This window comes from Schistocerca cancellata, chromosome 11 (assembly GCF_023864275.1).
Source record: "Schistocerca cancellata isolate TAMUIC-IGC-003103 chromosome 11, iqSchCanc2.1, whole genome shotgun sequence".
NCBI lineage: Eukaryota > Metazoa > Arthropoda > Insecta > Orthoptera > Acrididae > Schistocerca > Schistocerca cancellata.
Genome location: NC_064636.1, coordinates 60,183,997 through 60,307,372, shown reverse-complemented (window position 1 = coordinate 60,307,372; position 123,376 = coordinate 60,183,997). Strand labels below are relative to the sequence as shown.

Here is a 123,376-nt window from a genome sequence, read left to right as displayed (position 1 = left end):
GCGAAATGCGGTTGGCATCCCTGCACATGCCTTTGTTTAGTGTGTAACTGCTGGCAGTTTCATTGTTTCATGCCATTTAGTTATTGTTCAGTGCTTTATTGGGTAGGGTGTTGTCACACAGTTTGCAAATTTTGAGACATCATATGTAGAGGAGCAACGTCTCTGTATTCAATTTTGCATGGAACTCAAGAAACCTTTACAAAGACACACTGAATGATACAGGAAGCCTATGGCGACGAGTGCTGAATCAGTACTCACTGTTACGAATGGTTCACATCATTTAAAAATGGACGGGCGGAAATTAATGATGACCCTCGTTCAGGATGCCCTTCGATGCCTACCGACGATGCTCATCTCAGGAATGTCAACGAAACTGTGTGTGGCAAACGAAGACTGATTGTGTGAGGGATTGCAGAAGAATGTAACATTTCAGATGGATCACATCATGAAATCCTGATACATCATCTTGAAATGCATTGTGTTGTCGCCAAGTTCGTCCCGTGGCTCGTGAGTTGAGACCAGAAAGGTCTTCGTTTTGCAATCAGTGTAGAGCTTTTGGATCATGCAAATGAAAATGAGATGTTCCTTAAGAGAATCATATGGCCTCTGGGAAATATTTTTATTTCCAAAGTTGAAAACTCTGTTTAAAGAACGAAGATTTGCAATGATAGACGAGATAAAGAAAATTTGCAGACGATGCTTCACTTGATCCAGCAAAGGGCGTACCAAGACTGCAACCGGGAAATGAAAATGGTATTGGAAGCAGTGTATCAGTTGTGGAGGAGAGTATTTCAAAGGAGACCATGTACAATAAGTAAAAGGTAAGCGCAGAAAAAGTGGACAGAGTTCTGGGATTTTTTCGGCAGACTTCGTACGCTATAAGCCTGTATGTAGGAATTGTGAGGATAAGATTATATTAATTACAGTGCACACAAGCGTTTAAGCAATCATTTGTCCCATACATCATACGTGAATAGTGTGGGAAAAAGCCTAATAACTGATACAGTGGGAAGTGACCTTTTCCGTGCTCTTCAATCGTTTGCAGCGTGTGTGTGTAGATGTATATGGTTTTTGCCTTGTGTGTATTTATGTTAACAGAACTGATATTTCAATAAACCGTTGGAATCTGCGACAGTCTGGAACTTGTCGTATAGTCTTCCAGTTGCTTTAATTACTTTGTGATACTGATCATAAAAAGAAACATCACGTAATTACCCAAAATACAGCAATTGTGATTTAACAGTTTGGGAATATAGGGAGCTTAAATTTAATTTGTCAAATACAATTTTTGAATATACACAGTCCAGTCATTAATCTGACCATTGACATTTTTCGATGTCAGTTTGCAGTAACCACTCACAGATAGCACGTGGCGGCACTAACAGTGGAAGGTATATAAAACATGTCAGGAGGATGCAGGAAATGCTGCAGTCGTCGTCGTAACGCAGAAACAGAGCGATTTATCTACCGTCAAAAAAGGCATTATCATTGGCTCTTGGGTCAAGATTGGAAGCATTTCCTAAATGGCCAAGTTTGTACACTGTTCACGTGCTGCCACGGTTAAAGAACTCCACGCGTGGCAGAATGGCACTATCCAAAACTGGTGCCGAGGCAGCTGGGTGCACCACGGGGCAAAAATAACGGCAGTGGACAACAGCTACGGAGATGTATACTTGCAAATAGACATGCAACTGTTAAGTGACTGACCACCCAGACGGACCGAGAGGCTTCCAACAGTGTCCCCTCAATGACCGTTCGGTGGAGATTGCCGTGTATCGGCCTCCGTAGCTGGTGCCCGGTTCGTGCATCCGTGCTGACTGCTGTTAGTTGGCAACGAGGACTGGCATTTTCACCCCATACTGCAACTGGACATCCACCGAGTAGCGACTTTGGCCTTTTTTGACTAATCGCATTTTATGCTCCGTCAGACAGGTGGCCATTGGCATTGGCATTTGTGGCCCTGCAACAACCGTGAGGTCCCAGGTTGAGGGGTGGGACTGGGGGAAGTGTTACGGCCTGTGGAATGTTTATATTGCATTCCGTGGGTGATATTGTCATTATGGAGGGTGCAGTGGATCAACACTGGCTTGTATCTGACTGTAGGGCCACGTCCCACCCCTACGAGAAGTTTGTTTTCCTCGCCACGACGGCATTTCCCAGCAGAACAGTGGAACCTGTCACGCAACTCACAATGTGCGTGCGTGGTTCGAAGAGCACAGAGACGAGTTTCTCTGATCACCAAATCCCATGGATTAAACCCAACTGAAAATCTGTGGGACCACCTCGATCAGTCGGTTCGTGCCACAGATTCTCAGCAGAGAACCTAAGTGCAGCTGGTATAATGGCTCTTCTTCTTGATGATTTTGTTTGATTTGTACTTGGCCTCGGCTAAAACTCGGCGACAGTCGGTAGAGTGTTGAGGTCATTATCAAGTTACAAAGACGATGTTACACAAAACAAGTGCTGAACCGGAATGTCGCCGAGCGTGAGATATTTATTTCACCATACCAGAGTGTTCACCACATTGTCAGTGAATGCAGGATTCGAGCCTATCGTGGCGCCAAAGAGGACTTCCTGCTAGCAACTCCAGATGCAGTTCAAATGGCTCTGAGCACTATGGGGCTCAACATCTATGGTCATACGTCCCCTAGAACTTAGAACTACTTAAACCTAACTAACCTAAGGACATCACACAACACCCAGTCATCACGAGGCAGAGAAAATCCCTGACCCCACCGGGAATCCCAGATGCAGCGCTGGATTGAAGGACTGGATATTCAGTTGTAAAGACAAACTTAAGTTTCTTGTGCGTCAATATGTACATGTAATTTAATTTCATGATATGTCTGTATTAGCCATACGCTAAATAATAAATAAATAAAAATTCACCAAGAATCATAATTAATCATTCGTAATCGATGTTTAACTGATTAATGATGAAATATTAATGATAAAACCAATACAGTAACATCCACAACAAATTCCGTACAAGCTGGTCGTAATTTCAAGTATCTAAGAAATCATAACTGTGGGCTTGTTATTTGAGTCAAAGATTCTACACAAGCACCGAGTACTACACTCAAATATTATCGCTGCTTGTAATTATTACTTGGGAGTTTTGTGTCAATTTGATAGAATTTTAAATCACAAATGCACGACTTGGCACGAGAGGGTGTTTTATTGCACAATATCAGTCCCTTACTAACCGAGCCTTGAGAAGAAAAATTTACCATGTGTTGGGGGGATTTAAATTATATGCTTCGGACCTATCACTGAAGTTCCATAAACCACTGGCTATTACGAATGAAAATTGTCTATCAGTGTTCGTTGCCTAAATCACTGTCTAGGTAATGTTTAGATCAATTATCTAGTTAAAAGTTAACTTTATTCTAGTAGGTAAAAGTCCTACATTCGAATTCTAATGCCGTGATATTTGAAGTCAGAAGATCGTATTACTGCGTCATAATAGATCGCAATTATTCAATCTCAAAAACGATCCAAGCGCGCCTACACGTACGAGCATTCAAATATATGACCTGCTTCGGCTAACTCTCATAACGTAGTGACGATGCATTGAATTTTACTTAGTCGTTACTCACGATTCCCAAAGAGTACTCACACAGAGTCTTCTTCGGGATCGTCGGTTCTACTTTGCGAGTGTTAATTTATGCTGATTTTCGATTTATTATGATTTCGATTTTAATTTTACTGAAATTTAATCTTTCTTTCGTAGATTGCTAAATTGTCACGTCCTAGATTCCTGATTTAATTACTTGTTATTGTCCTAATAATAGTGATAAATGGAACTCCGTTCGCTTATTCACTTATTTGGGGTTTGGGGGGAAATCTTTGGGGTATTGGGAGCTAATTTTTGATTTTTATTTCTCGTCCGAGGAAGTGGCATTACACTGGAGTTGGCACGGCTCGTGATCCCTGTCGGTACCTTGCAGAACCTCACTGACACACTGCAGAAGGTAGCTTTTGTCAGGTGGTCACATTAATGTAATTGGGCAGTGTAACACTTAATGTGAATGTGATACATTGTATTCAGCTTCACAATAATTTATGGGTTGCAGAGTACCTGTCGTGTACATAGTTCCTGCATTAGTCTGTACCAGTCTATAGTCAAGTTTCAGTCTGCGCCTAATAAGATTCCCATATTCCTGTACATAGCCACAAAGACAAATGTGTAGACACTTATGTCAAGTATCAGAGATATATGTGGGAATAAGATTAACGAACCAATACCAAAGGAACTTCAGATTGTCAATTGAAAATAGCGTCCAGAACCAAGTTAAGTAATTTTTATGCTATTATTATTTTAATAATGTGTGTGAAAATTAATCGAGTTCTGTTTAAAGTTCATCACCGTCAATCTGCTACTCTAAGCGTGCAAGTGGCATTAATATCGTCTGACCTAACAGCAGAAGATAAACGCACCACAACAAGACCACGAGACATATTGCTGACACTCGCCTACTTTGTTAGAGCAACAAGTCAAATAATCTGACGGTGTGTGTACTGAAGGTCTTACAGTACGCACACCACAGTACCCAACAAATGACAGTAAATACAGAGTTTGGTAAGACAAACAAATGTTAGAGGAGGAAGTCATTTTTACCATGAAAGGAAAAAAGCACTAACATGTGTCTGATGTTAATATTAGTGGGAGACTGACTTTCTCTTAAAGTTTCATTACGGTAAACCACTACGTGGGATAACGAATTTTTGCTGTGTGCAATGGTGTATGCTCTGATTTGAAGCTTCCAGGCAGATAAAAATTTGTGCCAGACCACGATTTGAACCTGGGATCCTCGCCTTTCCCAGGCAAGTGCTCTACTGACTGAGCTATCTGAGTGAGATTTGCAACCCATCTCCACAGCTTTGCTTTTGGCAGTACTTTGTCTCTTTACCTTCCAGATTTCACAGTAGTTGTTGTGCATACCTTGTGGGACTAGCACTCTTGGAAGAAAGAATGTAAGTTTGGAAAGTAGGAGATAAAAGTACTGATGGCAGTAAAACTGTGAGTTCAGTTTGTGAATCGCACTTAGGTAGCTAGCTCGGTCGATAAAACACTTGCCCACAAAAGGCAGAGGATCCAGCTTTGAGTCATGTCTTGGCACACAGTTTAAATCTGCCAGAAAGTTTCAAATCAGCACACACCCCATTGCTGAGGGGAAAATACATTCTGAAAACAGCCCCCCCAGGCTGTGATCGAGCCATGCCTCTGCAGTAACCTTTCTTCCAGGAGCACTAGTTCCGTATTGTATATGAAATAACTTCTGTGAAGTTTGCAATATAGGCAATGTGGCTCTGGCAAAAGTAAAGCTATGAAGTTGGGTCATCATTTGCGCTCTGATAGATCAGTTGGTACAGCTGTTGCCCACCAAAGACAAAGGTTCCAGCTTCAAGTCCCTGTGCAACACACAATTTTAATTTGCCACGAAATTTTGTTACACAGGACACTCCAACCTCAGATTCTGAAGTTTCAAAATAAATGAAGTTACCAAATGTGAATGTGTCAGGTACATCAAATGATTTCATTGTAATTCCATCAAACACTATACAAATACATTCATAGGGAGTGCAGGAATGTTCTGTTTCCGGATCATAATGGGAGACAATGGCTGGCTCGAACATGGAGTTGAGTATTGAAAGTGTACAACATGATCCACAAGTGACAATATTAAATTTGTGTATAATTCATTGTCTGATCCATATTTAGTCAGGCACCTCAAATTAAATGATGTAAACACACACTTATTGCAGACACTCCATTTAAGAGTTTGACTTATTTAAAAATATTTGTGTAAGTGTTTTTATTCCTTAATCAAAGTACCTCAAATTTTTGTCAGCTGTCAGTGATATTTACGTGCATCATATAGTTTTCTTCTTCTCTGTGAAGCAAATAATTATGATTTAAGTAGAGCTTATGCAAGATTACGTGGCTTGTGTACAGAAATGCATTCAAGTTGTCAATGCAGGGCGAGTCCTCTGCTCTGAATGGATGGCTGCCTCGCTTGTGTGTCGCCTAGTGAGCTGTGAGCTTTGTCCAGAAAAAAGCCCGTTCTCACATATCTTGTGACCTCATTTGTCAGCTTCTTGATGAACTGCTTTTCATTTTGTGAACATTCATTGCTGTATTTAGTAAGGTACTGCACAAAATTAGGGGTTGCTATGAATTTGCATTTGGTGCATGTTAGATTACATATTGCTGCATACAAAATGCCACTAATGTATTGAATTACAAACTTGAGATTAGATCCATACCTACCACCAGTCTCGAAAAATTTGCATATAGTGCACTCACTTGTGATCTTGTGTGCAAACAATACAAGTGGAAGTGAAAGATTCATAATATCCCACATATCTCATACACAAGTCGAGATAACGAAACAAATTTTTGGCAAATGATAGCATACAAAGCAGCTGACATGCAAAACTTTGGTATGTACTGCGATATAAGAGTGACTACAGATTTTGCTAGTGAAATAATGTAATTCTTTGAAGAGCCATCCATGTTGTTGTTGTTGTTGTGGTCTTCAGTCTTGAGATTAGTTTGATGCAGCTCTCCATGCTACTCTATCCTGTGCAAGCTTCTTCATCTCCCAGCCATCCATAGCTGGTTAAATGAAAATTAATATGAGTATGTAACAGCATAAATGAAGGAATCAAACTTTCATTTTTATACTGATCACGAGTTTTTCATAACCTATTGACTTTACTTATTATGGTGTCTAGGAAGCCTGAGTACTCGGGTCGCAAGACAATCAATCGAACAAATCGTATTAATGAGTTTTATTACAAAAAGAAAATTACAACACTTAACTTTTGCAATTGCACAGATGTGTCACAAGCAGAGGGCGACATAAGAAATAATCTATCTTCTTCAGTATAGACAGTCCCAAGTCTGTGGTACATAGAGAGTACAAGCGATGCGACTAGAGTTGACGTTGCTATAGATCTCGCCAATCTCGAAGCTACTATCGAACTGCGCCACCACCAGCCGGTCGCGGCACTTACGTCCTCTTAACATGCCACTGCTGTCGCGATGTCGTCCTGGATGGAGGTCTGGTCAGCGTGCAATTGGCCGATCTCTTCTCACCTCCATCTCTCCTCTATCGTTTCCGACTGACGTGCTGGCGCTCGACTTTACACCGTAACACTTATCCTCAATTTTTTCATTAATAGTTGGCTGTTTTAGGATTCCATCACAGTTGCAACTGCACTAGCGACTTATTGAGGTGAAATTGTGTAAACCTCTCTGTGTTTTTGGAAAATAAGCTAATTTTAACTTTGCAGCAAGTAATAAAAAGATGCTCAAGACAGGCGAAAATCAATCATTCCCATTGTTGCAATTTCAGCACGGTCCTGCACCTGTTGTACTTTAATAATAAATTGTTGACTTAAATTATTCGTCATACTGGCATAACCTGTTAATATAATCATTTGCAGGTGCACTAGCTGTATCTTACATGTCGTGTGAGATGATGTTTGTGTGAAGACGTACACTGTAGAACTACACATCCCCTAATATGCTGTTCCCTCCACAAGGCAGCCCCCACCACTACTGTTGTTCCTTCACCCACCACGCAGTCTACGAATATTGCCTGCACTCTACTGCTGAATAAATTCTCCTTCTCTTTAACATAACCTGTGCCTGTTATCTTATTGAAGTGGCCGCTGTGTGTTGAGTGTATGTACTTCTAGCATTTAGTAACATCAAAATGGAAGCTCCACATAGGAATATCAACAATGTAGGAAAGATAGATTGCTACTTGTAAAGAAGACACATTAAGTTGCAGACAGGCATAATTAAGACACTTACACAAAACTTTCGTCGACAGCCTTCAACAGAAAAAGAGAAACAGAAGCACACACCATTCACACACACAAGCAAGCGACATCTCATACACGCGTGGCTGCCAACACTGGCAGCTCTGGCCAGGCACCCGGCCAAAGCTGATGGTCGTCTGTGTGTGAATTGTGCTTGCATGTGTGTATGAACAGTGAGAACTTCTCTTTTGCTGATGAAGGCTGTGGCTGAAAGTTTTGTGTAAGTGTCTTTTAATTGTGCCTGTCTGCAACCTAATGTGTCATGGTAAGTAGCGATTTCTCTTTCCTACTTTGTTCGTATTTAGTAAATTGAGACGAGAAAGAAATGAAACTGCAACTTAACGCTATGTAAATGATGTAGAATATGTGCAATACATACCGGGCAATTTCGTTGATGATATCTTCTTACTTATTTGTAAGGATAAAAAATCTGCTGACAACAGAAGGTGGTTGGAATGATTATAGAACCAAGTACACAACAACTAAAGGAATAAATGTGCACTGACAACAACCAGAAGTGACAATTATTGTGCTGAAAAGGGTACACTCTTAAATTGTGTGTTACAATATACGGAAACAATTCGGCAAATGAAACTAGGATATTGCCAGGAAGTTTCATATCAGCGCACTCCACTGCAGAGTGAAAATCTCATTCTGGAAACACCCCCCAGGCTGTGGCTAAGCCATGTCTCCACAGTATCAGTATCCTTTCTTTCAGGAGTGCTAGTTCTGCAAGGTTCGCAGGAGAGCTTCTGTAAAGTTTGGAAGGTAGGAGACGAGGTACTGGCAGAAGTAAAGCTGAGGACGCGGCGAGAGTTGTGCTCGGGTAGCTCAGATGGTAGAGCACTTGCCCACAAAAGGCAAAGGTTCCAAGTTTGAGTCTCGGTTCAGCACACAGTTTTAGTCTGCCAGGAAGTTTCATCACTGCTGATACTTATTGTCAACAACTGAGACATCTTGCAGACGTGATCCGGGGACAATGATCAAGAAGACTGCATCAAGTGATGCCCACTCCATGTTAACACCCATCCACATTCTGCTAGGTTGACAAAAACACTGTGCTGGAGTTCTATTGGAGAGTTATTCCGCAACAGCCTTATTCACCTGATCTTGTGCCCTCAGATTTTCACCTTCTTCACTCTCTATCAGACAACTCTGAAGGAACTCTTTCAGGATGAAAACGCACTCCAAACATTGTTAGGTGAGTTCCTTACCTCAAAGCTGTGAAAAATTGCCCCAGTGTTGGGAGGCTGTGGTAAATGATGGAGGAGAACATGTTCGTAATGGTCTCTGTTATGTGGGTCTGTTGTGTCCATTAAACTTGTGGAAAAATGCTACAGACTTGTGCACGAACCCATAACGTCCTCAAAAAAAATACATGATTCAGCACAAAATAAAATTTTCTTGTCGCCTTACTATGCAAATAACATTTCAATCGTCACACTGTCTCATAAACTGTGGTAAGGGACGCAACATAATATTTATTGTAGCAACAAGTTTTGAAGTGGACTGCCATTCAGGAATGTATTCAGTATCTATATCTGAGTTGTGGGTATCCGCATCATGCTTGCCTTTTTACCGGTTGTCCTGAAAAACATTTTCCTGCCATAAACGTGGCACATGTTACTACTACCTTTTGGTGTTTACCGTTGTTTACACGCACACATTTTGACAAAGTTGATGTTATTGAGAATCTGAAATTCAGAGATAGAGCTGCCATTTCTTGGTTTGTAGTAAAACTGTCCACCAATATGAATGAATACAATGTTTTACATTAAAGGATTCTCATTGACTGTCCCTCACTGTTTATGGATGAGGTCTTCGATTGTTCTGATAAAATGTAATGCGACTTCACGAACATACATTTTTTTAAATATTAGATTGCACAAGCAGTTTCACAAGTGTGAGTCATTGAGACATTCAGCTATAACCACAACTTTAAATGCATAATTCATGGTTATTAATGACAGAGTTACAGCCAGATGCCCATTTGGTATCCCCTGAAGCCTTCACCACTAATGTAATTGTGAAATAGCTTAAACTGCTGGCAGGGCCAGGCAAAGCTGAGGCCTTCCTGCCACAGCACGACCGGGAACTGGCGGCGTAACAGGTTCTTCAAAAATGCGGTTTTTATTATATTTCTGTAACAGTAGTTTGACCGTGTACTTCCCACATTGATATTTCAGATGTCATCACCAGAGATATACCAACTCCTTCAAACCCAGAAAAATGTTATCTCACGTACACCACATTTTAGGAATGAACTTTCCTCAGTATTCCTATATGACTCAACTTGCAGTATAAATGGTGGCTATAATTAAACTTCCGCTTCTTGAGCCAGTGTAGATGGATAACTATTTGTAGATGGATAACTATTTACCGTATGTATACAAATTTTATAGGAATGATGTTCAGAATGTGCACTGCAGTCTTTGCGTTGTTACTGGTGCCGTGAATTGCTGTTAGGTGTTGGTGCTGGTATGGCAATGTAGGGTTTTAAACATAAACATCAGTGAGCAGTACAGTTACAGTCTACACGGGTCTGGATGAGACGAGTAGGGCCTTACTTGTAAAGCTGTTTTATCGAAACAACAGCAATAGTGCTGCTGTTCTTTGCAAGTATCGAAATATTGAAGGAGTACGTAGAGGTCCTCTTTCTGCATTGGGTTTGAAGAACACGACTCAGGAGTTGGAATTAACTGATGATTTGGGAATTGCTCCTGGGAGAGACTGACGGCCAACTGCGGCACAAATCATCACAGCTGAACATTCTGTAGTGCACCGTTTGAAAAGTGCTGTGAATAATTGTGAAATGGTATCCAGGCTGTCGTGGATGCAGGTGATCGTCACGTTGAGTAGTGTTTGTAACCTGGAACGTAAACATGGTACACAGTAAACAACAGTTACACTTTTAAGAAATTAAAATATGTTTCTTCCAATGGTTTATTCTTTATTTCCCTACTGCATATCCTTACAACTGTTTCCACAAAGTTCGATTGTCCTACAATCACTTGTTTTTCGTGGCGGCCCTCTCGAGTAGTGAAAGTTTAATTATAACCACACTGTATATTCTTTTACTTTAAATACATCACCCAGTCATACTAATCTAACATCTTAATGCTTCCTTATACAAGGTCAGCATATCCATCTCAGAAATTAATCTGGCATCTCATTTTAACATTTTGATATGGATATGAAAGTTCTCGGGAAGTACGTGCATCTCCAGGGCAGGATAGCGATCGACGGAATACTTATTGCTGTGTCTGAGCCGGTATTTCCTCTTGCTGAGGGGGAAGATGTACGTCAGCCCACGGTATGGGTCACCGTGCGCACAGTAAAAATAAAACCAAAATACAGTATCTACACAATTATATTAGACATATTATTTTACGTTTTTATTTTCGTACTGTATAAACTGCTTCTGTTGCGAGTGTCATTCGTCAGTAAGATGCTGTAGGGATGCGCCTCTCTCTCCAGGAGTGGTACATTTCACTACGTATTCCCCCACTTAGGTGAATGGTCATGCTGTGAATAAATCTGTGTGCCATGTGTAATATAAAATGTTTATACCCTTAAAAGACATTAGCTGAGTTAAAGCTCTTTCTGCTATCTCTCTCTATATATATTTTACACGTATCGTAGACTGTATGACAATGATACTCTGGCAACACCCACATTACATATTATTACTGATGCTGCTCCTGGTAAAGAAATTTGGCGCTACACACAAAATAATATTTTTTTAAAATTATAAATTCCTACTTTTAATTAGAGATGGTAGGCAGTTTATGACAAATTCGTTGGGATAGAAGTATTGAATGACACATGGATATGGCATTGCTTGACCATAACAAATATTTATGATAATATCTTCATTTTGGTGATTAGGATTTGAGATTAACAGAGTTGAAAATTGATTATATGACAACTTTATCACTATAGCGGCAATATTTTGCAGGAACCTGCTTCCTAACTTGAACGTCAATACCAAAATGAAATGTGCTTACATGCTATAGTTAGAGGAAAGAACCTTAAAAAAACCATTGACTTTCCATAAGTAGCATAGCATACTCTTGTTACCCCATTATTGCAGTAGGATTTATTTGAAACATTAATTCGGCAAAAGTATGAGGGAGATTCAAATGAAAATTTAAAAGTGCTATAATATTTTAACTGTAACGATGAATTGTCCGCAGCTCGCGGTCGCATTCTCGCTTCCCGAGCACAGGGTCCCGGGTTCGATTCCCGGCGGGGTCAGGGATTTTCACCTGCCTCGAGAGGACTGGGTGTTTGTGTTGTCCTCATCATTTCATTATCATTCCTGAATGTGGCAAGTTTGGACTGAGCAGAGGTTGGGAATTTGTTCAGGCGCTGATAACCGTGCAGTTGAGTGCCCCACAAACCAATCATCACCACCATCACGTAACAATAAACAAAAAAACTTAGATGTCATTTTTTGACATGTTCTCCCTGACATGGAATGCACATATTGCACTACTTCAGAAGTGCATAGATACCTTGATGAAAGGATTCTTTTGGTCGTGTGCTGTAGTCAGTCGTGTATGGTGGTTCTCCCCTCTTTGTTACTTTTGAAATTCCTGTCTCCCATTGCTTGTCTGAGTGCACCGAACAGATGAAAATCACTAGGAGTGAGGTCTGGTGAATGAGGATGATGTACCAGACAACCAGATTTAATTTCCTGAATAGTCTCAACTGTCTTAGTGGCTGTACGCAGTCAGACATTGTCATTCTGTTGCAGAACTTCTGAAGTCAGATTGCAGGGTATTTTTCAGCATATCTGAATAAGTATTACTGGTTACTGCCACTTCTCTACCCATGTAATGCTCCAAAATTACTCCATTTGCATCACAGAAGAGAATGAGCATGACTTTTCCAGCAGATGATTCTGTGCAAACTTTTTTTGGTTTCAGCAATGAGCTGTGGTGCCATTCCTTGTTTGACCCCTTCATTTCTCTTTGGTGATAATGGACCTATCTCATCACCTGCAACAATGTTTCACGGAAATACATTGCCTTCAATGCGGAGATGATGCAAAAGTTCTTCACAGGCATCGACACGGCGGTCTTTCAATTTGGCAGTCAACTGACTTCGCACCCATCTTGCAGACAACTCATTAAAGTGCAGTACATTGTGAACAATATTCTGCAATGAACCAATACTAATCTTCAGACTTGGTGACTATTTCGTTCAGAATCTCCTCCACAAATGCAATGTTCTTGTCCATTACTACGCAGTGAGCCTGCCGCCATCTTGACACGTCCTCCACAGAAGTTACACCATTTTTAAATTCTGTACACGTGCTGTAATGATAAACAAAAATCACCGTACTGCACTGTCATTCTGTGATGAATTACAATTGGTTGAACCTTCACTACCCGAGAAAGACATCACAGTTCACTGCTCGTTCGTGGTGCATGTTGGCAGTGGGGCAGCCGTCTTGTTGTGGGTGCCGCTGCCTTCTCCTGCATTGTGCCACACGTTGATCACTTTCTGAACATCAAAGAATACTCCTGCCTCCTAGCAACACCATCACACGATTTTTCAGAATTTTATGGAACTTTTAAGGTTCTCATTTTAATTGCCCTTGTACACTTGGAGAACTTAGAAATATTATGCTTTCACGTAACTTCTCTATTCCAAGAGAGAGAGAGAGAGCTCAGCACAATTGCAGATAATTTTTATATCATTACTACTTTATTTACGCAAATTCCATAACCTTTTCGTATTCAGTTTAGCATTATGTTAGTTTCACCTCATTCCTCAGATGTACTCATTTCATTTTTGATATCCACTTCCTTTCTTTTCCCTTCAGATTTGGTGCCCCTGTACACAGCATCCTAATACCTACCTTCTGGGTGCACTACCCAATCTCCTTTCATTCTACATGTATTCAGGTATATCAGTGTGTTCATAATCAATGCCTCCCGCTCATAACTACCGTTAACTTTTTTACACTGTTTGATATTTCTACATTGCAAATGAAAAAAAAATTAATGACCTGTTTGTGTTTCTTTATCTTACTTTAAACCTCCAAGCACACACACTTTGTTCATTCCCTCCTTAATTATTTGTATGCCATTGTAGCCAGCAAATTATGCCATTTTATCATGTCATCATGTTGTTAGTTATTAAACTGTGTTAGTACATTAGAAGTGTTATTTTAGGGGTCTTCTATTTGCAGTTTCTTCCTCATCACAATATGAGGTTGCTAACATGTGAAGGAAGAAACTTAAAACTAATGCACCATAAAATTTAAAAAGTATTGTATACTGGAATTTAGTCAACTGGCTTGTCAACAAAGAACTTAAGATGTTTTACATGCCTTTTCAGTAGGCATTTCTTATGGTGAAAGCGTAATCACAACTATTCCTTATAATGGATTTCACAGTGTTATTATTGTAATCATTTTTAAGAAATAGATGAATTGTGAATACATATATATTATTATTGATTTAAGCCCACTAAGGAGCACTTATGTCTAGTTCTTCTTCGATGCCCTCTTCCGTTCCCAATATCTCTTGAGCCCTGCTGATAATTTCTCCTTCTTCTCCTGTGAAAGGGGCTTCCAACGTTTAGGGACTCTAGGTGGTGGGGTCCAAGAGCCTACTGTAGCACAAAATTTGGAACAATCTTCTACCTCAAGATCAGAGATCCCAGCCAAATCCAAGTTATTTAGTACTTCATGAAGCCACAGGCTTCCAGTCTTGTAGCTTTTAACCAATGAGAAGATCTCTGTAAGCCTATTGTTGTTCATTCTTTTTATGTGCCCATAGAATTTGAGCCTCCTTTGTCGCATACTGGTGTTTGCTGATTCTAACTGTTGATGCAGTTCAGAATTGGACTTCATTCGGTAGGTTCCATCTGGGAGCAATCTCAGGCTATGAATTTTTCTGAGAATACGTCTTTTGGCTTTCTCCAGGTCATCCATCGTGCCTTTTCTGTTCATCAGGAGGGTCTTTGTGGCATACAGAAACTGTGGTCTGACAGCAGTTCTGTAATGACAGACGTTAGCATTTTTCCAAATGCACTTCTTGTTGTACAGATTGTGGGACAGATGGTATGCTGTGTTGATTCTGTTACGACTTTCTAAGATGGAGTTGCCATCTCTACCATTTGGCTGGACCCATTCACCAAGACAATGAAAGCAATCGACCCTCGAAATCATTCCACGTGTCGTCGTCAAAGGAGTATTACTGGAGTGCCAGTTCTCAAAGTATTTGGCCTTGTCATATGATATTTGTAACCCTGGACAGCAATGACAGCATCCTTAGAGTTGTTGGTTAAGATTGCAGTGTCATCTGCGAAATCAAGGCACCTTATCTCAATTCTTCAGGTCCCGGTTCCAATGGTAACTGGTTTGATTCCTAGATTCCTTAGCGTACATTCCCAGGTTTTGATGACTTTATGAAGCAACAGACTAAACAAAATTGGTGATAGACCATCAGCCTGTCGTACTCCTGTTTTGATGTTGAAGCTCCGAGATAGTTCTCCTCTGAACTTCACCTTAGAAGTCATATCTGTGAGAGACTGTTTAATGAGGGTGTGTGTTGTAATCCATACCTCGTTATTGGAGTACTAAGAAGAGTGTTTGGCGGTTGGTGGAATCATAAGTGTTTGTAAAGTTGACAAAAATCATGCTGATGTTCATACTCCTTTTTTGTTTTAGTTGGAGAATGGTTTTCAGATTGAAGATCTGTTCGGTACAGGACCTTCCATGAGAATATGTATATATTGCAGAAGAAATTAAAATTATAGAAGACAGCAGTAAATTTGGTGAATTGTTCTGTGTGTACCCAGATTTTTATTTGGTTTTAAAATCATTTCTCATTATCTGAAGAAAGAATATAATAAAAGTGATTACAGGTAGTATCAGGTACTAGCTGCTACTGTTCATGTGCTTCAGCTTGCCTGCTGATTTTCCACAAACAAATCCGTCAGCTATTTCATTGTCATGAAAAATGTTGTGAAAGATTGTGTTTTGAAAATTGTGCAGGAAGTTAGGTAAGATATGAGAACAATCAAAGTCATTGCAGTATTCTTGCTCTGGGCTCAGTTTCTGTAACAAGAATTCCTGAAAACCCCAGAGTATGAAGAAAATGAGGTCCACAAATATATCTGAATCTGCCAAAAATTGGCCCAAGCTTAGCCTTGAGACTTCTATTTTTAGGGTACTGAACAGTATGTTACACTCGATAGCGCAGTAACTCGGGTGTGATCTGTTGAGATTCAGCCCTAGCTTGAAGTACTGACTTTGGTCATGGATGAGACTTCGTACCTTACATGGAAAAAATTATTTTGACAGGGCAAAATTTGTAGATGCATTTGATCAGCAGAGTCCTCACATAACTTCTCAGCTTCACCAGAGGTCTGGTCGGGCTGCGTAATGACCGTATGTTGTTGTCGTGGCTGTCGAAAGTCCAAAGAGTTGTTTGATGCAGCCATCCATGCTATTCTATGCTTTTCATCTCCAAGTAGCAACCAACATCCATTTGAACATGCTTATTGTATTCATCTCTGGTCTTCCTCTACAATTTTTATCCCACCCGCAACTCATCCACACAAATTTATGTCTCCTGTCAACGGATCCCTACTTTTAGTCCTATTGTGCAACAAATGCCATTTCCCCCAATTGTATTAGTTACATGATCTACTCATCTAATCTTTAGCATTCTTCGATAACATCACATTTCGAAGGCCTCTGTTTTCTTCTAGTTCAACTATTTACCATCCATGTTTTGCTTCCATACAGTGGAACACCCCAGACAAATACCTTCAGAAAAGACCTCCTTACACTTCAATCCGTATTTGATACTAACATATTTCCCTCCTTCAGAAAGGTTTTTATTGCCTGCCTAGTCTACATTTTACATCTTCTCTGCTTTAGCCATCATCAGTTATTTTCCTGCCGTAGCAAACTCACCTACTACTTTTAGTGTCTCACTTCCTAATCCTTTCAGAGTCATCTAATTTCATTCGATGACATTCCAATACCTTTCTTTTGCTTTTGTTGATGTTCATATTACATCCTCCTTTCAAGACACTGTCCATTCTGTTCAGCTGCTCTCCGAAGTTGTAGCTGTCTGCCAGAATTACAATGTAATTGGCAAACCTCATAAGTTTTTATTTCTTTTCCCTGAACTTCAATTTCTTCTCCAAATTTTTCGTTAGTTTCCTTTACTGTTTGGTCAGTTAACAGATTGAATAACATCGGGGATGGGCTACAATGCTGTCTCACTCTCTTCTCAACCACTGCTTCCCTTTCTTGCCCTTCAACTCTGATAACTGCCGTCCAGTTTCTATACAAATTGTGAAGAACATATTGCTCCCTGTATTTTACCCCTGCTACATGCAGAATTTCAGTGAGTGTATTGCAATCAACATTGTCTAAAGCTTTCTCCAAGTCTACGAATGCCATAAATGTAGGTTGGCCATTCTTTAACCTATCTTCCAAGAAAAATCACAATGCCAATATTGTTTTATGTGTACCTACATTTCTCTGGCACCCAAACTGATCTTTCCTAAGGTTGCCCTCTGCCAACTTTTTCATTGTTCTGTAAGGAATTCGTGTTAGTATTTTGCAACCATGACATATTGGCACCTGTCAGCTTCTGTTCTCTTTGTAATTGGAATTATTCATTCTTCTTGAAGTCTGAAGGTATTTTGCCTGTCTCATAAATATTGCACACTAAGTGGAATAGTTTTGTCATGGCTTGCTCATCCGAGGATGTCAGTAGTTCTGAGGGAACATCATCTACTCCATGGGCCTTGTTTTGAGAGGTTTTCCAATACTTCGCCAAATTCTTCTCGCAGTAACACATCTACCATCTCATCATCTACTTCTTCTCCCCTTTCTATAATAATGCCTTCAAATTTATTTCCCTTCTACAGCCCCTCTATATACTCCCACCATGTACAAATACAGAAAAGACCAAGGAAATACAATGTTGGATGTGTAAAGAGTAGAAGATAAGATCATTATGAAATGATAAATCAGTCGTGTAGCCAGGAGTTCTTACAAATTCAGAGTCCAATAGTCTATAGATAAATACGTCATGCTTGTAACTATGAATTGCTTGTAGGTTGAGACAGGAATACACAATATATTCATTCATTTACAATGAAGCTAAGATGAAGTACGACATACCAAACCTCACTTGCGTGTATGCAATTGTTGACGCCTTACTATAGAAATGTAGACCTGTTAGATTTTTAAGATGAGAAATATTCCGTAAAATTCACCACACTGAAGGCCATTGTGCAAACTGTGGTTAACAGCCAGTTAAGCTCTATTCTTGAAATAGTAGGAAAATGCGTTATACTGGTGCGGAATAGTGCCTAATCAGTGTATGAATCTGGGATAACTTAAATGGTGATTTCAGGCTGTGTTAGCAAGATTATCTGGAGATGATAATGAGATTGATGATGGCAGGTATAGGTATGGAATCAGATATTGGTGATGATATTTAGGAAGAATTTGTTTCTTAGAATGAGAAAAGGAGAAGGAAGTGAGATACTGCCTCCAATTATTTTGAAGAATATGGCAATTTCGAATTTATGTCTTGATATTGACTGTCGAAGGAAGCCATACTTCATCTTTCTGGTAATGTAAGTGAGAAACTACAGCATGAAACTGACAAGTGAGACTATTTCTCTGCCTCCTGACATATACCGTTTATTGGAAGTAACATGTATTGGTTATCAGTATTTCATGAACGATATTCTGTCATGTTATTTCATGAACAATATTCTGTCGTGTTATTTCGTAAACAATATTCTGTCGTGTTATTTCATTTATGACGTTAGATACATAACCTGAATAAAAATGGCCATTCATGCCAAAATAGTCTCCCTCTTTAACTATTGCCACAGACATCACCAAAATAGATGTAGTCAAATCAAAAAACCACAACCATCTTGGACGCTATTTGTGTTAACACGTTTTTCATTGTTAGACAACACTGACTTTTCGTGCAGCAAAAAGTTTTATAAAATGCCAGTTTCCTGATTTTACTCGACCACATTATATCTATAGCAGAAAATATTGTTGCATCCTATCTCCTTTTGGGAATGACCCTTTTTCTAAACATTGCAACAGTGTTGGGACATCTCTCCATCTTTTAGTAAAACAATTAGAGCCACAGGCTGTTTAATGTTTCAGAGCAACAAACTTCTCTCTCACAAAGCATTATCCCATAAACCTGTAAACTATTTGTGCTTACTAATGCTAAGTTCAAAACTATAAAATTAGCACAAAAGTCACTACATTAAAAATGATGATACAGCTGTTGTGTTTCTTAATTATTAGTTTATTATCCTCATAAGCATGTCCGTGTTTCTCATAAAATAATTATTATCTTTTGGTTATAAGAGTGCCAATACTTGCCATTCAGCTAACAGGAAGCCTTAGTTTTTCAACATACGTAATTACATAGCATGTGGAAGCAATGGCTAACAAGCATTGTTTGTAACCTTCTCTTGAATTTCTAGGGATTTTCAATTTCACATTGGAGAAAATAGAAGGTAATGTATGTGGAAATACGAGGGCTATTCAATAATGAATGCAACATACCTTTACTTATCATAATTTTGAAAGTACTGCTCAAAATAGTCTCCCATGACTGTGATGCGCTTATCCAGCATTTCTACGTCTTCAAATACATACTGGACACCATTTTTTGAGAGGTCCTTCAAAATTGCCTCCGCAGCCCTCACCACTGCTTCTGATTGATAATGCCTCCCACGAAGGCGTTTCTTCATGTTAGGGAATAGAAAAACATCACATGGGGTAAATGTGAACTATAGGGAGGGTGAGCGATGTACTTCACATTGATTTTTGCAAGATATTTAGCAACAACATTGGCAACATGTTGCTGTGCATTATTGTGGTGCAGCATCCAGCCTGCTTCACGGAAATGTGATCTTTTCCGCCTGATATGGACTTGCAGTGTTTTCAGGACATTTGTGTAATATTGTCCAGTTACTGATGTGTGTACAGATACAACATGCTGATAAACCATTCCATGAATATCAAGGAATGAGATGACCATAACTTTCCCAGCAGAAGCAACCAGTTTTGCTTTTATGGGGTTGGTGATGAAGGAGATTTCCACGCTGAGCTTTGCTGTTTGTTCCGAGGATCAAAATGATGTAGTCAAGTTTCATCAGCAGTGGTTACATTTTAAAGAAACTCCGGATCTTCCTCTAACATCAACTTTAACTGCACACAGACCTGCAAGTGAATGTCCTTTTGTTCGGGAATCGACAGTCTTGGAAACCATCGTGCACAAACTCATGTTATGTGTAATTTTTCTGTCACCAGTGTATGGTTGGCACCCAATGAAATGTTCAGTACTTCAGAAAGTGAACTTAAGATAATTTGTCGATCCTCTCTCTCAGTGACAGCAGCCGTGTCGATGTTTTCTTCCGTAAGAGCAGTAACTGGAGCACCAGGGCCACCTTCCTTTGAAATTGATTGTCTACCCTCTTCAAACATTTTAAACTGCCTTCAAGCCGTGCTTTAGGGAAGAACAGACTCTCCGTAGGCCTCCTGTAACATTGTATAGGTCTCAGCTGAAGATTTGTTAAGACGAAAGCAGAATTTCAAAGCCACATATTGTTCCTCGCGAGTTACCTCCATTGCAGCAGTAGGCGATACTGGACTTGTCTGACCTCGCCTGCCTCTCACAGGCGGCAACCGGGAGTCCCAACAGTGAAACTACTATGGCGTGTTTGTTGCACATTAAGCTAACAGAATATCATAGATTAAATTTTAGCACAAGTAATTATGACCGTGAAAAAATTACGATCATTCTTTATTGAACAGCTCTCGTATATCGCACTTGTGTGAAGTACCATTTTTCTGAAGGTGGTGCTTGCAATATTTTCCCATTTACTTTTAAGGCTTATTCAGTGCTCAATTTTTCTGAATATATTGTTCCACAACGGCCATTCAAATCGGCACCTGTAACCTGCGGCAAAGCTGCCGCTGCAGTTTGACGCGAGAGGCTCTAGGGAGGCCATGCCGACATGAGGGAAGTCTCGGTCCCGGCTCTAGAGTGAGGCTGGTTACCGCAAGTCTGACCCCCTTTCCTATTTCTGCCAGTGTAACACTGCTGACACGGCACAGTACGAAGGCCAGCCTTTCGCAGTGGTGACCCAGACTGCACCGTGACGGAGCCCAGCGCGCACCACTTCTCGGGTCTGCGAAATCAGAAACAGTGTCCCGTCACGTCGGGGCCGAGTCCAGCAACCGTAAATACTGCTCGCCCCACTCGTGTGGCGTCTGTAATCGTCTGCAGCCAGCTCAGAGACACACCACGGTAATTGTCATCCTGAAAGGAGTTGTCTGGCCCACTGCTACTAGAGGTCACTTCCGCTAACTGTGGGCGTGTGCTCAGTCTCAGTGCTGCCCTAGTCCCGATGCTGCTGGGAATCGAATAAGTGCCTTTCAGGTGGAGACCGTCTGCCAGTCGACTTCAGGCATCTACCCGGGGTCCACAGGCGCAACTGCACCCGACCTGCTGCCGAGCCACGACCTGCACGCACACACTGCAAATTTGTACCTGTGGGGACATCGGTGCCGTATCCTACGCCGGAGTCCACGGTTCGTCTGTGCACTCGGCTGCTCCCTGCAGTAGGCCCATTTGAGGCTGTTAACTGGTCACACGCCTGTGATGACCGGAGTGACCACTTAAGAAGAGAGGCCACCATCACTGTGTGCCTGCCACCTGCCCGGACCGGTGTCGCTCTACACTCGCCGAGGTGCCGTCATCGTTTCTTCGGTCACTGCCCGTGCGGCTGGTGACTCGATCCTGCCGGCGCTTCCTACTGTCACTTGCCGAGTTAAGCACGCACCTCTGTCCGGAGCCGGTCTGCACCGCCGGGTACCGACCTCTGTGAGGTGATGTTTTCACTGCTGTACGACGTGTAATGAATAAATTAGCTGTCACTGTCTCACAGCTTCTACGACTTTTCGATAGCTGTCCATCTGTGTCCACGCGCCTGCAGCCTGACCAGAAATCCTGCATTGTCACCGACACGTGAGCTGTCACGACACCGCAGTACTCACTGTAGCTGCAGTGCTCACTAGTTAATCCTATAAGAAAATGAGGGTGATACAAAACTAGACAAAACCCCTAATCTTCAGGTCAACACAGTGAGAGATACTTAAAAATCAAAGCATGCTGTACTGACCATCCAGACTAGTTGGTTTACACAATCATTACTTTTTGACTTATTATCAAACTACACCCTTAGAAATTTTGCACTCATTATTTGTTTGTGTGAGACTGTTAATATTTCTCAACTGAAAAGTCATTAGTGGTTAGTAACAAGAGTGAAGTTGAAGTGAACTGTGCAATTTACAGCCACAACATTTGGAGTAAAAAAATTTTCCCTGTCTTGGTTTCTGAATGGTGTTTTATATTTTGATGCAAAAGTATACATCATCTGATAATGGCAGACAGGAAATCAAAATTTCCAGATTTTTAAAACCAAAGTTAAAAAGTGTCTCATCAACCATTCCTGCAATTTATCTCCATATATGCACTTGAAGATATAAATTTTGAATATCTGTTTGCACTGGACATTTCTAGACTTTTCCAGTAGGGCTATATAGTGAGCCAATAGTAGTCCGTCTAAAGTTACAACGGTGTTTGAATGCAGCTGGGTGGTAGTGGAAGAGCAGTGCCTTTTTTTACCCAAATTAATTCCTTTATTCTCCTGATGCAAGCAGACATTTGTAAAGTAATTTCTGTGATTGTGGGTAGGTTATCACCAGTCATAATTTGTTGTTAGTTTCCTTTACAGAAGTAGCTTACTGCAGCTGTTACTGCCCACTAATAATTTGACTTACTGCACAACCTGTAATGCTTCTCACAGTGGATTTACAAAGCACAACATGTGAATGAATATTAGTCTATGTGACATTAGAACTTAAAGAATTTCTTTCAATTTCAGAGAAGCCTATAAGCAACATTATTTATTACGAAACGAGTTTAACATGTCGACTGCAGTGCATCCCCTGGCGGCACAGCAGAGGTGCCTGCTGTGGCCACTGGCGGCCACACGGCAGTTAACGTGTTAATTCTCACACAGCTTGTCCGATATAATTGTTTTCTTTCTTTCAGAAATGAATGTTCCATCAATCAACCAGCTATTACTGAGAATTTCATATTTCAGTTCTGGTGATTGCCTTCCGTATGTTGGGGACTGCTGATAGGACTATTGTATACCTTGGGATAAATTAAATTTCCAAACACATATGAGGACTTTGCTGGAACACAGGAGTCTGTGGTGCCATAGATTGCATACAAGTAAGAATAAAGTGACAATGCAAAAGAGTGTGGCAGAAGAAAACACTATTTTTCTTTTAGTCTGTAAATGGTGACCACCTATAATTTGAAAATATTGAATTTTTTTGGTTCAGCAAAAACTTTTTATTAATTCTAGCCAGAAAGCTTACCTCATATATGATGAAATGGGCAATTGTGTGTCACAGTATAGTTTGGGCTATGTAGTGTCGAATCATGTTCTGCCGATTATTAACTCGAGGACAGTCACAGATAAAAGCAAGAAATGTTGTTGACAGGTCACATGGCATGTGGAAGAGATGATTCCCAGTGCTATCCAATGATAAAAGACTGCAGGCTGACAGGACGGAGATGATCATCTTTGTACGTTCTGTATTGCACAGTGTGACAGTTGAAATGAACGAGGTACTGTCTCCACTCAAACCAGTTTTTCAGGCATCCACCACAATGTCTATCGTAGATGAAAGACAGCATGTTGGATATGACAATCTACAACACGCCATAAGAGTGTCTTTTGTTACTTACTTCCATCTCCATTGTAGTTAAATGAAAATAAAATAAATAAATATATACGGGTTAATATATGAGGGCTATTTGGAAAATAAGGAACGGTTGTGAAATAGAAACCACAGTGAAAACCAAAGTTGGTTTATTTGCAGCAGTTAGCTGCACCTTCCAGCTACTTCCCTGCATAGTTGCCACTCTGACTTGGACATATGGCACAGTATTGTACTGACTTTCCAATACCCTCCTCACATAAGGCAGCCTCCTGTGCTTTCTGACAGTTTTCTACGCTGCACTGCAGCTTGTCGCCTGTCATTTGAGCAGAGATGAAAATCAGAGGAAGCAGAGTCCAGGATGTGTAGTGGGCGACAAACACTTCTCATCGAGAACGCTGCAGGAGCGTCCTCATTTCCCTGCAGTGTGCGGCCGAGAACTGTCGTGAAGAAGAAACTGTGTGACAGTTACATTATGTGGGGTTACATGAAATCAGGTGAAATCTGTATGCAAGCACTCATATTTGGTGGGAGACACTATTTTCTATGCATTTTTACATGCTCACTGTGTGCTCATAACTGGGAAGAGCAACGTGACACTAGATACTGTCACATTAGAGACACTGCCCAAAACATCTGTGCAAAGCTTCATCATATTCTCATTGTCATTTCCATTTCCTTACTTTCCGAATAGCCCTCATGCTTTTATTCTGATATTCATTTTAATTTTTCTTTTCTAATCCTGACTGTGGGGTTTTCAATTTTTCTTTAACCAATTCAGTTCTCCCTTACTCCTCTAGTCTCCTTGTGCAGCTTTGTGAAGCAGCACCATCTGCAACTCTCCTAAGTCTTTCTTAGCATGTAGTATGTGAACCCATCTGCTCGGCAGTCGCAAACGGTGGTACCCTTTGTCTTCTGGTTGCTGATTTACATCTATTGTTGCTAATTGGTCTCCTGAAACAAACAGAAATAAGCATATGTGCCTGACATTGGAAATGAGACAGACTTTATTGTTGTAAAAGAATTGAGATTGACATATCTTTAGAAGGGAAGTATAATTTTAATGCAAGCACAGTAGTACTCTACAATGAGGATTCTGAGCTTTAGTGTCAAACATTGTCACATTTATGCATCAGAACTGTGAAAACTTGTGAGTACAGTATGTCAGAACATTAATGTGATATACTTAATAGTTGTTAAGGGAATATGCCTCCTCCAGAAGCAATCACTGCATCCGTGTCAACACATTGAAGAAAATAAATTAAAGGTATGTTCATTTATTACGATTAGTGTTTCATTTCACACTAGCTGCAAATTCTGCCACACGCGTGACAACTGTCAGCTATATTTAATCAGCTTCCACTTATATCTGTAGTAGGCTGTTTAGAACTCTTTAAGATCATTTAATTGGATAGATAAAAAATCTACTCATCAAGCGGTGGCAGAACACACATATATAAGGCGGTTGTAATTGACAAGCTTTTGGAGCCAGTGGCACCTTCTTCAGGCAGAAGGATTGAAAGGGAAGGAAGAGGGGTGAATGAAAAGGACTGGAGAGGTCTAGCAAAAAGGGTAGATTTCGGGAAAGTCACCCAGAACCATGGGGCGGAGGAGAGGGAAAGGGGGGGGGGGGTACTTAACGTACGGGATAAGAAGGAGACACAGAAGAAGGATTGAAGGCGAAGGAAGAGGGGTGAAGGAAAAGGACTGGAGAGGTCTAGAAAAAGGGGTAGATTTTGGGAAAGCTACCCAGGGTCAGGGAGGACTAACTGTACGGCATCAGAAGGAAAGACTCTGGATGATATTCCCAGAATCTACCCCTTTTCCTTCACCCCTCTTCCTTCCCCTTCAACCCTTCTGCCGGAAGAAGGAGCCACTGGCTCCAAAAGCTTGCCAATTACAACCGTCTTTTATGTGTGTGTGTTCTGCCTCTGCTTGGTGAATAGATTTTTTTATCTATCCAATTAAATACTCTGGTTATAATAGAAGGAAACATTCCATGAAGGAAAAATATACCTAAAAACAAAGATGATGTGACTTACCAAATGAAAGTGCTGGCAGGTCGACAGACACACAAACGAACACAAACATACACACAAAATTCAAGCTTTCGCAACAAACTGTTGCCTCATCAGGAAAGAGGGAAGGAGAGGGAAAGACGAAAGGATGTGGGTTTTAAGGGAGAGGGTAAGGAGTCATTCCAGTCCCGGGAGCGGAAAGACTTACCTTAGGGGGAAAAAAGGACGGGTACACACTCGCACACGCGCACACACACACACACACACACACACACACACACATACACACACACACACACACACACACACACACATATCCATCCACACATATACAGACACAAGCAGACATATTTCAAATGTCTGCTTGTGTCTGTATATGTGTGGATGGATATGTGTGTGTGTGCGAGTGTATACCCGTCCTTTTTTCCCCCTAAGGTAAGTCTTTCCGCTCCCGGGACTGGAATGACTCCTTACCCTCTCCCTTAAAACCCACATCCTTTCGTCTTTCCCTCTCCTTCCCTCTTTCCTGATGAGGCAACAGTTTGTTGCGAAAGCTTGAATTTTGTGTGTATGTTTGTGTTCGTTTGTGTGTCTGTCGACCTGCCAGCACTTTCATTTGGTAAGTCACATCATCTTTGTTTTTAGGTACAATTAAATACTCTTTAAGATCAGTAACACACTTCTGTGATGAAACCTATCTGAAGTCAAAACACACTATTGAAAAAAACTTTGAAGGGCTTATCAGATTAGCACTTCTTTGGGCATACAATTCACATAAATTTTGGTGATGAAACAGTTGGTTAATTTGCAGTACACAAACTTACTACATTATGTGTAATTTATGACACTCTGTCCTTGCTGCTGCTCAACAAATCACGCACAGTTGAGGTTTAACTAACGTAATTGCTAGAATATGATATGTATACAGATTGAGAATAAGGAACACTCAAAGATTTTATTTGTAATTGTAATACATCATTCGAAGCTACTATATTGTTTTATAATGAAGAGACACTGGGTGCTAGGATTTTACTGTATTAACGTTTGTGACAATGGCACGAAGTGCTACTGTATATTTAAAGTAGCTTTTGTGAATGTCAGGGTAGTGATTCTTCTGAAAAACCTGGGATTCTCAAGGGATTACATTTTACCTAGAAACATGGCTAAAGTTCAGGGAATTTCATGAATTTTGTAAAATCTTAAGGAATTCTGCATTTTTAATCTGACATTGAAGTTGAATTTTATTTAATTTTATAAATTGCAAATTTTAAAGTACTTACTATTTCAAGGTATGTTAATTACATTCGTATTATTCCGTATAAATTATCAGTGTTTAAAAACTATGGTTAAACTACTGCTTATGGCTGGTATATAGCTCAACTGAAAGGAAAGAAAAGTGATTGTTGCGGTATGCTGCTCCCCGCTCCCCCACCATTAATTTATCAGGAGGTTCTGGACGCCATCTTCCTCCCCCCAGCTGGAATTCTTAGAGAATTTTTTCACCAAGTTTGAGTAGCCACCCTGCATATGTCTCCACACGCAATGGAACATTGACATCACACATTTGAGAACAGTACATTTATCTTGAGAATAAAATTGACAAATTTAAGCTGAGATGATTGGACACAACTAAACGAGGAGGATCATGCTGTAGGTGTGACATCTCCAGTTACTTCCCCTGCCCTTGTACATTACATTTAGATGCTTGGGATGGTTGCAAAGGTCAAAATTATGTATGCCATTGTTACTGTTCCTTCAACATTTAGGTGAGACACAACAGCAGCCCCTAGTTCAGATGTGTGCTGCGAGTACACTTCTACGCCAGCAATATAGGAATAGCCATTTTATGTATTTTGTATTTATACAAATACACACATCAGGCTTTCACCCATCTTCATTTGGCATAATATGTATTTAAATTTTCAGTTAACATATTGTTAAAAACAACAACTGCATCTCGTATGCAGCTGCTGCCTTTCTGTTCTGCTTGCTGTTGCTCCCATTGTCCACATTTACAAGTGTGGCACCACAAATACTGTCCTGCTTTGTGCAACACAACAAAAAAAGAGTGTTTATACCACACTCATAAATGCAGAAAATGGGAGTGGTGGGATAGGAAGGCAGCTGCAGCATCCAAATTGCAGTTGATACTTCGAGTGATTTAAATATACAGGGCTATTACAAATGATTGAAGCGATTTCATAAATTCACTGTAGCTCCATTCATTGACATATGGTCACGACACACTACAGATACGTAGAAAAACTCATAAAGTTTTGTTCGGCTGAAGCCGCACTTCAGGTTTCTGCCGCCAGAGTGCTCGAGAGCGCAGTGAGACAAAATGGTGACAGGAGCCGAGAAAGCGTATGTCGTGCTTGAAATGCACTCACATCAGCCAGTCATAACAGTCCAACGACACTTCAGGACGAAGTTCAACAAAGATCCACCAACTGCTAACTCCATTCGGCGATGGTATGCGCAGTTTAAAGCTTCTGGATGCCTCTGTAAGGGGAAATCAACGGGTCGGCCTGCAGTGAGCGCTGAGTGTGCGAGGAACTTGATTATCGGCTTGATGCCTGCCGAATCACTAAAGGGGCACGTATCGAACACTTGTGAATGCCTAAAAAAACTTTTTGAGTTTTTGTATGTGTGTGCAAAGCATTGTGAAAATATCTCAAATAATAAAGTTATTGTAGAGCTGTGAAATCGCTTCAATCATTTGTAATAACCCTGTACATTACATAAATTGAAGATGAATGAAAGGTCTAAATAAAATAGTGTCTGGTTGCTGTATTTCTGAAAGCAATGCAATCACCAGCCAAGGATATTAAGAACCGGTGAAATAGATAAATAAATAATAATTATGATTTTAATTGTAAATGCGGCTCACTTATTTTCCGTATACGACCCCAGTATAATTAGTAATAACCTTCACATCATAGAAACTCGATTTGTATACACTTGAGGAAAGCAAAATTTGATGTACAATTAGTTTTCAGTGAATTCAGAAAATGTGCTTTTTGTAGAACACCCACTACTATTACTATGTAAAATGTAAATACAAAATCCACTAGTCGATACTAAGTAGTTTGTGAATTGAATCTGTGTCATATTTTCCGCCGTGCTTTATTCTGAAATTTATCAAGATTTGTTCGTGGTCAAACAACAAATACCTGACCGTTCGACTAACTTAAAGATAGATTTTTGTGTTACATATACTAGTACCTTACAAGCTTAATTACATATTTTGCACTTACCTTTTCTTGCAGGAGACTGCATCAGTTTTCTACTATGTTCACGAACTTGTTTACAGCTTTGACCAGCCGCAAAGTATCTCGGGCAAATAGTTTTGGGACCTGGACCGCTTAGAGCTCATTTCAGACGAGCTGTTTCTGTAGACGGTGACTAGATAAAATTAATGACATGCACAAAAATACACAGCATGATGGGAACCAGGGAATAAAATGCTGTCGTATGGTGCACCTCCTATTACTACCATAGTTGGTGTGTTCCTCAGTTAGCTATCTGTGGATTTATCCGCTGATTGTGCAGCTGACCCTAAGTGCAGGTACGTTTGAGTGAAACAGTCTGCCTTGTTGGTCTTATGCTTTTGTACTGCTTTATTTGAAACATGAGCTCTTTTTAAGTACATGGTTTTCAGTGTATTGTTTTATGCAGATTACAGGTTAATTTACAACTCAGCTCTTAGCCTCTATTGTTAGTTTTTTTTATTGACATGAAGTGATAGTGCTGGGGACTTGCTAGTGTGTCTGGTAAGGCTTAATTAATTATTGATGGACCTAGCATTATTCAAACTGGGTGTTCTTCACAAACTTTACACATGTATTAAATAGTCGAGAAGTGAAACAACAGGAAAAGAGTTCTAGAATGAAATTTTCACTCTACAGCGGAGTGGGTGCTGATATGAAACTTCCTGGCAGATTAAAACTGTGTGCCGGATCGAGACTCAAACTCGGGACCTTTGCCTTTCGCGGGCAAGTGCTCGCAGGAGAGCTTCTGTAAAGTTTGGAAGATAGGGGGAGACGAGGTACTGGCAGAAGTAAAGCCGTGAGGAGGGGCTGTGAGTCGTGCTTGGGTAGCTCAGTTGGTAGAGCACTTGCTTGTGAAAGGCAAAGGTCCCGAGTTCGAGTCTCGGTACGTCACACAGTTTTAATCTGCCAGGAAGTTTCACGAAAAGAGTTATCCAAAAGTTTCAAAATGTTGATGTTTATTTGCTAATTTAGTATCTACATTGGCATGACAACACCGCTATACTATACTTTCAGTGTAGATGCTTCACTGGCCATAGGTGGCTTCATAACAGCCAGGGAACGGAACCCTGCGAGGGAAAAGAAAACTCGACATGGGAATCGGTCTACAGGAAGCAGAAATACATGAAATGTTTTCACAGTTGCAAATATGAAAAACAGTCAGCTATATAAGGGAATGACAACAATGAAAATTTGTTCCAGACTGGGACTCAAACCCAGTTTCTCCACTTTACGCAAGCTGTTGCCTTAAGCAGTTTGGCTATCCACGCACGACTCACAGGCAGACCCAAACTTCCATATGTCATCATTCCTTCGTCACAACCCTTAAGCTGTGGTTTCCTAGCTGCGGGAGTTTCCCACGGCGTGCTGCGTAAAATGCATGCGAGACCCCACCGCCCACTCACACAGTGCAAACGTACGGGACCGTTTTCCTAGGGTGGGGACAACTTCACTATTACTGACTCTATTGGCCCAGTGGGCTCCACCTGCAAGAAACACTATGCTTCGGGAGGAGCCCATCCCACACGTTGCAATGATTTACTTGGCCGGAGGAGTGGGTGTTGTCAAACTGGGCAGCAGCGAGACGACAGCTGCACTGTTTGTTTCGCGTGCACAGGTAACAACAGACAATTTTTAAGAGAACTGTTATAGAAACAATCACCAAAAATGTCGGCTGACCGATTCTCTGCCTCAGAGGATAAGCAACTTATTGAACTGGATTCTAGAAAGCAAATTTTTGGAATATGGCCAACACCGAGTGGAAAAATCAAATGAAAAAGGATTTAATTTGGGCAAAAATTGGAAGAAAAATGAGTAAGTCGAGTAAGTAGAAATGTCTTTTGTTACATCCATGTATAACATTTATAAATATGTTTGTACTAATTTTTTAACCATAGTTGTCATGCGTTGGATGTTGTTATTGTGATCAGTACTGCGAACATCAATTAAAATTTGGTCCATTGAAGTAATCAGTGGTTCCGCTTCTCACAGTGAATCCCTCAGCTTTAACGTAACCACCCATTCCTGCCAAGGGTATCATGTTTTCCTTGGGCAGTTCATTAATTTCTGATAGATCTGTGTTATAAGGCTGTGCGGACTGGTATTCCTCTTGTGCAAGCAGCAGCAAACTGAAATGACTTTGTCTACAGATTCAGCTTTAATATTTATAGAAGTAAAGAAAACTCTGAATGTGGAACATGATACCAAAAGCTTTCTCGAAAACTTCATGCTTTGCTTAACTGGTAATTAAAGTTTCTTTTACGTGCATCTTCTAGCATTTGTTGTTTGCAGTAAGGTTTCATCTTATTTTCGTCTAATCTGAAAAGGCCTCATCGCAAAGTATGACGTGAGGCAACAGCAGGTTTGATTGTGGCAATACCTGTGGCAGTGGAAAAATTGATTCATTTTTACTAGTTTCCCAATTTTGGATTTATCGAATATTCCAGTGTCTCCCTCTTTTCTGTAAGAACCTACATCAGCTACGTTCGCATCCACTATGGCAAGGAGAACTATTGAAAAGTAGTCCTTGTGGTTATAATATTGACTTCCTGTTTTGTTAAGTGCCACAGTCCTGATGTGTTTACCATCAAGTGCAGCAACAGCATTAGGTAATTTTCAACAAGTCAGAATTCTTCTGCCTTCCTCCCCCAGTCTATCTAGTCTGGAGATGGTAAAAATTTAGGTAACAGTGCTTGTTCAAGAGCCTTGAGAACATGAAGCAGAAATGGTCTTATTTCAGACACTGAAATGCGATGAGAGAATTGTTGAGAATGGAAAGATTCCCCAGTTACAAGGTATCTGAAAAAATTATGGGAGTAAATTACTTCGGATGAAAAGTAAGCACATAAATTTGAAACTGACACAAAATTCAATATGTAAAACATTTCTGAAATTGAATAACAATGATAATGTTATAAATAGAATGTGTTTAGACATAGTTTAACTGTTTGCTCTTTTCAAGATTTTTAACGGTTGTTATTTCAGGTGTGCAGTGCAAAAGGTGATGGAGAAACATCTGAAATCATTTTAGGAGATACGGAAACTAGAAAGATCTGCGACAAGTGGCTCAGTAGCCACGAAGAAAAGAGCTGTGTACCAGGACAGGCTTCAATTCCTTAATAGCGTGGAGGTTGAAAGGAAAATGTTTTCCTAACAGTGTGCTACAGGAACTCGTTAAGGAAAGACTTGAAGATCGACAGACTTCTTCCAAATTTATCGACTGAGGGCGAAACTGGTTTGTTCCTCAAATCCATGGCAGCAACAGTAAAAAATTTAGACCCAACCTTATTTGCAAAGCCAAAAAACAGATTTGAAATACTGTGATGGACATATAAACCATAAATCAGAGAGATCAAGGATATGGCAACAACTCCACATTTTGGAACCCAAACAGCAGCCATCCTGCTTCTATCCAAAGTGCTGACAGTGAGCAAGGACCTAGGAACTATGATAATACTGTCACTGCTGCAAACTTTGATACCTATAGTAAGTGAAACATGCTTTCGACATTATGCCATCTAGTATTATTTTCTTCAAACTACAGAGCCAATATTTTTGTCCAATTCTCAGTCCCATTTGCTGCCGTCAGAAACAGTATAAACCACACGTATCTATGTCATAGAAGTTCTGCAAATTAGCATTTATTCTACTGGAACAATTGCAAGGCAGTGCAAAGCGTATTGTAACAATCGAATTGTACTGAAATAATGGCACAACCGGAGATATGACAGTCATTACTACATCCCGTAGCCTAATAACTTTCGTTAAAATTACTTATTATTGAGAAACTTATCTTAATGTAACTGTGAGTTTTTCTGCTGATGTAATCAGTTTTGCCACTCCATTACAGGAATTACTTCTCAGTTTGTCTTCAGTTAGCGAAAGAAGGTAATGAAACTTGTTGGGTGTGAATCTGAAAAATGCCATAAACTTCTCCACATCGTCGAGCAAATATTTTGTAACTAAAATTTTATACGCTCCTTCTTCATGATGCAAGAACTTTTGTCTTACTGCTTTCCGCTTCCTGTGTACTTTTTCCGATAACATACTGTCCTCCTCTTCCCTAACTTCCATGCACATTCAGAGTGCCTAAATTAACAGTGTTTTAGCTCGAGCACTGCGCTGCATGTTTGGACTTCACTGTCTCCGCTGCTGCTGTCGTGCTGCACTGCCCCGGGCCTAGCAGAAAGCTCCTTGCAGTGTGCAGGAAATAGCGTCATGCCAGTGAACTGCACAAAACTGCTCTCGTCTAGAGGAAACTATAGCAGCCACTGACTTCCAACAAACTGTAAAAATTATTTCAAATCTTTACGAAACTACTTCTCGTTTTCAGCCTCCCCCCCCCCGCCCCCCCCCCCCCCCCCCCCCCCCCCCGCCCCCACACACACACACACACACACACATTTTGGATGTTGGTTTGGTAAAAATTCCGTGTCAGACGCTACATTTTACTTTATTACTTCACTATTACTGACTCTATTGGCCAGAATTTTTGCAGATGTTATTGACATATATTACTGAAGGTAATTATACAGTTATGTTGTTGTACGACACTTAGTTTAGGAGATATGGCATAGTAAATATTGAGAAGTGTGAAAAATCAACTTTTCTAAAAATTGTAAATAGTAATCTATTTCAATAGCACAAAATTTTCATTGAGTTAAAAAAAAAGTATAAGGAGGTAGTTCTCATATCAATCTACCAGGTAGAATTGCCAAATTTAAAAAAAATCGTTTTTTTAGGTTCTGGCATACACCACTCTGCACCTATACTCTATTCACCGAAACAAGGGACGTACTGTAAACACGGCAAGGCGCTTGACCACAGCGCTGCCGTCGAGGGGTGTACAAGGCAGGGGCGTCAGAAATTAAAAAATGAAAGTCGTGTTTTTTATAATTTGGCACCTGAACATGATAAAGAGATCCGAGAAATACCTTCCGACACCTTTATTTACATTACATTAAAATTTATTGTCACTCAAAAAGAGAAATATTTAAGCTTTCAGGAAAAGTTGTTTTTTCGCATTACTCTATATTTATCACGCCATATCTCCTAAACTGTGTGTCACACAGCAAAATAATATTATAATTGCCTTCAGTACTATATGTTGATGATGTCTGCAAATTTTCTGCTCAATAGAGTCAGTAATAGTGAAGCAATGAATTAAAATCTAACGTTTGATATAGAACCGTTACCAAATCATCGCCCGAAATATAGTAAGCAACAAACTTTTTCCCTTTACATTCTTTTGTGGGGGTGTAAGCAAGAAAAGTTTCAGAAAGGTTTGAATTTAATTTTGTAGTTTGTTCAAATGCGATGGGTGCAACCGTTTGTCCTTTACGAGCGATACATTGTGCGGTTCGCAGGCGCGGCGCTCAGTAAGTGTGGCCGTCTGAGTTGCAGGTGTGAGCTCCTTAGTGGGTGCTGCACAGCGGCAATTTCAGGATATCTTATGTTCATCTGTAAAGACGCTTGAAAGACTCGTTGTTGATTATTAGAGTAAGTATATGTGTTTGTAGTCACGCTGAGCATTCACTATTTATGTGCACATCCAATAGCATCGCATGGTTTCTTATTTTATATATGCACTTATTTCATTAGCGTCACATACGGCTGTCCTCATTATGTCATCCACGGATTCAGCGAGCGAGGTCGACGTGTCAGGTCTAAGTCCACCAAAGAAGCGAGCAAAGAAGAAATCATTAAGCTCTTCTGAGAAGCACATGGTGCTTAATGTGTATAAAACGGAACTTTTACATCCAGAGCAGTCGATGAGTGACATTGTTTCGAAAACAGCTGCAGCTACAGGTGTTGCACGTTCTTCAGTGCATCCTGTGATAAGTGAGTACAAGGCCACACACTCTTTGAAGTCTCCCAAGAAAGGAAAATTACGACAAACTTTCTGAAAATGTTGATGACTTCGATAGAAATGCGATACGAAGGAAAGTACACGAATTTCTTTTTTTGTAACGAATTGCCATCAATTGACAAAGTGCTTAGAGTCGTGAACGAAGATGCAGATCTGGGCAATTTTTGGAGAACTACATTTTATAAGTTATTGAGAGAAATGAATTTCAAATATGTCCGGCGTGGGCGCAATAGCATGCTAATAGACAGGGATGACATCTTTTTATGGAGGCGGCGTTATCTTCGAACCATTAAACGGTTGAGAGATGAAGGCAGACCCATTTACTATTTGGACGAGACGTGGATGAACGCAGGACATACCCGAAGTTACGTCTGGGTAGATGACACTATAAATTCCTCAAAACAAGCGTTTCTGTCCGGGTTATCCACCGGAAGCAAGGGCCCATCAGGTAAAGGGAAACGTCTGCTTATCGCACACATTGGCAGCAAAACAGGGTTCGTTGAAGGATGTTTGTGGACTTTCGAATCCAAGAAAAGTGGAGATTATCATGAGGAGACGTGCGCCGAAACCTTCGGGAAATGTTTCCAGAATGAGATTTTCACTCTGCAGCGGAGTGTGCGCTGATATGAAACTTCCTGGCAGATTAAAACTGTGTGCCCGACCGAGACTCGAACTCGGGACCTTTGCCTTTCGCGGGCAAGTGCTCTACCAACTGAGCTACCGAAGCACGACTCACGCCCGGTACTCACAGCTTTACTTCTGCCAGTACCTCGTCTCCTACCTTCCAAACTTTACAGAAGCTCTCCTGCGAACCATGCAGAACTAGCACTCCTGAAAGAAAGGATATTGTGGAGACATGGCTTAGCCACAGCCTGGGGGATGTTTCCAGAATGAGATTTTCACTCTGCAGCGGAGTGTGCGCTGATATGAAACTTCCTGGCAGATTAAAACTGTGTGCCCGACCGAGACTCGAACTCGGGACCTTTGCCTTTCGCGGGCAAGTGCTCTACCAACTGAGCTACCGAAGCACGACTCACGCCCGGTACTCACAGCTTTACTTCTGCCAGTACCTCGTCTCCTACCTTCCAAACTTTACAGAAGCTCTCCTGCGAACCATGCAGAACTAGCACTCCTGAAAGAAAGGATATTGTGGAGACATGGCTTAGCCACAGCCTGGGGGATGTTTCCAGAATGAGATTTTCACTCTGCAGCGGAGTGTGCGCTGATATGAAACTTCCTGGCAGATTAAAACTGTGTGCCCGACCGAGACTCGAACTCGGGACCTTTGCCTTTCGCGGGCAAGTGCTCTACCAACTGAGCTACCGAAGCACGACTCACGCCCGGTACTCACAGCTTTACTTCTGCCAGTACCTCGTCTCCTACCTTCCAAACTTTACAGAAGCTCTCCTGCGAACCATGCAGAACTAGCACTCCTGAAAGAAAGGATATTGTGGAGACATGGCTTAGCCACAGCCTGGGGGATGTTTCCAGAATGAGATTTTCACTCTGCAGCGGAGTGTGCGCTGATATGAAACTTCCTGGCAGATTAAAACTGTGTGCCCGACCGAGACTCGAACTCGGGACCTTTGCCTTTCGCGGGCAAGTGCTCTACCAACTGAGCTCAGTTGGTAGAGCACTTGCCCGCGAAAGGCAAAGGTCCCGAGTTCGAGTCTCGGTCAGGCACACAGTTTTAATCTGCCAGGAAGCTTCGGGAAATGGTTTCAAGATGTTCTTCCACGGCTTCAGGAAAACGCAGTTATTGTTCTTGATAAAGCGCCGTACCATTCTCAGAGACAAGAGAAAGTTCCCAATGCGAATTCCAATAAGCACGAAATATCAGAGTGGCTAAAATCTAAAAAAATCGATTTCGAAGACGGTATGTTGAAGAATGAACTTTTAGATATAGTTAAAAATCACAGAACAGCGCACAACGAATACGCAATAGATGAAATGGCGAAGAATGCAGGGAAAACTGTTCTCAGAATTGCTCCGTACCACTGTGAATTAAACGCGATCGAGTTAGTGTGGGGCAGAATCAAAGGCTATGTTGCAGCGAAAAACAAAACATACAAAATGCCGGAAGTTAAAGTACTGCTAGAAGAAGCAGTAAGAACAGTGACTACAAAGGATTGGAACAAGTGCGTCCTCCATGTCGTAGAAAAAGTGGAAACTCAAATGTGGAAATTAGATTGCATTATAGAGGAGAGAGAGGAGCGGTTTATTATAAACCTCAATGAAAACAGTTCACGTTCAACAGAGTCAACCTTGTTTCGTCATTTCTCATTATTATTACTGATATTGTTATTAAAATTAACAATTAATTGTGTTTTAATGGGGCGTTTTGTTAGAAACCTGAATGAAAATAAATCTGCTTCGACAGAATGAACTCAGTTTAACATTATTTTAACATTGTTGTTAAATTTATTTCGTACATTGTTGCCCAGGTTTCTCACAGTCCGCTGTGACAGCTCGGCAGCCAGCCGAACGCCGCCAGCTGCAAAGCGTGCGCCAAGGATTTTCCACACCCCTACGTATCACGTGAACACCGAATGCTTTCTCTGGAAACGAGCGTAGTCGCTCACGTGACACTGTTTATGTTTCGTCCCAGCTCTCAGTGAATAGACTTTAGGAAAACATTTCACATAGTATGCTGCGACAAATTCCCGCAGCTAGGAAAATGTAGCTTTACTCGTACAAACATTATGTATTTCCCATACAGGGGAGGACATTTTTATTGAAAATTGGTATTGGCAGATAAATACAATATTGCAATGCCTGTGTCGTTAAGAAGAACGATGCCCCAGAAGGATGGGTAATGCAATGGCTACAGCTGTTATAAAATACATGAAATGTATTCACAGTTGTGAATACAAATAACTTTCTGCTGGGAATGACGTGCACACATTTCGGAAGGAACATAACATTAGTCTTTGTAACAACACAGGCACTTCAAAATCCTACTTATCTGCCAACACCAGGCAGCAACTTTCAATTAAGATGTCCTTCCTTGTACAGGAATTTCGTAATGTGTGTACGAGTAATGTTCGGATGCAGGGACAATGAATTACGGAAGTTTGGGTTCGGCGGTAAGTCGTGACACAGTCAAAGCGGTTAAGGCGACCACTTATGTTAAGCGAGAAATCCCGGTTTGAGTTCCGGTCCAGCACAAAATTTCACATTCCCATCTACAGCTGATGGTTGTTCATATTTGCAACTGCGAATACATTTTGTGCCTTTCATAATGGCTGCAGTGCTTGTTCCTTCAGATGTGACTGCACGTCTGAAGGAAGAGTGCATCGTTCTTAACAATGTAGGCACTACGATACCACAGGAAACAGAAAGTCCGAACTCTCATAAAGATGTACTTAGGGATAACATGGCACATGGCTGGCACAAAGCAAGGTCTCTGATTACTGCACAGGTAAAACACCTTCGTCAGTGGGTCTGCCCATACAGTGTGTAAACTTCTAGATGGCAGACCTCTCCCTAGTCCTGAATCGGTAGAAGTCGGTAAACGTCGGGAGGCTTCGGTAGGCACGCAGTTTAGGATACTGCCAACATTACGTAGCTGACTGTGTTGTACAAGGTAGCCATTGTCGTCTGCTTCGTTATTGTTTTGCGCTGTACTGTTCTGTGTGTTTTTATTGTGCAGTTCTGCTAAACAGTATCAAAATGAGTGAAGAGGCAGTTGTTGGCCCATCTCAGGAGTCGCCAACAACCCCTACCGGTAGGCCTACGGTTAGAAGAAGCCTTTCGTCTGCTTTCGTGTAAGCATGATGCGCAAATTATAGTGCCAGCACTGCAACTGGTAGGTGTGCCTTGTCCCCCCCCCCCCCAAAAAGAGTCCACTCCCCTCCCCTCGCCAGCCAATGCTTGCTTCCTCCTCTCCCCTCACTCCCCTCACAACTCTGCCGTCTTACAGTTAACACACTGTACTATGCACTTTGTGTGCCCTGCCTGACAGGTTATCGCACTCTTCCATGGTGCAACCCAGGCTACCTCATCTGCCTCCATCGCAGTGTCCACTGGTGGGGACACTAAAGCTACAGAAAATATAAACAGTATTGGTAAGGGTGTCTGTGCATAGAATCTTTTTACCGTAAAAGTCGCCTCTTTTTCTAACATTAAAAACATTTTTCTCCTTTGAAAGAGCTGACAGAGACGCTGTTATAACCATGATTTATTGAGAATCGTGTCATCGCCATCATATATCTGGTCTCTTTCACAGAATAAGTAGGAAAAATGTTCATGTCCCCATGGAACCTATGTAACCTGGCCTAAAAATAAAGCAGACAATAAAATAATGCAAAAGGAGACAAAATTACATGAAATTTACTACCACTATGTAGTGAGCGTGATGAGTATAGGTTAACTGCCAATGTTAACGGGCACAACCACCATCTCACCAACATTTTCAATATCACAACGTTCTTCCAGAGAAACCTTGAAATTGATAATCCAGTTCATTGAGAAGCTTTGTTACTTTCTCTGTTTGAAATGCACTGTGATATATTTTGACGTTTTATTCCTTTCCGACGAGTGTGAATCCACCTTAAGAGATAATATCATTTTGACTTAGTGGTACTACTAGTCTTTCCCCATCACTATTACCACCATTCGATGGATACGACAAGAAACAAATGGAAGGATGATTTATTGAGAATATCTTGAGACTCAAGTTAAGTGGTTTGTTTTATTCAGTTACGGGTTTTACAACTAAGAAAACTCATGTCACATTTTTTTTTCTTTTAGGTATATTAAGGTTATTAAAGTACAAGCCAGTTAATTTATATGTGGAGGAGAAATGCAAAGCATCAGTTACAAAATACTGAGTGGTTACATTTAATTTGTTGTTGTTACACTCACAACTACTATATATGTGAGCAGTTCCTGTCATTTGGAAACATCTTAGGAATGACAAAAACAAAATAACGTAGTGTATGTTAACAGAAGCATGACATTTCTTATCAATCACTCTTCACAGACTTCATGATAGTTATAGGTTTAATCATCCTGTTATGAGGATAAAAAAAATTATGATGCACTGAATGGGCATTCAAGGTTTATATCATATAATCTGTGTCCAAGTCTTACCGCTATTTGCATTTAAATTAAATACTAGTGAAAAAAAAATTATTTATTAATTCATAACATACCGTATTTACTCGAATCTAAGCCGCACCTGAAAAATGAGACTCGAAATTCAAGGTGAGAGAAACGTTTTAGGCTGCACCTCCAAATCGAAACAAAGTTGGTCCATTATAATATGAGACATAATTTAGGTCAAATGAATGACGATACAGCTACAGTAGTTTGGTTCGAGTCGTAAGCTTAGCACTTAAGCTTTACCAGGTAGCCATTGCTATGCATCAATTTTTTTGTTACTGACGCAGAGGTTTTGGCACCAGTATTTATCTTTGTGCCTGCAAAGCATGCCTGTGTAGTGCTACATATATTCGACGGTAGAAGTTAGTTGTGGCGGCACCTACCAACATTTTTCAGAACTTCCGCTTACTTTGCACTCGATTCTAAGCCGCAGGTGGTTTTTTGGATTACAAAAACCGGAAAAAAAGTGCGGCTTAGATTCGAGTAAATAATGTATGTTTACTATTCCTAGTAGCTTATTTCATTCCTAAAATGAGAAAGTAGATTTTGAGCTAATGAGGACCAATCATACACTAAAAGTTGTTTATTCAGCTAATAACATTAATATCTGTTCATTAATGTACTTAATGTTTCAAAATGGGAGCCAGAAGAGAAATTTCTAAAGGCTCAATACATTTGATTCTTTATTTTTGTAGCCATTATGACCATGTTGTTTTTGTTGTTGTTGTTTTCTTCAGCCTGAAGACTGGTTTGCTGCAGCTTCCATGCTGTTCTATCCTGTGCAAGTCTTTTCAGCTCAACTACAGAAACTTACATCCTTCTGAGTCTGCTTATTGTATTCACCTCTTGGTCTCCCTGTATGATTTTTGCCCTCCATCTTTCCCTCCCATACTAATTGGTAATCCCTTGATATTTCAGAATGTATCCTATCAACCGATCCCTTCTTCTAGTCAAGTTGACCACAAGTTTCTTGTCTCCCCAGTGGTGTTCAGTACCACCTAATTAGTTATGTAATCCACCCATCTTAATCTAAGTCAAGTTGACCACAAGTTTCTTGTCTCCCCAGTGGTGTTCAGTACCACCTAATTAGTTATGTAATCCACCCATCTTAATCTAAAGCATTCTTCTGTAGCACCACATTTCAAAAGCTTCTGTTATCTTCTTGTGTGAATTGTTTACCATCCATGTTTTACTTCCATACACGGCAACATTTCAGACAAGTAACTTCAGAAAAGACTTCCTTACACTTAAATTTATATTTCTCTTCTTCTGAAATGTTTTTCCTGCCATTCCCAAGTGTACATTATGTATCTGCTCTTTTTTGGCCTTCATTAGTTATTTTACTGCCCTCATTCCTAATCCTCTCAGCATAATGTAATTGTATTCAACGACATTCCACTACCTTTGTTTTGCTTTTGTTAATGTTCATTCTATATCCTCCTTTCAAGACACTGTCCATTCCATTCAATTGCTCTTCCAAGTCCTGTCTGTGTGACATAACTACAATGTCATTGCAAACCTCAAAATTTTTATTTCTTCTCTTCAAACTATAATTCCTTCTCTGAATATTTATTTGGTTTTATTTATTGTTTGCTCAATGTACAGATTGAATAACATCAGGGATAGGCTACAACCCTGTCTCATTCCCTTCTCAACCACTGCTTCCTTTTCTTGCCACTCAACTCGTAACTGCTGTCTGGTTTCTGTGCAAGTTTTATAATCTTTCACTCCCTTTATTTTATCCCTGCTAGCTTCAGAATTTCAAAGAAAGTACCCAAATCAACACTGTCAAAAGTTTTCTCTAAGTCTACAAAAGCAATAAACTTAGGTTTGCCTTTCCTTAACTTAAGTTCTAAGATACAGTGTAGGGTCAGTATTGCCTCATATGTTCCTACATTTCTCCAGAATCAGTACTGATCATCCCCATGGTCAACATCCAACAGCTTTTCCATTGTTCTGTAAACAATTCATGTTGATATTTCACAACCATGACTGACTAAATAAATAGTTTGATAATATTCACACCTGCCAGAATCTGCTTTCTGTGGAATTGGAATTATTATATTCTACTTGAAGTCTAAGGGTATTTTGCCTGTCGCATTTATCTTGCACATCAGATGGAAGAGTTTTGTCATGGCTGTCTTCCCCAGTGCTGTCAGTATTTCTTGCAGAATGTCAACTACACCTGCAACATTGTTTTGACTTAGGTCTTTCAGTGCTCTGTCAGATTATTCTTGCAGTATCATCTCCCATCTTATCTTCATCTACACTCTCTTCCATTTCTATAGTATGGCCCACAAGTTTATCTCCCTTGTATAGAACCTCTATAATACTCCTTCCACCTTTTAGCTCTCCCTTCTTTTCTTATGACTAGTTTTCCATCTGAGTTCTTGATATTCATATAGCTAAAGGCTTCTTTAATTTTCCTATTGGCAGTATCTATATTCATGTATGCTTCCAAATCCTTACATTTGCCTTCTAGCCATTCCCGCACAGCCATTTTGCGCTTCTAGTCAGCCTCATTTTTTAGACTTTGTATTCTCTTTTGCCTACCTCGTTTGCTAAATTTTTAAATTTTCTCTTTTGGCAGTTAAATACAATATCTCCCGTGTTATCCAAGGATTTTTACTAGACTTTGTCATTTTGCCTATTTAATCCTCACCTGCCTTCACTATTTTCTCTCAGAGGTACTCATTCATCTTCTACTGTATTCCTTTTCCCTCTTCTAATCAATCATTGCCTAATGCTCCCAGTGAAACTCTCAACATCTGGTTCTTTCAACCTATCCAGGTCCCATCTCCTTCATTTCCTACTTTTTGCAAATTCTTCAGTTTTAATCTAAAGTTCTTAACCGATAAATTATGATCGGAGTTTGTATCTGCTACTGGAAATGTCTTACAGTTTGAAATCTGGTTCTGAAATCTCTGTCTTACCATTATATAATCAATTTGAAACCTTCCTTATCACCGGGTCTCTTCCATATATACAGCCTTCTTTCATGGGTCTTAAACCAAGTGTTAGTGATTATTAAGTTATGCTCTTTGCAAAATTCTACCTGGCAGCTTTCTCTTTCATTCCTGTTCCCCAGTCCATATTCACCTACTGTTCTTCCTTCTCTTGTTTCTCCTGCTATCAAATTCCAGTTCCTCATCAGCATTAAATGTTCGTGTCTGGTAACTGTGTGAACCATTTCCTTTATCTCATCATACAGTTCTTCAATCTTGTCATTGTCTTTGGAGATAGTTGGCATGTAAGCTTCTCCTATTGTGGTTAGTGTGGACATCATGTCCACGTGGACTACAATAGTGTTTTCACTATGCTGTTCGTAGTAGCTTCCATGCATTTTTCTTATTCACTGTTAAGCCTAATCCTACGTTACTCATATTTAATTTTGTATTTATAGTCCTATATCCACCTGTCTGGAGATGGTTCCTCCTGCTGCCAAACTTCTCTACACAAGAGCATAATTTAGAGTTATTGCAAATTATATGATTGGTTAAATTATAAATCGTAAATCACAGCAGAGTTAATTTTAACTTTTTCCACAAATTGTCCCACTATTTGTTTAGCTATGTAATATGATACATGCTTCCAAAATTCTTGAACGATCACAGAAAATATTTTATTTGGAATGTTGCCTCTACTTTTGTGAGTTAGCACTGTCTTCTCCAAAAAGTACTGCAAAATGTTTGAGAGCAAATATGCAACTTTTATTATCGTATATCAGAGAACAACATACCAAAGCTACTAAACACAAGAAATTATCCTCAATTTAGTCACTCACAAAGTGTTTCCAAATTTTCATATTAGTTTTCTTTTACATTACAAAACTGAAATCTAAAAGTTAAAACCTAACTAAACTACAATGCAATGTGTATAACACATGATGAAACAAGGTGTTATAGTTAAGTGTAGCCACAAAACTAATACAGTAACCGAATCTTCGGTTTCTTCATTTTGCACTTGAAGACTTTCAAAATAGTCATGATGCATAAGTGGTATGTATGCAAGAGTCTTATATCATTCAGTTGTATTTATTCATAGGATGTAGTCCATCATATATTTTTACCTCTGTTAACGTGCTGAAAATTTTTTCACTCCCCCTGTTCTAAAATGTTTGCTTTTTCTTGAGGATTGCCCATCATCATCATCATCATCATCATCATCATCATCATCAGTTTTTTGGCATACAATTTAAGGTATTTATCATTTTTGAAGTTGACATCTTGACCGTCATCACAGTTTTTCATTGTTGTGTTCAGCTTTATTCCAGAAGCGTGCTTGACTGTTTTCCTTCACACTTTAGTGGATAACTACACAGTTCTTCAACAGTGTGTCCAAGGAATTACTTCGTCTTTGCATTTTCTATAAGCCCTGCCTTCATTTCTTCTTTGCTTGTTTATTGCCCTCTTAGTAATATTTCTTTTCCTTTTCGTGGTGTGTTGTGGTCTATACAGTATAGGGTGTGGTGATCTACTTTTTCTTCTCTTTCAGTAGATACAGGGTTATTACAAATGATTGAAGCGATTTCGCAGCTCTACAATAACTTTATTATTTGAGATATTTTCACAATGCTGTGCACACACATACAAAAACTCAAAAAGTTTTTTTAGGCATTCACAAATGTTCGATATGTGCCCCTTTAGTGATTCGGCAGACATCAAGCTGATAATCAAGTTCCTCCCACACTCGGCGCAGCATGTCCCCATCAATGAGTTCGAAAGCATCGTTGATGCGAGCTCGCAGTTCTGGCACGTTTCTTGGTAGAGGAGGTTTAAACACTGAATCTTTCACATAACCCCACAGAAAGAAATCGCATGGGGTTAAGTCGGGAGAGCGTGGAGGCCATGACACGAATTGCTGATCATGATCTCCACCACGACCGGTCCATTGGTTTTCCAATCTCCTGTTTAAGAAATGCTGAACATCATGATGGAAGTGCGGTGGAGCACCATCCTGTTGAAAGATGAAGTCAGCGCTGTCGGTCTCCAGTTGTGGCATGAGCCAATTTTCCGCGGGCTACACGTGAAACTTGCCCGCACGCGTTCAACCATTTCTTCGCTCACTGCAGGCCGACCCGTTGATTTCCCCTTACAGAGGCATCCAGAAGCTTTAAACTGTGCATACCATCGCCGAATGGAGTTAGCAGTTGGTGGATCTTTGTTGAACTTCGTCCTGAAGTGTCGTTGCACTGTTATGACTGACTGATGTGAGTGCATTTCAGGCACGACATACGCTTTCTCGGCTCTTGTCGCCATTTTGTCTCACTGCGCTCTCGATGCTCTGACGGCAGAAACCTGAAGTGCGGCTTCAGCCAAACAAAACTATATGAGTTTTTCTACGTATCTGTAGTGTGTCGTGACCATATGTCAATGAATGGAGCTACAGTGAATTTATGAAATCGCTTCAATAATTTGTAATAGCCCTGTATATACTGCGCTTGTGCTTAAAAATAAACATAGGCAAATAGTTGTAAAGAAGTAAAACAGAGTAGAAAAAGATGATAACCCATAGTTTTGAATGTTAGGATCAAAACAATGCTAACTCTCCATCATATGTATAACACCTTATTCTTTTGTTAAGGTGAAGTGAAAAAAGTGACTGTGTCTACCTTAAAAGCATTAATTAATGTATATTTCATTAAAGGTATATAGTCTTAATGTTAATAAAGCTTCCAAAATTTTAATAAATGTTAAACCTAAACCATATGAGGTTAGATTGCTGGCAATATATGCCAGGCCACACACATGTTATTTGCAGTAATGGATTTATTCCCTGGCATTTTATCAGATTCTCCATTACTGTCTTCAGTAAATGGATCACAGTCGTCATTAATGTCCTTGCCGAACAGCTGCCTTTTTACTCAATTACACTATGGCATGGGATTGTTTTATCCAAAGATAAGAGTTCAACTAGAATAGGACAAAATAATACATGTAGCTGTCAATGCTTTCTAGTGGAATAAATGGAACTATGTATTGTCAACACGCAGTGCTCTTGAAACCAAGACATATAGTGTGATCAGACTAATTTTAATTCGATTAGCACTCTCTTCTTCCGATCCTTTCAGTTCTTTGTAGTCGAGATATTAAATTTGATTCATGGGCCAAAACTTAGTATACAAGAGGGCATTTTTCTTAAATCAGTGCATATCCAGAATTACTTTCCTAAGTGATCCCATTTCTAAAACCTAGCAGTAATCTTACATGTGGATCATGGATCACTCATCAAAGACAAACCCCATTTCTAAAACCTAAGAGTAACCTTATATGTGGATCACGGATTCGTATAATTATGCATATGTCACTATTTGGGACTTCATAGAACACCTGATCTACTTATTACCCACTTGACATAGAACAGTCTGTTCACTGGTAGTGAAAGCATCACCCATCATAAACTAAGATCTTAATTTAGATGATAATGTTGATGCAGCAGGAGCCATCATCTGCACAGCCTCAGAATTTAATTTTAAGAAGTACTAATTGGCAGACCTTTTTTGGAGCACACACACTCTCTAGTTCTGCAGAAGTCACTAGCAGTTGGAAAACTATGGGCTGCTAGCCTTTTGTTTATCTCACTGTCTCATGAAGTTGCTTATTACACACAGTAATTCCAGTTACAGTGGTATACACAGTATTGTTTTTGCGTGTGTTTTGCTTATGAGAGCTGAAATTCGGAATCTAAGAAAATTAAGCAGAGGCGCACCTTCAGAATCAAACTCTAAGTGCACTTAGCCTCATTTTATTGCAACAGAACATAATGTTCAGAGAAAGTGTAAGCTGTAGGAAAATATGAAAAAGGCTGAAATAGCAATAATATATACACTGAGGTGATCAAAGCCATGGGATACCCCCTACTGCTGTGTCAAACCTTCTTTTGGCTGGTGTGGTGCATCAGCTTGACATGACACAGACTGAACAAGTCGTGGGAAGTCCCCTACAGAAATACTGAGCCATGCAGCCTCTACAGCCATCCATAGTTGCGAAAGTGTTGCTGGTGCAGGATTTTGTGCACAAACTGAGCTCTGGATTATGTCCCATAATGGCCATATCATTCACTTGAATTGTTCAGAATGTTCTTCAAACCAGTTGCGAACAGTTGTGGCCCAGTGACATGGTACTTTGATACCCACAAAAATTCCATCATTGTTTGGAACATGAAGTCCACGGTATCCAAGCAGCCGAATGTAATCATTTCAAGTCAATGATTGTTTCAGATGGACCAGAGGACACAGTCCATTCCATGTCAATACAGCCTACACTATTATGGAGTCACCACCAGCTTTCACAGTGTCTTGTTGACAATTTGTGTCCACGGCTTCATACAGTCAACACTACACTCAAACCCTACCATCAGCTCTTACCAGCTGAAATTGAGACTCACGTGAGCAGGCTACAGCTTCCCAGTGATCTAGGGTCCGACCAATATCGTCACATGTCCATGAGAGGCACTGCAAACATTGTTGTGCTGTTAGCAAAGGCACTCGTGTTGGTTGTCTGCTGCCATAGCCTATTAATTCCATATTTCTCCACACTGTAATAATGGATACGTTAGTGGTAAATCCTGCATTGATTCTGGCAGTTATTTCGCACAGTGTTTGTCTGTTAGCACTGACAACTGTGCCCAAATGCTGTTGCCCTTGGTTGTTAAGTGGAAGCCATGGGCCACCCCATTGTCCGTGGTCAGAGGTAATGCCTGAAATTTGGAATTTTTGGCACACTCTTGACACTGTGGACCAAAGAATATTGAAGACCCTAACGATTTATGTAATGGAATGTCCCATGCATCTAGCTTCAACTACCATTCCAAATTCAAAGTCTGCTAATTCCCATCATGTGGCCACAATCACGTTTGGAACCTCTTCATATGAATTGCCTGAGTAAAAATGACAGCAAGAAGGAGCCACTGGCTCCAAAAGCATGCATATGTAATACCTATGTTATTTGTATTCTCCTGCCACCGCTTGCTTGGTGAGTAGATTTTCTATGTATACAGTCACATTATAACAATAAAATAAAATATATCCTGGCTGGCACTGTGATTCATGAACAAATAAAATTTGGGCTCTGGTGATCACTAAATGACAATGAATGAAGGAATGATGCTCTATTTATATTAACTTGCATAAATTAAGATACCTTTTAATGTAGTGCAATGAATTATTGTACTTGATATCCACGTGTTATTTTGACATGTTGTCCCATTTTTGACCAAACTTATGTTTCCATTTCACATCTTTACTGTCTAACCCAGTTTGACTGGCACATTAGATCTGTAGCCCATGATAGTAATGACTTGTTATTCTCCTGAGCACAAAATTTGCTGACCCAGTTTTCCACACAGGCTGAGAGGAGAACGGGAAGAAATGATTGTTCATGGTCTGGGAGTTGAGAGGGTCAAACATGGCAAAATTGTTGAAACAGTTTAGTTTTAATACTGAAGTGTCTTCCACACTCCTGAAATAGCTTTCAATTGATTCATGTAAACATGAACTTTTATTACATAACCATGCAAAGGGATGTGTTCTGAGAGGAGATATCATTCACACTGAAACGATTTGCAGTTATTTTACAGAAGTATTCCTAAGTCTATTGTTGAATAATGTCCTGATTGACGAATCCTAATGTTACCTACTCCGAGACTCTTCTTAAGCAGCCAATGTGGTGTTGGAAACTCCATGCTGTGATGTAAAGGCTTTGACTGGTGAAATTCATCTGCCACATACTTCTAAAGGAGAACCTCATACAAATAACACAGCACAAACAAATATTTGCACTAACGCTCAATACCGTATGTGGAAATAAGCACCCATGTATTATTTAAAAGACATAACTTTTAAAATAAAATTAACTACCAACAAGTTTACTCATTTATGTACAACTAGGGTACACAAAACTTCACACGTTATACTCACAAAAGGAAAAACTCTGAATTTAACTCTACCAAAATTCTGTATCCTCGCACCTGTATAAACGAATAGGTGTGTTACTATTTTCTAGCTAATCCAACTCAAACATTAAATATTACAACAAGAACATTTTTTCATTCATATATGATATCTGAACATAATTCATACTTCCTTTTATTTTCATTATTTAATCATTTTTTAAAACATTCATAACATTATAATCTTATGATTCTTAAAAGCTAGTATTAGGCTTTACATCAGGTAAGTATATACATGTTGCCTTTTGTTATTCATCATAATTATTATTTTTTAATTTTCTTGTAAAGACAGCTTACTGTATCAACTAAAACAGTTGTTCTAATTTATTTATTTAGTCCTTCAAATCCTATATGTATAGAAAATATACAAGGATATTGGACATGGTTAGGTATTTACAAGATAAAATACAGTTTGTATCGCAATCCTAAGGACTACATACTGAAATAATTTAGCACAGATTCATAAATACAACAAACATTACAGGCAACATACAAAGTAGAATATTAATAATGCATCTTTATTTTTGTTGTTTGGCTTTTATATATTCTGTCAGACTGTAAAAGCAATGATCAATTAAATATGCCTTTACTTCAGCCTTAAAACTACAGAGTTTACCTATTGATTTAACATGTTTAGGTAGATTATTGAAAATCTTTATCCCAGTATGTAGTGTGCCTCTTTGGCACAATGATGTTCTCACCTGTTTCACAATATATAATTATCATTGTTATTACTTTTTCTTCATTGTCTAGGTTGTACTTCAAGTATAAAAACAATGGAAATTCGTGTATGGAATAATACATAAAATAAAGGAAAAGAGCCCCTCACCTTATAGCTGGGTGATGTGCAGTGAAACACACAATGAAAAACAGTAGTCGCACTTTCTCTGGCCAAGTACACACTTTCGACCACACAAACGCGCAAAAAAGCTCACCAGCAGCTGTGGCTAGGCTCTGCCTGAGTGGTTGCACCTCAGACATTACATTGCTCTCCCATTGGTAACATGAGCTGCCTGGACCAAAGAATATGCCACCACAACATCTGCAATTGAACTTTTCAGTTTATTTTTGCAGCATTGTTACTTCAACTGATTGCCACTGAAACAATTCACACAGAAAAGCAGTGTATGTCTAAATGTGCTGTTACTTCGTCCAGCCCATATAAAAGATTGAAACCTGTCACAATAGCTGAGGTAAGGAGTTTTATGGGATGCCTGCCGAACACGGAACTCAACAAAAGGCTACAATGCTTTCATACTGGAGCACAAGACCAACTCGGGCATTTCTGTGGTTTGGCAAAATGAGTTCTGCTCTCCAATGTAGACGTCTCATGAAATACTTTGATCTTGTTGACCGTGAGAAATGTCGAGCATGAGGTCATCCTGACTATGAGCCGTGAATCAGATATCAGCCATTGGCTGATAATGCCAGTGACATATTCAGGCATCATTACATGCCACATAAACAGCTTAGTATGGTACTAAATGTCACCCTTCCATATTACAATATTTGCCAAGTACACACAACCAGTGCCGGGGAATCAACTTCTGGATGCTTTGTGTCACACTCATTGTCTTGAGTTTTATACTCACAGAGGTGCTGAAAGTCAATAAGATAAGAATGAAATTGCAAAACATGTGTAAGGATACTATGTTGTTCTGAAGTTGTTCTGTCTGGGTAATTATTTGAACAAACATTATCACATATTCGTACACAACTTTTCATAATGTCTGTACCAGTTGTAAAAAGTTTATTCAAAGTAGATACCAACGTTACTGGCACTGCAAAGAAAAACAGGAAATTCTTATCACAACAATTTAAAAAAGTTGGAGTTAGGGAAAAGATTTACTATAGGTGAGGTCCAATACCAGCTTGTGCATACTGAGAGAGAAACTCTCAGTGAACCTCTGTCCACTTACTGCTGTTGGTGATATTAATGTCAAGTAGGAAGGAAGCCAAGACTAATACGACATGTGTGGAATACACACACATGAAGCGATGCTGTGTGCCTGTTTGGATAAGAGGAGAACTCTCCATTACCAGAAGGAAGTATCATTCAGTATTATGAATGGCGTTTAACCCATACATGTTATACAAATAACACAATAAAGGATGAAAAAATGATTTCAAATATCTATGGCCGAGTGGTTCTAGGCACTACAGTCTGGAACCGTGTGACCGCTGTGGTCGCAGGTTCTAATCCTGCCTCAGGTGTGGATGTGTGTGATGTCCTTAGGTTAGTTAGGTTTAAGTAGTTCTAAGACCTAGGGGACTGATGACCTCAGAAGTTAAGTCCCATAGTGCTCAGAGCCATTTGAACCAAATATCTATTTACTGTAAATGATAATCCTAAAGGTTCCCCAGATTTGAGAAAACTTCCAGACAACAAAGTGAAGCTTCCTGCATGTGTACTAGTAAAGGTGAAAAAGAATGAAGGTGCAACTTTGGGTTACATGGTGGATGCTTTCCGTAAACACAAATGTTATGTGATCCAGAACTGCATAAAATAAGCAGACTGTAATGTACTACCAATTATTATAATTATTACTTCTATAAATAACATTAAAATGTCATTTTTCTTATGTCACTTGACTAAGAAATTTGATGGTAAGTGGTATTTTTTTTCATATTTTTAAGTTGAATACAACAATATGGCAATTTCAGTATAACACTTTTGAATAAATGTGTGCTGCATTAAAATTTACAGCTTGCAGCATTCCACTTGAGTTAGATGTGAATTAGCTAACGAAAATTTAATTTGGCTTTTCTCAACCTCATACTTTTGTTCAGCTGTCATATGGGATGTTGCGAGAAGACTTTGTCTCATCTTTGCCTGCTGCTTACTGAAAGGCAATACAACACTGCAATATCTACCTTTCTTGAAAAGCTATGCAGAGACTTTGTGTATGCATAATGTGTGTATTGTCTACAAACATATAAAGTGTCTTTTAGGTAACAGTAAATATCAGATCAAATTGCCAAACACGCAACCTCTACATATAAGTTTATACAAGGAAAGATGGGATCAAAATGTCATTTCATTAACAGTTTGTTTGAGTTCAGTCAAAACCATTGTCAGCAATGATTGTCAGTGTTACCCTATATATTCTCTGAGGATACCATGCTTTTCCAGTGTAGGACAGCAATGATTGGAACCCATATATTCATGTACCTTTCACTTGCAGAGTTACTTGATCACAATCCAATCTTAAAGACATGCATGGTCCTTTGTCACAGTTATCAACATGCAAACAAAATAACAAATTTGCTCAGTAGTTGAGCTCTCTTGTAGACTATCTTGCTTCAGGGTTTTCATTCGCTAGTATCATTTGTCATTAAGAATATGTAGGGACACACCTGTCCTCTGGAGTGCTATGTAACACTATACAACTCTGTACATCTGAACATGTACAAGCAGGCAAACCCACCAGCTTCTCAAAATTTTTTGCTTGATAATGTGAGAAACGGTTAAATCTTATTTATCTAGTGGTGAGTACTATTTACAAATGTAGCTAATATGAGCACTCTTTCTTTTAGTTTGACAATACTTTTGGTGTACGAATACTGTCATTTGTGTCACTCTCGTTAGTTTCCAAGAGCAGCAGCTACGTGAAGAACAAAAGTACCTGAGCTTAATTGTTTGAGAACCCCAGTAATATGCATCTTCCAGTTCAGCTTTTCACCAATATGTACACCCAAAAATTTGGAGCAGTCTGCCATATTTAGTGGCTCCTGTTCATGTGCTTCATCAGTTGTTGGGATGACTGTTACACAGAACTGAATGAAGAGAATTTTCTCAAAATTAAGGAAGAGTCAATTTTCAAAGAATCCCTTAACAATTCTTTGAAAAATATCATTATGATCTCTTCTGTTGCTTTCTCTCTAATAGAATGTAATTGAATAGATGATAAAGTCTCACCAAGTGGCAGCAGGAGAATACACGTATAAAAAAAGGTTTTATGTATGCAAGCTTTTGGAGCCAGTGGTTACTTCTTCTGGTAGGAGGATTTCCTTCACCCCTCTTCCTCTCCCTAACGCCCTTATGACAGCAGAAGCAGCCACTGGCTCCAAAAGCCTGCATATGAAAAAGCTTATTTTATGTGTGTTTTCTCCTGCCACTGCTTGGTGGAAAGATTTTTTGTCTATCCAGTTACATTATATTGTCAAAAATTGATGATTTATCTCTAGTAGGATTTATTGTAACACTGCTTGTTGAATGTTAAGTGGAAGAGCATTCACACATATAAGAAATAGGAGTGGACCCAAAAATTGAACCCTGCAGGATCACCTTTGTGGCTTCTCCCCACAGAAATTTCTGTGTTTCTAACACTGGCTGTATCATTGCATTCTTCTATCATTGCATTCTTCAGTTAAAACTTCCGGCTGCATTCTGTTTGTTACCGTAAGTATGATTCAAATCAGCTGTGTTAAAGCCATCAGTTCCATAAAACTTAAATTTTTATAAGAATGTAGCATGATCTACACAATCAAGTGCTTTGGAAATATCACAGAATATACCAGCAGGCAATATTTTATTCCTTAATACATTTAATATTTGGTGGGTGAATTTGTAAATAGCATTCTCTGTTAAGTATTCCTTCTGGATTCTAGATTGTGATATGCCAAGTAAATTGTTTTGTATTAAATACAAGTGCATTACTTTTTCAAATATTTTGGGAAAAGATGTCAGTAAGGAAATTGAACAATAATTGTTTAAGTCTGTCTTGTCACATTTCTTATAACACGGATGAACAATTGCATATTTTAACCTGTGTGGCATCATAAATGTTACTAACGACAGTATTTATTAATTTTGAATGGCTTTTCAGAAGGCAGTTTGAAATTCCTTGAACAACATATGAGCCTTTGTTTTTTAGAATTTTTATAGTTCTATTAATTTCCATGAAGGATGTTGGTGCTACTTCTAGGTGCTTAAAGTTAAATGGAATGGCCTTTTTAGTATAATCTCTTACTGCTTCAACTGAACCATTTAATCTTATTTTTGGTGTTAAATTTTGAATGTGAATGTTGAAAGTACTCTCAACTTGTGAATTATCAGTGGAAGAAATCTGTTCTTTTGAAACTTTGAGGGTTAATTTATGACAAGTCCCATTATTAAATGAATATATTGTGCACATGTAGTTAGAATGCTTAATGCCTTGAAGATGCACCTACAAAATGACTGTCAGTAAGTGCTAGAATCACTATCTCCAGCTGCCCACACACAATGTGAATGGAATACCTGATCAGATTAGCTGATTATATGCTTCACCATTTGACAACTTAATATTTGCTCAAATGCAGAAGCTTTTACTCCTAGGTACTTAATTTGAGATTGATTTGCGCCTCATTGGCAATGAAGTGGTATAGTCTACATACAAAATTCATGTTACTAATCAGCAAGTACTTAATTATTTTCTAATTTGATATGTAGTGATGTTATTCTACTTTTGTTCTTTCCCTTACTACCAGGCTCTATCAAAAAATATTCGATAATTCATTCAATATATCTTTGATTTATTTTCAGAAACACATCGCAAATCCAGTACCGCACCAGAACGACTACAGTTTTGCACAATCAAACATTCTCTGCCACCACCCTCTATTTTCTGGGATGGTTACTAAGGGTGGGCCATGGCCAGTAGCCAAGTTCATTATATTATATTTTACCATTTGTGCCAAATTAATGTGTCTGGTAACATTAACGTTATGGAACTGTCAGTAGTAGTAGTAGTATCATAGATACACTTTAAGAAAATGAAATGAGTTGCACTCCACTGTGAAAACCCACTGTCATAAAATGTTTTTTTGAAGTGGATGACAATTGTATGTTGCGTGTTGGAGTAATTGTTGTAACAAATGTGATTTTTTTTAATATGACATGTTAAAAACAACTACAGTAAAATAAAATTGTTTATTGCAAAAGAAGTTATTTTTTCTACATATGTTACATTGTAAACAACACACACATAAAATGGGACAATCACTGCTCCCATCCCCACCTAGAGAAAGTCATTACAGAATCATTGCATAATGTTACACATTGTGTTGGGGGGTGGGGGTGTGGAGGAGTGCACTTATTTTTGAGAAGAGAGTTTATTGGTCCAGCCACTAATGATCATAAGACCAAGGCTACGAACGAACGAACCGGGCTTCTGCAGGGGCCCCCCGACCCCTGGTTGGCGGAGTCCTAGTAGGCTTGCCCTACTTTGCCTCCAAGTCTTCTGTTCTTTGGTGTTGTTTGTTCTTCTCTTTTTAATCTTGTCTTCTCGTGGCCCTTCTCAGGATGTTCAAGCTTCTTTGTGTCTGCACTGCTGACACTGGTTGGGCCCATGACAGGCCGTCTTCACTGCTCCCGGCGCGGACGGCGTAGGGAGCGCCTTATTTCAATGGCTGCTGGGCAGCCGCCGGTGCGGCGGTCATCACGACTTCCGCAACTCTCTGCAGCGTGTCGGCAAGGAGTGTTACCTTGTCGATTGCCGCAGAGAGTGCTGAAATTGCTGCAGCCAGCCCTCCTTCAAGCACTGCAGTTGTGGCGCCTTGGCTGGTTGCTGCAGGGTGACGTGAGGCGGCTGGCGCATTTCCACGCCTTTCGCCTCCCGTCGATGTGTGGTCTACTTTGCGCGCCTTCCTTTGGGCGTGGAAGGCGCGCTGGTCTTCTGGTGTGCGCTCGCGCGCACGTTTTCTGACGCGAGTGCGCCAGCTGCTGTTGCCCCCTTCAGTGGGGCCGGAGTTGGCAGCATTGGCTGCCGGCGTCTGTCTCGCGTGTGCCGGCTGCCTCGCCGGTTTTGCACCTGGGTGCGGACGGCGGAGGGAGAGGTCGGCAGTCGTCACGGCCTGCTGCCCGTTTTGGCAAGCTATTGCGGCTTTGAAAACTTCGCAGCCACGGTAGCTCGCCACGTGTGGGCCGCTGCAGTTCGCACACTTGGGCGCGTGCGACCTCGGTAGCGGATACAGTCGGCTGGTATGGGCCCCGGCACACTTCACGCACTTCTCGGGGAAGGTGCAGTGGCGAGCCACGTGCCCCATCCCCTGGCAGCGGAAGCATTGTACCAGGCGCCTCTTCTGTTTCAGGTTTTCGACGGTGACCTTAGTGTTGGCCACCCTCGTCACCTGGTAGAGCCGCCTGTTTTCCGGTGAATCGGTGGCGATCACCAGAAGTGACGGAGACTATTTGTGGCTGACGTGCGACTTCACGCGCGTCACATTGCGCACGTGGAAGTCTAGCTCCGTCAGTTCTTCTTTTAGCAGCTCCGGTTGAGCTGCCATGGGTAGTCCCTTAAAGACTATCTTCAGTAGTCGCTCGGGGATGGCGGCGTGAGTGTACCAGTGGAGGCCCTGGTTCGACGCCTTGCTAGTCACCCGGATGTAGTCTTCTGTATTGGCAACTTGTAGCCGCACCAGGTTCCCTGTTGCAGCTCTCAAGGTGAAGTCTGCAGTCGTCCACTGCCTCGAGCTGCAGGAAGCCTTTATAGTCTTCTGCCACCTCGAAGACTATGGGCGGCGGCCTCCGGTATGACCGTCCAGTGGTGGGGACGGCTTCTTCATCGTCTTCGTCGTTCGAGCGGCCTGCTTGGGCAGCGGTCGTGGGCGCCGACTGCTCGGGTGTAGGCTGCTCGGTCTTCTCTTCGACCGCAAGTGCCCCAAAACGGTTTGCGGTCGATGTGGGCGGCGGTGAAGGGATCGTCCTGGGTTTGGCCGCTCGTTTCGACGTGACTGTCGTCCAGGTCGCACCCGCACCGTTGTCATCAGGTAGGGTGCGTCGTCTGCCCCCGTTTGTAGAGACAGCGAGCTGCCTCCTCTTCTTGGGCGTCTTTTTGGCGCCGGTTGCTGCGGTGGTATAAGACCTCTTGCGCCGCTCGCCCGCTGGGCGTTGCTGCGCGGAGGCCTTTATTCTTCGCGCCCTCTCGTCGGCCGGGAGTGCTCCGTGCACTATGATATCGTCATCCAGGTCGTAGTCCATGGACGGTGGCCGGGTCGTTCTAGGCGGCGGGTCAGATGGGGCCGCCGGGGGAGCACGTTCCTCCGGACGGCGGTCTGCCACACCAACATCTCCAGTCGTCGTAGTTGGGGGGCCGGATGGGGCCGTCGACCAAGCGGGCTCGGCCGAACGGCGATCCGCCACACCCATTGCTCTGCTAAGCGATCCTCTAAACTCCGGGCGTGCCCACGACATCTCTGCGCGCTGCCGGAGTGACGACTGACTGCGTAGCTGAGCAGCAAGACCAAGGCTAATATTTCTTGACTGAGTTGCTTACATTTCTTCAAAAGTAAAGCTGTGAAAAATATGAAATTAAAATATTTTGAGATTGGCTCTGCATAGAATGTTTTGTTATAATATTTTCAATTATTCAAAATTTATTCACTTACTGCAAACTGTTAAATATCACACGTATAAGGTATAGATATAATACCTATTAGCGATATATGAACATTTCTGCCGGACTGTGACTTGAACCTACATTTCTCTCTTGTTGCAAGGAAATATTCTGGTAAGTTTTGAGTTTGCTGTCAGATGTTACTGAACCACACTTTTGCTGCATAACTTCCAGCAATCCGAATGTGAATGGGATGAAGAAATATTGAATATTCATCTGTCCTAGAAGCCTCATCAAAGATTCACTGTGTATATGTTTAGAATAAGGTATAATGAGACAATTGTAACACATTGAGCCAATGATGCACAGTTTCTTTCTTCTCATGTGTTCAGTTCTTTTTCCTTGATTCTTTCCACATATCATCTCCCCTCTGCTTGTAACTTCATACTGATCAGTCTGTGAGTTTATATAATGGGCTATGAAAATGAACTGTTATTTGCAACAGTTTCTTCTAGATAGTTCAGTCTGGTGTGGCCTTATGGATGTGACATGATCTAGAAGAAATAAAACAAGTAGAAGTAGCAACATTTATGACCAGTGCTATATTTGTAAAAAGAAAGGAGGTACCTGTACTGTGACCTACCAGGGAGTGATTTTTTTTTTAAATTAATGCCTTGAAACATTATTTTAATGCTTTTTTATCACAGGCATTGGTATGGCATACCCTTCACAAACCAAGCACTGGTTATCACAATAAAAGCAGTTTTTTGCTTTGGAATAATGACATCAGCAACTGTATCTGGATTGCTTTGTCATCTCACAACAATAAAAAAGGGAAGATTAATGTTTGACTGTATTGTGAAAAAGATAGTTGCTACTCACCATATTGTAGAGATGCTGATTCACAGTTACGCACAACAAAAAGATAAAGTTTTCACTCAAACAAGCCTTCATCAGAACTAGACAAAATACATTCAGCATCTCCACTACATGGTGAGTAGCAACTATCCTCTTCATAATGTTGTCATTATTACATCGTGGATTTTCCATTGTGTGAAGAATAGTGTTTAATGTTCCATTGCCTACAGTAGTAAGGGCAGTCCACCACCATAGCTGAGTGGACAGTGCACCAGCTTGTCATGGTGGGGGGCCCGGGTTTGGTTCCTGGCTGGGTAGGAGATTTTCTCTGCTTAAGGGTGGGGTGTTTGTGTCATCTTCATTATCATCATCATTTCATCTTCATCAGTGCGCAAGTTGCACCAAGTGGTCAGATCTACCCGCCGGGAAGACCTCACCACACAACATTTCATTTCAATAATAGGGACAGGCTGTACATGTGATGGATTTCTTGCCAAGAGAGTACCTTATCTGTTACTATGTGGTCTCCATCAAGATGAACACAGCCTCGCTCAAGGCTTTTTGCATCAGCTATCAGATCAGTGACTGGGTAGCAGCCAACTGAATGTTGCCTCAGACTGAATGAGTGATTAGAAAAGAAACTAAACAGAGAGGAAATTTGTTCAGGGCATAAACTTGAAACTGATATTAAATTGACAGTTTCTTTGACCAAAGGTTGACCACATAAAGTGTTCTCACAGTCCAAGTTTTCTTCTTAATTGAAATTCATGATAGTTGCTGTTCAGCAGGCGTTTGGGAATTAATCCTAAACTAAAAATTCATATACAAAAAATGATTTTAGTGACAATTGAAATATAGTAAGTTTGATTTCATGGCTATTATTTATTTCCATTTATCTACTTTCCTGATTTTCATCGACTGACATACATGACACAGCTGTTTATGGTGATGTGGAAAAAAATACTGCATAGGTCAAACAAGGTAAAAAATATGGAAATTCTGTGTAACTGTAAAATAATGAAATACTGTGTAACTGGAGCTGCGGTAGCTACATGCCGCTGTCTTCTGTATGGAGGCTGAAAAGTTGGAAGACTGTGCAGCAAAGTGGAGAAGGCTTGCAGAGGATCAACAATTGGTGCAGCACCTGGCACTGTGAATCACTGTCAAGACAGATTTCCAAGTTGATGCATCACAGGCTTGTCAGTGAATAGATCATTCCAATTTCCATCAACTTAAGTCTTGGTACAAGAAATGCTCTCTGCACACAAATGATCTGTGCCTGTGCATATTGTTGCGTTTATGCAAAAGCAAAGTCAGTTATCCAGAAAGAAATTTTCACTATGCAACAGAGTGCGTGCTGATATGAAACTTCCTTACAGATTAAAACTATGTGCTGGATCGAGACTCGAACTCGGGACCTTTGCCCTTTGCAGGCAAGTGCTCTGCCAACGAGCTACCTGAGCACGATTCCAACCCACCCTCACAGCCTGTGATGATGGGTGCTAGGTCTGCAAGGTGTACAGAAGAGCTGCTGTGAAGTTTGGAATCTAGGAGACGAGTTGCTGGCGGAATTAAGGCTGTGGAGGAGGGGTCATGAGTCGTGCTTGGGTAGCTCAGTTGGTAGAGCACATGCCCGCAAAATGCAAAGGTCCTAAGTTCGAGTCTCGGTCCGGAACACAGTTTTAATCTGTCAGGAAGTTCCAAAGTCATTTATGTTGTATACCGTATTTACTCGAATCTAAGCCGCACTTTTTTCCGGTTTTTGTAATCCAAAAAACCGCCTGCGGCTTAGAATCGAGTGCAAAGTAAGCAGAAGTTCTGAAAAATATTGGTAGGTGCCGCCACAAATAACTTCTGCCGTCAAATATATGTAGCGCTACACAGGGATGCTTTGCAGGCACAAAGAGAAATACTGGCGCCAAAACCTCTGCGTCAGCAAATAAATTTAAAAAAAAAGTAGAAGAATGTAAACATTATGCCATGTATTCTTCCGTGTTTGCTGCTATCTCATTTAAATCCTGCCTGCCTAATGAACTACGAAACTAGAGTGAGACAACAGCAAACACGAAAGAATATAAATATCATGTCATGTTTATATTCGTATTATTCTTATGCCTAATAGTGATACAGTCAGAAATGAAGCACGGCAATTGACTAGATTTTTAAATCTAAGATCTCACTAATTTCTGTGCAGAATGTAATGTACTAAAGAGGCATCTGCAAAGATTTCCAAACTGAGAAAAATTTTCGCTAAACTCCCGTTCAGAACATCATCTATCATACACAGTCTATTATTTGCTGATCATTATCAAAGAAAGCAGCAGTGTAAGTAACAACAAATAGCAGTGTTTTGCCATTGTTTCGCTAATGAGACAATTCCTCTCTCTTTTTATTGTAAGCAGCGGTAGCGCACACAAAAGCAAGTCAAGCGGCGACAGGCCATAAACACTCATCATCAGAATGCGACAAACAGTGCGTGACACAGTACAATAATGCATTTTCAGCTTAGAGTGAGGTAAACACTTATAACAAAGAGAACGGCACTTATCAGATCAAAGAAAAATAAGCAATTGATTCAAACCAGACGAAGCATGTGAAAAAGGAAGGGTACCCGTATAAATACGGACGGAGCGCCTGACTCATAGCAATGGCCACTTGGTAAAGCTTAACTATTAAGCTTACGACTCGAACCAAACTACTGTAGCTGTATCTTCATCCATTTGACCTCAGTTGTGTTTCATGTTACAATGGACCAACTCTGTTTCGATTTGGAGGGGCGGTCGAAAACTGTTCTCTCACCTTGAATTTCAAGTCTCAAATTTCAGGAGTGGCTTAGATTCGAGTGCAGCTTAGATTCGAGTAAATACGTAGCTTTCTTCAGTGTCAATATGTCTATAGGTAAGAAGTTTCCAGTAACACCACCATGAGAGAGATACAGAAGGTGAAATGGGTCGTGGTTAAACTGTGAATTCGTTTGTCAGGTCAATAGTATGATGATATAAATTTATTTATCAGAGGTCATCAAATGATTTGGATATACACCTACAAGAACGAAGTAGCTTCTATTGTCTTGGATGAATATAGTTGAAAGTAATATAACAAACCATACAGTTATGTTACTTACCTGGTTTACACTTCAGGAGCAAAGGTTGTGAGAACTGCAAGTCTTCTGATGCAATAAATCCATCATTTTAGGATGCCCTTATGGAGACTCTGCTTCTGTGTATTTAACAAGATAATATTAATGCAAAACCTCTGTGATTGAAATGGAAATGTCCAGTTGGCGGCACTGACTTGTGATCGTGTAACTTAAGCTTTAGCTATTGTAAATGTAAATGATGTGATTGAGAGATGGTTACGGACAGTTCACTTCGTGGCGTATGGCTGGTGAGTGCCGTGTCTAGAGTTTTGAGAGGGGATTAGGGAAGGGGGAGGGGCCCTCGTGTGAAAGTTTTCACCGTCATCTCAGATCTATAACTGAGTAGGCCGAAGACCACACAAAAAGATAGCACCACTGTAGTTTATTTGTTGCAGTTACCATGACGCTGCCACAAAGTTTCAAGATGTTGCTGAGGTCTGAATGGTGTTGGGCACTTTTCCTGATCACTGAACCCCGCTTTCAAGAGCTTCACTAAGATAACAATGGCAATGATATAATTAACTCTGAAACACACACTGCCTGAAAAAGCAGAGAAATGTGATTACGATTTTGTAGAAAAGTTGTTGAACACATCAATAATGTTTTGTGTTTGGTAGCTGTAGAGGACTGTTATCATCAAGATTGCTATGCTAAATTGGTGTCAAACACCTCCTCTGTTTGAAAAGGGGCCCACACTCATGGTACCAACTTTGATGCTGATTGGAAGAAGTATGCAATTTTCTAGATTCTTCAGAGAAATCCCAATTTTTACTGCGTGATTTATTGCAGAGAGGCAATGAATGACTCCCAAACTGAGATAAAATGGCTATAAAAACTCTTAGAATACAAACTGACTGAACGCTATGGTGATGAAGTCACTCCACAAATATACAGTGATCTAATTCCCAACTTCTAGTCTGGTTAAGGTTCATTGATGATGCATCTTCACAATTTGGCACCCTATCCTTATTTGTTCAGAACCTCAACACCCTTTCTCCCATCTGCTTCACCTGGTCCTCCTCTATGCAATGTGCCATCTTCCTGGACGCTGACTTCCACCTCTCTGATGTCTCCTTCCACACCTCTGTTTACATCCAACTCGCTAACCACCAACAGTACTTACATTTCAACATCTGCCATTCCGTCCCCACAAAAAATCCCCCCCACATATAGCTTAGCCACCTGTGGATGACATATCTGCACTGAGGAGAACTCTCTCGCCCTGTATGATGAAGGGATCACAAGGGCCTTCACAGACAGCAACATTCCACAAATCTGGTCCATAACCAATTTCCAGACCATCCTCACACATCCCCAATCCTCCCACCAACCCCAAGAATCAGCTAAAAGGAACGCCCCCTCTTCACCCAATATCTGGACTGGAATAATTGAACCATATCATTCACCTGGGCTTTATCTCTCTTCCTGCCCTGAAAGAGGGACATCCTACCCAAAATCCTTCCCATCCCTCCTAAAGTGGTGTTTCATTGCTCATCCAACCTACACATCATCCTAGTCTATCTCTATGCCACTCCCAACAGCATGGCACAGGGATCATATACATGTGGCAGACCAAAGTACAAGGGCTGCGTAATCCACCCACCCGACACCTACTTCTCGAGTCCTGTCACGGTTTTATCCTACCCCATCAGAAGCTGGGTCATCCGCAAAAGCAGCCATCATGTACCAGCTATGGTGCAATCACTGAACAGCTTTCTCTATTGTATGACTACCAACCAGCTGCCCACCAGGATCAATGGCCCCACCAAACTGCAGCCAAAAGCAAAGTACACCATACTTGTGGCACAACATGCAGCTGAACATACAATGCTCGATTTCAATGGCTGCTTCACAACTCAGGTCATATGGATCCTCCCCTCCACTACCAGCTTTTCTGAATCACACAGACAGGAGTTATCCTTACAATATACTCTCTGTTTCTGAAATTATCCCAGCCTCAGTCTACAGTAACCTGCTGTCTCCACACCCAACAATTTCTGTCTCCTCCATCCTATCACCCCTCCCAAGTTAAGTCATCTTCAGCATGTGTGCCTTCCTGCTGTACGTTACAATCATGCCACCCCATATACCTGCCACTGCTCCCTCCCACATTCCTGCAGGATTTCACTAGAAATATTTTTTTGTCATAATAGATGAACTGTTTTTCGTAAAAACAGAAAACTAAGGTTAAAAAAATTGAATTAAGGGTTTGGGGAGGCAGACGCTCACTCACTATATGACGGAGCTCTTCTGTTTCTTGCTACTACATCAAGTATGAGTATTTTCCTAAGGAGTCAAAAGCTTATAAATTATTTCCCCTATTTTTCTTAATTTGCCTGGGATATGAGAAAGGTAGCAAGCTACAGGTTGTCCATTGATTAACTGATATTCTTAACTGTTCTAAAATATGTTATCTCAAAGAAATAACACAGATAAAGAACTATCAATTAGAGCATTTGCCCACGAAAGGCAAAGGTCCCAAGTTCGAGTCTCGGTCCGGCACACAGTTTTAATCTGCCAGGAAGCTTCATATCAGCGCACACTCCGCTGCAGAGTGAAAATCTCATTCTGGAAACTATCAATTATATTCCCTGAGTAACACATATTTAGAACCATGGGTATGGGCATGTCATTAACAACTTGGCTTAACACTGTATCTTTTTTCCCCTCAGTCTCCTCCGTGAGGGGGAGGAGCAAGCTGTTTGAGGGCACACTAACTACCCTTCCAAGCAATAGGTTTTAACAAATTTTATTTTTATTGCATTTATATCCCTTTTCTTGCAAAAGCACATAATTTGTTTAGTTCAGTCTTACAATTTTAAGTTATTTCTTTAGACTGTTGTTACAAATTTTACACATACATAATACATATAGCTAAGGAAATGACAAGAATGTTGAATTTATATGTAGTACATGTTTATCTAAAGAGAATATGATAAGAAAGTGGCAAGTAAATAATGTTATGCCTTGAGGTATTTTCTCAGGTCCCAGCTTTAGCTGTGACTTATCTTTTCCTTTCCAGTATGGTAGCCAAAATGATCTTCCGTAGTGTCTCACAGATGACTCAGTCTCCATTGTCTTATCTTCTTCGAAGTTGCTAATATTATGATTCAGTTCTTCCTGCTATGCCAGCCACCCTTCATAGTCAATCACTTCATCAGTTATCACTATTTGGTCAATGTTCACCATTCACGTTGATCAGGCTCTGTTCGTCAGGTAGCCTCCGTAGTCTGTGTTGTGCAGTTAGCCGACATCACATTTTTGCTTTTCATCTCAGGGTGACCTTTGTGGTGATCTACCTGGGGTGTCTCTGTCTCTCAATGTTGTTGAGAGCAATCTCTAATTTAGGAGGCCGTCATGATACCCATTTGTGTGCTAACCTGCATCGATCGCGACTCAGCTTGTTGTCGCCGGTGGTAGACTGTTCGGTAGGTGGTTAGCCTCCTTCAGTAGGGGACAACCTGCTTCCAACTCGGCAGATGGAATTTTCCTCAAAACAAAACTATATAGCATTTCCAGAGAAGTATGTCAACGGGTGTAATAATTCTCATTGTAGGCCGAATCCACATTCACTTATAACAATGCATTAACGAACTACAAATACGTAGCTCGAACAGTTTACGGGTATACTGCCAGTTCATAGTGTCCAACGGGCACAATATTTCGGCGATCAGACATGTCACCATCGTCAGGTGCACTGACAAACTGAGCTCCTGAGGGCGGGCGGCCGATATGGAGCTCAGTTCGTCAGCGCACCTGACGATGACGACATGTCTGATCACCGAAATATTGTGCCCGTTGGACACTATGAACCAGCAGTATACCCGTGGACTGCTCGAGCAACAAATACGCTGGGAGAAACTGAAGAATCACTACAAATACGTAGTTTAAAGATGCATCTTATTTTAACTACTATTCAACAGCTCTTTAAAATGCAAAATAAAATTCACATAAGGCTGTTCCTGCACCAAAACATGGGAAGTAATGTAGGCACAGAAGTTGCCACAACCAGTTCAACTACTGTGTACTGTCTCAACATTGTCAGACTGTGCCCAAATATTGATGCTGAAATATTGATGGTGATTGGCTAATGTTCACCACATTATATGGTAATCCAGCCAATTTGGACTGCTGCTTGGTTTTGCATGGACTGCATTCAGCATTTGTAATCATGAATTTGACTGTGAGAATTGTTTGGAATTATTAGTTCATACTGAGAATTTGTACACATGCTTGAGGAATGTGGATAAAGTACAGCAGAAGATACGGTTGAGTGCTTATAGGATGACTACAGCTTTTTGGCTTATTTGAGATTACATAGGCAGGAAGAGTACTCAAAAAACGACTATATTCCAATTGTGGGATGGTAATTAACATTGTAAAAAAAAATTAAAGTAGTTTTATTTTTCCTATCAAACAGTGAAGAACAGTTCTTGGTACATTTATTGAGTTTCGTCCTTTGTGGCCATTACTCTGATGCAGTTTCAAACTCTTATTTTAATGTGCATATGAAGATTTTTCTTTTAACGCCCTATTCTCTGAAGAATTTGCTTCTCTTCTACATTAGTCATAAACATACTAATCAACAGTGGTTAGTATTGTATTTATTCTTGTTAACTAAAAACAGTACTCACTGTACTCTAAATTTAGTATGGCTCAAATATTTCCTTTTAGAAACATGCACAAATACTTTTCAATACAATAATCTGTCTGCTGTTAACCAACAGATTTATTAATTTTGTAAATGTCATTCAAACCATTTTTTTAAAATAAATATGATGTTGTGTATGTTTGTCATAGAGCACATATGGAGGAAATAAATGCTACAGTGTTTCACGGCTGTAGCACATTCTTCAAACTGTGCTAGTTCTTCTTCCACCCCTAAAACTTTTCAGCAAAACTATTCAGTGAATAACATGCAAAAATAGCTTGGATTGATGTAGCAAGAACAAAGTAATTTTGATGCCCTTTGGAAGTATAGTCAACATTTGTGCTAGTTTCACATATACTGTCCGAGTTCTGAAACTTAGGTGTCAAGTATACTGTAGTTCCACTTTCTCCAAGCAGGTTATTCTTTGACAGTAGGTTTTTTTTTCAGTTGTAGCTTTCAGTGCCTTTTCTCTCACAGATGTATGTTTCTTCATAGGCTATTCACCTGAATACTGAGTTCTTGTATTTAAACAATTCATTGCTAAATTGTCTTCTCTTACATTTGCCGTATAAGTACCTGGCACAGCTGATGCCAACTGTGCACATTTTTTGTAATGTGTCTTAATTATCTGGCAAAATCTAACACCTAGCAATTTATTAATTTAACACTCACTCCAAATAGTCTGAAAATTCTGTAAGTTGGCATAAGCTTTAAATCTATTGTAATTTCACAACAGTCACTTGAAATCAATTTTCAACACATTGGAAAAACTTTTGAGCTGTACATGTATACTTCACCACAATATGAGTGAAAAAGCACTTCCAATTTTAAATTGTTTGTTATTATATGTTTGGCAGTACCATTGTCATTGGATATCCTACAACTTAAATTAATTTCACTGACAAAGTGCTGATATTAGAGTGTGAGGGAGAGTTAAGTGGTATACTATAAATTTTTTAAAACATCTGTGGACAGCTCCATCCTTACGGACATAACATTTGTACAACTGTAAGTGAAGAAATAACATGAAAATAAAATTCATAAGCTACTAAGTTTTCAATGGTGAGACCATAATATGAACAACATACAATCATGATCTGATGAAGCACTCTATGCATTTTCTCCTAAAAATATTAAAATTTATTGTTAATATACTGGGTGATCAAAAAGTCAGTATAAACTGAAAACTGAATAAATCACAGAATAATGTAGATAGAGGGGTAGAAATTGACACACAGGCTTGGAATGACATGTTTTTTTTTATTAAAACCAAAAAAATACAGAAGTTCAAAAAATGTCCGACAGATGGCGCTTCATCTGTTCAGAATAGCAATAATTAGCATAACAAAGTAAGAAAAAGCAAAGATGATGTTCTTTACAGGAAATGCTCAAGATGTCCAACATCATTCCTCAACAATAGCTGTAGTCCAGGAATAATGTTGTGAACAGCACTGTAAAGCATATCCGGAGTTATGGTGAAGCATTGGCGTCGGATGTTGTCTTTCAGCATCCCTAGAGATGTCGGTCGATCACGGTACGCTTGCGACTTCAGGTAACCCCAAAGCCAATAATCGCACGGACTGAGGTCTGGGGACCTGGGAGGCCAAGCATGACGAAAGTGGCGGCTGAGCACACAATCATCACCAAGCGAAGCGCACAAGAGATCTTTCACGCGTCTAGCAATATGAGGTGGAGTGCCATCCTGCATAAACATCGTACGTTCCAGCAGGTGTCTATCAGCCAGGCTGGGAATGATGCGATTCTATAACATATCACCCGTCACGGTAGCAGTTACAAAACCAGAATCACGCATTTCCTCGAAGACAAAAGGCCCGATAACGGTAGATGTGGTAAATCCAACCCATACCGTGACTTTCTCGTCATGCAATGGAGTTTCCACGACAGTTCTAGGGTTTTCGGTAGCCCAAATTCTGCAGTTGTGGGCATTGACAGAACCTCGGAGTGTGAAATGAGCTTCGTCGGTCCACAACATGTTACTCAACCAATCGTCATCTTCCACCATCTTTTGAAACGCCCACACCGTAAATGTCCTGCGGTTCACTAAATCGCCAGGTAACAGTGCATGATGCCAATGGATTTTGTACGGACAGCATCAGAGGGTACGCCTAAGTGCCAACCAAACAGTAGTGTACCGAATGCTGGTGTGACGTGCAACTTCACTAGCACTGACTACCCCGTGCATAGACGAACCAGCTACAGTATCCATTTCTTGCTGAACTGTCTCAGCAGTATTATGCCTTGTGCTTGGTAGGCCACTATGGGGTCTATCGTGGAAACGACGTGCGGCTTCGAACTTCGAAATCATTCTCACCACAGCTGCATTTGTCAACGGACCTTTACCCGTTTGAATCTCCTTCCTATGGCGATAGGAACGTAACGCTGAACTAGGACATTCCCCATTCTGATAATACAGCCTCACTAAAAGCGCCTTTCAGGTAATGTCAACATGCTGCGACTGCTAGTGCATCTGACTCTCTCTCTCTCTCATTACAGCTCCTTTTATACACGATTGTCACTGACGTTTCGCTGTGCAGCGCCATCTGTGGAACATTTTGTGAACTTAGTTTTTTTTTTTTTTCTAATAAAACCCCATGTCATTGCAAGCATGTGTGTCAATTTTTACCTCTCTATCTACATTATTCCGTGGTTTATTCAGTTTTCAAATTTATACTGACTTTTTGATCACCCAGTATTAAACTGACTGAGCATATACGAATTCAGAGATGACTTACAATGCACTTCACTTCAGTAATGTGGATAACATAGAATCCGTTTCATACCTAGTGTGAAATGAAATGACCGTATGGCATTTCTGACCGGGAAATAATATGCAGGACCATTCAGCCGCCATCTGCAAGTCTTCTTGAGTTGATACAACTTTGCATCTCAAAAGAAGGTAAAATGGTGGTAAGTGCAACACAACACCCAGCCCCCGAGAGGATAAATTCTCCAACTTGACCGAGAATTACACCTGGGCCACTTTATAGCTATTGATCTCTCTGACCACACAGTTACAGGGATGGATGTGTTGCTGCCATAGTTCAGTGACACTTACTGTGTCACACAGACGGGCCCTGAAAGTAAATGTTAAATCAGAGAGCAGACATAGTGAATTGGAACATAAAAGTAACACTGAGCATATGTGAATTTGGGGATGACTCAAAGGGCATTTCTGCATCGTGTGTAACACTGAATTACACTACTGGCCATTAAAATTGCTACACCAAGAAGAAATGCAGATGATAAATAGGTATTCATTGGACAAATATATTATACTAGAACTGACATGTGATTACATTTTCACGCAATTCGGGTGAATAGATCCAGAGAAATCAGTACCCAGAACAACCACCTCTGGCTGTAATAATGGCCTTGATACGCCTGGGCATTGAATCAGAGCTCGGATAGCGTGTACAGGTACAGCTGCCCATGCAGCTTCAACACGATACCACAGTTCATGAAGAGTAGTGACTGGCGTATTGTGACGAATCAGTTGCTCGGCCACCATTGACCAGACGTTTTCATTTGGTGAGAGATGTGGAGAATGTGCTGGCCAGGGCAGCAGTCTAACATTTTCTGTATCCAGAAAGGCCCGTACAGGTCCTGCAACATGAGGTCGTGCATTATCCTGCTGAAATGTAGGGTTTCGCAGGGATCAAATGAAGGGTAGAACCATGGGTCGTAACACATCTGAAATGTAACGTCCACTGTCCGCATACCATCACGCCGGGCAATACGCCAGTATGGCAATGACGAATACACGCTTCCAATGTGCGTTCACTGCGATGTCACCAAACAGGGATGCGACCATCCTGATGCTGTATACAGAACCTAGATTCCTCTGAAAAAATGACATTTCGCTATTCGTACACCCAGATTCATTGTTGAGTACACCATCGCAGGCGCTCCTGTCTGTGATGCAGCGTCAAGGGTAACCGCAGCCACAGTCTCCGAGCTGATAGTCCGTGCTGCTGCAAACGTCGTCGAACTATTCGTGGAGATGATTGTTGTCTTGCAAATGTCCCCATCTGTTGACTCAGGGATAGAGACGTGGCTGCACGATCCGTTACCGCCATGCGGATAAGATGCCCGTCATCTCGACTGCTAGTGATACGAGGCCGTTGGGATCCAGCACGGCGTTCCATATTACCTTCCTGAACCCACCGATTCCATATTCTGCTAACAGTCATTGGATCTTGACCAACGCGAGCAGCAATGTCACGATACAACAAACTGCAATCGCAATAGACTACAATCCGACTTTTATCAAAGTCGGAAACTTGATGGTACACATTTCTCCTCCTCACACGAGGCATCACAACTATGTTTCACTAGGCAATGCCAGTCAACTGCTGTTTGTGTATGAGAAATCGATTGGAAATGTTCCTCATGTCAGCACGTTGTAGGTGTCGCCACCAGTGCCAATCCTGTGCGAATACAATGAAAAGCTAATCGTTTGCATATCACAAAATCTTCTTCCTGTCGGTTATATTTCGCTTCTGTAGCACATCATCTTCGTGTAGTAGCAATTTTAATGGCCAGTAGTGTACTTTCATACCTGGTGTGTCGTGTGGAAGCTCTTGCTGCCATGATATGTCACAAACTCTTTCTTCAAACTCGCTGACAGATGCTGTAAGTAAAAATTAAATCAAAATGCAGGCATACTGCATCGGATCAGAAAAGTAACATTGAGCATATGTGAATTTAGGGATGACTCTCGAGGCATTTCAGTACTGTGCATAACACAGATTTAAACTCATACTCGGTGTGCTATGTTGGAGCTGTTGCTGCCTTGGTTGACTCAAAGTTTGTAGCACACACGTACTGACAGGTATAGGATTTTAAATCATTTTCCATACATAGAACAGAAACATGGTGCTGCATATGTGAGAAATAAGAGATAAATCAGTAATTCTATCAGTTCTGCTAGAACCTTCTAATACTTAATCTTCCATATTAAGAAAGCACTTGATTCTCCAAGTATTTACTCAATATCACAGATTAAATCTTCATGTGTTATAATAGCCTTTACTAGTGAGTCATCTGCGTAGAGGATGATATCCGACTGAACCAAGCATGACATATCATTGTGTACTCCTTAGTTCAAATTTATTTGCAGGTTCCAGAAATACTGATAGAATTACTGGGTGGAAAGACAGCAGCACGCCACAGCAAGTAAAATAATAATTGAACTATGCAAAACCAGAAATAGTTCACTTTACCACAAAATAGTCTGTGGAATTGTGTTAACAGAAACGTCCGATTCCACCCATCTGCTTTGACCAATGACCTCACCAATATGGCGGAAACGACCATTCCCAACTACTCCCATATCACAACTATGACGTCATTATGTAAACATGACTACAAACACAAAAATAGATTGAAAAACCATCAAACAAAAATCCCTCCAAAAATATAATGAAACTAATGGGACAAGCAGGGGAAATTTGGGGTTTTTGGGTGGGGACAAACTAAAAATAAACACACGCCAATAAACCAAACAAAAAAAAATGATAAAACAAAATGACCACAACCTTCCCAAAATCAACTAGAAACAATATCCACTGGAATTGAACATTTCCCTTTACCTATATAGGTCACCAGAAACTACCGTTACCAAATCATGAAACCCAAAACTACAACCACATCCACAATTATCGCTACCTCAATAAACACAACACAATTGGAATCTAACACTTCCCTTGACATATATAGATCAACAGAAACTACCGATACCAAACCAACAACAGCTACAACCACGCACTGAAAGTGAATACTTCCCTTCACTTATAAACATCGACAGCAACTCTCAATACCAAATCACAAATACCAACAACAACCCCCCCCCCCACACACACACACAACCAACCATCTAAACAAACAAAAAAATAAACAAGAGCTAAACACTCCAGTGCTGCCCTCTAGGTCAGACACCACAATCACACCCAGGACACACACAAACACAACTATACACACAAACACACCAACAGAATAAACCACAACCAAATAAAATTCCCAACCCCTCTAATTCTCTTCTCCCCCCCCCCGAGCTGCAGCCAACATCCCAGCCAATACACCTTACTGACAGCCCTTAAAAAACTCTAAAAATACAATTGCCTTCAGGGATGCTCTTCTGCCAACAGTACTCATCTAAATGAGCCTGAAGGTTAAAAGAGCACCTCTTCCCCCTCCCAATAACAGATTTAACAGCCTCCCAAAACCCCTCTATAGTACTAGAATACGCCCCACTCCCATAATTCTTAAACTCGACACTGTTGTTAACTACTAAATGCTGGTACCCCTCCCGACCCAAACCGCTATAAGAAGAAAACCCATCCAAAACTACATTACTACCCTCTTCTACATATTCCTGAATCAAACCCACTAACTCCCTTTTTGTACGAAGCTCAACAACCCTAAAAACACGTTCTGAAGACCCAACCCCTGATACCACAGCCCCCCCCCCCCACACCCATATACCAACCATAGGCTTTACCCCTCCCATACTTTCTCCTTCCAAACTGTGACTCGTCAATCTCTACAACTACCCCAGGCCCACCCAACTTACCCGTGTATTTAATACATTCAGGACAAACCACACGACAAAAAGAATACCAGTCAAGAACCGTTTACTCACTCACACTCATCTAATGTGCACAGAAACTGTGAGAGGATTGATAACAAAAATGATAACTCATCAACACAATGTCACGCATGCCCAACCTAGATTTCTCAAACCAGGAACCTCGACGTATGGAGCACCATATGTTATCCCTTCCGAAATCTCCACATATAGCTGTCCGTGGTCCGAGATGGCAGAACTTTGGTAAGCCTCATAGGTTCTCCACACAACGAACATTGCACGAATTCAGCCAAAAGATCGAAAAGTTGCAGGAACTTTATAAGCGACAAGGAAGTGTCGTCCATAATCCCCCATAACCGAAAACTATTAATCTTCTGGGTCATATCCATACCTAACAAAGACATAACAACAGTAATATAAAAAATTCACACATGTCGAACCAAAAACGACACTACAGTAACTTAGGCATAAAAAAACTACACCGTCAACTCACTGCAAAATATTCCGCTAGACACACAGCCAGCACCACGGCAAAACCAGTCAACGACTAACACTCAAATGAACCCAATACTACACACGACACTCACGAACTAAACTTCGCGCCGTTGTGATGTCACACACCACAACAGCCTTACGTCATGGGTCAAAGCCGACGGGTGGAATTGGACACTTCCGTCGACCCGTGGAATTTATACGTGATATACACTGTCAAAGAGATGTGTGTACCAGTAATTATTGTGTAGTTATCATGTAGGCAGCATACTAAGTCACAAAACAAAGTCATGAACACTATAAAATCACTGATTAAAGTTTAAAAAATATATATTGTACATATTTTATTTCAGTCAGTTGCTATAGTATTATTTTTTGGAGTTCTGAGAAAATTAACTTCCTGAATGCTTTTAGACTATCCAGGCCATAACGGGAGCTAAAAAGAAACCCACAGGTTTTTCAGGGAGAGTGATTTGGTCACAGACTAAAACTACATCGAAATACTACACATCACATGAACATGAAATTTGTAAATAAAGCCTGAAAGGGATAGTATGACAAAATAATGATGATAATAACAATAATAATAATAATAATAATAATAATAATGAAGCAGACATGGGAAGATATCTGAAAGTTATTGATACTATATCATACTGTAGAAAATGTACCGAATAATAATCTTGTCAAGTAGTAGGCCTATCTGTCTAAAGAAGTAACACCATGTGCACTACCATAATAGATTATTGTCTCCCAATGATAACCATGTGAAATATTGTCTACCTAAAGAAGTAACTACATATGTATTATAATCTAGATTATGATTATTAGTTTGTATAAAGAGATGGAATTGACAGGGCACTTATGTCACTATCTTTCTTTGTACGAGACATGCTATGTAATGATAAAAATGTGAACTGATTTTCATGTCACAATGTTCATACTACATAGCGTTGTAGAACTAATCACAACAGATCTGTGCACATGAACATTTAAAATATTTTAATATTAACAGCAAATAGTTGCAAATTAATAGTACAAACCTTCATCCAGAAGTGTTCTCAGTATCTTGTTGGTTTTCTCTGTACCAGGAACTGCCATGAGCGTGCAGTGTGAGGAACGTGTCTTCTTTGTTGAAAACAATCTCCTCTGCAGCACAAGTTCTCTCTTGTGACTTCTTTGTGGGCTAATGTAAGAGATACCACTATGGTGCAAAACAGCACCTACATTAGCCTTCAATGAAGTCACCATTTTGTTAGCCAGCTGAACTTCAGTAGCTGACATACTAGAAACAATTTCTGAAAACCAGGAAATAATTTTTATCTTTTCTTCTGCCAGGGCTTCCGGGGTGCAGGAACTAGCATTTCCACTTACTTGATTCAGAATCACTTTCCTCTCATTAATGAGAGACATGTCTCCAACATTTGTAGCTAGTACATATGGTAATTCAGAAATTTAAAATGTATTTTCTTCTGTACTCTCTAGTTGGCAAACATTATGTATATGCTCGCACATATTTAACTTAATGCTATAATCAATACCAGTGCAGGAATGCCTAGTAACAATGCACACTTTACTGTCAGTACACACTAAATTTGAAGTTACAATGGATATTATTTTCTTCTACAAGGTAAACTTCATGTGTTTTTGTGGCTGGTACTTCGCAATCTCCCCCTGCATTCCTAATTGAGTCCTTATTTATCAAAATACTGGATTTGTGCTTAGGGCCAATGTTTTTCATTTTACTTGTTAATTTTCCTTTCACGTTGACAAGAAGCCTGTCAAACAGCTTTGCTGCTACAAGTGACATCAATACGGATATATCATTATCCAAAGGTTTCACCTGCTTTGCATTACCATGTATAGGCTATACTTCATGGTCTTATGCATACTCTCTAGGTGCATGTTTTTATTGAGTCCGGCTCGCATCCTAGGACAATATACCCAGCACTTGACATTTTTCTCATAATACGTCTTTAAACAGTGACCAAATTCTGACGTTTCTGAATCGCTGTTGAGTTTCTGCAGCGCTTTTATCAACGATTCTTGAAACATAGTAACGTCTCTTACCTGCATTAACTACTTAACAAGTTTGTAGACCTCGTTTCTCTTGTCCAAATTTCGAATTTTGCTGTTAATATTGGTCCTCCAGGCTCTATCGACATTCCAGGTACAGAAAAGTCATTTCAGGAGGTTGCATTGTTTTGTTCATGCGATACTACACGATTCTGCTAGATCTGTCAAGAATACTTTTGGGGGAATCTGTCCAACCTGAGACTTGAAAGCATTCTGAAATCATTGTCTCATATCATCCGGTACAAGTAACGCGGTAAATTTAAAAGCATAGCCATTCAGGCCACGAGTTCCATCAACACAAATAAAATCACTTCTGTATTTTGCTAATATTTCGGCTTGTGCGTTGTTCATTATAATTAACACAAAGTCTTCACTTCTCGGTACAGGGTGCAGATCATTAATTGTTCCTTGAGGCCTACAGAACAATACACGTGGAATGTCACTTTGCTGCACTTCTTACACCCAAGCTTCAATGCTGATTGCATCATTGGGATATCTGACTGACTTCGAAGACAGGTTATATGCAGCTGCAATGCTATGCAAATCCTGCATCGTTGTAAGTTGCACTCTCTGCAAATTTGGATTCTGCACTGTTAACTGAATTTTTTGGAGGACAGTATGGAATGGGATTCCTGCAGCAATGTCTTCAGCTATCTTCGTCTGCTAATTTTCTGTCAGATTCAGATGACTTTGGTCCACATCGTAACCAACATGAGTGGACACAAAAGTAACGTGGCGTTTTCCTTGTATTGTACTTTAATCTCTTCAGGGCACTTTCCATTGATTTTGCTGCTCCCCGTCAATTTTAGACATCTGGTCTTATCACCTGAGGAGACAAAATGACCTGCTCGATGAAAAACATAACATCATGTGGGGCCAAATTTAGTGCCACAGCTTTTAACGAATTTGGAATATGTCGCACATTGCTTTTCTTCTGTCCAGTTTAAAAATTCTTCACTGGGAATTCTAGAACTTGTGGTTTCACACACAAAATGCATGTGTAGACTGGAAATGATCCATCCAGCACTTTTTAGAATCGGTTTCAAATGTACACATCGTACACTTCAACCTTTTTGTTGCGGCTCGCCATGAATATTTTGTTGGCGTTTTAATTTATCTTTACAAGTAAAATCCTTGTCGTATAAGTAGCACTGGTGTGTACACGAAAGTTCGTTAGTTGTAGCAGGGGGCATCATTTCGCTCAGCTTCCGTGGGTGGGCTGCGGAAACACGTCTCTTCAGTCTTGCGTTAATTGTACTCGTTTCCGCAAATTTCACATTTAAAAGAACTCATTGTAAAAAACTTTTACAATATACGACACACGGAAAAACGCAAAAAGTTAATATAAGATACAATATAAAGCAGTAAAACACTTCTCACACGCAAATTGTTCTATAACGCACCACAAAACACTTCTCACACGCAAATAGTTCTATAATGCATGACGACCGAAAGCACAAATGGTACTGCACTATATTAAAAGGGTCAAAAGACAACGTTAAACCCCAACGTACAGCCAAACGCGGTGAACTGAGGTGAGGTGGGTGAACTGAAAGTTAACGATACCCAGTGCTACCAACAAATATCGGGAAAACCAGGGGTGAATGGGTGGGTGGGACTTGTTACGGGTGAAATCCTTTGATGAGTGGCGCACAGTACCTATAAGCCTTTCACCTATTCTGTTCCTTCAGATGATCACTGTGTTGCCGCAAGAAGGAACATTGTGTCCGTCTGGGATAAACGCTGGGAAATGAAGCAACTCCCGACGGCTCGGCTTAGACGACTTCCTCTCTCCCTTCGCGGGGAGATACTTTTAGCTCAACTGCGTATATGGGCCCTGTGGCTTCTCAGTGTCATTTGGCCTAAGGCCGGTATTACACTATCAAATTTCTTCAATAATTTGCCAGCAAACATAAAAAAATTATGTTACAAATAAAGATCAGTTTAAAAGAAGAAGGAAAGACTTACTAGTGACCAACTCCTACTCCACTAACGAAATTTTTAATACAAACAAATGATGTATTTATTCATACTATTAGTATTGTTATTTCAGTTTAAAAAAATTGACATGTTCCACATCCACGAGATTCTCCTCAGCACGGATCTATGGAACGAAAAACTAATCTAATCTTGGTGAAGCCTTGATTTTTACCGCGACACGATAAAAGCATTCAACAAAACTTCTTACATGAGCTTACAGTGGAAGACGTCAAGTGGTACATCGATTACTTAAGAATGGATGAGCATACACTCCCGTATATGCTCAGTGAAGTGTATCCTCATATCACAAAGCACAATATTCACTTAAGAACTGCTACATCTTCAGAAGACAGGCTCCTGTAACACTCCGATTCCTTGCTACAGGAGAAGGTTATGTTAGGATAGGTCAGGTCAGGTCAGGTCTTGTCTCCAATCTTCTTATTTTATTTTTGTATTCAGGGTGCCTCACGTTGTAAAGCGCCTCATCAGCTTCATACATCTCTATTAATTTTGTAGCTGTCGGCACACACCAATTGTATTTACAGGCAATGTTTATAAAAACACTACAGACGACAGAACGCTGCAGCGATGCTAGCGCTCCATGTGGTAACATGTCACATTGCAGTGAACAGAAGACAAGCGATTTCTTTGATCAAATCTACAGCGAGGCCCTAGATTTGATCAAATATTGGACGACATTTGACAAAGTTCCTATAAAGATATTTGACAAAGAAATTTGATAGTGTAATACCGGCCTAAGTGCTTTTTGCGACCGACCGACCTTCAACATTGCGATATTGCCTACCTGCTTGTATCGTAATACATTTTGGCCATCTGAATTACCAAATGATTTAGCAGACACACTACAAACATTTCACTCACTACATAAAGTACTGACGTAGCATTCACAGAAATCACTCATATCGGAAAATCGCAGTTTAACCCATCACTACTACATAGTTAATTAGAAACGACTGATCAAATCCCCTACCTCAACAGAACAATTCCACCACAGTCGGTATAAAATTAACGGGTTTCTAAACCGTTTACACAAACGTAGAACATTCATCAAACAGGAAACAATCACGTAAGTAACAAATGCACGTCAATAATGTATATAGCATTCACCATGATATACGTTTGGCGAGTATGAAATATATACACTAGAGACGTTTCGGACCTGCGTTAGTTTACAGCCATTCTATGAACAACAAAGACATGTGTACTTGTGGATATGGGTCTTACTTCCTCTAACGTGATACAGAACTTCAAAATAGAAAATTAAATTAACTACTGCCTTGGGATGCAATCGAGCGGCGTGCCACAAAGAGCAGTTGCTCAGTGTGGCCAACAAATGGCAGTGCAGCAGCGCTATCTACTCTGTGGCAGCACGACACAATCGTTACTGCAAAAATTTCGCAACACTAACTGTGGCATAATCATTTGTATACAGAAGTCGTGGTGCACTTCTCTGTTTGCTCTGTCCGTTCATGAAAGTGAGTTAACACCGATGGATACATAATGTTGCAATTCGGACTTGCATTCATCACACCAACTACAAATTTTCCCTAAGTTTTCTTGTATCTTCGTACTGTCATTCAACTTTGGTAACTTACCATACACTACAGAATTATCAGCAAACTGCAGATTGCTGCCCACCTTGACCACGAAATCATTTATGTACATAGGGAACAGCAGCAGTCTTATCACACTTCCTGGGGGCACTCCTGATGATACCACTGTCTCTGATAAACACTTTCTGTCAAGGACAATATACTGAGTTCGATTAATTAAGGGGATTTGTATGTGAATAACTGTCAAAAAATTATTTTTTTAAATTTCGGCTTAAAAAAATCTCTGTAGTTTCCTGAAAAGGAAAAAACTTCCAGGAAAATGGACTGCAGAAAGTACCAAAATTAAAGGAATTTAAAAGTCATTAACAGCCTCCAAAGAGGCACTGTGCACAATGCCTTCTGGTAATCCAGAAGTATGGAATCTGCCTGCTGTCCTTCATCCATAGTTCACAGTATATCACGCAGGAAAAGGGCAAGTAGAGTTTTGAATGGGTGATGCTTTTTAAAATCATGCTAATTCATGGACATAAGTTTTTCAGTCTCAGGAAAGTTTATTATATTCGAACTGAGAATATTTTCAAGGATTCTGCAGCAAACTGAGGTTAGGGATATTGGTCTGTAATTTTGCGCGCCTGTTCTTTTACCCTTCTTATACACTGGAGTCACATGTGTTCACCTATTTCGACAATCTCTTCACAAATGGTCAGGGTAGTGAGTATTATACGAGAGCTATGCCGAAAGTTTTTAGCAACCCGTAAACCGTAAGGCAGAGGACAATGGGATTGTTTTCATTCGAAAGAGTGATGTTTTTCGACCTTGGGACGTGCGCGCGCAGCCCCTGGCTAGCAGGAGCCAGAGAGCCAGGGACCCCCCCCCCCCCTTAGCGCGGTAAGAAAGCACACTGCACAGGCAGTGCGCAGCTGCACGAAATCTCGTGGGGTGGCCTGCAGCTGCGCGAACTGCGGCGGACCACACGCCGCCAACTCGCGTAACTGCGGCTACCTCCGCAAGTCACGCCGTCCACTCGCCGCACCACACCCTGCGGTGCCGTCAAGCGCCTCGACGGCCGTCCCGCCCCCCCCGCTCAGACGTGGGGTGCGGGCCGCGCCGACGTGAGGCCGCCACCGATGAAGCTCTGGCCGGCTTCCAAGCCGCCTTCGCGGCCGAAAGGGCCGCACTGAAGGAAGAGCTCGCAGCAGTCCATCGCTAGCTCCAACACCGCCAGTTCCCGCCGCCGCCCCCGCCGTGAGTCGTCCGGTGGGGATCGACGCGGCCACGCAAACAACCGCCGCTGCCCCTCCCGCAGCAATGAAGGAGGTGGCGCCCATGGAAACGGAGGATGTGCCGCCTGAGCTGCCCCCTTCCAAGGTGGTAGCCGCAAGCAAGGGCGCCAAGGCGCCCCCTGACTCCTTGCAAGTCGAGAAGCCGACGAAGAAGAGGAGGATTTGCCTACCATTTCCTGACAAGACCAACGTACAGGTCGTCCTGAAGAACATTGCCGCGACACTGAAGGACGGGTCCTAGCCCTATTCAGGCCAACCATACCCCTTCACCCCGCCAGACCAGCCCACACCTCCTCTCCCCCACCGACCGCTCCATCGCACGTACCGATGCCGTTTCGCGTTGATGGAAGTGCTCACGAAGAAAGAACTAGCCGTGATAAATTCACAACCCGTTTTCACGCCTTCCCAGTGGGACGACCTAGTAGATGTCATCGATCTATTCATAAAGGAAGAGTTCCGGTCTGGTAGGAGGAAGCCGACCCCTGAAGACCTGGAAGCCATAGAAGAAATTGAACATAACCAGCGACAGTTCCAGTAGCGAGGCCATCACCACTGTAGCAGGACCCATGCAAAACCCACCGGCCCGTCACTTCGGCCGTTCGTTTTCCATTTCTCTCACTGTCCCTCTCTCTATTCTTTCATCTTTCTCTTTTTAGGAAAAAAAACCAGCACACAAGTCATGCAGAATAAACACCCGCCATGTTATCCCTTAGCATCACCACACCATTTAAGAAGGAGAAGCGCATAAAGCGCTAGAACTTCGTCCACAGAACAGGGTCCATCCCTCAGCCACGTGCGAAGTGAAGTGAAGCAGTGCTGAGTCAGGTACGGTGCAGGATGGCGATGTGGCGCCATGATTTTTTACGATTATAAAGAGGGTTTAAGTGCTGAAGAATGCCATTCTTCTTTGCTGCGTGTTTTTGGTGTAGCTTCCCCTTCTAGGGCCACAGTTGTAAATTGGTTTTGCGAGTTTTCGAGGGGTCGGCAGTCAATTGAAAATGAACCTCGTCCTGGTCGCCCAGCAACAGCTGTGACTCCTGAAAACATTGGTGCTGTGAGGAAAATGATCAAAGAAGATCCACATCTTACATTTTGCAATATTGAAAGGACCCTAAATATTGGATCAACAGCAGCACAGACCATAGTTCATAGTCACTTGGGCCTTACTAATAGATGTGCCCATTGGGTGCCACATTCCGTGACAGAAAGCCAAAAGGAGGCGAGAGTGGACTGGTGTCGTTTCATACTCGAAAAATTCAATGGAGGGAAGTCCCAAGACACCTACAATATCGTCACAAGTGATGAAACGTGAGTCTACCGTTATGACCCTGAAACGAAGAGAGTCTTCTGTGTGGTACTTTCCAGGGGAGGAACCACTCACAAAACTTCGCCGAAGTCGGAGCTCTGGAAAAAAAGATGGTGGCAACTTTTTTCACAAACATCGGGCATCTCACCTCTGTGACCTTGGACACACGTCGTACAGTCAATGCTGAATGGCACGTGAACAATTGTCTTTCAAAAGTCATCGCCACATGGAAGTCGCAGTATCCAAAGTCCAAGAGTGGGCACTTTCTGCTGCATCATGACAGTGCATCTGCACACAAGGCTACCAGAACGATGGACTTTCTGGAGAAGAAAAAAGTGCGAATATTACCCCATCCCCCCTATTCACCTGACCTGGCTCCCTGTGACTTCCTTCTGTTCCCTAAGACTAAGGAAAAAAATTCGAGGGCAGCAGTTTTCATCAGATGAAGAGGCCATTGCATCGTACGAGAGAGCACTAAGTGACGTCCCAAAAGAAGCTTGGACTGACATTTTCTAAGTGGTTTAAGAGAATGGAAAAATGTATACATGCTAATGGAGAGTATTTTGAAAAGTTGTAAACGTTTTTTTGCAAATAATTTTTTTTCACACATTCTGCTAAAATGTTTCGGCATAGACCTCATATTCAAATGTTTTGTGTTTTTATGTTATACTTTCCGACATGTTCCACACCCATGAGAATCATCTCATTTTTTTGGGTCAATGGAACAAAAGCTGAATATCATCTAATCTTTTTCCAGCTAGTCGGGACTTTGTACTAGGCAAGAGATTCTGCGATAAATGCAAGGTAAAGGGCTGATGTCACAGAGTACACTTCATAAAACCTGGTATTTATTTGCTTTCAGATCTTTAAATTGTTTCTCTATGCCAAAGATCCATATTACTACATTATCCGTACAGGAGACTGTCCAACGGTCAAATGACGGTACGTTTGTACGATTCTCCTGCGTGAATGAGTTCTCAATCATGAAATTTAAAAATTCAGATTTTGTTTTGCTATCTTCAATCATCACACCAGACTGGTCAAGGGACTGAATGGAAGCCTCAGACCCGCCTAGCGATTTTACATAGGACCAGAATTTTCTCGGGTTCTCTGACAGATCTTCTGGTAAGGTGTGACAGTGGCAGCTGCTATATGCTTTGCACATGGATCTTTACACAGATGCATAAGTCTCTACTAGCCTCGGCTTGTTGTCATTTGTGCATTCTCTTTTGTGTGCAACAGCCTCTGCTTTCTCAGCATCTTTTGAATTTCATTATTAAACAATGGTGGGTCTCTTCCATGCTTTATCCATTTACTAAGGACACAACTCCCCACACCATCATTTATAATCTGCTTAAACTTTCCCCATAATTTCTCTGTGTCCATCATACTGAAACTAAGTGAAATCTATTCACTAAGTGAGGTGCTAATAACTTCTTATCTGCTCTGTCTAGCAGAAACACTCTTGATGTACTTATTAATTTTCATAACCATGTTGTTGTTGTGGTCTTCAGTCCAGAGACTTATTTGATGCAGCTCTCCATGCTACTCTATCCTGTGCGAGCTTCTTCATCTCCCAGTACGTACTGCAACCTACATACTTTTGAATCTGCTTAGTGTATTCATCTCTTGGTCTCCCTCTACAATTTTTACCCTCCACGCTGCCCTCCAATACTAAACTTGTGATCCCTTGATGCCTCAGAATATGCCGCACCAACCGATCCCTTCTCCTAGTCAAGTTGTGCCACAAATTTCTCTTCTCTCCAATTCTATCAATATCTCCTCATTAGTTATGTGATCTACCCATCTAATCTTCAGCATTCTTCTGTAGCGCCACATTTCGAAAGCTTCTGTTCTCTTCTTGTCTAAACTATTAATCATCCACATTTCACTTCCATACATGGCTACAAACCATACAAATACTTTCAGAAACAACTTCCTGACAAATCTATACTCTATGTTAACAAATTTCTCTTCTTCTGAAACACTTTCCTTGCCATTGCCAGTCTACATTTTATATCCTGTCTACGTCAACCATCATCTGTTATTTTGCTCCCCAAATAGCGAAACTCATTTACTACTTTAAGCCTCATCTAATTCCCACAGCATCACCTGATTTAATTCAACTACATTCCATTATCCTCATTTTGCTTCTGTTGGTGTTCATCTTATATCCTCCTTTCAAGAGACTGTCCATTCCGTTCAGCTGCTCTTCCAGGTCCTTTGCTGTCTCTGACAGAATTACAATGTCATCAACGAACTTCAAGGTTTTTGTTTCTTCTCCGTGGATTTTAATTCCTACTTTGAACTTTTCTTTTGTTTCCTTTATTGCTTGCTCAATATACAGATTGAATAACATCGGGGAGAGGTTACAACCCTGTCTCACTCCCTTCCCAACCACTGCTTCCCTTTCATGTCCCTTGACTCTCATAACTGCCATCTGGTTTCTGTACAAATTGTAAATAGCCTTTTGCTCCCTGTATTTTACCCCTGCCACCTGCAGAATTTGAAAGAGAGTATTCCAGTCAACACTGTCAAAAGCTTCTCTAAAGTCTACAAATGCTAGAAACATAGGTTTGCCTTTCCTTAATCTAGTTTTGAAGATAAGTCGTAGGGTGAGTATTGCCTCACGTGTTCCAACATTTCTACGGAATTGTAACCATAATTGTTATAATAATAACCAATCCCCGTTTCTGTACTGACACTGTGGGTAAGATGTGGTCTACTTGTAGTTACAACATCTAAGATATTTCCATTCTATGTGAGCTGCTGAGCCAGCTGCTAGAGTCAGTCTTTGGAAAACATGTTCAAAAGTATTTCGCATTACTGTCTGTCTGTACCCCCACACACAATCTATACTTGGTAGGTTAAAGTCGCCTTGAACTTGGATTGCATCATCTTAGTATTTCTGTGCTACTGATTGTAGACTTTTTTGGATGACTCCAAAACTGTTACAGCACAGTTGGGTGGCTGGTAAAAACATCCAACAATTAAGTCGGCATCAGCTACACCTGCTATACGCGACCAGGAAACTTCACTGTCACACTGAACTTCGACCTCAACAGACACACTATTTTTTGTCAGCTGTAACAAACACTCCTGCCCCTACGGCCTCTAATCTGCCTTTCCAATATATATTCTGTGGCTCCCTCAATATCTCAGAGCTCTTCACTTCTGGTTTCAGCCAGCTCTCGGACCCAATAATAACTTGAGCACCAGAACTTTTAGGAGGGCAGTAAATTCATGAATTTTATTATTAGATATTCTTTTACCAGAAACGTGTGTTTGATGTCCAGTGTTACGATACAGAGATTATGCATGGTAGTACTTCCTTTTCAAAAACTGTACTGTTTGTGGTAAGATGGCATATTTTTCCAACTTCCATTCCATGTGAGCTTTGACAACCCAAACAGATGCATGCCAAGGGAATAGGTTAATGGGAAGAGACCACAGATGGGCCCTTTCCCGGTTCCAGGATATGTACAAATATATGTGTGCTCCACTCCGTTGGAAAGCTGACAAGTTAGCATCGGTAAATGAAAGTTGTAAAATCATTTCGTCAGCCATCAGTCGAAGAGCAATCAGAAAAATCGGCTGTGTGCTTTAAGTTCACTGACAGCAAATTTGTGTGTTATCAGTGGATTCTATTTAGTCATTACTGATACTTGTCAGAGGACCCCCCACACAAATGTCATTTGGTGATTTAAACTAGATTTAACTTTAAGTCAAAAAATTGCATCCAGTAGCAACAGGACAGGAAGTTACACCAACAGGTCGAAGAACTGAACATGTAAAGTCCTTAACTGAGATCTTGTCTCGCACAGTTTTACTGGTTTGAATGTCGGCAACAAGACAGCCAGGAAAATAGCAAATTAGAAGTCAGTCAGTCAAATGCTCAAAAAATTAGAAACACTGTATGAAAAGAAATCCAATTCAACAATTGAAGGTTTGCAGAGGAACTTCTTCAGCTTCAAATGTGGTACTAGTTAAGGCAGTTATTCCAAACTGTATGCAGTTTCAAGAATACATGGGAGATTTAGCAGCAGAAGGTGAAGCTACAAAAATGAGCTGAATTATGTTGTGAATTTTGGACTGTTACTGTAGACACTTCACTACTTTTATACGGCATGGGACAATGTTGCAGCAGCTAATAAATATCTCAATATATTATTTGAATATTTGCGTCTGGAGCAATAAGTTAAATCAGACAGAAAAGACTAGCACGCTGCATGAGAATGTTCTATATTAATGTCAACTCTCTTAAACACCGTTTAAATGGTTACTTATGAAAGTTAGCCAAAGCCACTGCATAAATAACTACTCAAGTGAATTACCTTGGTAAATGTCAGAATCTTTCAACACATTGCCATAGTGACAGAAAGCTGTCTTGTTCTGTTAGGCTAAGGGGAAATAATCAACCACTGCACTGGATGTAGTGCAGGAATTGTACATATTGCACAAATTGTACCTGCATTCAGATCAAATCGAAACTTTTAATGTATATCCGATCATCACACACTTACTGCCCTTGATGGCCACTTGATAATGCCCTTAATAATGTTGACAGCAACTGAGTCAACACTGACTCTACATTCAGTTGTAAATGGAACTGTGTAAATGTTATCAGTATATAGCATTAATTATATACCAAATGTGAGCATTCTTTTGATCATTTTTTCCCCACTTCATTGTAAATCTGTGTATGAAGTTGTTCCCAAAATGAAGTATAGCATTTATATTACAGTCAATTTTCTCTGTAAAGTCTGAAAAATTTACAGTTACCAAAACTTCGCATCATGGACGCCAAGTACAAATATTGACTGAAATATGTCTTATCAGCACTTAACATTTATGCTATTAATTTGCGCGTTTTGTAACAGCAGCACTTACTATCACTGTACAGTTTCTAAAACAGGTGATATTCGAGTTAATCTAAACAATTAAAACCATTTTCATAGTAAACAGTAATGGTCACTCTGGAGGTGATTGTAGTGGTTGACAGCATAGGCTCTGAGGGTCAATGGAAGCGTCCAATTCCACCTGTCGGCTTTGACCCATGACGTAAGGCTAATGTGGAGTGTGACGTCACGACAGCGCCGAGCTTAGGTTGTGAGAGTGACATGTTTGTAGGTGTCGTTTTGATGTAAACGGAAATGTCGTGATCGGTGAGGCTCTCTGGTGGTGTGTTTATGGGTAGTGTGTTTGTGGTGTATGGGGTTCATTTGCGTGGTAACATTGCATGTGTGTGGTATCGGTGGAAATTGCTTTGTTTATGCCTTTGGTAGGTATGGATATGACGGACGAGGTCAACAGTTTTCGGTTGTCGGCGATGATAGGGGACAGTGTGTAGTCCCTAATAAAATTTCTTCAGCTATTTGGCCTCTTGGCTGAAGTCGTTAAGTGTTCAGTGTGTTGTGAAGAAATGAGGCTTACTAAAGTTCCGGCGTCTTGGTCCAGGGATGGCTATATGTAGAGATGTCTTAAGAATAACAGGTCAGGGGAATGTTCAATTCCAATTTTGATTTTCTAGGTGTTTCTGTAGTAGGATTAAATGTGGTGGTGGTGAAAGTTTTGAGATTTATAATGTGGTATTGGTTGTTTCTATTGACCTCACTATTGCTTACAAATCTCAAATTCAGACTGTACCAATAGGGATTTCACAGAACAGTGTCGCAAGATCCCTCTTACATCTTACGCATATGACAGATTTCTATTAGTAGTACCCACATAACATTGTGACTGACACAAATTTTGTAACTAATATAAAGCAGATATTCCTAACATTTGAATGCAGATTTTCGAAATATATACAGTGCTACTTTGAAATGAATAAATTAACCTTAAATCTTCACATCACAGCCTGAAACTCAGAATTCAAAATAAAGAAACTGTGTGCGTAACTGTCACTGATTCTTAGGTGTGTATATTGATGAAAATTTACACTGGAAAGCACATAACCTACACCCTCCTTGCTGTGCATTACATATTAGATAAGATTGGATTCAGTTTCCATTCCACAGACCCAAAAAATGAGATGATTCTCGTGGGTGTGGAACATGTCAGAAAGTATAACATAAAACATTTGAATATAATACTTAGTACCCTGATCAGTTGTCAGGAGATAGTTGAAATAGGTTAATGCAATACAGTAAACTGGAACAGCTAATATTTACAGAATTAACACACTGTCAAAATGAAACACTGTTTGCTCTAATAATAAATTTATCATACACAATATACCTAATCTTGACTGTTGTGACCAAGTGTTGTCGAAACTGAAATCTAACATTTTTACTTAAGCTGGCTTAACAGTCCCTGTTCAGATATTCAACTATGGAGTAGGAGTTGCCTATCAAAAAGTCTTTCAAACTCTGTTTAAACTGTGCTTTATCTGAAACCAAGTTTTTAATGGTTGCTGGCAATTTATTGAAAATGTGTGTTCCTGAATATTGATCCCCTTTTGGACCAACGTAAGTGATTTTAGGTCTTTATGTAGATTGTTCTTATTCCTAGTATTGATACTGTGTATTGAACTATTGGTTGAAAACAGATATGTACTACTCACAACAAATTTCATTAAGGAATAAATATACTGAGAAGCAGTGGTTAGAATACAAAGTTCCTTGCACAGGTTTCGACAAGATGTCCTTGAATTTACACCACAAATGTTTATCACACGCTTTTGCACCCTAGATGTAATTACTACTTGTCTATATGTAGTAGATTAGGTGGGTAGATCACGTAACTAATGAGGAAGTATTGAATAGGATTGGGGAGAAGAGAAGTTTGTGGCACAACTTGACCAGAAGAAGGGATCGGTTGGTAGGACATGTTCTGAGGCATCAAGGGATCACCAATTTAGTATTGGAGGGCAGCGTGGAGGGTAAAAATCGTAGGGGGAGACCAAGAGATGAATACACTAAGCAGATTCAGAAGGATGTAGGTTGCAGTAGGTACTGGGAGATGAAGAAGCTTGCACAGGATAGAGTAGCATGGAGAGCTGTATCAAACCAGTCTCAGGACTGAAGACCACAACAACAACAATATGTAGTAGATACTGTATTAGAATTGTTTATTTCGCATACATCCATTCAGTTATTACCTATGGCCTTAACTTTTGGGATCATTATGGTACATACCTGAAAACCACATCACTATACAAAAACGATCTGTTACAATACAGGATGACACCTAGCAGTTATTGCAACAGGTAAATATTCTACTTTTGCCACGATTCTACATACAAAATGGTACATTAACAGTTTCCACACGACCTCAGACCTTTAAAACACAAGAACTTTCAAGACATCTATACAAAAATAGTATAAAAGATGTACAAAAACAAACGAACATTTATACAATAGATAGCACGACAAACTTACGGCCCAGGTGAAAAAAATAAAAAAAAATGTCTTCATTTAAGAAAGTAGTATTCAAATTTTTAATGACCAATTGCTATTACAATCTTAACGAATATATGCAACAAATTTGTAGCAAAGAACTATATTCATTTTCCTACGTATTAATAAGATTTTTAATCAAATGGTACCTATAATTTGCATGTATATTTTTAACAAAAGTGCTACAAATCAGGTTATTTGAAAGTAAATATCAACCTACGTATTCCATATAAAATACCTTTGTTATTCATTTCTGTAACCAATGTGAGTGGCAGATTGCTTACAAATTGATTGGTTTCTTGGTTATAATGAAGAGCTATTGGCCTAAATTTGAGAAAATTCTTGTGTCACATTCCTCTGGTACTGGTAACTATACAATCCCACAACAGCCTATCACAGAAATAGGCTACCAGAATTTATAACAAAAATAAAATCTTTTTTTCCAATCACATGTGATTCTTCAATTACAAATTTGATTATTTTCGTTTCGATTCACTGAAAGTCTCTTGTAATAACAAACTATATTGCTATACACCGAATGGATATTACTTTCGTCTTACGATATGTTAACACTTGATGAAATACCTAACGAGTGATTATCAGTCACATAAATACTAGTGTAATCAGTTGTGGTGGATGTGATATATTAATAGTATTACCTGCATTAAAATTTCGTATCTCTCATGCTGAATCTTAAATACATAAGGAAAATCGAGTGAACATATGAAACGTGGGCAAATTTCTTACAGGTGCCGTTACTGGAAAGGGACATAATAAAAGTGGACTGTGACAGCAACTCAAAACGTAAGCAAAAGCGACAGTCGACTACGGTCTAACCACACAAATCGGGTGGTATTCATTTCACGCTAGGTGAGGAGAGTAGTGGTGGGCAGGAAATCGCGTATCTGTTAGAAATCACAGTGATTGAGAAGTCACAGATATCACAATAACAACTTTACAAAATCTAACTGCGATTTCAGTCACAGTTAGCAGTCGCAAGTAGCATTTCACATTCAACGCCGTGAGCCATCTGTTGGCCGAATTCCGTACTGCTTTCTGCGATTTCAGTGACAAATCGCGGCTAGAAGTCGCAAGTAGCAACTAAAAAGCGCAGTTAACAGTGCCATCTGTTGGCCAAAGTTCGTACTACGCTCATCTCTGCGACACGCTATCGAGTCTAATTGCGATTTCCGTGACAAGTCGCAACTAAGAGTCGCAAGTAGCAACTAAAAAGCGCAGTTAGAAGTGCCATCTGTTGAGTAAAGTTCATACTACGCTATTCGCTACCGAGTCAAACTGAGATTTCTGTGACAAATCGCAACTAAGAGTTGCAAGTAGCAACTAAAAAGCGCAGTTAACATTCTTTTCCTAGTGCCATCTGTTGACCGACGTTCGTACTTCGTTATGAGAGCCTTGTGCCTCACGAGATCGACGTGCTGTGTGTGACTGTGTGCATAATACTGCATATTAGTGATGGGCTACACTGCGATTTTCCGATATCTGTGATTTCTGTGAATGCTACCTTTCAGTATCTGTTATTCTTAACTGTGATTTCTCACAGTTAACAGTCGCAGTTAAGGAACATAGGTCGTGTATCCCTCTGCCACTGCTATTTCTATGATTTCTGCTACTTCCACGATTTCTGCTACTTCTGCGATTTCTGTGACTTCTTCTACTTCTGCGATTTCTGTGACTTCTGCTACTTCTGTGATTTCTGTGACTACTGCGATTTCTGCGACTTACCACCGTATGAAAAAGTTACATTTGTCAACACAGAAAATTGCATCTCAACAAACCTGTCATTGGCAAGTATGTTTTACGTTTTTTCTTCCGTTGGCTTTAATTTTTTATTAAAGAAACAACTGTGAAAATATTAATATGTAAGTAGCCGTACAGTACTGTAATAGTTGGTGTTTAGAAAATGAATTCTAACATATTGATATGTTCACAGGTACCTGAACTACATTTCAGTCACTCAATAAAGTGATAACTCAAAATATCATTGTCAACAGATCTGAAGAAATTGCCACTGCGTCTTTAGACCGTTTTCGTCAGACGAGAGGTTAGTTTCTAAGCGTTTCGATGGACTTAATTACTTCAGTGAGATCGTTCTTGCAAATGTGATATTCATTATAGCAAATATTAGCAATTTACTCTGTCAATTATATTGCTAGTAATTAGTGACAGCAAAAATTGTTTAATAATCCTTGTGTTTTTGCAGACGCAGTTCTGACTCTGATTACTGGTTGCTGTACGTATCTATCCACATCAAGGCTGTTGAGAGAGACTCGTGAAGATTCAAGACAGCTCTTAGAGGATTTGCAGTTTAAAAATGACATAATTGTGAAGTAAGTGTGTGAATGATTAAACTCGAACAATAAATGTTAAATACAGTGAGTGAATAAAAAAAATCTCATTTTCCAAATGTTAAGCCATCAAATACCCGTAATTTTCCGCCACTTACTTATTGGTAAACACTTATTTCAATAGTGGTACAAGTCCACTTTTGTTCATTTTGAGATACAGAGTCGTAAAGTTAAATAAGCGCTGAAAAATCTGCAGTTGAGATACCAGAAATATTCAAGCATATGGCTTCTTGCTAGAGATGAACCTTTATTTATGTTTGTTTCGATCATTAATTTCAGAAGCATGATAGACAGAAAAGTGGAGGTAATGGACTTGTACCACTATTGAAATAAGCCCTTCATATTATATGACGACATGCACATTCAGCATCAGTTATGGTTGGTCAAACACAGCTGTGACTCTGAATGTATTATATTAATAAGAAGCAACATTGCCTTTTTCTCCTGAAAATATCAGGTAATGTAACAAATGTGTTTGATTCTGCTTCCAATATGACAGTTTTGTTTAATACTCCACATGCCTACAGGACTTTGCAATGTTAACACAGCAGAATTCAGACACCTATATAAGTGTAGTGAAATAAAAACAGTATTATTGTGTCATATGAATGCCTCACTTTTGTTCCGACACAGTTCAAGACTCGGGAGAAAAGTTTTACACCTGGTGTTCTACATGGCAACTTCACACACAAGAACTTTTTGCCGACACTACTACCACCTACATAAGTACGCTTTTCCTGTGTTACTTTCATGTAATGCACTTAAGCTATTCCTGATTTAACTGTAAGATCTGTACTTGCCACTTTCATATCAACAGCCTCAAAATGCATATTGAAGACTTCGGGATATGTTACAGGTCAGTGTCACACCAAGATTGTAGAGAAAAAGGGGGGGTGGCGGGGCGGCATGTCACTCTCCAACAAGTGTTTACCAATAAATATGTGGCGGAAAATTACGGGTATAGGACGGCTTAACATGTGGAAAATGAGATTTTCATTATTCACTCACTGTATTCAACATTTATTATTCGTTTAAAATCGCACAACAACTTCAATAAAACACAGTTTAATCACTCATCTGCACACTTATTTCGCAATAATCTCACTTTTAAACTGCAAATCCTCTAAGAGCTCTCTTGAATCTTCACGAGTCTTTCCCAACAGCCTTGATGTGGATAGATACGTACAGCAACCAGAAATGTGTCTGCAAAATCACAAGGATTATTAAACAATTTTTGCTGTCACTAATTACTAGCAATATAATTGACAGAGTAGATTGCTAATATTTGCTGTAATGAAGCCACTCAATGGGGTATGTTTCACATTTGCAAGAACGATCTCACTTAAGTAATTAAGCGCATCAAAACACTTAGAAACTAACCTCTCGTCTGACGAAAACGGTCTAAAGACGCAGTGGCAATTTGTCCAGATTTGCTGACAATGATATTTTGAGTTATCACTTTACTGAGTGACTGAAATGTAGTTCAGGTATCTGAGAACATAACAATAAGTTAGAATTCATTTTCCAGATACGAACTATTATGGTACTGTATGGCTACTTACATATTAATTACACTATTAATATTTTCACAGTTGTTTCTTTAATAAAAAATTAAAGCCAACAGAAAAACAAACGTAAAACATACTTACCAATGACAGGTTTGTTGAGATGCAATTTTCTGTGTGGACACATGTAGCTTTTTCATAGAGTGGTAAGTCGCAGAAATCGCAGGAGTCACAGAAATCGCAGAAGTAGCAGAAATCACAGAAATCGCAGAAGTAGCAGAAGTCACAGAAATCGCAGAAGTAGCAGAAGTCACAGAAGTCGCAGAAATCGCGAAAGTAGCAGAAATCGCAGAAATAGCAGTGGCGGAGGGATACGCGACATAGGTTCCTTAACTGCGACAAATCACAGTTAAGAATAACACATACTGAAAAGTAGCATTCACAGAAATCACTGATATCGGAAAATCGCAGTTTAGCCCATCACTAGAGGAGAGTGACGTGGTTCACTGCATCGTGACGCAAATAACCTAAATTGACTACACGAGTACGTGTATCGATCTTTGCAATTGTATCGATAACGTCAAAGGCAAATCTAAATACACTCCTGGAAATGGAAAAAAGAACACATTGACACCGGTGTGTCAGACCCACCATACTTGCTCCGGACACTGCGAGAGGGCTGTACAAGCAATGATCACACGCACGGCACAGCGGACACACCAGGAACCGCGGTGTTGGCCGTCGAATGGCGCTAGCTGCGCAGCATTTGTGCACCGCCGCCGTCAGTGTCAGCCAGTTTGCCGTGGCATACGGAGCTCCATCACAGTCTTTAACACTGGTAGCATGCCACAACAGCGTGGACGTGAACCGTATGTGCAGTTGACGGACTTTGAGCGAGGGCGTATAGTGGGCATGCAGGAGGCCGGGTGGACGTACTGCCGAATTGCTCAACAAGTGGGGCGTGAGGTCTCCACAGTACATCGATGTTGTCGCCAGTGGTCGGCGGAAGGTGCACGTGCCCGTCGACCTGGGACCGGACCGCAGCGACGCACGGATGCACGCCAAGACCGTAGGATCCTACGCAGTGCCGTAGGGGACCGCACCGCCACTTCCCAGAAAATTAGGGACACTGTTGCTCCTGGGGTATCGGCGAGGACCATTCGCAACCGTCTCCATGAAGCTGGGCTACGGTCCCGCACACCGTTAGGCCGTCTTCCGCTCACGCCCCAACATCGTGCAGCCCGCCTCCAGTGGTGTCGCGACAGGCGTGAATGGAGGGACGAATGGAGACGTGTCGTCTTCAGCGATGAGAGTCGCTTCTGCCTTGGTGCCAATGAGTGTCGTATGCGTGTTTGGCGCCGTGCAGGTGAGCGCCACAATCAGGACTGCATACGACCAAGGCACACAGGGCCAACACCCGGCATCATGGTGTGGGGAGCGGTCTCCTACACTGGCCGTACACCACTGGTGGTCGTCGAGGGGACACTGAATAGTGCACGGTACATCCAAACCGTCATCGAACCCATCGTTCTACCATTCCTAGACTGGCAAGGGAACTTGCTGTTCCAACAGGACAATGCACGTCCGCATGTATCCCGTGCCACCCAACGTGCTCTAGAAGGTGTAAGTCAACTACCCTGGCCAGCAAGATCTCCGGATCTGTCCCCCATTGAGCATGTTTGGGACTGGATGAAGCGTCGTCTCACGCGGTCTGCACGTCCAGCACGAACGCTGGTCCAACTGAGGCGCCAGGTGGAAATGGCATGGCAAGCCGTTCCACAGGACTACATCCAGCATCTCTACGATCGTCTCCATGGGAGAATAGCAGCCTGCATTGCTGCGAAAGGTGGATATACACTGTACTAGTGCCGACATTGTGCATGTTCTGTTGCCTGTGTCTATGTGCCTGTGGTTCTGTCAGTGTGATCATGTGATGTATCTGACCCCAGGAATGTGTCAATAAAGTTTCCCCTTCCTGGGACAATGAATTCACGGCGTTCTTATTTCAATTTACAGGAATGTAGAATTGCAGAAGAGCGCTGATCACTATAGTGAGAGATATTGTATGCGCAACCAAAGTTGCACAATCGAAGTGACAGGAGTTGTGTGATATGCTTATCCTAGTTGAATGAATGTCTGAACGAGGGAACCTAAACGAAAGTATAAAAATCGTGTGTACAGAAACGTGTGTGTTTCATGAAAATAACGTATATTTGAAGGAAGGAATCATAACGTACAAAAAAATTTTTTTAATCCGATGAATCGTGCATAAATCGTGTGGACAGAAACGTGTAATAATTAATTATTAAGCTGCCACCCAAAGAAACTGGAATTTTATTGTGTTTTATGAACACAACGAATACCTGAATGAAGGAATCATAACCGTAACGAAAGTTAAGAAAAGTGTCTAGTCATTTTTAAAAATCCGGTTAATCGCGCGTAAATCATGTGGATAATAACGTGAAATAGGGAGAAATTAAAGTGTTTCGTATTTTTAGAAAAGCCAATGAATTGTACACAATTCATGTGGACAGAAACGTTAAACTGAAAAATTGTGGTGGTTCCGATGTTGGTGGAAATATTATACCATTTAGTTCCATTTAATTTTGCCTTCATGTTGTAAATCAACTATGAAAATTTTGCTCTCCAGAAACAAATGTTTGCTGCTGATCATAATGTACTGACCTTTTACAACATGCATCATTATTTTTCTTTACAAGCTGTATATTGTGAAAAACGACAAATAAGTCACATTTACCAGCATTTTAAGCATCTGAAAGCAGTGAGTACTTTCACTCAGTATGGAAATAACTTCAGTAATCATGCCATACACCCACAAAATGTATGCCATGTCTATTGAGAGAATAAACGCAATATGCCACCATCACATATGAAACATCACATAGTACAAGAATCATTCACAAGTACTCTATCTTTAAAAGGAACATCATCCTTTGTGTACTGATAAACAAAATTTGCAGTTACTCATAAATTTTCCTATTAGGTGTGTGGCTGACATTCATATGCTTCTAAGAAAATTCTTAATGCCTCGGAACATTATCACATTCGTCCATATTACAAACAATCGGAATTTTTTTAATGGGAAAAGTGTGACAAGCTGAGAAGGTTCAAGGAAACTTTGGGCGTCGTGCCAGTTATTTGGTTAAAGATGCAGTGGGTATCTTAAAGGTGACAGACATCTCAGAATTTGGATTAGCAAGTGGATCTATCCTCTAGGTGATTCTCAGGCAAATCAACAATGGTACTTTGATACTTTTGTTTTTGGCTTTCAAATACTTTGATAAAAATGGCATTTCAACAGAAACTTAACCTTATATCTGATTTCCTGGGGGAGTTTGTAATAAAATGATAATATATGCGCTTGCTCTGAGTACTTGAGGAAATGCCATATACCTGTACATCGAAGAAACTTCCATAACAAGAATTGTAAGTGGTGTAGAGCCAAATCTGCCATGATATAGATATCACAACGGCATTACACCGTGTGAATTGCTTTAAATTTTAGTCTGGATTTTATACTTCGGGGAAATATACCGAAAACAATGGAAAATTTAACAGTGATAAGAAAAGTGTGAGTGGCACACTCATGAATGTAAATTCAGAGCCTCGCTTCCCAGAATGCTATCTCAATAAATTTTATCCCATGATATACCTTTTCAAGAGCACATACAGATCACCATTCATAAAACCTATCAAAATTAGGCACTAGAATACATGGAAACTTGTGTGGCAAAATCTGTTATGTCAAACATACAAACTGTGACCTCAGCCAATTGGGAAATAACAAAGTCACATGACACGAAAACAGCGCATTTGTTGCAGGAAATACGGAACTGCCAAGACACCTAAGTGAAATTTTCATACTTTCTGCGTTATGATTGGCGCTCTCGCACCTCATTTGTGTTTATGAGACAATATTTATACAGTAGACACCCAATATGATATAACGTGTAGGCCTATAAAATTACGAAACACAAACTGTTTCACTGTTTCGAAACAGCTTTTCGAAACATTATATCGTACTGTCTCATTTGTTTCGAAACAGTTGTGTGTTTCAGTTTGCCCATGTCTAACACAAACAAATAGCAATGCATATTGAAGAGGCACAAAACAGTCGATGAATACAGCATACACACAACAGTCGATTGGACATGTGAAACATCATGACGCATGCCTACGTCACTATGACGTAGGGCTCTCCTCAGCGTGAAATGAATGCTACCCATATAAATCGCACAAAGATGACATTTGACGTGCTGGTTGATGGGGAATAAGAAACTTTGCAGTACCTCCCATCAGCCACCACACCGAGTGTCAACTTTGGTTGCGCATACAATATCTCTCACTATAGTGATCAGCGCTCTTCTGCAATTCTACACTCCTGGAAATTGAAATAAGAACACCGTGAATTCATTGTCCCAGGAAGGGGAAACTTTATTGACACATTCCTGGGGTCAGATACATCACATGATCACACTAACAGAACCACAGGCACATAGACACAGGCGACAGAGCATGCACAATGTCGGCACTAGTACAGTGTATATCCACCTTTCGCAGCAATGCAGGCTGCTATTCTCCCATGGAGACGATCGTAGAGATGCTGGATGTAGTCCTGTGGAACGGCTTGCCATGCCATTTCCACCTGGCGCCTCAGTTGGACCAGCGTTCGTGCTGGACGTGCAGACCGCGTGAGACGACGCTTCATCCAGTCCCAAACATGCTCAATGGGGGACAGATCCGGAGATCTTGCTGGCCAGGGTAGTTGACTTACACCTTCTAGAGCACGTTGGGTGGCACGGGATACATGCGGACGTGCATTGTCCTGTTGGAACAGCAAGTTCCCTTGCCAGTCTAGGAATGGTAGAACGATGGGTTCGATGACGGTTTGGATTTACTGTGCACTATTCAGTGTCCCCTCGACGATCACCAGTGGTGTACGGCCAGTGTAGGAGATCGCTCCCCACACCATGATGCCGGGTGTTGGCCCTGTGTGCCTCGGTCGTATGCAGTCCTGATTGTGGCGCTCACCTGCACGGCGCCAAACACGCATACGACACTCATTGGCACCAAGGCAGAAGCGACTCTCATCGCTGAAGACGACACGTCTCCATTCGTCCCTCCATTCACGCCTGTCGCGACACCACTGGAGGCGGGCTGCACGATGTTGGGGCGTGAGCGGAAGACGGCCTAACGGTGTGCGGGACCGTAGCCCAGCTTCATGGAGACGGTTGCGAATGGTCCTCGCCGATACCCCAGGAGCAACAGTGTCCCTAATTTTCTGGGAAGTGGCGGTGCGGTCCCCTACGGCACTGCGTAGGATCCTACGGTCTTGGCGTGCATCCGTGCGTCGCTGCGGTCCGGTCCCAGGTCGACGGGCACGTGCACCTTCCGCCGACCACTGGCGACAACATCGATGTACTGTGGAGACCTCACGCCCCACGTGTTGAGCAATTCGGCGGTACGTCCACCCGGCCTCCTGCATGCCCACTATATGCCCTCGCTCAAAGTCCGTCAACTGCACATACGGTTCACGTCCACGCTGTCGCGGCATGCTACCAGTGTTAAAGACTGCGATGGAGCTCCGTATGCCACGGCAAACTGGCTGACACTGACGGCGGCGGTGCACAAATGCTGCGCAGCTAGCGCCATTCGACGGCCAACACCACGGTTCCTGGTGTGTCCGCTGTGCCGTGCGTGTGATCATTGCTTGTACAGCCCTCTCGCAGTGTCCGGAGCAAGTATGGTGGGTCTGACACACCGGTGTCAATGTGTTCTTTTTTCCATTTCCAGGAGTGTATCTCATGAAAAGAAGCTAAATAATGTTATGGAATTATGGATATTTCCCGAAGTGATATTCATTTTTCCCAGTTAGCTCAATATTGTAGACTGAACCCATTCGACTTTCCCCCGATGAGCTTGATTATTTCATATTTTTACCTGTTTTATGGTTTATTAATTCCCCTTATTTTCGTGGGAATACAAGAACGCTATGCAGAAACTAGTCCTTCTCATTATAGGCATACGTATTTCAAAACAATATTTCTACTCAGAAAACAAATAAGAAGAATAAAGGGGCAGTTCATGCACAATGAAATCTGGGTGCACATAACTGTGCATGCAATAAATAGCGACAACATCGTGCGAGCATGACACGTTTCCAAACTATTTCTGGCCCACATTTGTCGATCTAGACAATAAATTTTAGTGAGAATCTTCTACGCTTTCACAGACATTTCAGTTCATAATATCAGCTCTTAATTAAGGAAATTCCTCCCTTATCAATGCCCTCAATTTCTATTGCAAAGGAATTGCAAATAAAGCGTTAGCGATGGAAACAACAATTTGAAAGGTATATTTAGTGAACCCGTAGGCGATGGCAGGATTCACATTCTTTAATTTAGTTCACCAGTGACAGAACGAACCCGATGACTGGCGTCATTACTTGCGTACCGATACGATGCTCGTCCAACACTAAGGTTTCCTTACTTTTAAACCAAAAACGTAGTTACATCATCAATTTTATTCCTGCCATCGCCTAAGGGGCCACTATATTTGCCATTCAGGTCGTTCTTTCCACCTCGGACACTTTATTTGTGGAACCTTTGCAAGACATGTCGCGAAGACAGATCAGAAAGAAATATCCTTCATTAAGAGTTGATACTGTGAAATGAAATATCGTTTGCGAAAGCATAACCGCCTGTCACGAAAATTTTCCATGTCATGGGAACGACTTTTGTGTGCTGTATCGTAGAAGTCTGCCAACAAGGAATAGAACCAGCATGTCACTGTTCTCTTCAGCTCTTCATCATTGCCAAAATACTGCCTGGAGGACAGAGATTTCTTGAGGTACAAGAAAAGATGGAAATCCTTAAGAGCAAGATCAGGACTGTACAGTGGGTGATCAAACAGCTCCCGGCCGAAGCCCTTCAGAATAGCTGTTGGGCGCCAAAACATATGTGGGCGAGCATTGTCATGAACAAGCACAACACCTGCATCAAACATTCAATGCCTTTAGTTTTGGAGAACCCATCGTGTTTTACAATGGGTTTACACTAATGGTCAGCGTTCTCTGTTCCACCTCTGGTCAGGAAGGCAATGAGTAGAACATTCTTCCTGTTCCATAACACTGTGCACATCACTTTCCACACTGACTGGTGATCTGTTGAACTACAGTGCAACTGAAGATCCACTGTGATGCCAATGAATTGACTGTTGCTCAATTACTGAGGTAAAGTGGGCATTCTGTGCCTCATGGCTTGTGATGACCTTGTGAGAAAGTCATTCCATCATCATGGTACCACCGCAGAAATGTCAGTGATGCCCCAACTGATTCAGTCTGTGTCCAGACATCAGATCTTATGGCACCCACCTGGCACATACTTTCTTGAAAAACTGATGTTTTGCGACTATTTCATGCAGTAGGGATCACAATATCTGTGGAAGCTGACTGTTGACATCTATGATCATGGAGTGACGTTTCTCCATAGTGCACTGCTCCATCAGTTTCACAATGTTGTCATTGATTTAAGAAAACTAGGTACATTAGCTACTGTTTCTCAATATATTTAATCCTTACTGAGACTTATCATTAAAAATTGTTTAGAGTAATATGGACACAAACAACTGCTTTTCGATGTATCTGTTCCTTAATTAAAATTGTCATTAAAAATATATTTCTTTTTCAAATGAACAGCTCAGTTCATGATATCAGTACTAGAAATAAGAATAATCTTCACAGAGATTTAAATTAACTTACTCTTTTGTGCCAGAAAGGAGTCCATTATTCAGGAAAACACATTTTCAATAACTTGCCAGCAGCCATAAAATGTTGAACTGCTAATAAAAGTCGGTTTAAGAGGAGGCTAAGGAATTTATTGGTCACCAACCCCTTCAACTCCATTGATAAATTTCTTGGTAGATTCAGCTGATGTGTTCACATTACTAATAATATCAAATAACGCAAATATAACCTATAATGTGACTGCTGTGCAATTTCAGTGCAGCAGTGTGATCATTATAAGTACGTATTGTAAAATGGTTTTTTCTAACTGCACATAGTATAAGGTATTTGTTGCATGTCTGGTATATAGGATGATGTACAGCCCTATTAATAAAAGTGGCTCATTTATTGTTGTAGAATGACCCGCATACATCTGCTTTCATGCTAGCAGTAGATTTCACTGAAATATTGTAGTTTACCTGTGGTCCTGCAGTCGAATTATCCAAGCATTGGCACGCGATTTGAACCGCCAAGTAACACAGTTTGAAGCATAATAATAATAACAGTAATAAATTTGTGGATTTCAAAATGGCATATGACTCGATTGATCGTAAAACCCTGATCAAAATTCTAGAAGAACTTTCCCTAGACAAGAAGATCAAAGCGACAATCCAGCAAGAACTAACCCACACAACCTCAAAAGTGAAATTTAGGGGAGAAACTTCAGAAGCTTTTGAAGTAAAGACTGGAGTGAGGCAAGGAGATGGGCTCTCAACTCTGCTCTTCAACTGTACCCTCAAGAATGTGATTCGTGAGTGGTGCACAAACTGGAACACCAAGGAATTAAAAATGGTCTCAGGCTGGATTACAAGAAACAAAATCTTGAAATCGATTGTCTCGCTTTTGCAGATGATCTTACAATTTTTTCCGATTCTATGGAAATAGCTGAGAGACAGATTAATGAGCTTAGCATACAAGCACAGAAGACTGGCCTCCAAATTTAATTTGAGAAAACCGAGTTTATAACGAACATAAATTCACCACCAAGGGAGCTTGTAGTGGGTCAAGGCAAAATTAAGCAAGTTGAAAAGTTTAAATATCTCGGAGAATGGATAACAGCCACCTTATCAGAGAAAGAAGCCTTCATATCACACATTAACAAACTGGAAATGGTTTGCCATTTAACCAAGACCATCTACAATGAAAGATCAGTATCATTCAATTCAAAGTTAAGGCGTTTCTGCAGTGTTATCCATCGGGAGGTCTTTTACGCTTCTGAATGCCTAGTAATGAACAAAAAAGGCCTAACTGAAAACTGGAGGCCAGGAAAAGGAAGATTTTGAGAAAGATCTTAGGTCCCATCAAAGAGAATGGGTAATACAGAAGACATCATAATCATGAACTGTATTCCCACATAGAGAAGGTAAGCAGAAAAGAAGGATTATGTTTTATGGACATATGACCCAAATGAGCCCTGGAAGACTCACCAATCATATGATCACCTACTTTCAGGAGAAGAAAACAAAATGGGCCTGGTTCACAGAGGTGGAGAAAGATCTTAAAGAAGTGGGGATCACCCATGATGACATCTTGTAGCGTGTCCCACTCAAGGAGAAACTTATGGCATGGTGGGTTTTCCAAGAAAAGCAGAACTAAAAACTGGAAAGGCTTGGACCCAGGAGAGGAAGCAGCAACACCGAGAACGAATGCGGGAGCACTGGGCAAACATCAAAATATGTAAAGCACGACAGTTGAAATAAGGTGGTCCAAAGATGGTCTATATGAAGTGAATGAATGAATGAATAGTAACAGCAATAAACGAAAATAAGTTGAATCAGAATGAACATTTTATGCAGGCAACGACAAAATATATAAGCTGTATGTATTGATTTATTTAATCAAACAACACACCGAAACTGTTGTGAATGGTGGTACTACAGAGTTTCGTTTAAATATACAACAAAACTAATAATGTTTATCGATTGCAGTAAAGTTGGCATAAATGTGTAAACTGAATGGCAGGAGAACCCTCATTGTGTAACTAAAGATGACTGGTCATTAAAACAGAGTCTCTGAGACTAAGTCCCACATTACTTGAAAAATTCGTAAGTATGTGCAAATTATCTGGCCACTCATCACAGAATGTCATCAAACTGCTTCACGAATCCATCCTAGCTCTCCAGAATCAATCAGAATGCTTGAGTATCAAACCACTCATTCCACTGACAACAAGCATACCTCCTCTGTACCTACACAGTTTTACTTAAAATCTAAGAAATGGGCTACCACTTGATCATTAACAAACATGCAAAATAGACATATGTTTTAAGTGACAACTCATTGCCCTACAATTCTGTACGTGCCAGACACTACATACATTTATAATAACTTACACATAGGTAATTTGTCAGGTAGCTAGCACATACTGGCTTAGAACAAATGATATTGATCAAACATTTAGACTATATGAAATAAATGATCTTGGCCAGCTCTATAGAAACATAATCTTACACTCAGTCTACTAATAGCATCACACTCTATGGACAATTAGCAGTTTATTAATTACAGTTGTTTTTAATGCTGGCCAAACTGGCTAGTCATTAAATAAATTAGTTGTTAATTATCAGTATTGTGGTGGATTTCATTATATGACATATTTACATAATAAAGATATGAAATGGTAATAGCTCAAATATAGAAATAGTTATAAATGTGAGGCATCGAGGAATGATAGCTGTAGAGCTAGACAGTCATCCTATATCTTGTTTATTAAGATATCGTGTGGCATTCAGCAGTTATTAGTTTTTATTGCATAGTGTGATAATTCACTCAAACAAAAAAAAAGATGCACCACTAAGGAATTATCCAAATGGGATGGAAACCAGCAGATGTGATGTACATGGACAGAGAATTTCAGAAAAATTGGATGATTTATTCAAAAGAAAGAGGCTTCATAAATTGAGCAAGTCAATAATGTGTTGGTCCACCTCTGGTCCTTATGCAAGCCGTTATTTGGCTTGATTTGGCACTGATAAGAGTTGTTGGATGTCCTCCAGAGGAATGCCATGCCAAATACTGTCAAATTGACTCGTTAATCGTCAAGAATCCGAGCTGGTGGGAGAGCCCTGCCCATAGTTTTCTAAAGATTCTCAGCTGGAGAGATCTGGCGATTTCGCTGGCCAAGGTAGGGTTTGGCAAGCATGAAGACAAGCAGCAGAAACTCGCCCCATGTGTGGGTGAGCACTATTGTGCAGAAATGTAAGCCCAAGATGGTTTGCCATGAAGGGCAACAAAATAGCGTATAGAGTATTGTCGATGTACCGCTGTACTACAGATGACAACCAAAAGGTTCTGCTATAAAATGAAAAGGCACCCCATACCATCCCTCATGGAGGAAGACAGGCGAGTTGGTACCCCACCTCTTGCCTGGGCATCTCCAGACACATCTTTGCTGGTCACTGGGGCTTAATTCGAGGCTGGCCTCATCTCTCCAGCCAGTTCCACTCCAGTTAATGGGATTCCACACCGAAGATGTATCTGGAGACATCCTGGACTGTGGTGGGGTATAACTGTCACTCGCCATATGGCCCAATAACCAGGGGCGATGATCTGGGGTAGCATTTCTTTTCACAGTAGGTTGTCATCTCTGGCATCCCTACAGCACAGCAGTATGTTGAGAATATTCTATTCCGCGTTTTGTTGCCTTTCGTAGTAAGCCATCCTCGGCTTACATTTCAGCAAAATAATTCCCACCTGCACATGGCGAGAGTTTCTACTGCGTTTCTTTGCCCTTTCCAAACCCTACACTGCCTAGCAAGGTCACTGGACTCTCCCCAAATGAGAAAGTTTGGAGCATTATGGACAGGACCTTCCAACTGTCTCAGAATATTGATGATCTCATGCACCAATTGAAAAGAATTTGGCATGATATCCCTCAGGACAGCCGACAAGGGTATCAATCAAAGCCAAGCTGAAGAACTGCTTCCTTAAGGGTAAAAAAATGGTCGAATGTGTTACTGATTTTCTCAATTTGTGAAGCTCTTTCTCTTTGATAAATCATCATTTTTTTTCTGAAACACTAACCATTTGTCTATACATGCATATAACATCTACAAATTCCCATCTTATTCGGATAACTCCTTCATTGTTCATCTTTCTTTTCTAATATTAAAGTTTATTCATTTGCTGTTGACATGAAACTCCAACAATTTTTGAGATGTACATATTACATTAATATTCGAATAGCTATATCTCAGTGCTGTGAGTATGCTAGTATGTTTGTGTTTGTGCTACAATGAACCATTGAATTATTACTGATTTGTTTGTAGACATCTTTCATTCTGTAGCGGTTAAGACGTAAAGTCAGCGTCGGCACGCCAGTCAGGAACAACAGAGAAGGGATGGCTGTGAGAAGAGGTCAGCCAATCACACACTGCCTGACCTCCTTCCAACATGACAACGTGACAGCAGTGGCCCCTAAGTGAAGGGGACATAAGCGCCGCGCCCGACTGGTAGCAACCGACTTTGATAGCAGCGTCAACATCAGCCACTTCATTAGGAATCCCTATGTAGCACAGACTTGTGTTTGTGTAGTCTGAAGAAGACTGATTATTTTGTGTGTTGCCCTATAAAAGTCAAGTAGTTGTACCTTGTCTTCCTGTAATAAAACTCATTAATACGAGTTGTTAGATTGTTTGTCTAGTGAACCGAGTATGCAGGATTCCTAGACACAACATTCATGACAAGATGAACAAATACCATAGCGACAACCTGCTAACAGAGAAACCAGCTGTTTTATCGTGCGCTTTTGTGTTTTGCTGGCGCCTTAATTCTACCTTGTCTTTTCTTTGCAGCGGTGTGTTTACGTGTTTTAATAGCGTCTCTTATAGTGTTTTTTCTATTCAGTGTTTTCAGGTGAGCGCTGTAGAAATTTTCTTTGCTTGTGTGCTGATTTTTATTGCTTGTCTTGTCTACTTATTGCATTTCCCTATTCCAAAATGAGCAACCCACCTCTCCCATTCCCTGCTCAGGCGCCTCAGCTGCAAACAATAGATGAAATGCAGCCAACACAGACGTGTCAGTTTCAAATGCAGCAGATTGCAACCCTTCTAAACATGGTACAGCAGTTACTGGCAAACAATGCAACAAACACAGTACAACATCCCGCAACTGTAGCTCCAAACGCCATACCGCTTTTTCTCCTGTTTAATTAAAAAGAAAAGTAATGGATCAAGTGTTTGCAACCGTATGAAGCCCACATCATTGCTCACAAAGTATCAGGTACAATGAAACTACATTAATTTTTGTCAACAGTAGGAAGAGCAGTCTTTCGCCTCATTCAGAAATTGTTTCCTGACGCCACTCCTAGTGAACTTTCCTATGATCAGGTTGCAGATTCTATAACTATTGTGACTGACAAGTGAGTGTGGTGGCAGGCAGCTAGGTTAGGGTGTACATTTCATTTTCATTGAAAAAGGGGACATTTAAAGTAAATTAGAGAAACACCTGGGACAATGAAGAAAAAAAACGGGACATAAATATTGTATTGACTAAATTTAATACACATACAAGCGTGCGTGATCCAAAATCACTTTTTACAATTATTCTGTCACACTATCACCGTACTTTTCACTTTTATGTACTTTATCAAGAAGTGCATCTTCGTTTGAAATTGTACCATAAAAGTCAGTACACGATACACCATTAAAGTGTGTTTTGACAATGAACAAGGCCCTCATTGTTTCAACTTTCATTCTGTTTTTTTTCATCTGACCACAAAGAGTTCACTAACGAAAACACACGTTCCATAGCAGCATTTGACCCAGGAATTGTCAGACAAAACTCCACCAAATAAGTCATGTTTTTCATGTTAATGTTTTTACTTTTGAAATAAGCAAATATTTTACACCACTTTGCACTAACACTTTCTTTGTCTCCTTCTTCACTTTTTATGAAGTTCTGTGCACATGAAAATTCATCGAACAGTTTGTCTTCCTCAACAGGAAAATTTGGTACTATACTTTTAACAAAAACACAACAGTCCTGAATATCCTTCCACTGTAGCTGCTACTTTTCAGTATTAACCCAGTCAAATGCTTTAAAAGGTGTGAGAAAAGGTAAACACTATTCTTTAATATACTCAATACAAGAGCCATAGAAGATGTCAGCATAAATATGAAATTGTTCTACAGCAATTTCACCCTCTTCTTCCAGCTTTCTTAGAGTCTCATGTACAAAGGATGTGAGAAATCATTCAGATTTTCTACATTGTAATTTGCCCAATAATTTGTTTATTTCTTGATAAACTTCCACTATTGTGATTTCTTGTATCTCAATTCATTTAATTGCTGTGGAGAAAGGTTTTAGCTGGCTAACAAGAAAATGTAGAAGAACAATAGACACAGGATTATCAAAGAATTGTTTAAGGATAACAGGACACTTATCAAGGGAAATGAAATATGATTTCAAAGCAGGAAATATCTCTACAATTCTTTCCAATGCTGCTAGCAGAGATGGCCACATTGTCTTGTACAGTTTTGTATTAAGTTTCAGTAAACTTACAGAATGACTTCACAGATTCAACCCTTACTGTCTGTATGTGGAAATGCTGGAAAATTTTGTTTACAATTAATTGGCAGTCGGTGTGTAGGCAATCTGAGCCAATTTGTAAGGAATTGTGCACCACATGTGCTGGACAGCCAACACCTACTATATTATTCACTGTGTTCTGTTGCAGTTTATAGAACAAATTGTTTTTTCCTTTCCTCTGCTTACCACCAAAATTGGTGTTAGTGTTGTCTGCAGAAACTGCAATCACCTTTCCCTCAAGATCATATTTCTTTAAAACCTCCAGCACGTAATTATGAAGTAAATCTGAAGTTTCTCCAGCTAAATTAACCAATTCGAGCACTTTCACCGTGACGCCATTTTCAGGGTGAAAATACCTGATAAGGAGAGGAACAAACTTCAAATCCAGATGATTCGATGTATCAATCATTACAAAAATGCATACGGCGCAATAACATTTGAAATGATTGCTTTACATTTTGTGTGTCCACATGTGAATTTTGGATTAAAAAGTTTTTTAACAACTGCTGTAGTACAGTCCATTGCCTTAAAGCTATGGTTATGCATTGGACTGTGGAATGCAAACGTAGCTTCTTGTGCTGCAAACTGCCTATCCATTTCTGTTACTGATTTTAAGTTTACATAGTAGTCACTCATGCATTTATTTGCTCTTTTCGTTTGATCACTCATGTGATGTTTCTTCATCTTAATGTGATTCACAATGTCAGATCTTCCACCATGACCAATAGCAAATTTTGATCTGCACAACGTACATTCTACAGTTTCTCCACTACCAGTGTTAAAAAGAAACTCGTTTTTTATATTGCTGTTAAAAGTACACTTTCGTTTTGGCATAATGAAACAGTGATTGCACAGTGCAAAACATCAGTAGTGTGGTGACGAAAGCCAGAGAGCAAGTATCAGTGGTGTAGAATGTCTCTGGACCAAAAGGACAGATTCAGTGGATCGATTTAGAAGAGAAGAATCTTTGTTGTTATTCGTAACCTATAGTGTGTTTAAAATTACTTGCGGTTTTTGACAGTTCAGTACATGTTTGGGGTATGCTGAAAGTCATCACACGCTTCCTAGCGTAAATAATTGCGCAGTTAATAGCAAGTCAAACAACCAGTAGAGTAAAATACTCTAGCCAAGCGGAATCATAAAAAAACGGGACATTTGAGCGTCCCCAAAAAAACTTTCGGGACAACGGGACATTTTGGTGAAAAACGGGACTGTCCCGGGAGAAACGGGACGAATGGACACTTTAAGCTAGGTACCAATTCTTTCATTATAAGAAAAGGTCAGAACAAACTTATCGCGAGTGGGTAACAGATTTGCAGGGTATGACCCCATATCACGTAAGAAACGACGTGATCTGGGGTATGCTGAGGAAATGCAAATTCAGATGTGCTTGTGGTGCTTTATATTCAGCGTGATGTTCAAAAATGGTTCAAATGGCTCTGAGCACTATGGGACTCAACATCTTAGGTCATAAGTCCCCTAGAACTTAGAACTACTTAAACCTAACTAACCTAAGGACATCACACACACCCATGCCCGAGGCAGGATTCGAACCTGCGACCGTAGCAGTCCCGCGGTTCCGGACTGCAGCGCCAGAACCGCTAGACCACCGCGGCCGGCTCAGCGTGATGTGATCGCATACAGTGTAACTGATGTCAAACTTAGACAACAGATTACATTGCATAGTGCAAATTCTAGATCAGTATGACTCAGGTTCTACAGCGGCCGATAAATTTGAGCAGCCACCAATTTTTCGGGTTTAGTCATACCTTGCTCACGACTGGTCCAGAATGCAGTAACAGCATGCGTGTGCCAAGCCACGTAAACGGCTTATAATGGATAAGACATTCCTGTTCTCGGAAAATGTACTTTGCCTGCCATGTATCGCTCGCATACACAAACTGCGCCTTTCGCTGTGCTACAATCTCGCGATTGTCAGAACATATTTGGCCTTGATTCGTTTGATTTGTTTTGCATTCAAATTCAGGACAATGTGTTGTCAGTGACTGCATTCAACGCCAAATACAGTGTAGCTAGTTTGTTGAAAGAATTTCCTGAACTTTCTGAAGCTTTAGGCAAGGCTTAAAATTTTGTTACACCCATTACTGTAAAAGAAAATGCTCAGCCGAAATTTTGCCAGGCCAGAACTGTTCCTATTGCATTATGGGACACAGTGACTGCTGAACTTAAAGAACTGCAGTGTAGCGGAGCTATTGAGTCCATACAAGCTACTCAGTGGGCAAATCCACTGGTTTTGCTTTCCAAACCTTCAAGCCGTATTCGCCTCTGTGTTGACTATAAGTCTACAATCAATCCAAAAACTGTGATTGATACTTATCCATTGTCTGTGGATCTCATGGACAGATTAAGTGCTGGTCGCCACTTTTCAAAAATTGATTTGTGCAATGCATATTGTCAAATGCCACTACATGAAGAATCTCAAACCATGTGTTTTGTGTACACTCATTTGGACTTGTTTAAATATTGCATTTGCCTTTTGACAGTGCTTCTGCACCCGCCATTTTCCAATGGTCCAACAGCTGACTGCGCAAGTACCAAGCCGTCCAAGCTATTTGGATGATATTCTTATGGCGTGTCATACATCTGAAGAACACATTGCAAATTTGCTTGTTTTTTTTTTCGTGTGTTATCTGATGCAGGACTAAAGTGTAGATTGGACAAGTGTGACTTCTTTAAACTTGAGTTGCAGTATCGAGGTCATGTCATAAACAATCAAGATGTATATCCTCTTCAGTCACATTTGTTAGCCATATGTGACCTGCCAGTTCCTCATAATGTCACAGAATTACAGTCAGTCTTAGGGAAAATCAAGTATTATATTCGGTTCATACCGAATAATACACAAACCGTAGCTCCATTGCATCGCTTGCATCGCAGGAACATCTTTGTTTGGACAGATGAGTGCCAAGAGGCTTTTTAAAAACTTAAAGATGCATTGCTCAGTGACTGAAGCTTGGTTCACTTTGATCCTGTCAAACCAGTTGTGTTGCAAGTTGACTCTTCCTCTTACGCAATCAGTGCAGTGTTTTCGCACGGATTTGGTGATAAAGGCAGGTCTATTGATTTCGCATCAAAACTGTTGTCCAAAGCTCAGTGTAACTATCTACAAATATAGAAAGAGGCATTGGCTATTGTGTATGGTGTCACCAAATTCCACCACTATTTGTAAGGCAGAAAATTCTACTTAGTAACGGATCATAAGCCACTGCAGTCCTTTTTTCATCCGGTGACTCCAGTTCCTGTCCGAACTGGCTAAAAATTCAAAAAATGTGCTTTGTTGTTGTCTCAATACCAGTACAAGATTGTATATCGTCCGACAACTCAACGTGGTAATGCGGACACCCTTTCACGTCTTCTGACTGTTCCTGATACAGACTTTGACGGTTCTCCTGCATCTTGTTGTCACATAGATGCTCACAATTCTGATTTGTTTCAGACCTTTCCTCTGAACTATAGGAAAATTGCATAGGCCGCAGAAGCTGATGCAGATTTGAACATTTTCCTAAAATACCTTTGTACATCTTGGCCTCACTCATTGCATAGCACAAAGAACCTGAAGTTCACCGATACTTTGCACGTTGGCTTTGCCTCGCTATACAGCAAGGTGTGATTCTTCTTCAAAATGACAGTGGACAGTCACATGTGTTGGTCTCTAAAGCTTTGCAAAAAGTGCTGTAATTATTTCACGAAGGACATGAGGGGATCGTTTACATGAAACAGTTAGCACATTGACGCTGTACTTGGCAGAGTGTGAACACCCAAATACACTCATGCTCATAAATGAAGGATAATGCTGATACATTGTGAAACAACGCTCTGGTGCTCGGTTTTTGGGTTTAAATCACCTTGGGGTAAGACCATGCGGTGCATTTCACCTGCGGTCGTCACACAGTGGCGCTGGCAGCAGTCCACATACACGAAGGTGTGTTGGTGCATATCAGAGTACAGTGCAGCGAGTAAGAGTGCAGACGTTTCCAGACGTGCTAATGGTGACTGTGTGTTGAAAATGGCTCAAAGAAAACATATTGATGACGTTATGAGGGGTATAATACTAGGGCGACTGGAGGCTGGTCAAGCACAGCAGGTAGTAGCCCTCTGTGTGCCACAAAGTGTGGTCTCAAGATTATGGCAACTATTACAGCAGACAGGAAACGTATCCAGGCGCTACAGTACAGGACGTCCACAGTGTACAACACCACACGAAGACCGATATCTCACCATCAGTGCCCGCAGACGGCATGGAGTGCTGCAGGTAGCCTTGCTCGGGATCTTACTGCAGCCACTGGAACATTTGTCTCCAGACACACAGTCTACAGACGACTGAACAGACACAGTTAATTCGCCCGGACACCTTCAAGGTGCATTCTACTGACCCCTGAGACTCCGTAAAGCCCGGTGTCAAGAACACAGTACATCGTCATTGGATCATTGGTCCGAGGTTATATTCACGGACGAGTCCAGGTATAGTCTGAACAGTGATTCACGCCAGGTTTTCGTCTGGTGTGAACTAGGAACCAGATACCAACCCCTTAATGTCCTTGAAAGGGCCCTGCGTGGAGGTCGTGGTTTGATGGTGTGGGGTGGTATTATGACTGGTGCATGTACACCCCTGTATCTCTTTGCCGAAGGTACTGTAACAGGTCAGCTTTATCTGGGCGTCGTTTTGCACCAGTGTGTGTTCCTTTTCAGAGGTGCAATGAGTCCCATCTTCCTCCTGATGGATGATACAGCATGGCCCCACTGAGCTGCCATTGTGGAGGAGAACCTTAAAACAGAAGATACCAGGCAAATGGAGTGTCCTGCCTGTTCTCCAGACCTAAACCCCATCAAGCACGTCTGGAAAGCTCTCGGACGACGTATCGCTGCACGTTCTAACAATACCACCACTTGCAAAGTAGGTTAGAAATCAGATTAATAATGTTGCTTACGCAGCATATGTTCACTTTATCAGGCAACAACAAAGTTATTGACTGTGGATGCTATCGTCAGAATGGAAATAATGAAGTCACTGTAAAAAGTCATTAATTTTGGCACTTATCTTGAATGGATTCCAACGTAGATTTCGTCGAAGTTGTTATGGCTCATCTTGTTGATTCTAGGGTGATTCCACTTTGACTGCTAGAAGGTCCAGATCTGTTTTTTAGCAATATTTGCAGACCTAACAAATGCGTTTTTCAGGAAATTCTTAATGATCAAACAATCCCAGATCAGAACAATGGTATGGTAGAAATAATTTTTGACTTGGTGTTCACGATCGACATTTTTATTAAACTTCTTGTAAATTCCCATGTACTTCTTCTTAATTGTCACATCATCAAGAAAACAGTTTTGTATCAATCTTCATACATTTAATTTCCATTTTAACCAAACACAAGACTCGACTGTTCTTTTACAAAGCGAAATAACAACTTAACTTCTGCAAAGTGAAACAAAGACTGCTCTGTGCGCATTCGCGCCAAAACGATTGCAAGTAAGTCCAAGATTATGACAGTCTCACAGAAATGAATACACACAAGAACCATATCACTGTAATATATCGATACATCGGAGTACCTATACATTAATAAAACCAAATGTGAATATTGCTACAAAAATATGTCTGTTAGTTTGCAGAAAAGTAGTACGATATTACTGGTATCGAGAACTGGGGTTGGAGTGCCGTAATGGTCACGTAAATAAAGTACCATTACAACGTCTTCAAACCCCTACGACACTTCAGGAACTACTACAGGAACAGAGTATGCCAACACGTTTTACGGCCTGTGTACGTGTGCATGGTGATCATATCCCATATTGATGTCGGGGTACGTGGGCAGGAACAGTGGCGTTTGTAGCACATGTGTTTTGGTACAGTTTTCTCAACTTATCACCAATAGCGTGGACTTACAGATCTGTTTCGTGCGTGTTCCCTATGTGCCTATGCTATGAGCACCAATTTTGTGTAGTGCCACGTTGTGTGGCACCACAGTCTGCAATTATCCTTAATTAATGAGCATGGGTGTAGAACAGATGACGACACAGTGTCTCACATCTGCGGAAAATCATTCCGCTCCGCCACAAAAATTCTCTGCTTGGACCAAGTCGCAATCACCATGGCAATATGTGGACGTAGACTTTGAGGGAGCTTATTGGAGCATTCGTTGGTTTATTGTGGTCGACTCTTACAGGAAGTTTCGTTTTGCTGTGCCATTGAACTCGACAACTTAACGTACCACATTTCAGGCATTGTCCTCTATTTCTTGCCTCGAAGATTTGCCTGAAATCATAGTGTCGGACAACGGCCCTCAGTTCACGTCAAATGAGTTTGAAACATTCTGTGATTTCAATGCCATACAGCATCTAACTAGTGCACCGTTTCATCCACAGACCGAAAGCGATGCGGAACATTTTGTCAGAACCTTCAACCAGCAAATGGCCAAATTTCCCACCGCGCACGCCAGGGATGAAGCATTGCAACTGTTTCTCGCCTCCTATAGTCCTTACGACTTATCTTAGAAGAAAGATTAAGGAAAGGCAAACTTACGTTCCTAGCATTTGTAGACTTAGAGAAAGCTTTTGGCAATGTTGACTGGAATACTCTCTTTCAAATTCTAAAGGTGGCAGGGGTAAAATACAGGGAGCGAAAGGCTATTTACAATTTGTATAGAAACCAGATGGCAGTTATAAGAGTCGAGGGGCATGAAAGAGAAGCAGTGGTTGGGAAGGGAGTAAGACAGGGTTGTAGCCTCTCCCCGATGCTATTCAATCTGTATATTGAGCAAGCAGTAAAGGAAACAAAAGAAAAATTCGGAGTAGGTATTAAAATCCATGGAGAAGAAATAAAAACGTGGAGGTTTGCCGATTACATTGTAATTCTGTCAGAGACAGCAAAGGACTTGGAAGAGCAATTGAACGGAATGGATAGTGTCTTGAAAGGAGGATATAAGATGAACATCAACAAAAGCAAAACGAGGATAATGGAATGTAGTCGAATTAAGTCGGGTGATGCTGAGGGAATTAGATTAGGAAATGAGATACTTAAAGTAGTAAAGGAGTTTTGCTATTTGGGGAGCAAAATAACTGATGATGGTCGAAGTAGAGAGGATATAAAATGTAGACTGGCAATGACAAGGAAAGCGTTTCTCAAGAAGAGAAATTTGTTAACATCGAGTATAGATTTAAGTGTCAGTAAGTCATTTCTGAAAGTATTTGTATGGAGTGTAGCCATGTATGGAAGTGAAACATGGACGGTAAATAGTTTGGACAAGAAGAGAATAGAAGCTTTCGAAATGTGGTGCTACAGAAGAATGCTGAAGATTAGATGGTTAGATCACATAACTAATGAGGAAGTATTGAATAGGATTGGGGAGAAGAGAAGTTTGTGGCACAACTTGACCAGAAGAAGGGATCGGTTGGTAGGACATGTTCTGAGGCATCAAGGGATCACCAATTTAGTATTGGAGGGCAGCGTGGAGGGTAAAAATCGTAGGGGGAGACCAAGAGATGAATACACTAAGCAGATTCAGAAAGATGTAGGTTGCAGTAGGTACTGGGAGATGAAGAAGCTTGCACAGGATAGAGTAGCATGGAGAGCTGCATCAAACCAGTCTCAGGACTGAAGACCACAACAACAACAACATAGTCGCATCCACGAGATGGACCATCGCCACTGCTCCACTGTCGTCAGCATCCAGTGTCGAAGGAAGGCCAGAAGTACCGCTTTGCGCCGCATGATATTGTGTTTTTCAGGATCCTTAGCAACAGCAGGCGTCGGGCGCGAGGTGATGGATTACAGGGATGTTACTGTCGGGTAACCACTCCGCCATAGGCCGTCCATTATGAACAGGTGGTAGATCGTGCTGAAAGATGCAATAGCCTTCCCCGAATTGCTCTTCAACAGTAGGAAGCAAGAAGGTAGTTAAAACATCAATGTAGGCCTGTACTGTGATAGTCCTACGGAAAATAACAAGGGCTGCAAGTCCCCTCCACGATAAACACGACCACACCATAACACCACCGCCTCCGGATTCTACTGTTGGAACTTCAAGTGTAGAAGATGACGTTCACCAGATATTCTCCATACCTACACCCTGCGGCGCATGATATTGTGTTTTTCAGGACCCTTAGCAACAGCAGGCGTCGGGCGCGAGGTGATGGATTACAGGGATGTTACTGTCGGGTAACCACTCCGCCATAGGCCGTCCATTATGAACAGGTGGTAGATCGTGCTGAAAGATGCAATAGCCTTCCCCGAATTGCTCTTCAACAGTAGGAAGCAAGAAGGTAGTTAAAACATCAATGTAGGCCTGTACTGTGATAGTGCTACGGAAAACAACAAGGGCTGCAAGTTCCCTCCACAAGAAACACGACCACACCATAACACCACCGCCTCCGTATTCTACTGTTGGAACTTGAAGTATAGAAGATGACGTTCACCAGATATTCTCCATACCTACACCCTGGCATCGGATCGTCACATTGTGTACCGTGATTCGTCACTCCGTACAACGTTTTTCCACTGTTCAGTCGTCCAATGTTTACGTTCCTCACACCAAGCGAGGCGTCGATTGGTATTTACCAGCGTGATGTGTGGCTTACAGGCAGCTGCTCGACCATGAAATCCAAGTTCTCTCATCTCCCGCCTAACTGTCATAGCACTTGCAGTGGATCCTGATGCAGATTGGAATTCCTGTGTGATGGTCTGGATAGATGTCTGCCCGTTACACATTACGACCCTCTTCAACTGTCAGCAGTCTGTCAATCAACAGACAAGTGCGGCTGTACGCTTTTGTGCTGTATGTGTCCCTTCGTGTTTACACTTCACTATCATATTGGAAACAGTGGACCTAGAGATGTTTATGAGTGTGGAAATCTCGCGTACAGTCGTGTGACACAAGTGACACCCAATCACCTGACCACATTCGAAGTCCGTGAGTTCTGTAGAGCACCCCATTCTGCTCTGTCACGATGTCTAACGAGTACTGAGGTCGATGATATGGATTACCTGGCAGTAGGTGGCAGCACAACGCACCTAATATGAAAAATGTAAGTTTTTTGGGGTGTCCGGATACTTTTGATTACATAGTGTACATTGGCGCTAGTCTTACCCCTTGAAAGCTCATCCAGTAATACACTGACGCTAAGAGAAAGTAGACACATGGTTAAATCTGAAGTTTAAAATAGGGAGCTAGTACCGTACCTTACGTGTATCCATTATTTAGTTGTAAAGGATATACAAGGAATTACTAAGGCACGTTTTCACTGAGTTCAAAACATGTCCTGCAACAAAGTTTGGAACATTGTTCAAGGCTAGTACTGGACTAGTGACATTCACATCGTCCTGACTGAACACAAAAACGGTCGTCCACGGCTGTGTAGGTAGAGATCAAAAGAATACTTTACTGGTCTACTCTCACTGTGCAGAGATAGTGTTTCTTTATGCTCTGTTGTATTTCACAAACTGGATAAACTATTTAAAATATGACTGGCTTTGAAGTTTGGAATAAATGTGCAAGACTTTGATAGGAACCTCGTTTTGGTGGTGGTGGTGGTTAGTGTTTAACGTCCCGTCGACAACGAGGTCATTAGAGACGGAGCTCATGCTCGGGTTAGGGAAGGATTGGGAAGGAAATCGGCCGTGCCCTTTCAAAGGAACCATCCCTGCATTTGCCTGAAGCGATTTAGGGAAACCACGGAAAACCTAAATCAGGATGGCTGGAGACGGGATTGAACCGCCGTCCTCCCGAATGCGAGTCCAGTAACCTCGTTTTGGCAAAAACCAAAGAGTAACAACATGTCTTTCCTTCACAGGAACTACTTTTCTGAAATCTGTGTTTTTCTTTGGAACAGGTGACCCTATCATATTGATTAGAATTTTGAAATCAGTTGGCGACATCTTAGTCACCTAACAGCCATCAGAACCACTTCCAAATTCAGCTCACACAGCTAAGTCGTTTCCGCCACATCTTCTACAGTACCAGTACTAATTATGTATTCGTATCGTTCAGAACAGTATCGTTATAGCGTTGCCCTATTGCAAATACACAACGTGAAATGTTTGCTGCCAGTTCAGTGCAGACGATACGAATACATAATTAGAAATGTTTATCGCCAGTGTAAAAGGGGGGGGGGGCAACAATGAACATTTTTGGCAATATGTTACTGACTTTGGTGGAAATGATATGATCAAAAATATGTTTACAAATGTAACTTTATAAGCAACAGTTTCATGCATTACTATTCTACAACCATAACAAACCTATCATCTCTGTTTTAAGAGATAACACCACTTTGGAAACAAGGGTTGTCTCGACAATTTTTTGTGGAACGAAAGGTGACCGAGGAATAATACACTACTGGCCATTAAAATTGCTACACCACGAAGGTGACGTGCTACAAACGCGAAATTTAACCGACAGGAAGGAGATGCTGTGATATGCAAATGATTAGCTTTCAGAGCGTTCACACAAGGTTGGCGCCGGTGGCGACACCTACAACGTGCTGACATGAGGAAAGTTTCTAACCGATTTCTCATACACAAACAGCAGTTGACCGGCGTTGCCTGGTGAAACGTTGTTGTGATGCCTCGTGTAAGGAGGAGAAATGCGTAACATCACGTTTCCGACTTTGATAAAGGTCGGTTTGTAGCATATAGCGATTACGGTTTATCGTATCGCGACATTGCTGTTCGCGTTGTCGAGATCCAATGACTGTTAGCAGAATATGGAATCGGTGGGTTCAGGAGGGTAATACGGAACGCCGTGCTGGATCCCGACGGCCTCGTATCACTAGCAGTCGAGATGTCAGGCATCTTATCTGCATGGCTGTAACGGATCGTGCAGCCACGTCTCGATCCCTGAGTCAACAGATGGGGATGTATGCAAGACAACAACCATCTGCACGAAAAGTTTGACGACGTTTGTAGCAGCACGGACTATCAGCTCGGAGACCGTGGCTGCGGTTACCCTTGACGCTGCATGACAGACAAGAGCGCCTGTGACGGTGTACTCGACGACGAACCTGGGTGCACGAATGGCAAAACGTCATTTTTTCGGATCAATCCAGGTCCTATTTACAGCATCATGATGCTTGCATACGTGTTTGGCGACATCGCGGTGAACGCACATTGGAAGTGTGTATTCATCAACCCCGTACTGGCGTGATGGTATAGGGTGCCATCAGTTACACGTCTTGGTCACCTCTTGTTCCCATTGACGGCACTCTGAACAGTGGACGTTACATTTGAGATGTGTTACGACCCGTGGCTCTATCCTTCATTCGATCCCTGGGGATCCCTACATTTCAGCAGGATAATGCACGACCTCATGTTGCAGGTCCTGTACGGGCCTTTCTGGATACAGAAAATGTTCGACTGATGTCCTAGCCAGCATATTCTCCAGATCTCTCACCAATTAAAAACATGTGGTCAATGGTGGCCGAGCAGCTGGCTTGTCACAATATGCCAGTCACGACTCTTTGCGAACTGTGGCATCTTGTTGAAGCTGCATGGGCAGCTGTACCTGTACATACCACCCAAGCTCTGTTTGACTCAATGCCCAGGCGTATCAAGGCCGTTATTAAGGCCAGAGGTGGCTGTTCTGGGTACTGATTTCGCAGGATCTATGCACCCAAATTGAGTGAAAATGTAATCACATGTCAGTTCTAGTATAATATATTTGTGCAATGAATACCCGTATATCATCTGAATTTCTTCTTTGTGTAGCAGTTTTGATGGCCAGTAGTGTACTTGGGATGGTTATTGGGCACATATTTAAGTACATTACAAAATGGCGACATTGCAGAAGTTCTCCCGAGGCGTGCTGAATTTGAGTTGATCTATGGCATGCAAGCGCTGTCAATTTGAATCTGGAAAAAAGAAAAAAATCTATGTAATTTACACGAGTTTAGCTAGTGAACCACGTAGGAGATTTTAGAAGTAATGATTTTTGTGTAACTGGCGCGGGTCTGAATAATTTTTACGAGTAACAGAACAGTCATTTTGTTAAATCCAGCCTGGTCGCAAATGTGGGGTGTCTACAAAACCTGCTTTCACAGATCGCTAGACAACACTCTAACAATTCATTTTAATGAGTTTTATTGTAATATGAAAAGATTACAATACTTAGCTTTGGCTATTACACAGAATTGTCACAAGCAAAGGGCGACAGACAAAATAAGAAAGATCTTCAGTATAACAAGTCCGTGTTACATAAACAGTACAAACAAGTGATTAGCGTTGATGCTTCTATCAAAGTTTCTAGTCTTAAAGATGCTGTAGAACTGGGCCGCGACTAGTCGGGCTCGGCGGTTATTTCCTCTTCGCAAAGGGGTTGCTACTGTCACATTGTCGTCCTGGAGAGGGGTCGGTCAGTGTAGGATTGGCTGGCGTCTTCTCACAGCCCTCTTCTCTATCGTTCCTGACTGGTGTGTCGGCGTTTGACTTTACACCCTAGCACATTTGTTGATAAAATTTATTTAAATTAACTAATCGAAAATCATCTACATTGTTTGCTTTGAAATATAAATTTTCAAATATCAAGACGGAAAATTAAGGAGTTATGCTGCGTGCCGTTTTGCAAAATCATATTCCGAGAAAAACGCATTTGAAGTTTTGAAATACCGTATGCTATAGACATGACCAAATGAAAAAATCTGCTTTTAGAAAACTCTTACTTCAATCTGCTATCCCATGACTGGCCTGTTGTACTGCTGCCGTTGCACCTCATCATAGAACGATTGAAATATCGGTCGTTGCAATTCCATGAAAACAAAAAACTTTGCAATTCCATCTAGCCCTACTGCGAGCAGGCGCTTTGCTAGGAATTTTCGATGGTCGATTTCATATGCGTTCCTTGTATAGTTACTTCTTGGTATAACAATTTCTGGGAAGTGTGGCCAAGCAATCATTATGCTTCTAAAATATCTATAGCGACATATCTACTGAACGTTCTTGCAACGTGATGTCTGTATTGCGCGTTCAAGTGTCGAGAAATAACAGAGAAAAAGATAACAAAATTTATAATACAATAACACATCAGAATCCTGGTCATTGCCTTTCAATTTCTTAGCAGAGACACTGACTACTTATGAATTTCTCTCAGTGTCATATCTAGTCTTTGCGCACTTTGATGACATATTGTATCCGCGCCGCGTTGGCTACGATGTTTTCGTACCTTTTCTGCCCAAGTACAGTTTCTTATCACTCATTCTTATTTGAATGATAAAACTGTGTACTATAAGATCATAAGTAGTCTATCAAAAGTCAATGCTGCACTCAAACATCAAGATTCGAAGCGAAGGAATTGTCATTTTAGTACTGACGCCATGCTAACGTATTATTGCTTTGAAATGCTTTTATCTATACCAAAACGCTACAGAGGGTATCGAGTTGGCGATGAGAGGCTGTTTCGATTCATAGAGGCACTAGAGGGACAGCTCTGACTTCACTAGAACAAATTTTTCTGGGGTTAAGCCGGGTTCGCACACGCAACGAAAGTATCGCCACAAGTCCAGTCATTCTGGAGTGGCGCTGTGAGCTACCGTTCACACAGGACGCCACAAATTCTTCGTAATTGCGCAGTTTGCAAGATGGCGTCACCTGTCTCAGCTGATTAAACGGCTGTACATATTACTAAATAACATGTTTAGGAAACATAATAAATGTAAAATATTACTTAACAAACTGTTTCTCGTCTCTCTTGTCTCGACTACATGTTTTAAGAACCAGATTGCAGCTTCAAACCAAGCAAGGCACGACTCTTAAGTGATTTTAGTACTTTTTTATGTTCATTCATGTAAGCATTTCGAATGTTTCGAATTTTTAATTTTGTTGTAGCTACATCAATTCCAGGTACATATTGACGCATACTGTTTACTATTTCAATTAATGCAGCATCTCTCAAATTTCTGTCTTTGCATGATTCACTTTTGTGGTTCCCAAGGCATTCTCGTTCTTGATACACCTCCAAGAATCTCATAATTGTCGCTGTTGACCACTTTTTCGACATATTAATAGCAAACGCACAAACAAAAGCACTATCTGTGAACGAATACGCAGTAGAAAGGTTTGAATCCAGCCGCGAGGTAGCAATCGAATGATGTTATTCGATTGTGGACAAGGCAAAATGGCGCAACAAAGTAGAACCAAGTTCAACCTTTTGTGGCGTGACAAAAGTTGCGCTACTTAAATGGCGCCACCGAATACTAGGAGTTTACTCCCTCTTCCCGGATGTCCGCGATCGAACTGACACCTCCGTCCCGCCGCTCACACCTGGTTTCCAGTACTTGGACAACATTGCACACACAGAACTCAATGCCCCCTATCACTACACAGGATCTCATTGCTACACTCCGCACCAAATGCAACACTGCTCCTGGTCACGATCGTGTCACCTACCGTCACCTTCGTGAAGCTCCTGTCTCTTTCCTCTCCACCCTGGCCAGGCTCTACAATGTAGTCCTGTCCACCGGTTACTACCTCGACCTGTGGAAAACCTCCCGTATCCTCATGTTCCTTAAACCTGGCAAACCGCCGTCCGCTGTCTCCTCCTACCATCCCATCAGCCTTACCTCGGTCTTCAGCAAGGTCCTGGAATCTGTCCTCACCCGGCGCATCCACTAGCATCTCTGCCAGCACCGCCTCCTTCCCGTTACCCAGTGTGGCTTTCGGCCGTCCTTCTCTTCCGACGACCTACTCCTCCACCTCACTCATCTCCTTTCTGAACAGCTTAATTCCCGTCGCTCCGCAATCTTCCTCTCCCTGGACCTCGAACATGCTTATGACCGCATATGGCATTCCTGCTCCAAACCTTCGCCCTTCCCATTAACTACGTCCGTCTGATCGGCTCCTCTCTCTCCCACCGTCCTTCCTACGTCACCATCCATAACACAGATTCCTACACCTTTTTTCCCTTTGCCGATGTACCCCAAGGCTCCGTCCTCTCCCCCCTTCTATACCTTTTGTATGCGGCGGACATACCGCCGCCGTCACCCCCCGTCCACCTTCTCCAATTTGCCGATGACACTGCCTTCCTTGCCCTTCCCCCACCTTGCAGCACTCCCAACACCTTCTCCAATCCCATCTTGACCAGTTCACCGCTTGATGCGACCAGTGGTTGCTCAAGGTCAATCCCTCCAAAACCCAGGCGATCATTGTAGGCAAAACCACCCCTTCCTTCCTCCTCCTTGATTTCTATCTCACCGTCTATGGCCGTCCCATCGCCCTCACCCCCACCCTCCAGTACCTTGGCGTCACCCTCGACTGTCGCCTCTCCTGCACCCCCCATCTCCGGACAATCCAAGCCAAGGCACACTCCCGACTCCGTCTCCTCAAGCTCCTTTCCGGCTACACGTGGCGTCTGGACCCATCCACCATCCTCCACACCTGTAAATCCCTCATCTGCCCTATCCTTTGTTACGGCCATCCAGCCTGGATCTCCGCTCCCCCCTATCTTTTATAAATCCCTTCAAATCCTTGAACGCCATGCTCTCCGCCTCACCTCACCCTTCCTCCCTTCCCCCTATCTCCCCTGCCCTTGGCATCTGCTCTCCCCTCCCCCCCCCCCCCCCCTCTCTTGGCAGCTCCCCGGACTCGTACACGGTTAGTGAACATTCGCGCGGCGGAGATCAATGCCTCGTGTTTCTGTGTGCCGTCGTTTTGTGCTTAAGTGGTTCAGTGTTATTAGTTTTGTGCACCTACGTTCACGTGTGACAGTTTTCGTCTATGTATGTGTCCAAGTGTCTGAACAAATTTTATCTTGGACTCTACGTCCGTGAACGGCTCCATGTATTTTAAAAAGTGTTTGTCTCCGTTTATATGTCTACCATATTTTTTTTCTCTAATTGTCTCCATTTGTATCTTTTTGTGTTTCTCTGCGGCCAAAGAGCGGCGTAGTGTGCTACTGCAGGCCTGCCTGTAAACTGGTTTAAAAATAACAATAAAGAAAAAAAAACTAGGAGTTCACACATGCAACTACAAAGCAACTGCAGTTCGCCATTAGCAGTGGCCTGTGTGAACCCGGCTTTAAAGTTTTGGCATTGTATTTTAGAAGGTTCAAAGCAACTTTCAAGCCAATAAAAAACTATTTTTTTGAAAATTCCATAGTGGTGTTACCCCTTAACCAACGAGGCTGAGGATAACTGCCGTAAGAAATTTGGGTCTTCTCAGTGCTTCGCTCTAGCTTTGCCGAGGTTAGGTATCAAATAATTATCTAGCATTTATTCTGTTAACTGTCGAGAAAGGCATCTGTTCGTACATTGAGACTTACAAATCTTATCATTACTACATTAACAAGAATGTATATTGTAAATATTGGATTCGGTGTTAACATTTTCTTTTGACAGGCCCCAAAACTTCAATATACTGAGTCAACGGCGATAACATTAGCATCAATCTTTCGTTTGTGACGTGCTAAATGTTCTCTCAAGGTACCAAGACGTTATTAAGACACCTAGGTTTCCTTGGTCTTCCGGTGCACTAGTGTGCAACGTTTGGTGGCTTTTAGTGGTGGAAATGTATTTGGATTTTGTAAAAAAGTGTTTATGTTCGCAGGCTTTTTTATGTTGAAGGCATTGTAGAAATGGTTCATAGGTCACCACTCATGTACAGGGAACGC

General features: G+C 41.0%; 1 protein-coding gene and 1 long non-coding RNA gene across 3 annotated transcripts; one reads left to right on the top strand and one right to left on the bottom strand.

Moving 5' to 3' along the window:
- Positions 1-30,469: 30,469 nt before the first annotated feature.
- On the top strand, positions 30,470-55,736 carry LOC126108897 (uncharacterized). The gene is made up of 2 exons (XR_007523647.1): positions 30,470-32,438; positions 54,404-55,736. It is a non-coding gene; the product is annotated as an uncharacterized LOC126108897 (long non-coding RNA).
- LOC126108896 (translation initiation factor IF-2-like) lies at positions 54,777-74,255 on the bottom strand. 2 transcript variants are annotated; one of them, XM_049914264.1, is made up of 3 exons: positions 73,985-74,255; positions 68,644-68,937; positions 54,777-57,748 (listed from the first exon to the last, which is right to left on the bottom strand). In XM_049914264.1, exon 3 carries the CDS (start codon positions 57,050-57,052, stop codon positions 56,231-56,233), a length of 822 nt encoding a protein of 273 aa, XP_049770221.1. In that variant the 5' UTR covers positions 57,053-57,748; positions 68,644-68,937; positions 73,985-74,255; the 3' UTR covers positions 54,777-56,230. The 2 variants fall into 2 exon arrangements, with proteins under 2 accessions (XP_049770221.1, XP_049770222.1); XM_049914265.1 differs by lacking the exons at positions 68,644-68,937; positions 73,985-74,255 and adding an exon at positions 61,177-61,604 and having other exon boundaries at positions 54,777-57,152.
- Positions 74,256-123,376: the final 49,121 nt, after the last annotated feature.

What these genes read in the sequence shown, in the direction of transcription:
- LOC126108896 (XM_049914264.1), bottom strand. Translation starts at nt 57,052, where the DNA reads ATGTCGTGGGCACGCCCGGAGTTTAGAGGATCGCTTAGCAGAGCAATG.